This window comes from Rutilus rutilus (genome assembly GCF_951802725.1).
Source record: "Rutilus rutilus genome assembly, chromosome: 5".
Taxonomy (NCBI): Eukaryota; Metazoa; Chordata; class Actinopteri; order Cypriniformes; family Leuciscidae; genus Rutilus; species Rutilus rutilus.
Window position 1 is genome coordinate 38,718,156 of NC_140213.1, and position 130,541 is coordinate 38,848,696.

Below are 130,541 nucleotides of genomic sequence, written 5' to 3' on the forward strand. Positions count from 1 at the left end.
GACTTTCAGACCTCCTATATAAAAAGCTTGATCACATTTATTCTTGTCTGATCTAATTATTGTTTATTCATATTAGTTTATGATAATTCTTCTCTGTGGACTCCCTGCAGATCTTTCCCTATAGATGATACAGCCAGGCCTGTAGAAAAGTATTAGTATATTGCCATTCAGGTCTCATGCAATTGGGAAGTAACCGACTATTACAAGTTTGAATTGACTTTAAAGTGAAAAGTGCCTGCTGCAAAACAAACAGCTCACGTAACTTCCATAAAATTGTTATTTTAATAGAAAAGCAGAAGCCTGTGCCTGTGGTGAAGCACATTTACACTGGACTAGTACATACATAATAAAATAATCACATAACCAACACATTACATACTGCATTATATTTTGTTTGATGGTCTTACATCCTTAACTCTTTGAAAATAATGGTTGATTTGTTGCCTTTTGTCGATATAGGACCTATTTAAGGATGCATTTAAGAGTTGGTTTCGTTCAACTCAGCTGATTTTGTATGAAAAATTATTTTAAAAAACACAATTTAACCAGTTTAAAATTATACAGAGAAAACAAATATTGGTTGAGAAAAGTCAGATCCATGTCTATATTATGTCTCACTGTGTGTAACCGTTATTATCATGTAAGATGGACATGTCCACCAGAAAATAAAAACAATTCCAGAATGATGTCCCTATACAATACAATACTATCGAAAATAAAGATCAAAATATTTTTTCAAATCACATTTTACAGGAAGGGCAACCAGCCCCATTTGGAGATTAAACATAGATGTATACAAATCTTCTCTACACTCCTCAAGGCCTTAAATCTGTCTGCAGCTTAGTAAACAGATGCATCTCTTTTGCTCCTTCCAAGTTGTGTCTTTCTCAGCATTTATCTATGTTCATGCCGGAACCAGTCCAGATTCAGCCTAATTACTTATCACTGCTCATACCGTCCTCTCATCTACTGCACATTTTAGAGCTTTTGTGGTTGATATTATTCCTAAGCATACAATATCCTATATATAGATTATTCCCATCTGTACTCTAATGAAAAATGTCAAATAGAGAATTAATTCTAAGGTCATTTGTGCATTACCAGGCCTACTAAGCATGATAAATAAATGTTTAGCCATCATTTCTGAATAAGCATTTAGCTGCGTCTGTCCTGACTCTTAACAATTGTACAGTAACATTGTAAACACTAAACAGTAAACTAAAGCCTTTTCTAACTATAAGCATAATTTATCAGCAATTTACTCACTTCAGTGCAACAGGCAGATTTGCTCTGTCAGCATTCTTGATAGGCTCCCCCCTGTGATTTCATAAAAAGCAGATCTGGATAATTACTGAATTTGCATTTAGGTATGCAAGAAATCATGTCCTCTTAGGAACAGCAGATATTATTAAAATTGAAGAGTTGTCAAATTAAAGATGCATAACTTTGAAAAAGAGTAAGCAAAACCAGAAAATTATATTTATTAGCTGAAATTGATCCACTGTTATAAATGGTCTTGTCCTTTCATTTTTTTCTAACTAAGAAGGTCATTTTTATTCAGTACGTGTTCAGCGTAGATCTGGAATAGGAATTTACTTGCATAGATTATCTAAGATCTTTTATTGTCTGCATTGTCTTGCCTTGTGGAGCTACGGTATTGGCACATTATGAAGTTATGAAGGATCTGTTGAAGGATGAGCCCTGGATTCAGGTTAGACTCTTTTTTATTTTATACGCCATTAAAATCACGATGAAATCGATAAAATCATGAAATCAAATTGACAATTCCTATTTTTTTTAAACTATTGCAGTATTTATTCTAAATGATTTATCTGTGCAGATCATTATTATATTTTGTTTTAATTTATATGTTCTCGTAATCATAAGTGATGGCCTAAGTATTTGGCACAACCACTGGAGAACCTGTCACTCACAGAGACGCTGCTCACTGCAGAGCCAATGGGTGGAGCTTGACGTTCCCCTAGCTGGACGTAATGGGTGTAGCTGGACGGTCCAACTACACCCTCACCCAGGGGTGCCCATCCCTGCTCCTGCCGATCGACTGTCCTGCACAGTTTATCTCCAACCCTAATCAAACACACCTGAAGCAACCAATTAACGTCTTCAGGATCGCTTGAAAATTAAAGGCAGGTGTGTTTGATTAGGGTTGGAGATGAACTGTGCAGGACAGTCGATCGGCAGGAGCAGGGTTGGGCACCCCTGCCCTAACCCTACCCATAACCCTATCGCTAAACATAACTCCACCCATTTGATCCACAGAGGTGGAGCTGGACTAGGTCAAGATCCACCCACTACATCCAAAGAGGGGGATGATGACTCTGCAATGAGCACCACTTACATTCAGAGATCTCAGCAATAGCGAACCACAACGTTCCAATATATTCCCGATGGAAAAAATCAAGTCCTGCCCTACATTTTTTATAGAAGCCGTTTCTTTCGGATGTACGTCACAACAGGGAAAAAAAATACTATGGCAGCTTATACCGACTTTAAGATTGATATGGAAGATATTGTGTGTAAAAAAAATCTATTGTAAAAGGATTAATTAATGTTTTAAAGTAAAATGGATGAAAACGAGGGATGCACCGACATGAAAATTTACCGATTTGGCTAATACCGATAACCGATAATTCTTTGTATTTGAAAATCGATAACCGATACATTGACAAATCTAAATTTATAGTGCAGATTTGTGCTGCACTTGTTGCACTGAACTGTATTTTTCTTTTTATATCCAATCATATTTCAAGCCATTCAAAAACATCATGGAGAACAGTGCACATCTGAAGTGTCTCAGCTGAAGGAAATAATACATTAATTATTGGCTTTAATATATCGGCTAAATTTTCTTATCTCATTAAAAATTATCATATGTCGGCAGTCGGCCAATAGCCTACCAATATGGTGGCCGATATATCTTGCATCCCTAATGAAAACAATAGGGTGTATTCATTTTTGTCATTGAGATGACTTGAGATGTCCCAAATAATCAACCTGAATATATGAAGAAATCATTTCTGTTTGTTCAACATCATTTTAAAGTCAATATGACACACTAATTTGCAACCCATATTTAATTCTGGAATCTAATGTGGTCTATCTGATATGCAGGATCTGTAACATGGCATAGTAGGGAATTGATTGGATGGTTAAAAGGTGGTTCCCAGAGTGAATCACAAAAGCACAATATAATAGGCATTAGACATAGGCTACTATGTCAGACACTATACTTTTCACAGAGGCCTACCATATTTTTTTGCCTATAGTATGGGAAGTATGCATATTATTATTTTACATCGTCCGGTTATTTGAAAATTTTCAGTGTGAACATACTAGGCCTACTTACAATATTTATACTATAGAAAATTGCAAAGAATTGTAGTTCACTGTATAGGGGAGCGCGGGGCACAACGTAACACGGGGTTAGTTGTAACACACTTGTTTTAAATACTTCCACACATGCTAGCATGACGAACCTTGGTGTATTTACTAGTTGCCATATCAACACTATATAGAGAAAAAAATGCGCCAAAATTTTTTAAAAAATGGAAGATATCCATAGACATTTATTAAACCATAGCAAAAGTAAATTTCTTACTTAAGTAAATTTTTCATCTCTATTTTTTGTTTATTTAAAATTAGACAAATCTGATACTATTTGAATCTCCAATATGTTATTTAACAGTTGAGATAGTTCTTTAATGCTTCGCTAACTAGACACTAGCTGGGTTTAAATCCCAGTTGTGCAGGTGGGGCATGTTGTCACACTGCATTACAATGTGCCCCTATTAGAAATATGCTATTATATCCTATACTTTTATTAATTCTATTGAGAAAACATGAGAAAAAGGTGAATAAAGACTGAGAGTCAATGTTCAGAAATTACTAATTATTTATTTGTCTTGAACTATGTCATATAGGCTAGCTGTGTTTTCCTGTGTTCGTAGTCAAAACTCAAAAATTAGTTTATATTTAATTATTAAAAAATGCCATTCTTTTATATGAAAAAGTTAATAATTGTATTTTATTTAGAAAATATTTTAGTTTGTCTTGTATAGATTTTTTTATTAGATCAGATAACATTTTAAGCTGTCATATGGTCCATGTTACAATGTGCCCCATACAATGTACCCCACCTATGGGGCATGTTGTCACATTTCACTTCCATTCTTTCGGGGTATATCAAGAAAAAAAGTATATACTGTATTAATAAAACAAAACCACATAATTGTACTAGACATGTGGGAAATTAATGTGGGAAAAAATAAACACTCTGAACCATAAAAAGATTTACACAAACTGAGAAAGTCAAAAAGCGTTACTTTGTGCCCCGCTCTCCCCTACAGTCTAGGCTATTTACCAAAATTGTGGTTTTGCTTTAAGTGTAACAGTAAAAGTTCACCGAGAACGGTTTTTCACCAAATAAACGTGTATGTGTTGTTTACAAGTGCTTGCAGTTTCAGCACCATGATCTCTGACGTCACGTGAGTTTAAAATGAGGCCGCGCGAGAGGCAGAAACATTCGGCAACAGTGTCGGTTACAGAGGATGAACCGCAGCGCAACGCTCTGACAACACTGGTCAAATAACGCGAACATTACGTCGAATGTAATAAAATACAGCCCAGGACTCTTCTTCATATAGTCTGCTATAAACTACTACGAGAAAGTGGAGAGTTTGATTACGAAGACGAAGACTATGGACGAACAGCAAGAAGCGAATTCACATCGGGGAAAGTAAAACGGACCAGGAGAAGGTAGGCTACATATTTTCTATTTCGCTTTTAAAGCCCCCTTTAGCCTGTAACTGTTAGTAGGCTACACAGTAATCTGCAATAAAACAATCATATTCGTATTTTTGATAAAGCCTACGCAATGTGTTGCTGAATCATATACAAGCGGTTTCAGAATTTAACAACGTTTATAAATGTATTGCTGAATATCAATTGAAATAGTTTCTCGGATGTCTTGAACATTTTAGCTTTAGACGAGTTTATAAAAATATCCTTTGAACATTATGATTCAAGCATAATTTGAGATGATTAAACTGGTCATTGAAGGTAAGCTATAGCACATATGGTTTTAGTAATGATCCGGCTACTCTCTAACACCCTATTTACGGCATTTGTTTTTATTCTGTAAGCTCGCTAATGAAATAAAATCAAATGTTTTATAGCAGAAAAGTAAGTTATTTTTTAATTGATCAGTATGCTTTATCACATATAATTTTAGCTCATTTTGGGGAACGAGATCGATTGTGTGAGCTGTCAGTTTTGCTCAACCTTACATTAGGCTACTGCAGTCTATATTTATTTATAAGCGTGATAGATTTTCTCCTATTGCCAAAGTTGACGTATCTTGTACAGTACAGTTCCTCAGCCAGTGTCTTCATTCAATTCGGCGTTTTCTGGGTTTTATTATTTTAGCTTGGGAATGGTTATACGTAAAACTAAATGCGTTGTCGTATGTCAATAAAATCAAATATGCTGAATTAATCTATCCATATTTTATACAGTGTTGTTAACGGAATCTTTAGCTAACTGCACTAAATACAATGCTATATAATATTACGCTGTCAAACTGTGATGTCTGTGAAAACCAGTCTTACCACAGTAATTTACAAGATTTGCAATAACGATTTCACTGTAAAACACGTACTGGTATTCATAAGACGAGTTTATGTATGCTAATGAAGACTGAATGGGCTAATACGTCAAGCATTTATAATATATGCGAGTTACTGTTGTTTTCAATCAAAGGCATAAAGCATTTGAGACGAGACGACGCGCCGGTCGCTCGGGATCGTCTTCTTTCCATTCATTACTTTTGGTGGAAAGTTTTTTTAGGCCACTAGATGGCTCTGTTGAGCAATTTGACAGCCTTATTGAGATGTTTAGAGCCCCTGTTCATAACCAAACAGATGCAGTCCTTTAATTATCGAAATATTGCACGTTTAGATTATATAGGCTAGTGGAGTCATTTTTTCCAGTAGCAATATTCCTTCATACAGACAAGAACAGCTCTATATAGGCCTGAACTATAATTGATTGGCTCTTCAGTGTTCAATGTTCACGTTTACGTCGCTGTGTGTTATTTTGTTGGACATCATTTGTATCTGATTGACTGTGTAATGTATCATTTTTGAAATGTGTGTACATAAAGATTTTCCATGTCTGACTGAGCTTTCCAGGTTTGTTTGGCAGTTGCTTTCTCCCTGGCTGTTAAAAACCAAGCTAAATGTCTCGTAACATCAGCACTATTGACTTTTCTCAATACAAACTAATGTCATATGATTGACCGATACCCTTTATGGCGTAAGATAAGCTGCATATTCCGATAATGACACAAAAGTCAGAGGTTAGATTTTTTGCGCTTGTGTTCAAAGGGACTGCATTAAGTTCAGAATGTGGAGAAACATTATGGATTTTGTTGCATGCACAGCAAATATGTTCATAGATTTGTCTGACTCAGATTTTCAAGATTTGTTCCTCAGTCTGGCAAATCTAAGGCTGTGTTTGCCTGCATGTTGGTCAGTCTCCTTGCCTAGACTGCATTACAGCCATCTGTCAAAAAGTCATAAATGTACTTTGCCAATACAGTAATGCAGCTTTTGTTTTCAGTCTTGAGCTTTTAGCCTAATTAAACAGCAGTGTTGTTGAGAAGATATTCATTAGTTGGCTGCTATTTATTCTGCCCAATTATTTCTTCAAGAGAAACTAAAAACGGCATTGTTGTGTTTAGTCCCCCCCCCCCCCCCCCCCCATTTTTGGCATTTTGTATTAAAAAAAATTGCACCTAAAATTAGAATGCAATGTCTCGAGTCAAGTTATTTTCTGCACTATTTGCTTAGTATGTTTAAAAGGTGAAAAGTTGCAAAACTGTTTGAGATTAAAATTTTGTTTCACCGAATAAGAATGGGCCAGTGAATCATTAATAATACAATATTACAGCAACAATATCCAAATAAATGATGCAATCGATTTGCGAGATTTGTGTGATTTAGTGCAAATATGAAAATAATGAGAATGCTTGATGATGTTGACTGCTTGCACCACTTATCTCTAGTTCAATTTGACCTTGATGTATTGTGTTTTGAGTCTGGGACGTTGTTGTCAAGCCTAACCTTCTGTGTGACTGAGCATCATGCATGTGGTAAAGCAAGACAGGAGGCTCAACAATGAGAGACTGAGCGCTGCTTTGTGTAGCACCACTGGCCTGTGAGCCCTGATTCGTCCTGACAGCACTTAATGACAGGGAAGCAGGGGCATTTTTTGTTTAATTTTCTGAGCTGTTTTGCAAAGTGAAGCTTGAGCCAAGGGCAAAGAAATCTTTTTTCTCTTTTCAATGTTATGCCATCTCCTGTAGAGTTTCCAGTTTCCAGTCTAGTAAACCTATTCAGCTGGAAATCCTGATGTTTTTCTTCAATCAATAGTCTTAATTAGTGCTGATTAATGAAGGGACTCTGGTTGCGCATTGCTAATAGTTGTTTGAATTCCCAAGGACGAAGCACTTCAACTTTCCGCTTTGCCTGGCATTTTAAGTTTTGAATCAAATTTAAATTTATGACATGCTTTTACATTTCTGAAAGAGTTAGGCCTGAAGATTTTCAAATAACCGATGAGATTCGTTTTAATTGGTTAGATGTTGGAGATGGTGAATTGAGGCAGAGGAGTAGTTTTCAAATTAAGATTTCATTAGTATTCTGTGGCTATACACGGACTCGTATCAATGCAGAAAATGAGCTGCATCCTTTTGGTTTTGTATTCAGATTTAAAAAGATTATTTATTTTTATGTAGCCAGGTTAAATTTGATTGCAACAACATAAATGTAACATTAGTATCACAAACTGTTGACTTATTTTTGTATTTTATGTCAGTTTCGGCCTTTGCATGGATCTTGTTAGAGGATTTAGATGTTAATATAAGCAAGGAAATTTATGGCAAAGCCATTTCGAGTGATGAGGGATGTTTTACGAAAATGATTTGTGTGTGTGAAGGTAATCTTTAGTGTTTAGCAAATTGCTATGGAAACTGGCCCTTATGAAAAAGAAGTTTATTCAAGTGTGCTATTAGTAGCCTATACTTCTTTTAAACTAAAAATAAGAAAGTATACTTTCAGTCTACTTTTTATGTACTTCTCAGAAATATACTTTATGTACTTCTCAGAAATATACTTCAAATTCCACTTAAGTATACTTGACTTATACTGACAGAAAAGTCTAAGTATATTTGGCCTTGTTGATCGAGATATAGCCTACTTAAAAGTATAATTAAGTATTCTAAGTATTCTTGGCTTGTACTTGTTTACTATTTTGATTGAGTAGCTTATAAATTTTTTTTTTTTTTGAACGTAATATTACACACGGTCTAGGCTATATATTGAATTAATACAGTGAAGACTAAGCAGTGTTTTATTTTTTTACATTTGATTATTCAGATTCTGTTGTTAAATAAACCTAATGTAGACATACCTGAAGCCCTAAACCCCCGGTTTACACTGACGTCAAAATGACACCTACTTGTTGCTACAGTAAAACACTGCTGTAGGGATGTTTTCTTTTGACAAAAAGAATGTGAAAGATGTATGTAGGTTATATAATTTTATATATATTTTAAATATAATTATGACCGCCGCTAAAGCGGTCATATAGGGATTGTCAAAGTTTTTTTTTCTTTTTTTTTTTTCGTCATCTACTGAATTTTTCATCAACGATACCAGGGACACCGAAAGACCGGGGAACATGAAATTTGGTGGGCATGTAGCCCCACTAGACTTTTACGGAAAAATTTCGTTTGGTCCCCGGGGGGACCCCAAACCCAAAAAATGCAGTTTCTCCTAAATAACTACCTGAACCGTGGCACCGAGGATGAAGAAATTTGTATGGTATGTTGCTCTTAAGGGCCCACATCAACCTAGCCCATAATCACTCATTTGTGATTTGCGCCCCTCCCATAAAAAATGAAAATGCAATATTATTCTGCTTTAATCGCCCCTATCTTCAGTTGAGATGTTCAGAACTGCACCATATTTCATGTGTATTAACTTGACATCCTCTGGGGGTATGCTAAGTTTCGTAGAATTTCATCCATGGGGGGGGTATAAAATAAATTCATTTATGTGCACATTTAGTGACTGTACACTCATCGGCCTGTAGTTAGTGGTGTTGAGCGAAGGGTTGCTGGTTTAGGATGATACTGTCACTAAGGTTGACAACTGTCCTGAATTAGGCGGGACGTCCCGTATTTTGGGCCTAATTTATTTGTCCCGTGCGTGACCTCCCGTGTCCCGTTTTTTGACAAGCTGATAAACCACTGACTGATACAACAGCAACAGCAGCAGTGCTGACCACGACACTTGAGAATGATCACCGACACCTGTCATCATCCAATCACAGCTTTTTTTAATCACTGTTTTGAGACAAATCATTGTTTGATTTGCGAACATCCTCTGCCGTCTGGTCGCTTCCGCTTCAAGCCGGACTCGTCTCGCGCTAACGGTAATTTCCTTTCACTGTCCACGTTTTGATTTCGGCTAATCAATTTTGGCGAATGCAAACAACGTGATTATTGTTCATGAGTCTAACATCCAGCCACGCAAGAAAACATGTAATCAACCTGAGGGAATAATATGCTCAAAAAACATTTATGATTATTATTAATGTTTTAAAGCTTTTAGAAAGTACATAGAAAGCTTTTGTAACATTATCTTAACTGTCACTTTTGATTAATGTAATGCATCCTTGCTGAATAAAAGTAGGCAATTACTTTCTTTATTTTTTTTCCCAAAAAATAATCTTACTAACCCCAAACTTTTGAACTGTAAGCCTAGTGTATAATGTTAAAAAAGCTTTCTATTTTAGATAAATGCTGTTATTTTGAACTATGGTTTGTTTGTAATGTGACTTTTTTCATGTGTGACATTAAAATTATTTTTAGAATTAAATACATAAATAGGTTAAGCAATACAAATGTGTTTATGTCTGATAACCTTTTAAACACAAACTTAACTGCAGACACTGAAATGACGTACACTGTGTGATACAGTACAAATATTTTGAATGTCCCTCATTTTCCTATAAATAACCACGATTGTCCCGCATTTTCCTTTTCTGAAGTTGGCAACCCTAACTGTCACACACACACATGCAGGAATACAAACAAACGCAAGCATGCACACACACTGACATCCACACACACAGACACACACCCATACATACAAATCCACATGCACAGACACACACACACAAACACACACGGGCACACACATGTACGCACACATACATACACGCACAGACACACACACACACACACACACAGACACACACATACACACAGACAGGCATGCACATACTACTACTTTTTTTAGGTATATACATAAACACGCAATACAGCCAAATTGCTCCACGTCATTTATTTTTGTGGAAAGCCACTGCAGGCCTGAACGGCGGTCATATATTGTACCACCATGCAGTAAATTTAGTTCAAGTTTATTTTACACACTTTAAGCATATCAAATATTGCATTTTTATTCAATATCATGCAGGGCTGCACGATATGCCAACATTTAATAGACAGTGCGATATTGCTTAGTGTGCACAGTGCACAGCCATTAAAAATAAATTAAAATGTAAGAACATGCAAACCATAAATCTTTGTAAACCATAAAAAGATGGATGAAACAGCAGTCAATTAGAATGAGAATGGATAATTTTCTAAATTGGAATGGGCATATCAAATTTGACCCTTCGTTACTTCACTGGAGTTCGCCTAATTTTGCATGTATTCTATATTTCATATTCAAATTCTGAATTGATGTAAACAACAATTTATAGGTCAAACCTTAGCCCACACTGTACACATTAACACTATAATGTATTTTATATAGTAACACTGAATGCTGTGCAATGGCACTGAAGACAGTGCTCAGTAGAGGAAACCTTCAATAGCATAGTAAGGCCTGACCTTTATTCTGCAAATCAAGCTGTTTTCTTAATGAGCTGCCTGATAGATGTTATTTTAGCCAAAACGTATTGAACATTATACTTTGAACAAATACCCTGAGGTCAGAGTGGGAGCATTAAGAAATGTTAATGAAAAATATAAAGCCATTAGCTGAACCTTCTTGGGTCAGCTTCTGCTCTGTAATTGAAAATCTTGATGTATGTTTCTCGTTTCCTCTGATCGCATATACAGAGATTTTCAGATCAAGGACAGCCACAGTTTTCTTGACAGTATGTATCGTCCCTCTCCTTTCCACGTCCTTGTCTCCTGTCTGTACTCAATCTGTATATATTTTCACTGTGGACTACAGTGTTGCATGTCATCGCCTGTCTCAGTATGTCAAATCATGTTCTTTCATTATGATCTTTGTGTCAGTACTTGTTCTCAACCTCACAGATGTTTTTCTGTCCGTTAAACCAGAGGTTACTGTTTACTTTTCCGCTGGGAGGAAAATTTGAAAGAGGCATGTCTCTAGGGAACAAAACGGCTCATAGTTGCTGTGTTTGGACCGACTACTCATTAATAATCAAACAATACTTTTGTGCTGCATTTGTCCAACAGAGCACATCAAAGAGGAAGATTGTTTAGACAGTTGTTCGAGCACTTGCAAAGACATTAGTGTCAAATTAAGAAAGCCATTAAAGTCAGCCGTGTATGGAAGCTTGTTTCCGCCACTGAATAAAAAATAAAAAAGGTAGTTGCGACTTTTTATCTCACAATTCAGATTGTTTTCGGGCATTGCGGAATTTTTTTTCTCAGAATTGCATGATATAGGCCTAAACTTACAATTGCAAGTTATAAAGTCAGAATTGCGAGATATAAACTCACAATAGCGAGTTATAAAGTCAGAATTGTGAGATATTGTAAGTCAGTCTTTTTTCCCTCAGAATGCGAACACGCAATTGTGACCCTTTTAAACAAAAAATAAGCATACTTTCAGTCTACATTTTATATACTTCTCAAAAATATACTTTATGTACTTTTTAGAAATTTACTTAAAATTACACTACCTACTTGACTTATACTGAGAGAAAAGTCCAAGTATATTTGGCCTGTATTTGTACTCAATCTTTTGACCGAGAAATACTGTAAAGTATAATTAAGTTTTCAAAGTATACTTGGCTTGTAGTTGTGTTAACTCTTTTGATCGAGTAGCCTATTAAATATTTTTCCATAGTTTTTCATACAGTCTTATGAAACTTACATTGTTTGAAAATATTGATTGGAATATTGATATAAAACAGATATGTTTCTAATTCTGCGTATCTGAATTTTTGTGTAGGCTAGTCCACTGAAAGTGTACATAGGAATTTACTTTAATTCTACTTTACTCTTTCCCCACCATTGACTGAATTTTCCAGCTATCCATGTTTTCACTGTTATACGGTAGGGGGCGCTATGATACATCTTCTAGTACAGAATCTCCGGATCAAAACACAGGAGAAGAAGAAGCTGAAACAAGCGATAGAATATTGCTCACTTAAATGTAAAATAACGTGATCATCAAACAGTGTGTAAATCAAAACTGCTTAAAGTTACCAAATGAAATGAAGCGTAACCCATGAAGAGAAAATGACTGTGAAGCTTTGGGGGTGTTGGACTCAAGTTTACTACTGTTACACTTATAGTACACTTAAACATATACTTTTATATACTAAAAGTGGGCCAATTTAGTCCCTAGCAGTATTGAAATAGTACACTTACAAGTTTACTACAAGTACACATTGATATTAGTATACTTACTACATAAAGTATACTTAAAAATATACTTGAACATTACTTAAGTATATTTCTCTTTCGTTAGGGGAGTTATAAAGTCAGAATTGTACGATATCAACTTTTTTTCCTCAGAACTGTACTTACTGTATAACTCGCAAAATGTGAGTATATATCTCACAATTGTGAGAAAAAAAGTCCGAATTGCGAGATATAAACTATATACAACATTAAAGATAATTGCAACTTTTTATCTCAGAATTCAGACTTTTATTCAAGCAATTGCGAGTTTATATGCCGCAATTATATCCTCAATTGTGTGAAAAAAGTCGCAATTATCTTTTAAATTGTTTTATTCCATGGCAGAAACAAGCTTCCATAGCCATGCTATATGTTAAATAGATTGGGGGATAGAGTGGCAAAGTAGCTCCTAAATTAAATACTTTATGAAATAAATGTAACCAGGCAAGATATGGAAGAGATTAGAAAATAAGACAATAAGAAATGTTTCTTAAGCACCAAATCAGCATATTAGAATAATCTCTGAGGGATCATGCGAACTGACGACTGGAGTAATGATGCTGAAAATTTTATTACTTTATTACAATATTACTTTTTTAATGTGTTTTTGATCATATAACTGCAGCCTTGGTGAGATTTAAAAAAATAATAGTCTTATCGACCACAATCTTTTGAACGGTAAGTTACGTATTTGTTTTCAGCAAGCAGCCTGAAGGGTCCAAGTACTTCCATGTCCAGCCAATTAGAGGAAATGATAATACTTAATTTGATGAACGTTTAAGGTTTTCAACTGCTAGTTTGTTCAGAGTGAAACAGTCTTTCATATCTTACTGCAGTTTTTTTTTTTCTGTACAGATGATGAATGATAAGTCACACAATCGTGAGTTCAGAGGGAACAAGAATAGAATCAAATAAAGATCGGCTGTGAGCATCTTTAAGCAAAGCTAATTAACAAGCACTGATGTGAGCTTATAGTGAGGCTCAATAGAGCTCGTCTCTCTGATGCCAACTCCACACCTCTTAGCTGCGGTTCTGCCGGGTCCTGAATAATGCACTCATCAGGTCTTTTCCCGGTGGTTGTAATGACAAGCAGCTCTCCCTCGAGAATCCACTGACTTTTTACAAATACTGCTGATGGTCCTGCTTACATCTGCCACTTATCTCAATCAGAGGGGTATTACCATAAAGACCAGCTCTCAGAGCCGCACAGCCTCCCTGACCTGCTCTCGGAAGACGTAAGATGTCTTCACACCCCAGGACGCTTCTTATGAGGGATCATCGCAAGCGCCTGGAAACTAAAGCGGCTCTGTTTTGTAATTGAAGTGGGTAAGGGTCATTGTTTTTAATGCAGCTTATAAATCTTTCCTTATATTGAAAGGTTACATTAATGCAAAATTGAGTAGCTCACAGAAACCAGGCCATCTGCTTGTTGGCTCCACTGGATCTTTGGAGTTATAGCATCATTTTGGATTTGGATTGAGTTGGTTATTCATTAACATTACAGGCTTTCAGTTACGGCACCCATTATGAGCACTATAGCCCAAGGACTTCATCCAGCCTTTACTGTAAACCAAGAGTGCCCCTGAATTGTATATTATGAGAGTCATAATTTACCATTGCAATCCCAGTGAGTGTGTCCCCCATTAACTTTATGCTTTTTTGCTTCAAGCTATTCCTGTCCCAGCACTCACAATGGAGAGACCTAAACAAGCTCAGTGTAGCATGGATCCGTCTTGTATAGTGAGACATCTTAATGGATTTACCGAGGGTGATGCTAGGTCTGTTCCTCTCTGTACTTCGTGTTCCGTGCGTTCTAGTCGGTTTGCTGTTTCCCTTTTAGTCCTCTATTGACGGTAGCTCCCTCTCAGTTACTTTTGAGAGGTTTGTGTACAGCCGTTCTTGAACCATACTAATGGGTAAGCCTTGTGAATATATGTCTGAACTTATCATACTTTTTTTTTTTTTTTACCCAGCATGCTCTCTTCTCAAGTATGGACTGCATGATTGGTAAATTACTATTCTCAGCACAGGCTCCGGGAGTCGTTAGAGTTGAACCTGCAGACGTCTCCATCTCTCAGGAGAGAGGACATTAGCCATTCTGCGTGAGCTGCTTCACTCCACACCCTGCAGGAAACCTCTTTCTTTATTCTGTTAATATTTTCTCTGTGAAGTGGTAAAATGCTGCACATTGGCTGTTCATTTGACTGGAGTTCTCAAGCAGTGAGAGTTGCGTTGAGTTTAATTTCCTCGTCTAAACCCCGCTGGGGCCCTGGGGCGGGATCACCTGGGTGGAAATTGCTTTTGGTGTTTCCTTCTGTCCTGTCCTAGACAAGACAACTGTGCTCAGGGACATCTCAATTGAACTTGTAACAGAGAACAGCACAGTGTGTTTGATGACATCCAAAGGTCTGAGCAAAAAGGAAAACTGTTCTCCATTATCTCCAGAACTGATGGTGCAACTCTCTTTTTTGAACTTTTAATGAAACAAGAGCTTGTTACAAAGAACTGGTACTAGCTTTTAATAATTCACATACATTATAATGAGTGCACAGTTCCATATACACAACTAATGTGCATGTGCGGCCAATTATATAATCTTTAATGAAAATCTAACCTTTTCATTCCTTTCACATGGAAAAAGTCTCAATGAAAAAAAAGCACGGGACATTTATGCCTTTATATTTTGATATGCTAGAGGCAGTTGATTCTGAGAAGTGACCTACCGTGACCTTTAATGGTATGTAGTGCCATGGGCATTTTCTCAGCTTTGTTTTTCTTTTCTGAATTGCAATTTATGTATGTATGTGCGTGTGTTGTTGACATATCAGTCCACCTACCAACATATGACAGGGGCATACAAGACCACCTTAAGGCATAGTCCAACCAAAAACCCCATTGTTTTTATGCTCTACAGAAGAAAGACAATTATACAGGGTAGGAACAACATGAGAGTGAGTAAAAGATAAAATAATTAGATTTTTTGAGTGAAAACATCTGTTGAACCACAGAAACATTAGTGGAATCAAGGTCTTTAAGTGCGAGCTTTAAAGAAATGTCATTCTCTTGAAGTTCTGAGAAACATTTAGTTATTTAGCTCAGAGCCGCATTATTATGCATGACTCCACAGAGTCCAGATGCTTTTTTTATTGCAGTTTGTATTGTACTCAAATCCGTGTCTCCCGAGTCAGCGGTCATCAGAAGCACGGTGGGATATTAGATTAGCTTCAATCATGCTGAACAGTCCTGTTTGAATGTCATTTATTCTTTGCTCTGTCTTTAACTCCAAACCCAGAAGTACTGTTGGATGCCTTTGCCTCCCCCCGCACCAGTGGGTGTTATGGGCCGTGATGGATCTGTAGTGTTATTGGTGCGATGCACCATGTGCCACTATGTAAAGCTCCTTTGCTTATTCAGCAGCAGGGTCTTTAGCCTGCAATCAATGACAGCTAGAGGCAGGGCCGAGAACATAGAGCTGTTAAAACCACACCTGGGACTTGAAAATGCAGAAGAGCTGCCCTATCAACAACACCTGCCAGTCATATAAATAATTCAGTGATCTCTGACCAGGCCACTTTTACTCCTATCAGTCTTGCTTATGTGAATGGAGGTGGTGATGAGAGCTACTACTTCTGGGAACCGTGGATTGTCTTTTTGGAGTTAACGAAGGAGAACAGATAGAGTGGCACAGTTACCGGTAAGATATCAAAAGAGAGACTGTGCAAAATGAGAAACTTGTGTTAAAAACCATTTTCGGGGCTCAGCTTTAAATGTACTGAGAGCAGCTGTGCTTTTAAGGGCCACTTCATGGGGTCCATGTTCACATTTAAGGTAGGATCTAATCATTTGCTATTGTAGCTGCTATTTTGCTTCTACTGCAAATTACACCTAGACTACACAAATTTACCTTTTTAGATTTAATAATTGCACTTTACCTTGAAACATTCTTAGAGAGTTTTGGTGTTAAACCTTTAAAAAAAATTGATTTAATTCACATAAAGCTCAGAGTGGTTTACCTTGGGCAGGGTACAATTCATTTTGAACAATATTTGAAATTAATTTTAGAGAGGAATGTCAGAAAGTTCTGTCACGTTCATGTAATTAGTGATGTTGGAATTCACACAGTTGGGCTTTAATTGGCAGTGATTGTGAGGAGCAGGGGCTGCATGGGTTGTTTAATTGGAGCCTGAGTGATGGCGGTAATGGCTCATTTGTTTGCCTGTGTGTGGTGAGGGACCCCTCGTAATGACCTGTGTGGAGGAAGCTGCGGCGTTGGAAGAGGTGCGAGATTAATTGCACTACCTCACTTTGCGCAAGACTGTTATAATGTTCCTCAGACGATTCTTCTAAGATGTTCTACTATTTTTTCCTAATGAATTCTCACATTTTACATATCACTCTCAGCCCAGTTCTGAAATGCTTGTGTAAATGCATACTGAATTTGTGTGTGTGTGTGTGTGTGTGTGTGTGTGTGTGTGTGTGTGTGTGTGTATCGTGCACTCTCCTCCATCTAGATGTTTTAATTGGACACTTTAATATTGGCAGAGGTGTCTTCATGTTTAGTGCAAAATAAAAAGTCTCTCACCTGAGAAAAATGAACTTTCCTGTCCTGTCAGATGTCAAGGGGGTGGTCATACTACACTTTTCATTCCATTGACTTGCATTCAGATTCATGCAAATGCGGGAGACTAGAAATGCAAGCTCATGTGAAAAAGTTTGGGATTTTGCTGCAGGCCTTGTCCCAAATGGCACCCTAAACACCCGTGGTCTACCTACGAGTCTGCACTTTTGTGACGTAAGTTTCGAGCTTACGGGCTCGGCAAAAGTGCACATCAAGGGCGCATATTGACCACATAGGGGGCACTCGCGAGCACACTTCTGAAACATAAAATGACAAATGGGACACCATACAGCCTCATGGACGTAAAGCAGACATGAGGAAAAATGAAGCGAGCGCACCAGAGTTATTTTTGGGACCATATTACTTTAAAAGTGTGCTTGTCCATTTGCAGCCTTGTTGTTTTATGCAAATGTAAGTGGTGTTTATTTTGTGTAGGCCTATATCCGATTGATCTCATATAGGAAGCATTTGGTTAAGATTTAACTCTCTATAAACCTCACTAAGCTTTATATAGGTGGTCAGCTTCAGTGCGTGCAGCTCAAACAGCAATGCACGACTAATAAAATAGGGACTGTACAATATTGTAATAAAACGTTGTGAATTATTTGAGTTTAGTTGCCTTGTTTCTGCGCGTTGCTCCAGGAAAAGCACGTCCACAACATGAGTCACACATTCTGACTAGTTCAAGTTCACTTGTAGTTCACTCATAACTTAGTTCAAGTTCACTTGTACATTCGCATAATTTTTTGCAGATATTATTTGTAATATTATGTTTATTTTGTATATATATATATATATAAAAATCTAATTTAGGATGTGTTTTTGTTGAGTTAAATAAACCACTAGCAAAGAGCTTCAGTTTATCGGTGTTCTTTCAGCGCTTCAGCTTCAGCGCGCACAGCTCAAACAGCAATGCATGACTAATAATAACTATGATTGGGACTGTCATATTACATAAAATTATAATGAGAACACTATTGTAAAAAAATGTTTAGTTTCCGTGGAGCGCGTCCACAACAGGAGTTAAACATTGTGACTAGCAGGCATCTGAGGCGGCGTTGGTGACACTTGCATTAGTCGTTATATTTGATTATTAAATAAGTCATTTAATTAAATGATCAATCACATTGACTCATTTTACAATTTTACTAGCCCTTTAATTAGACTAAAAACCCTTCGCATTCATTTGGTGAGGAACAGCGTTTTGAGCAGCATTTGCAGACCCTGTCATGCGACGCATATTGCAGTATTAAGGCTATAACTAACGATTAATCGATCAATTGATCATTAATTTTAAAGGCCGATCGATACTGGGAATTTGTGTAAATTGGCATCCCTGGTATCCATCATGGATTTCTAAATGTCTGTTACTTGTAACATGTTAACTTCCAACACTGCTGAAGGACATTGAGGAGGACATTGCAATGAATTAAGCATGTATATTTAATAGTGTGGGTACAGTAGATGGAGAGAATATGTCACCTCTTGAAGCCAGGGGCACATCAACCTTATTCTTAGTCTTTTAAGTACCCCAATCATACTGCCGTATTTCAAACACTTATGTCACAATCAGGTTTTTACTTCCCTGTCGATGGTGCAGCGGCAACAGTGCCGGTTAATAAACCATTAAATCACAGCTTTGACCTTGAATAAGTCAAAATTTAGGGGGGAAGCAATGTAGCAAGCTATTTTTGCACAGTGGATTGTTTTGTAGAATTCACAATGAGTCCAGGAATCGTAGCACTTAAGTAAAATTTTAAAGATCGGCCTCCACGCTGAGGGACACCATAGATCAGTGCCCTCGTTTGTTATTTCTGCTGGATGTTTAAATTTAGACTGAATGCATTTATCTGTCTTGCAAGGACTAAGCGAAGATGGACAGCTTTACTTAAATCAAGTTTGAAGCAAATGTGCTGAGGCTGATCTGGGTGTGTATTTTGTGTTCAGAGCTCATTAATAATGATTTGCTGAATGTAGGATAGAGTCACCCGTAGCATGGTTTTGGATAGCTGTATAATGCCTTTTCCCTCTCTTGTCGGCTTCACACACCACTTATCAGAAGACATTTGGGACAGGCTTCCGATTCCATGCCGAGCCTTGCGCGTCCTCGGACGCTGACACCAAATAAATGAAGACGCAGAATGGACTTGGATGTTCAGTGTTGGAAGGGCGACGGCTGAGGTGTGAAACCACTGAGCTGTAAAATTGCCCTGGCAGACATGCTGTTGTTTCAGCATTTCATGGCGAGCCGCTCAGCCTGCTCCCCTTCCTCTCTGTATCTTTCCTTTTCACCTTTTTTCTCTACACCCATCTCTATACCTTGCCCTACATACGCATGTGCTGACTTAAGCCCTGGCCCGAGAGTCCGCTGGAACTATAAAGCAATAACCGATCGCCTTGTTTTGGATGCACTGCTGCAAGGCTCTTCAACCAGACCCTAAGAGCTTTAATATTCCACTTTCATTTCTGTCTCAAGGCTGAACCTGCAAACGCATAGGTGTTTCCTACACAAACATAGCGCTGCCTCCTTCGCCGAAACAACGTTGATTTGTTCTAATTTGCCTGATGACATGCACCAGATGCATATGATCCTATTATTATGTGAGAAGTCACAGGGAAAGTAATTGACCGGGTTGTGGCGAGCTTGTTTGTCACTTGCTGGGGGTTTGTGGGGAGACAAGAGGCCCCTGCTGTTGCCCTTTGACTGGGGCAGCGGGATGTCGTGTCAAGGTTTAAGTGGGTGTGTGAAGCTTATTATTGATGACTGGTCAATTACTTGTTTTATTCATTTTCACAGAATTACCAAAAAGGAAACACAAACAAATTTGTTTGATTGCAGAGAGACTGTAATACGACCTTATCGACTTCTTGCTGATTTTATTGTGTTTGTTTTAGGGTTTTTTTCCTCTTCATATTTCTTTCAGACTTATTTGACATTTTGAATCAGTGGAGCAGCACTGAGTTCAGGAAGAAGGGCCTCAGTCACTTGCTCAAAATAAGTCCAATTAAGAAAGACTGTAACACTTGGTGTGTTTGACACAAGAAAGGGCGTGCCATACAGAAATAGCAAATGAACACAAGGTACATTAACTGGCAGAGAGAGCTGTTAAAAATAAATCCCTCATTAGTGTTGATCTTGTCTGCTTTTTTTTTTGCTTTCAACTTCAGGCTATCTTGTTTTCAACTTCAATGATAATTGTAATCATTGCTTTCTTTGTATTTATGCTTAAGTAAAGTTTTTGTTACAGTATATACTTTGTAGCCTTTCATTATAATGCTGTCCAATTATAATGAGGACATAAACAAACAAAAAATGAATAAAAAATGGTACAGTTATGTTTTGCACAGAACATTTAAGGCACTGCTTACGACTAGTATAAATGATACATAAGCGATGCACCATTATTCTGTTCGGTACTGGTAAGCCGTTAATTATATAGGCGAACGTTATCAGCGATATTAAAAAAAAATTTTTAACCTATTTTTTAAATGCTACTAGTGAATTTAAGAATTATAACGTTATAATGTACTTAAAAAAATCATATCCATTTTGAGATCTTCTGAAGATTACATTTAACATAATTATTAATGGGTTAGTTAACCCCATAATTAAAACTCTTTCAGTTTCATCATTCATACATTATCGTTCCAAAACTTTGTGGCTTTCTTTTTTTCTTCTGTGGAACATAAAAGAAGATATTTTTAGGAATGTCTCAGTAGGTTTGCCTCCAAGCCACACCTGGCTCTTTGACAAAAATCATGTGACTCGCCAGGTCTCTCACCCTTTACAACATATGATCGATGGAATATTAGACACATTACTAGAGATCAGTTTACTGCAGAAAAATCAGACAATTATAATGTAATTATGTAATGGCGAAAAGAAAGATTTTTAGAACAGCAGCGAAAATTTGTGTCTAAAAAAGTGACTAGACTGAAACATATCCTTTCAGTGGGTGGGACTGTTGGAAGTTATTAATAAAGAAACATGGATGAATGAGAAAGTAAGGAGCAGGATGTGCTTGAGAATAAACAAAAAATAAATATTAAAAGCGCAATGAGCCACAAAAGAGAACTGAATCCGCTACTGACAGCATGCTTTCTGTGCGCACGCTCCGAGCGGAACACGGACAGCCTAAACAGTCAAATGCACACAGAAATATGTCAAAATATCCGCCTTGGTGAGTATTCACGTAAACACAGTCGACGTAAGCACTGTGTAGTGTGTAGCACTGTATTTTAGATCATAGCAATGCACAATTAAACATCCAATATCGGCTTACACAACCAATGCAAATGGGGTCCAAAATGTTTTTTGAAGTTTACTTCTTTCTACTTCATCAACATGCACTAAAATGCTGACATAATTTATGTTTAAGAAATCAGAAACCCTCCAATAACAATTGGCCACCAATGATGCTGTTTAGACTCACAATGGTCTCGGCTGACTGTTTGTGATTGGATAACCCAATATTTTAAAATGAGAGAAAAACATGGCCTAAATTATATTTAGCTTCTCCTTTAAGCAACATCCACTGTGCTGAAACCATGTGTCCTGAGTTAAATGGCTGGAGGCCTTTGATAGCCTATGTAGGAGTAGAGCACACAGCATGACAGGAGAGATAAAGTTTGCATTGTTTTCTGCATAAACAGGTAAAATAAGAGCAGCATGAAAGACCTGTTCCCTCAAACTCGGTTCTGTCTTGGGGTGCAGACTGCGGATAGGGAAAGGTTATAGTGATGAAAGATGGCGTTGAGATTAGCAGGCTGAAATTGGGCTCAGTGGTGGTGCGAGAAACCACATTGTTTGATTTATGAGGGTCATGATGATCAGTGGTTGCCACATGAATAATCCATGTGCCCAGAATTAAGTGACCTAGAGCATTTGCTAAGCTTCCCCACTGTGTTTTTCCAGTTCCACGCTCTCTTATCCACACTTACTACATTCAGGATGGAGTGCTGCTGATCAAGAGATTGGCTTATCTGTTGACTTGGGTTTTTTTTTTCCTTTGCAAAATATTGTTTGGGTTTTTTGCTTAAAGGCCATTTGGCAGTCTTTGTAACAAGCATTTCTCAAGATTGATAGTGATTGAAAATTTTAGGACAAAAAATCAATCGGGACAGATTAGTACCTGATTAGAACTGATGTGTGTAGATAGTCATTGCTTAGAGGTAAGGGACGCTTGAGCACTCATGTTCAAACACACAAACCATACATGATTCAGATAGAGAAAGAAAACACTTGGCCACTGCAATTTAACAGATCATGGCTCTCTTAATGATGCATGCTTCTAAAAGAGACAAGACAAGGATATCTTCAACAGTTAGATACTTCAGGGTCAATCACGTTGTCTGTGTAAGAAATCTGTGACCTTTTGGTTGAGAACATCTTAAGTGATAATCAAAGTACCTTATAACTAAGTGTGCTTGAGTTAACATAGGTTTCAACCATCTGCCCATCTTATTGCTCTTCAGATGTTAACAACCATGCAGGGCTTAGTCAGGATAAAAAGCTTAAAATAACCACCTGATATTTGATATAAAAATTATATTTTCCTTTAAATAAATGATGACTACTTTCACAACCGGATTAAAAAGGTAACTTCTCAAATAGTAATGATTTAGTTTCAGCAAAGTAGAATTTCAGAAAGCTGCTTCAGAATCCCAAATTTTGTTAAGTAAAGTAAGAAAAATGAGGAGAAAGCTTTCTTGGCATAATTTAAGGCAAATCAGCCAATTATGCACTGGGGTGCCATGCTGAGTTGCCAAAATTATTTAATCATCTGATGCTGTTGCTTTCTCTTGACAGGAACACTGACAGGTCTCATACGCGTAATGTTGACACAAAAAGCCACCCTTCACATGCACAGAAAATTTGTGCAGAATATGTATGATGCAAATGTATGTAAACAGATATTTTTAATGGGTCACAAGTGGAATAGTACATTCAGGATCTGCAATCAAATTGACTCTAATTGGGGTTTACAAAATGTAAACAAAATATAGGTCATTATTATTTTACTACAGTTTCTCTAAAGCCAGAACTGCACCAGAGATATAAATGGGAAGAGATGAACCACAGGTAAACAAGTTTTGTTTCTTTAACTTGAGCTAAAGAAGCTAAATATATTAAATTATTGTCAGATTTTAATTTGAAGGGAAAAAAATGCAATCTTGACCAACAGTTTTGAAGATTCTGGTCTTTCTCCTTTGAAAACAGTAGCCATATTTGTACACTACCATTCAATATTTGGTGATCAGTAGTATGTTTTATATTTTGAAAGAAATTAATACTTTTATTCAGCAAGAATGCATTAAATTGATTTAAAAAATCACAGTAAAGACATGTATAACATTGCAAAAGATTTCTATTTCAAAAAAGTGCTGTGACTTAAAAAGATTTTGTCCATTTTTTTCAGTTTGAACTGTTGCATTTAGTTTTAACAAAACTAATATAGTTCTGTATATAAAGACAGAAATCATGTGACGATGGAAACATTGTACAGTAGAACATTGTGCTGTATATAAAATCACTGCTGAAATTCTCACGGCAAGGAGTCTTCACTCCAACGTCAGCAAGCACTTCTGTTTCTAGATGATTATATGTAAATGGTCACTAGCTTCTCCTAAATGAAGACAGAAATAAATAACCATAGCATGGTGACATGCTGACATAAACTTGAGATGCGGTCAAGACTCCTGTCTTGAGTGGATGGGTTGATTTTACTTTATCGTTGTGAGAGCTGCCAGCAGACCCATAACATCACTCACAGAGGGGCTCAGATGCAGGGGGATCAGGGAATTGACCGGTTAATTGCATTGAGCTCTGATACGTGCATGTCCTGAATCATGTCAATGTCTCCTGTGGTTGACAAGGTGGGAATACAGAGTTGGTTTGAGTATTTTAAAGTACCCTTTTACTTAAGTGTCTGGACACAGAGTAGTATAACCTTCTCGTTACTTAAAGGTATAGCGGAGGATTTTCTTTTTCCGGGTGGATCATCAAGACTATTGGTCCTCCTAAGTGTCAATCATTCTGGTGATATGTTTACGTAAGGCCGTCGTACGTGCTCGTGCACACGATTCACACGATGGCGTGCGCTCAAAACACAGGTTGGGCTTCCCACTGATGCCTCAGTCGCGAAGTTTCTACTTGACAGGTAAAGTTTGGCATGCTATTTGGAGAAATCCATTTAAAATCACTGCTAGTAAAAGTGAATGTAAGCTATGATTAGCTCGTGCATGCTCTCTCGTGCACACGTTTAATAGTGTTGCGCATGTGCATTTTTTCAAAAAGTGGAGAGGGCGGATCTTTTCTAAAATTCGGGAATCTATGAAGAAAATCTATGAAGACCATTGCATTGTTGTATCTCAAATCCCAAAATAAGTGCAGCAGGATAAAATAAGCCATAAGGGAGTTTGAGTTTTATGAACAGGATCTCTAGTGTGTGAATTGGAGACAATGAAACATGTTGTTCGTATTGTGAATGTCAGGCAGGCAGGTGAGACAACAAATACACGCTCTGCCCCACCATATTGTTCTGAGTTTTAGGTTATTGTTCTATGTGCACAGACTCATTAATGAGAAGTAAAATGATATTTCTTCATATTTCAGAGTCACAGTCTCGGGTGAAATACTGTTAGTTACCCATTTGTCTCATGGCTGTCATGTAATACTACAACTGTGGAAATACATGGCAGCAGAACAGAGCTTAATGCATTTTGTCATTTCAATAACACTTGGTGTTTGTCTGAAAGGTTTTATTCAAACATTAATTCTGAAGTGTGATGGAGGTGTAATGGTTTAAAAGAATACTACCTCACTAATATTAGATAGGCATGATATTAAAATGCCGATACGATAAGCCAATTAATTATTGTGATGTTATGGTGGATTATCAAAAAATGGTCGATATTAAAATGATATACTATTTTGTCTAAATAAAAATAAAATGGTAAAAACTAAAATTAGTCATTTTAGAAGCTAGACGTGAATTTAGACAGTATACATCAAAATGTGTAGTAGGTTCATTATGAATGAAAATAGGACAAATGACTGATAGTGATCAATTAAAATCAATATCAGTTATTGGCTTATAACCTATACTGTTTAAAAGTTTGGGGTCAGTATGATTTTTTAAGAGGAATTAATACTTTTACTCAGCAAGGGTGCAAGTAAAGTGACAGTAAAGAATTTTACATTGTTACATAAAAAATCTATTTCAAATAAATGTTCTTTTGAACTGTCTATTCATCTAAATATCCTGGGAAAAATGTATCAAAGTTTCCACAAAAACATTAAACAGCACAACTGTTTTTGTTTTTTGTTTTTACGTTAATAAGAAGAAATGTTTCTTGAGCGCCACATCAAAATGATTTCTGAAGGATTATGTTACACTGAAGTCTGGAGTAATAGCTGCTGAAAATTCAGTTTTGTATCACAGAGGTAAATGTCATTTTGTTAGGTGTTTTAAAATGTAATACATTTTCACAATATCACTATTTTACTGTATTTTTGATTAAATAGATACAGCCTTGGTGAGCATAAAAAAATAATTAAAAGAATCATGCTGACCTCAAACTACTTTGAATGGAATTAAATGTAAAACCAATATATGTTGTGTATCCCTAATTAATTTTGATCAAATTAACCTCCGTTCATTATCCTCCTTCAACACTGTGATGACGAAAATGTAAATCTGTTGGTGAGAGGCCTGTTGGTGAGATAGCAAGTTGATACCTCTGATAGCTGTTGCTATAGTATTCGTTTGTATTATTTACAGAGTTAGCTTCTTTCAGATGGAAATTAAACTTTCCGTTCAATCTAACTCACCTTTCATTCAGTTAGCTTTCAATTACACACTTCATTATGTTCTGTAATGAGTCCAGTGATGTGCCTATACATTCCACCCTGAGGGCCTCATTGGGATAAATTATGCAATCCCATTTTGCACCCTTAGGCCTGTTGTCACTAATAAACAGAAGAATTCAGAGCATCATTTGCTCGTAGAATTTCCCCTCGGGATCCTAAGGAATACATAATATGTAAATCCAACAGAACATGAGCAGGCTACGAGCAGCGATACAGAGTCGTGGATTATTGCTCCTCCGTTATATCTTAGTATCTTCAAACTGCTGGTGTCTTAGTGGTGCTACACCAAGTATTTAGACTGACAAACAAGACCCAGTAGCTTTAGAGTCTGATTGCTGAACTCTTCAGCATGTAGACAGGAAAGCAGTGGAAGAGGTCACTTCCAGACAGCCTGTCCCCTCCAGTGTGCTTCGAGCTCATCTTCCTGCTCTTGTTCCACTCTGTGTCCTCGCCTGCGGCTTTCTGCCCGGCCTCTTCTGCATCTGAAGGAGAAGGAGAATAAATAATGAATCACGATGACAGCAAAGAAACTACATCTTTTGTTTGCACCCGTCGTGTTATTTTTCTCATCTTGTCTTGAACTCCACATAGATGACCCACGGCCCGACGCAGGCATAATGAAGATCCGTGTAATGAGGCTGAGGAATATGAGGCCCCTAGTTAGATCCGAGCTGTCGGCACGGCGGTACTTGTCATTGTGTCGTTAATGACCATGAACAGCTTGTTCTCCTTTACTATTGTTGAGACTGCTCTCGTGACGCTTACGTAGCGATGAGAGGCTTTGACACTCCATGCTCCTTAAGGTAATGTAAGCTCTCACCCTTGTGTGTTAGCAGGAAGCGAATGAGCCTGATGTTTCATCCCCTCCAAACAGGAGGTGTGGTTTAGATTTAATATCTGGGATTTAGCAGCTTTTGCACTGGGGAGCTCCTTTCCTGAGTGTCCCTTTTTCTCAATCTTTATTCTCTTTTGCCGTTTAGACCTTTTCTATGCTGTCTTGTGCTCTCTTGTTCTGAAGTTGAACACTAACTGTTTCTTCTTCTCTCTTTCTCAATACCCAGGTGCCCTCTCTTTGCTTTGAGTCTGATTATTGGTCTGTCTGGTCTCCAGCTCTTTGGTTGTCTAGTTCAGGCGAGCAGTGATCTTCCAGACATCTCCAGGGACTGCAGCCCGCGGTCTGAGGTGAGTCCGACCGGGATCCATCGCCTTTGCTCCTGTCTCTCCTCGTTTGCAATAACCATTATGCCAGTCGGATCCACACAGCTTTAATTCTTAGAAATCAGTGTTCATTAGAGTCACCTACACTTCAAGAGGAAGCACAGAATAATTTGATGTCAGATGCCTCATTATGGTACCCCTACTTAAAGCCATGACAAAAGTACAATCTTTTTCATGCTCGAGAACCACCGCAAGTCTATGGGGATAACAGAGAGCCGCAGATGCATTTTGATTAAAGGCTAAGTGATCTTACGGAGCAAATCAGTGATTCATAATGCATGGAATTTATTTCAGAAGAAATGGCCTGATCATCCCTTAAAACTTATTGCTTTTGCCATCTCTATACCAGACATTTTACATTTACTACTATATTTTGGAAGTAACTTAGTGTTTTCCGTAACTGTCATGCTTTAAAATGTACCTGTATCATTGTACAGTTGTTACCTTAAGGACCTGTTTCTAGCTAGACTAACCTTTCAATTTAGTTTGAACGTACACTACTTTTCAAAAGTTTGAGGTTGGTAAGATTTTTGAAAGAAGTCTCTTGTGCTCACAGAGGCTTTTAATGTATTTTGGCAAAGCTGAATTCTCAACAGACATTACTCCAAACTTCAGTGTCACATGATCCTTCAGAAATCATTGTAATATGCTGATTTGTTGCTCACATTTCTTTTTATGATCGTTAACTCTTTCCACGCCAGCGTTAATTTTCTCAAAATTTTCATGGCCCCCAGAATATTTTGTTTTATGAATATTGAACATTCAGTATATCAAAAGAAAGAACAGAGCCTCTGCTTTAAAAACTAAACGTTTTATTCTAGCTTAATGCATTATTTTTTATCAACACTTGAATGTGGGTAAGTTTCATTAAAAAAAGCAACAGTTTGTGCAAGCTGAAAAAAAATATGTTTGTCAAAGACTACATCCAGACTGATTGGCAGTTTTGATTCATATGTTGTTTAATGTTGATGATCCCGTTATTTTACATATGCATCTGCTTGCATATGCGAACGAATCAATGTCACTGAAAGTGTTAAGAACAGAGGAAGACAAACTTTACAAACTTTACAATCTTACCCAACAAACAATTTGTTTTAAATGGTAGTGTACATTCACTGATCAGTTGGCGTGATCACTTTAGTATTCGTACATAAGGTGTTGATTCTGTAGACACTGAAATGCACAATAACTAGAGGTGGGCGGATCGATCCTAAAATATCGATACTTCGATACTGACGTGGTATCGAAAAGGATCGATCCTCACATAAAAATATCGATCCAAATGTGTGTTTTTTTTCCAGTAATTTTTATTAATTTAGCACGCAATTCAGTGCATAAAATAAGCTTCTAAGTGGAAAAATAAGCAAATGTTAGCGGATAATTGTGTAGGATAGAACTTTTTCTCCTAGTCATCTGGAAGACAAAACCAATCAATCACAGAGAGCGTTCGATGCTGGTGCTTCACTGAGCTCACAGGCACGTTTGGGAAACGAAGCCTTGCTTAGATGACAGAGAAACAATCAGGAGTTATTTTGCAATAAACAAAGCAAAAGTGTATTAAATTGATCAAAAGTGACAGTCAAGGGTTTTTCACTGTTAAAAAAATCTACTTCATATAAATGCTGTTCTTTCAACTTGGTTCATCAAATAATTCTGCATCATGGTTTCCACAAAAAATATGAAACTGTTTTAAACATTGATAATAAGAAATGTTTTCTGAGCTGTAAATCAGCATATTAAAATTAATTATCATCATAACTGGAGTAATGATGCCGAAAATTATGCTTTGATCAATTGAATAAATTACAGTTTAGTATGACATAGAAAACAGATAGCCTATGTTAAATTGTAATATTACAGTTTTTACTGTATTTTTGATCAAATAAATGCAGAAGAGAATAAAAAAAATCTTACAGACCCCAAACTTTTGAACAGTAGGCTAGTGTACAATAGTACTTTTACTATAATTAGGGTAGTTTTGTAAAAGTCACTGACTAAAAATTACAGGCGAGTTGAGAGCACAAATCACAAAATATTTAGTAGTCATGAAAACGTTTTCAGATTTAGCATGTTAATGATGCATTCACCTCATAAATCATGACACACTGCTCTAGCACAGGAAAGTGCATACAAGTTCAAGTGCAGTGATACTGGCCCTGTATTTACTTGGTATCGGATCGATACCAAAATTTGGAGTATCGCCCACCTCTAACAATAACCAGCTGAATTATGATAAAAACACTGTCAGCCAATCAGAATCCATCCTGCTGTAAAGAGCTTTAAAAGCAGGAGACGATATAACTGCAGCACGCGCTTAGAAACAGAACGATATCGTCCACTGGTGTGGATGCTTATGTAACATTATGACCCACAAGAGGTAAATAATCAGGCGCAAAGGCGGTAGTGCAGCTTCAAATCAACAGGCACATTTTTTATTCAAATAACTCAACATAATTATTGAAAAAGTGTAACAGACCTTCAATGCAAATACCCACAAAGAAAAAATAAATGAAAAGAAACAAAAACACCGAAAACCGAAACCAACACACAGATAGCCATGGGTTACCTATATTGTGAAGACAAGAGTGGCATTCAAAACGCTCTCACCACAACAAAGCTCACAGCAATCACACTGCAAACCTACAGAGAAAAAGAAACACAAATAAAATGACCAAACCACTACACTATCCCGGCCACCTCACCACTGCCATCCACATTGTGAAGGGTAACTCAGCAGCCATCGTTGGTTTAAAAATAAATCTACAAAAAGAAAGAAAAACAAAATTAATTAACAATGCAAGTAGAACAAACCAGTCAGCACCATGAAACCATTACTATCATTTTGTGGCCTAGGTTTTCCCTATGCAATTATGGTCCAACATCCAACAAAAAAATTAATAAACCAAAGAAAATTAAATCTGAAGTAAACGGTAACTGTTATTTTGACTGACACAACAATCAGTCAGGCAATAATCCAAAACACTCCTTAACAGTGCGTATCATATGTTCAGCTCTCAATGACGCTCCGCCAGCATTTAACATAACTGCTTGTCCGCTACTATTCTTCTCAATCATCAGTTGAAGTTTTAGATGTGCCACGACATCCATTCATCCACAAATCACGATCAAGGACAGGAAGCGAGAGAGCGAACAAACCTCACTACTTCCTTATATAGCGCTAGGGCTGATGGGACTTGTAGTGCCCCAACCATGTCCCATTACACTTTTAGTTGTCGTTATAGTTATCTTTATAGTTATTGTTCTTGGTGTGAATGGGCCTAGACAAAGTTTCTAAAGTTACCTGCTATAGGGTTGTGTCTGATTGTAAAGGTTCTTGCAATTCCCGTTCTGCTCTGTCATCTGTGGATTCATAAAGATTTAAATTATCTTCAGTTGTACATGCTTAAAATGCTGTCAGTACACTGATATTGTACATTTCACAGTCTATACAAACATATAAATATGTACATGTCCACCTACCTAGGGATACGAATGAAACCAGTGTTCATAATTTTAACTTCAAACATTAAAGCTGCCATTATAGTGATTCACTAGGGAACTGCTGTTTGTACAGCTGAACAGAACATCATAACAATGGTGTTACTGTCGAGGTCTTGTAGCTGCAGTCCTAGTGTGGAAACCTTTAAAGTGTGACCATGTAAATTTACCTTTTTACAGAAACGAACGACTTCAGTCTCTGCCTTCGAATGAACTGTTATATAGTGGAAGTGTAATCGATATTGATTTTTCTCTCACATGTGAATGACCTGTAAACACCTTTCAGTGTCTTCAAGCAAAGACATGTCATGCAAATCATTAAATGGCATTAACAGATTCAGATTATACAGGCCAAACAAAGTATGTATGTGTTTATTTACTTACTAAGTAGAAACAGGCACACTCAAACTTCACCAGGGCATTAGTGGTTGTAATTGTATTTCTTTCCTGATCAGGTACATAATGGAGAGTTGCAGAAAATCAAGCAAACTGTTGTTCTTGTGTCCTTCTACAATTACTCCCTGCAGTTTAACATAATCAGTGCTTTCACGCTTTGCCAACCCATGCTTGTGCAGTGTGTCATTCACGTGCCCTTCTAAATCTGTCTCTGTCATGTCAATTCATCACACACATTCTCATCTCCCATCATGTGTCTAATGAAATATCTTGACAGTTTAAACAAACGGTTCAACCTGTGTGATCTTAAAGAGTCCTTCGTCACTGTCACTGGACTAATCTCCTGAGCTAAGTGTTACAGAATATACACTCACTCAAGTATGCGTGATTGAATATAAGGTGCATAAAGACTGACGTATATCAACCAGAATAATGAAGTGCACAATATTTGGACATTTTGAGATTATTAAGTAAATATTGTGTTGCAAATTTTCATTCAAGTATTCAAGTAAATTGTATTAGTCTCTATCACACTATTATATCAGCCATCTGCCACCACATTTTGTAGTTGTCATTGGCTATTGACCCATTTAGGTCAACTGAATATAAAGACACACGCATACCTTATTCCTGAATTCATTGATATTGTTCTTAAAAAATCATCTCTTTTCACTCTACTTCCAAGTATGATCCAAGGGCTCCAATTTATAAGAATGATAAAGGACAAAAAGTGTCCTTGTCTCTCTCTCACTCTCTCTCTCTCTTTCTCACTCTCATTCTCTCAGGAGGAGTCATGGGGCTGGTACGGGCCTACCCATTAGCCCTGCCTGTGCTGGCTGTTCTGGGCCTCATTATCAGCGCATGGAGCCTCAACCCAGATGACCCCAATGTCTGCAGTCACTGGGAAAGGTGAGAGAGGGGCACTCTCTGTGTTAAACTCCATTTTACCTTCCATTTCTCAATTGCAGGATTTACACTGCATAGTTATTCCTCTCCGACATGCCAGAATGATGTTTTGGTCAAAAGAGGATTGAAATTTCAGTGTAGTGATTTATTGTTTGAGTTTTAATGGGTTGTGGCGGTGTTCACAATTCATTATTTAATGTACATAAATTGTACATTGTGTGTATAATTAATAATAATAATATGAATAATATTACCTAATTGTGGACCCTTTTCAGAGACTGTGCTGGTGCCTTTCCACAGTTGTTAACATTGTAAATCTTTTCATAAAAAAATGTAATGTACATTTATAAAACTATACTTTTGTGTTATATTACCGTGGCATTAAATTCTATAAAAGTAGTTAACGCTGCATTTTGGGAGTTTCTAACACAACGGCTGAAGGAATAATGGCAGAAAAATCTTTCTCTCTTCTGACCACCATAATCAATCACTCAATGATTTTTTTCCTCCTTTGGAAAGTCATAGAAACACTATTTTTCTTCTTCTTCTTTTTTTGTTGTTGCTATTGGAGCAAATGGGAACATTAAAATATATTTGTGGTAGTAAACATTCACCACTAATAGCAGTTTACTCAACTATGAAGACTTCCACTTCTGAGAACCCTGGAAATGTGAAAAGGTACTACTTCTAATAATAATTAATAGTAAGTATAATTATTATTACATTTTTAACCATTTAAAAACAATGTTGCGATACTGCTCACAGGCTACCTACTATTTTTAGCTAGTAGCTAGCTAAAGTATAAACTATGATTATCTCAGTTAGGACTTCATCCAACTTGAAATGATTTATTTTACAATAAATACAACTTATAAAACTTGAATACACAACAGAGCATTTCATTTAATATTTGGTGGGGCTAGAATTGGTGAATTGTTTTGAATCAGTAAAAAAAAATTAACAGTCCAAACAAACTGATTCACTGTACTCGGACATTCAGTTGTACAGCTGTACTGTATGTATTCTGATAAGTGCCCAAATAAAATGTGAAAATATGATTTTGCTGTGTTTTGCCAAGATGATCACTACTCGCTGCTAAAATAGATTATTACAACAAGAAAAATCACACCATTTTAAAAACAGATGAGCTACAGAAAAATGTAGTCAAGATAGTTAGGTGATTCCCCATCAGTGTTTGTATGTTGTCTGAGATAAAATGTTATTCAAAATGGATACTTGTCAGACTATTACATATTGAAGTATTATGGCTTTATTTGTTGTGTTGATGGTACATAATACTTGAATGGATACTTGATGAATATTTACAACTGTGGATAAACTTTTGCCCCTTATGGGATGACAAAAAGGATGTGTTTGCAAGCTATTTGGATCAGTCGCAAAACACACAATGTGTGTATTTCAGCTCTGTTCTGTTATCTCAGAGATTTAGAGGATCTAAATTTGTTTGTTCCTGTATTGACTGTATTCACTTTTAATGGCACAGTTGAAGGGATGTAAAGGATTGTGTTTGGGAGTGTTGATTTGGTTACACTTGCCTACAGGTATTAGGTTCAGTCACTAAACACACAGAACAATATTGATGTTCTTATTATCAACCTTGTAGTGTGTATGTTAGTCGGGAGAGAGAGTAAGGATATATTGCTAAAATAAAACAGGCAGAACAGCATTCAGTTGACCAGAACAATCTGTTTTGATTGAACCTATGGCTTGAAAAATTATTATTTGTAAAGGGTGTTATCAGTTATGACAAATAAGCAGGAGCGATTGCCTCTGCAGAGAGGAGGACAGAGGGCTACAGAGATGAATGAGTTTCAGCATTGGTTTCCTGAAAGAGAATATTTCGGAGCTTTAATGCCATTTTGTTGGCAATAAATTTGTAATGTTTTTTCATGGGTATTGTGATAAGACATCTTGTTTTTCCCAGAGTTACTGTAGCTTTGGAAGGGAAACATTATGTTCGTCTTCGTTATTTGAGATGACAAGTTGTTTTGAACTTCAAGCAAAATAGATTTATCCTAACTTGTCTGAATATTAAGTATGTAATGGTTTTGCTTGGATTACAGTATCTTCACAATATAGTTTATTAAAAACTTGATACTACCAGCAAATTCTTTGTTTCTCTGCAACGTAATCACGTTTGGGAAATGTTAAGTCCCCAGGGCAAGTTGTCATATTTTTCTCCAGTAAATATTCCTCGGGTCGGTTTATTACTGTATATGCAAATACGCAAAAGTCCTGATTACAAAAAAAAACGGCTCAAACTTTGCACTGCTAATGGCCAGGACTAAATTTACAGTTCCTGTACCACATTTTTACCATTAGCGGGGTATGTTGTCCAACTGTATGGGGTAATTTGTCACAGTAGATTCCTGCCATTAAACAGCCAATTATAGGATTTTTTGCAAAAGTGTTTAAATGAACAATTATGCAATTAATTGACTTACCACAAAAATGTGTACAAGGTATCAAGCCATATATTGGGTCAGTTGTTATATCTAAATTTTATGAAATAAAAAACTTCCCCAAATGCCGTTTTGGATGAAATCTACCTTTATTAATTGACCCTGTAACTTAATATATTTTAACGGGATTTTAAAACTTCCAAGGAGGCAACAGGTTGACATAATTATAACATTTTATTAAAAAAATGTAATAAAACTTCATTAGAATGCAACAAACTATAATCAAGATGTTCCCCCTCAATAACTATTATTTTTATTGAAAATCATACAAAATCTTGAATCTTATAGAATCACAAAATAAATAGTTTAATTAATTTAACATTTACACTCCCAATTACTGTTAATACATAATTGTGGAAAAAAATGTAATCACCTTTGAATATTGTATTGGACAATTTTCTTCATGTCAAAAAAAAAATAAATACTGGCCTAAATGTGTTTTTTTTTTAAGAAAAAAAAAAAGATCATTACATAAGTAAGAGATTGAAATTTCTTTTTGGTCTTTCCCTCTCTCAGCTACGCAGTGACTGTTCAAGAGTCCTATGCTCATCCTTTTGACCAGATCTACTACACCAGATGCACCGACATCCTCAATTGGTTTAAATGCACCAGACACAGGTGAGCGTGACCCTGACCTTTGATCTGCAGTTGTCACAATTCAGCTCCATGGCAACAAGCAGCACTCTCCCACTAGACACATAAAAATTAAGATGCCGGTGTGCCAGTGTCTTTATCACCGAGAGTTAATGTTACCAGCCGTGATTGTAGTGGTCAGAGTCGGGATGGAAATGGCCATTTGACTGTCATCCGACATTACATTGGTTTTAATTGCTGCATTAAAGACTTTATCGTCAGTGTCCCTGCTAAAAGCTGTGGGCCCAATGAGTAACTGTGCTGCAATGTAGCATTCATTGGCGAGATGTCCTTCAACGAGCACAGAAACTTTTCCTTAACACACTTTAATTATGTTTATTTCTCCTCTTTCCACCTTTAGGGCTTGGCTAGGATTATTAGACACAAATAGAAAAGCTAACGGTAGCCAACTGCATGTCTTAATGTCCTTGTATCTGTCCTTGTGGAGTTCACCAACCGGGTTATTGATGTTCATGCTTTCTCTTGTGTGTACGTGTACGTGTTTCCATCTCAGAACCAGCTACAAGACAGCTTATCGGCGCGGGGTGAGGACCATGTACCGTCGCCGTTCACAGTGCTGTCCCGGCTACTTTGAGAGTGGAGACTTGTGTGTCCGTGAGTGTCTTTAATATTTTGCTCGCTTATTTCCTCTTAAATCAGCACAGTTCAATTTCTCTTTCTTGCAAGTGGTTATAAGCACAATAAAAGCATTCATCTGCTTGAGCGATGTCCTCTTAAGCCTTGAACCCCGCTCCTTTCTCCAGAGGCATTCATCAAAATCTCAGCCATCTTTGAGGCATTTTTGCAACTGCATATTTCAGGCATAATTTGTGCCTTTCATTACTGGTCCTACTCATATTGGGTTTGCTCATATATTCAGTTTTAACACTTCCAGTATGCCATTACAACGCCGTTAATAGCATTCGGTTATCACTCATTTTTTAGAAAAAAGAATCTTGAGTGATTCACTGCAAATACATTGTCCTAATTCCTTTCGTTCTGGAGATAACACGTTAATTAAGGAAATAACAACTTTCCCTTGCTGTGGCCTGAATGATAGATTTAGAGATTATTTTATGAGCAATGAATGTCAAAAATGTCAGCTTTTATATTAGTTTATTGTCTTTTCACACTGCCAAGACTGTAAATGTGTGTTTTGTTTCTCAAGATTGGTTATTGTGTAGGCCGGACTCTTTATTCTTTAATGTGTTTTAATCACAAGTGAACGAATCCTGTCAGTCAGCTCAGACCTTTGGCTCGCACGGTTCAGCAGTTGTTTGACAATATGCAAAAATCTCTGCGTGAAAGGACCTCGCACAGGACCGTGTCAAGGTGATGAGGTAAATGACAGTCTTACCGAGGAATAAAAATCAAGGCACGTAGCTTAAGAGCAAATGGGATTTGATGTCCTCACAGCTACTCGGCATTATTAACAAGAGGGTGGGACAGGCTTTCTGATGGATGTCTGTTCCTGGGTGGATGGCTTTTCTTCATCTTGTAGCACTGACTACTGTATGTTTGCTTAAAAGCTGATGAAACTTATACCTGTGTTCATGTATTTAGGTTCTGAATATGTACGATTTTGATAAATGTATTCTGTGTCAACTCTATGTCCACTCTTAAAGCATCTTGACATTAATACGCATAATGTCATGTAATTCTTCAGACTGTGCGTTGTAAATGGACTCCAATGAGAATGAACATATTTAACAGTCTACATTAAGTCCTGATATGGGCCGCTGTGATATCCAGCTCTGCAGGAATCATAAAAATTATCTTCAGTTCAATAATATGAAGAAAAGAGGATAAGCCACAGACGGTGTGGTCGGTTTAAATGCTGATTACAAACCTGCAATGCTGTTTTATGAAGTCACACTAATTCATAATTAATTTAAATTTTAATTTCACCATATCAAAAAGAATTTTCCATTTTACTATGGAACAAGCCATGAGAAACAGCAGCTGTTTTGATGTCATCATGTCACAGGGACCTAACCGGCATTGTCAGTCTTTGTAGTTTGATTTAAAAGCTTAGTCATTTACATATGCCACAGAAAACGCTTTTTATGATCCAAGGACATTTTTAATTGTATTGTTTCACACCTTGCTCTCTTGACAGCAGGCATTGAGCAATTTGATATTTCAAGCAGTGATTTAATTGATATGTTTGCTCACACTGTTTCTCTTTTTAGCTTTGAAAGAATTCAGAATTCTGTTATTTACTTACCATTGTACTTTTCGAGACCTGTTTCTTTCTTAGAACACAAAAGGAGTTACTGTATAGCAGAATGTCAAACTGATTTTCTGTGAGTAATGATAAACCTTCTTTTTTTCTTTTCCTACTTTTATGGTGATTTATATAATATAATGTAATTTATATATGATATAAATTTACAATGTGAGACAGGGTTCTCAAGTTTGATCAAAAGCTTGGCGTTAGATCACATGCGGTTAGGGGAGGAGCCCTAATGGAGCCCCGTCCCCGCCCCCCAATTTTACCCATTGTTCATAATTAACCAGCACAAATTGAAATAATAATATTTGGTAAATCTGATAAATGACAGAGCAATTCATCACATCAAATATTCTCTTTAAAGGGTTAGTTCACCCAAAAATGAAAATTCTGTCAGTAATTACTCACCCTCATGTTGTTCCAACCATGTAAGTCTTTCGTTCATCTTCGGAACACAAATTAAGATATTTTTGATGAAATCTGACAGAATTTTGACTCCTCCATAGGCTTCCAGTGTGACCGAAACTCACCGGCCCAGAATAGTTATTAAAACATCGTTAAAATAGTCCAAGTAACTACAGTGGCACTACATTAAGTTTATCATGCGACGAGAATACTTTTTGTGCGCAAAAACAAACAAAAATAACGACTTTATTCCACTTTTCATTTCCTTCTCTCTGGGCCTCGTAGTGTTTTTGCGCTGCGCGTCTGTGTTGCACGTCATCACGCAACACACACATGACCGGCGTCGGCCAATAGTGAGCCTACGTGGTGACGTGTAACACAGACGCGCTGCGCAAAAACACTACGCGAACCAACTAGAGGTCCAGAGAGAAGGAAATGAATAGTGGAATAAAGTCGTTATTTTTGTTTGTTTTTGCGCACAAAAAGTATTCTCGTCGCTTGATATACTTAAGATTGAGCCACTGGAGTCACTTGGACTATATTAACGATCTCTTTAATAACTTTTCTGGGCCAGCAAGTTTCGGTCACACTGGAAGCCTATGGAGGAGTGAAACATGGCTCAGATTTCATCAAAAATATCTTAATTTGTGTTCCGAAGATGAACGAAGGTCTTACGCGGTTGGAACAACATGAGGGTGAGTAATTACTGACAGAATTTTAATTTTTGGGTGAACTAACCCTTTAATGTTATATTTCAAAATGACAAATATACAAAAATTACAAAAATATAACAAATTGCTCCAAACAGTTTGGAAAAACAAATATTACCCAGTCCCAGAGCACTCTGCTTTAATACATTTAGCCTTAATGTAACTAGAAAGACTATTAATACAGTATAATATATCATTTAAAATAAAATGAAGAAATACATCTTCATTCCTTGATTTCCTTCCCATACCCACTAACATTTCCCTTAGTTTCAGATAACGTAAGCTAGCCAAACTGAGCCAAAGCTTCTGGCCTGGTTGCAAAGTAGTTGTAGAGTTTTTGACTGCATCAATAATAATGTATACAGTGGGCTATATATTAAATGTTCTAGCCTAAAAATGTTAGACGAGCTTTCTTCCAACTTACCTTCTCCATCACGACGTGTGTTCGCGCGATGTTGTTGGTTACCTAGTAACGAACGTACGGTGACCGAGAATGTTCCGTCAACTTCCGTGTGTTTGCGCATCTATGTTGCCTAGTAACGAACGCAATCTGGCCGAGATACGTGCTGGCGGCAGGAAACTTCACTTTGTGTGCCTGCGCCTCGTATACAACGTTATATATAAAGCTTGCAGGACAACTTGGTTGGCATTGCCTTTTCAGCGTGAGAAATACACGGTGTGGCGTGTGAGCGTGTGAACTGGTTGAATTGCGTGTGTCTCACGGCCAATGCGTGAGACTTGAGAACCCTGGTGAGATCCCCTAATTGCCATCCACTTTCATTCTATGGAGAAGAGAAGCCAATTCAATTTGAATTGCACAGAAGAAAGAAAATAAAGAAAGGTTGAGAACAATAAGCGTGAGTAGCTGAAGATAAAAAAAAAACTATTTTGGTGTACTATTCCTGTACTAATTATACTAATATTGCAAATGACCAAATCTTCTTAAATTTTCTTTGAATGAAAATTAGAATCTTGAACAATAAGAGCAAAAAAGAAAGAAAAAAAAAGACATGTAACCCTCATGTAAATCAACAGCTTGTTCACCAGATGTTGTTCTTTCGTTACTAAAGGTCAGTGTAGAAAGGAAGAGGTTTCAACAATGACCTTTAGTAACAAGAATTTTTTTTTTATGGCTGATTGCAAGTGACCATGGTCTGTTGAAGATAAAGTTGATCTCATGTTTCTGTCCTTATTGAGTGGGATTGTGTCCAGCTCTGTCTGTAGCCTGAAGGCACTACTAACAACCATGGGATTAGGTGCAGCTGGGATAGGGATCAGTTTTGACATTGTCTGGTGGTTTGAGTGGAAGAAGGCAATGACAATAATCAATAATGTTCTCATTACCACACAATAGCTGCAACAATTTCATGTTAACAGTTGCTGCTGTAATGGAACCACACCATCTGTGAAGAAGATGGAAGGCATAATTTTTTTTTCCTCAGTGACCTCAAGCTACGATTAGTGCCTCTGTGCTGTTTAAAACATGGCTGCACATGGAGTTTAACAAAACATTCTTTATAAAAGCAGTTTTGATCGGACGAGCCATGTTTGAAACCAGTGTAAAATAGTCGGTATATGCACTTCAATTGTATTCTCACTCTGTTCATGCAGCAAGATGCTACTGTGCCTTGCATGCAAACATGAACAGTCTACTTTTAGGCTAATGAACTGAATTACTTGACAGAAGAATTGTTTATTGTGATTATTTAAAAAAAAAAGCAATTATTTATTGAACATTTTCTTTGAGTATGTTGCTGTAATAGTTTTATAAAAGTAGTAAACCACTAGATGTTGCAGTGTAAGTTGTTTTACTTCCCTTTTTCCTGTTTTTAATCGATTTTGTCAACCTGTTTTTGGCATTGATTGTTAAATACCTCCTTTTTATGTCATTTGTGGACATATGCCTATTTGTTAGACATTTAGTAAATAGTTCAATAGTTCATATTTTTGTGCTGACTTTAGTTGATTTCTGTGTATAATTTGGCCATTGAATGTAGCTGCCAGCAAAAAGTATAATTTGGTGTTTTTGTGCGATCGTGTGGACACCTTAGAGAGGTATGAGGATTTTATGTGGAGGTATAGGTTTTTTTGTTGTTGTTGCTGTATCTGCTCTGTATATAATCCTTCTGCTCTCAGTGCCAGGATTAAGAGCTTTGTAGAACTAGCTATGTTCACTTTGCAGGGAAAAGACAAGTTATTTAAGCCATTTTCATTACATATATGTGGATCTTTGCTTTTCTTCTCAATCTCAAACACCTCAGGGTTTATCCTCGCATATGTGCCTTTTATGAGCCGCTTTCTTAGTAGAATCATTCCCTTGTGCATTAGCTGCATTTTAAAGACATCATTCATTAATGGCCTAAACCAAGACAGCCTAGTTGCTTTGAAGGTGACATGTTTGCAGGTTGTTTTCTGTGCCCATAGTGAGGTGCCCTTAACATTCGAGTCATTTAAAGGAATAGTTCACTTAAAATGTTTAATTCTGTCTTCATTTACTCATCCTTAAGTTATTTCAAGCCTGTATGAATTTATTTCTCCTGCTGAAAAGGATATTTTGAAGAATATTGGTAACCAGACAGTTGATGGACCCCTTTGACTATGGAAGCCAATGGGGTCCATCAAGTGTCTGGTTACCGACATTCTTCAAAAAATCTTCCTTTGTGTTCAGCAGAAGAAAGAAATTCATACAGGTTTAAAACAACTTGAGGGTGCGTAAATGATGACAGAATTTTAATTTTTAAGTGAACTACTCCTTTAACCCTCATGCACTGCATCTATCAATCCCAAACTGTCAGTGGGCTTAAAAGAGAATCTTCTGTAGTGACTGTATGCTTTCTAACACAGAGCCTTTAGCCAATGAGTTAATTCCTGCCATACTGTAACACTAGCACTGTTTTGCATGTGTGAATTGTGCATTTAATGTCGAGGAAGAGACCTTGCTCATACTGAGCTGCAGTGACTTTTCTTGGAGCCAAACTACATGGAGCCAAAACAGTTTACACCATCTGGTCAGAAGAGTCTCAAATAGTTAGTGATGCAGTATTAATGATGCTATGTGCATGCTGCAGCTTCTTGCTGGAGGATTAGTTGCTCTAATAAAGTCCCATGCACCATCCATCGCAAAGTAGATTTCTCATCTTAGTTTTAATGATGGATTAGATAAGATCATGCATTTGCCTGATGTGTTTGATTTTGAAATCTTTTTTAGTTTTATTATTAATAAGTTCATATTAGTAGTACATATAACAAATACATTATAGTAGATGCATACAGTAATAAACTTGGATTATTTAATGTGTTGATTGATTGATTGACTGATTGTCAAACTGTGTGTTTAATTCTTTGGCCAGATGAGTATTCAGTGTAATAATGCATGACAATTACAATTAGCTCTATTGTTACACGGTATGATAACGCCACTGTGTAATGAGATTAGCCCTTTATCAAAATGAGAAACATAATTTTTCACTTGCAGCTTGCAGACATAGACTTTTTATTGTGTAGAAGGAAGAAGATTTCATTGAATTTTAATTAAAATGCAGGAGCTATTTTCTGAAGTGTTATAGACACGAACATCAATTCAGCTCTTGGGAAAAGGCACTCTTTATCCTTTCACCTACATCACATAAATTAATTTTAATTTCCTGAAAAGATGTGACAAATTAGCATTTCTTCTCAGTTGTCTGATCAGAAATTGCTGATTGTAACAAAAATCAATCATTTCATCACCAGAGGTTTTTTTTAACCTCCCTTTTGAGCACGTTGCATAGCTCCATTGATTTCAAGAAGTCAAATTGATGTCTTTGTCAGCAGAAAATGCTACCGTTTTTTTTCTTCTTTTTCTTAAGCTGGAGGAGAACTGGCATGCTTGAATATCAAGTTCTCAGTGCTGTGTAAATCCATACTGCATTATTTGCCAGTGGCAGGTTTAGCATTTTCTGTGTGTGGAGCATTTCTGCTCTAAGCACCATCCTCTGGGTATTTGGGATTCTCCCTCTCCCCATCCCTTTCCTGTGCTTATGTCCAATATTGAGGGCCCAGTCAAAGACTGAAAGAGTGATAATCTATAGCCATGCTGGCCAGGAATGAGAGAAAGTCCTGCCTCATACTTTACCTACTGCATCCAGCTTTAGTGTGTGCCAGCAACAAAACATGCACACACATTAATTCACTCATATGAGCGTGGTTTATTTGCTTGAACAATGATGTTTATTTTCATTCTGAAACTATTTCTATATTATCGGTTAAAAGTTTTTTTTAGGATTGCTATTTACATTACGGAATTTGCAAGCGGAAAGACTGAACGCGTCTCCAGAGCGCAAACGGATCTGCTCGTGCACGAGGTAGACGCAAGCAAGCGGACCATATACGGGACAAGCTGGATTCCACCATATCTTTATGTACACAATATTAATCTTTTACATTGTAATCCTTTTATTTTTAATATTTGGCTAGTTTGTGTGCTGCACGTGTCCCTTTGTGTGTAATAAGCAGAGTGTACGCGCACATTACTAACGCGCTCTTTAAATAAAATTATATAAATAATAAATACAAATATTGCGCCATTGATTTTAGACCAGGTTTTTGTGGTCAATGGCGCAGTCTATTTCAGCTGCCTCAAAATAGCAACGCGCCAACAATGCGCCTGAACACACCTTGTTTTCAGACCAGCGGACGCCCCTTGGCGCACAAATAGACGCAAAGCGTGGCGCAGGGCGTAAAATGATAACTGTGTCGGGCTGAAACTAGCAAAACACACTTGCATCGCACTTGGTGCTATATTGCGCACAGTGTATGATAGGGCCCTTAATCTCATTAAGGCTGCATTTACTTGATCAAAAACACAGTAAAAACAGTAATACTGTGAATATTACAATTTAAATTAACAGGTTTCATTTTTTTTTTTTTTTTTTTATCATGAGACACTGCCATTCAAAGTTTGGAATTTATCCAAAATAATAGAGAAATTATTACTTTTATTTAGCAAAGGCACATTAAATTGATCAAAAAAGACTGAAATTAATAAAATATTACAAAAAATATATATAATAAATGCTGTTCTTTTGAACTTTGTATTCATCAAAGAATCCTGGAAAAAAAATCACTTTCCACAAAAATAGTAAGCAGCACAACTGTGTTTAACATTAATTATAAGAAGAAATGTTTCTTTAGCACCAAATCAGCATATTAGAATGATTTCTGAAATATCATGTGACACTGAAGATTGGAGTAATGATGCTGAAAATTCAGCTTTGCCATCACAGGAATAAATTGCATTTTAAAATATATTACAACAGAAACCAGTTAATTAAAAAATTTTAAGTTTTTACTGTATTTTTGATCAAATAAATGCAACCTAGGTGAAATTAAGAGACTATTTCGAAAACATTAAAAAATCTTAATGTTTCCAAACTTTAACCGGTACTGTATGTATATATTTCCACCCATAATTTAGTTTATGGACCATTCATATACAGTGCATTCTAAATTCATAAAAACTTATTTTTTGTTACTTAAGAAGATTCCCTTGAATAAAATAAATAAATCTGTCCCCTTCCCCTCAGTATAAATATGTATAGTAATATTTCAAAACAATTTACTGGAAAAAGGCAGATTATCATAAGCACCACAAAAAATGTGTGGGCACCAAAATAATTCACTGTTCCCGAGGTGTTGACATTTAAGATTTGTGTCATACTTCAGGGCTCCTGTGAACGTGACAGAACTTGAAATATTGCTCTTTACTGAGTGGTTCTTGTGCGGTTTAGAGGAACACATTGAAGTATGAAGGGGGGAGAAGTCCCAGTACCAATCCCTTGAATTGATTCATTCAGATTAGCACACACTCCACTATACTGCTACATAACACTTTATGAGAATCTGAATTCATTACATTTTCAGTTTGTGTTTCATTGAAATTGTGTGTCATTGTTTTATTGCGGCTAGGAAAGACTTCTCTCACTGTTACCCAAGAGAATCATAATAAGCATATTAACCGGACAAGATAAATGCCAGTCATCACATTGTGTTTATCAGGTTTCTTTCAACAAAATGCATGACCGGCCGCATTAACTTTATGTTGTTGATAGAGCCAACCTTCACATATTTCATGGTCAAAGATAAGGACACACCATAGCATCTCACACTTTTTTTTTTTTTATACCTTCTTCACGCGAAAATCTCTAGACGTACATGCTCTCTTCCGCCCATACTTGTAGAGTCACTGCTGATTCCAATCAAAGTGGATTGTTCCAGAAGCTTTGGGGGTCGACTGTTTCCTGACTCCGATAAGAGCCTGTCGGTTTGAGTCCTGCTGGCCAGGTGACCTTCACTCCCTTAAAGCATTATTCATGCTTAACGCCTATATATTTTCTCTCTAATTCATCTTTTTCATCATCCTGAAAAGCATAAAAAAGTGGAAAATAAAAAAAATCCAAGTAGGTCATTTTATTACTTGTCCAAATCCAAATACCTGACCGAATGCGAGGTCCCGGGCAGGAATACTAATGCTATAGACAATCAATTCGATGCTGTGCTGTTCAATATGAATGATCAAGAAAACTGCACACTTTGTAAACAGCATGAAGGCTGGCTGGCGCTGTGTTAGAGCATAGTGGCAAAGTGCAGGCTGATCAAATTTGGAGGGATTTACAGCTTGTTTCTTTGCGGCTGTGGCTGCTTACGTCGGCTCATTTTGCATGGAACAACCGGTTCATGAGATGTTGACCAAGGACTCAATCTCTTTGGAAATTGTTTAGCAAGTGGTCAGAGTGAGTGTTTTAAACGTGTGGCTAAGGGCTTTGCTCTGGCGAGGAGGCATCGGTGACAGCCATCTTTGGAAAATAGCCAGTGCAGTCATTATCCTCCATATCAGCACATCAGCAGACATTTGCGGCCGTCTAAATAATGTCTTACCAGAGGGCACAGACCTACAGTGTCTGTACCGCATCCTGTGCTTATTCACGTTTCTGTCTTATGCAAGATGCGTACAATGCCTTATTTGTGTTTGGGAATGATCTCAAACCACATTCATTCTCTGCAAAGTGTTTTACTATAGTATTTGTATATTTCTGCTACGTATATTTAAAGCATTATTTTCTGTTTCTTTGTCTTTCTGTTCTTTTATCTCTGGCAGCACGATGTAACGAAGAGTGTGCCCACGGTCGGTGTGTGTCTCCTGATACGTGTCAGTGTGAGCCAGGCTGGGGAGGACTGGACTGCTCTAGTGGTGAGTTCACTCTCTCATTAACTCTGAGAGCACAGTTCACTTCATTAAGGCCCTCTTACTCTCACATAGTTAATGGCTGCACCAGTCCCCAGATGCCACTGCAAAGCTACCATGTTTCTCACTTACTCGCTCCTCTCTCTTCTTGTGCCAGCTGTATTAAAAAGTAAAGCTGGAAATCATGGAGGAAGAATGTGTAATTGAGCAGCTGCATTAAAAGGTTACTCTTTGCGCTAAAGCTCTGAGAGGAAAACGACAACTATGAACTAGTTTTGTGGATTATTCTTTAATTTCTCCAATTTTCTAGATGTATGACATTAAAAGGTGAATAAATCACTTTGGTAGTTGCACATTAACACTGTCCAACTGCGACACCAGCAGTTAAAGTTTTTGGTTTCTTTCTTCTTTTTTGATAGTGAAAATAATGTTTATATACCAGAAAAAATGTATTAAGTGTGTAACTCAGACATGCATTTACATTTGATTTATAAAAGAAACTGCCTCCTCATTTAAGAACACCTCTGCTATATATGCTACACCACTGATATATATACAAGCAATTGAATCATAAGGTGTACTATAAATAATGACACGGTGTAATATGGCATCTGTTGTTGTTCATCTGGTGTTGTATTTACCTAATTTTAAGACCTGCCAAGGACCAGATGAGTTTTTTTTTTATTATGTTCTGATATGTAAAACCATAGAATTCAATAGGGTGTCCTTTCTTTTTCACGTGTGTGTGTGTGTGTGTTACAAAAATATTTCTATTTCAAATATATGATTTTATTATTTAATGGCTATTTAAACAAATTTTTAAAAAAAAATGTCATACAGTATACAGACTACAATTATAAATAACATATTTTCTTATATCATTATGGTTCATTTAAAACAATGTTTTTATTGTGAAATCCAATGATGAATTGTTTTGTCCAAATATAATTTGTCCAATGATAATTTTTTTCTCTGTTTGATTGACAATCTTGCATGATCCGTGGTATCCGAGTATTTAAAGTTTAACAATCAAAGCAGAACTTCTTACTTGTTTTGATGGATGTAACAGTAAAATAGTGATCTCTGCCATTTTTGTATTTTTTTTCCGTAGAACTACTTTTTTTTTTTAAATGAAGTCTGAAATCATTGATAACAATCATTATTGCATTGTTTTTCTTTTTATTATTATTGTTTTTCAAATTATTATTCTTGTTTATCAATTTGATTGATTAGTTGTTGCAACCTTACTCAATACAAAGCTAGCCAGGGTGATAAGTTACAGAAGGACAAATTAATGGAAGAGTGAATGTTTAGATGAATAAATTGCTGGATTGATAAGTTGATGGATTGATGGATGGATTAGACAAAGCTGACCTGTTTTCTTCCCCCAGTACTTGGTGAAATGGTCTTCATCACAATTAGAATGATAAGTAGTTCACTGGGTGGAATCAATCTGCATGTGAAAAACAAATTGGATAATGAATTGGTTAACAGGCCATACCTCGATGGATGAAACATTGCGGGACAATATAGGAAGCCATCGACATTCACTCTCTAATCAACTAAATGATGAAAAAGCAGGTTGTAGGAGAGTTGAGAGAGAAAGAGATATTGACTTTTTTATATTTATGTGTTTAGAGGAACTTGAAGGCAGTAGGGACAACAAACTAAACCTCTTTCATGTAAAGAACAGCAGGGCCGTAAACTTCTTGACCTTAGAGATTTGCACTGAAGTAGGCATGTAAATGTCTGTAGTCCTTTCTGTCCAGCATCAGTCACTGATGTACAGCTCTTGTCAACGTACATGACGCCAGATAAGCTGATTTTCTCATTCAAGACGTGTGTTTTGACTCAATTCGTTAATTTTTCCGGCTTGTTGACTCGGTTGTGGCTCACTTACTGCCCATATTTACCAGTGAATGATGGTTGCAGAAGGCTCTGTATGGATCTATGGGCATTTTCATTAACAAAGGAGCCATTTCATGATTACGAACAGTCTGTAAATCACCAGCTTCCTTTCTGAGGCACTGGCCACAGCAGAGGAGGCGCAGGCACGACCACCGCTAATGACCTAGACCGATTTTCTTCCTCGGGTGGAAGAAGGTTCCTCGGTGGGGGACCGAGGAAAGGAACCCACCTCTGAAGCTCAAGACCCTCCCCTGGGTATGTCTGCCTGAGAGCAACACATTCTTCTGAGCAGGTGCTGTTCTGTGCTAATCCACATTATTAAAACAGACCTGGTGATTGAGACAGAAGCATTATTCATAACTTTTATATTTCCATACCGGGCGTTAGGCCAGGCTTTTTCATTTATGAGCTTTCATCTGTAGAAATGAGGAATGGGAGCCAATTTTTAAATTAAATCTGACCTCTTTTTTCACTCGTACATAAATGGTGCATCATTTATTTTTCCCTTTTTGCCATTCAAGGTAAATTTCTCTTCTCCTTCTCTCCCTCATGTGTGGATGAGTGGTGGGAACCTCAGCTGTCCCGGGATGGATTCTGTCATCACATTTCAGGATCCTCCTATAGCTAACAGAGACAAATAGTCATAGATCGTTAATCACAATCAGGGCTAGGTCACCGACTGAAATGCCTGCTGATGGAGTCAATATGGAGGTATGAGAGTGAGATAAAGCAGAGTATTATGTGCGTTCTGAATGAATGGAGTATATAGGATAATGCTAAGCAATGGGGATGATATGGTTATGAAAAACAGAGCTGCTTTTGGGCGACTGAAGAGCTTGAGAGTTGAAGTGACGAGCTTTGCGCTGACGCTCTGGAGCAGCATCAAAGAGGCTGGCCAGCGTTACTGGAGCAGCACCCACTAGGAGCCTGCTATTTGGGTCAGAAATGAAAACTGAAAGGTGGAGCTTATCGCCAGGATGAAGGGATAAAAACGAAATGAAAGAATGAGAAAGAGAGAGAGGGAGGGAGGGAGGAGAATAGGAAGGGCCTGTCATTTGGCTCCTGCTGAGGTCAATCTGCCATTGCCTAAAGACAATGTAGCCGTCAAGTTTGTCAGTCTGCAAATGTGAGATATAACCTTGGATTATTCAGTAAGCTTCAGGTGCGAAAAGTCACTGCAAGGTCATCTGCAACATAAAGGCTTTTACACAAATCTGAATTATGCTCTTACTGTGAAGCACTCATTTCACACGGTCTATTTAAGATTCCTGTGTCAAATTTACTTCCGCTGCTTTGGCAACATAGTTTCATTCTATTTGATACTTTTTTCAAAGCATTAGAATGCTTTGCATGGTGGACTGGAGGACCAAAGAGAATGCTGAGTTTTGGGAGTTTCTCCAGAATGCATCTGCAGATTTCTCCATTTCATATTGATTAGCCCGGGGTAAGGATTGATGTTGTGTAACACATTTGAGTTTTTGATATCAGCAGCTGCAGTCTTTATGATGGCCACATCTTCATCAGTGTCTAGCTTGTCATTATGGCCAGAAACATGCATACCAGTTTGGCTCAAAGCTTTTATTAAATATGATTAAACATGGAAATGGGCACTACGCCCATATAATTGCTTAGATGTTTGTTGATTCTGGTTTAGTGAGAGTCAATCAAGAAATTGTCTGTTGAGGTCCTGGGACAGCATTTACCTTACACACAGGACTATCAATAAACAACCAATACTATAATATTTTGTTTTCAAACTGGAAACCACCAAGGCTGGTCAATAATATTGGGTAACGCTGTATTTTAAGGTGACGTAGTTATATGTTACTACATGTACTTACTATAGTTAGTTATTACAGTAAATTATGCACTATTACAAGTAACTAACCCTAAACCAAACCCGGTAACACTTTATTTTACAGTGTCCTTGTTACATATGTTACATGTACTTACAATAGTATTAACAGTTAATTATGCATAATTACATGCAACTAACCCTCAACCAAACCCTAATCCTACCCTAACTCTATAGTAAGTACATGCACTTAATTAATATTACTCAGTACTTAAATATATAATTACACTGTAACAATGACACCGTAAAATAAAGTGTAACCCCAAACCCTAACCGTAACTCTAAGTACATGTAGTTAATTAATGTGTACTTATTTGAGTAAGTACAATGTACAGTAACTGCATACTTAAAAATGAAGTGTAACTATTGTGAATTACAATTTAAAATAACTGTCCTACTGTTCTATTGGGCCCTAAGATGCTTTTTCATTTTTAGTTAATGTGTAATGTTGCTGTTGGACTACAACACGTTTTTTCCATGCTTTGTGAAGTCATAATGTTACTCATTTAAATAATCCCCACCCACGGAATACACAAAAAAGGGGACGAGGCCTGGTTGAGCTGCATTTGAGAAGACAGTGTTATCGCTATGTCAAAGAGACGCTGTTTTGTTTTGATTTTAAACACTGTTCCTGAACATTATAACCCCAGCGTTTATCTGTGTGCTGCATATTTTATGGAGAAGAGCTTCCAGAACCTTCCAGATCTGTTGTTTGTGGATCACAACTTGTAAGTATGTCTTATTATTTGTAGTTGTGTAAACAAAGTGCAAAGCTTTGCCTCCACTCGCCTGCTAGCTAACATTACAGTATTGATGTAGTGTTTACTGTAACTTTTATAAGCTCTCACTTTTGTAAGCCTGTTCACCGCCCCTTAGAAAATTAACCATGGTTTTGTGATCGATTACTTTTCTTACAAATATCATGATTAAATGGTGTATAACGTATCTAAAGTGTATAAGAAAATTACAACAACAAAAAACATACCACTCTGAAACGTCCTGTAAAATTTGTGCTTGCAAAGTCTGTGCATGAAATCCATTCTGTAATATCCTCTTGTTTGTTAACATTCTTAAGTCTGAATCAGGCTTGAATTGGTTTGAAATTGACGTCATCCTTAATATTTACACCTGAGCAGATGAAACTCGCGGTTATGGTAAGGGGCGTGACATTTTCCGAACACTCAATCACATGCCAATCACAACACACTGGGCCAGCTAATCAATCGCAGCACATTTCGTATTTCGGAAGGTGGGGTTTCATCGAAACAGGAACTATTGCGTTTGAGCCAGATAGGGGAGAGAGGTCCTATAATAATGTAAAATATGACGTGACATGATGTGTAGCCAAGCATAGTGTCCCATACCTGGAATTTGGGCTTTGCATTTCACCCATTTAAGTGCACACATACAGCAGTGAGTATTAAACACATACTCAATGTGGACACAGACCCAGAGCAGTGGGCAGTGCCTTGCTCAAGGGCACATCAGTTGTGGTAATGAAAGTACTGAGAATGCTAGTAGTGAGACTCGAACCTGTGGGTTACAAGTCCGACTCTCTAACCATTAGGTTATATAACCATGATATGTGAGAAATAATGTGTTTTTGTAACAATCAGGGCATAGGGCATAATAGGACCCCTTTAATAAAACTATTAATAAAAAAATTAAAAAAACTTTTGAATGGTATTGCATAACTGTCACAGTTTAAGGAGTCCAAAGACGAAGGTGAGTTAAAAGTTCCAATCCAAAGGTATTTAAAGCTACACTGTGTAATATTTTAAGTAGATTTTTAGCAAAAAACCATACAAAATTATACATTCTCATTAATGTGTAATCACTTCAACCAACTAATTAAGTGTTCTCGTAAGTGTATAATCTGCAATTTAGAATACATACAAGCGATTCGCTCGAATGGCGGAAGCCATGTTGCGCATCCATCTTGAAAATACATTAGACAAAGAGGGACATACCTGGAAATTCAAGCTTCACCTTTCAGGTTTTTACACTCAGTGGCACCGTGATGAATGCGAGGGGGAGATTACTCGCGACTGCCGGCAGATTTGAAATAATACGGCCACCGTAGGAGTTAAAACGCCCTCAGAATGGGAGGGGCTAGAAAGTAATATTCAGTTGGTAGTCATATACAATTTCACCACTAGATGGGAGAAAATCCTACACAGTGTAGCTTTAAAGGTTGTATCAGCGATTTCAGGCCCAAACATAAATGATCACATTCATCTAATCTTTCCTAACGATCCGCTAGCTGCCCGCCCCATAAGCATGCCGTCAAAAAAACGCGTCTCTGTAGGCAGCCTAGGCTCTGAGATCTGCTCACGAAAACAGCTGGTTTCACCACCACTCAAAACCAAAATAAATAGTGTTCCAACCAATCACCGACAGGGGTGGGTGTTGTGAGGTTTTCGCGTGCAGCCGTCATAGGCAGCCTGAAATCGCTGATACAACCTTTAATAAAAGAATAAACTCAGATAATCCAACACAGTGTAACAACATGTCTACACACAAACAATAGCCGACCATGAACCGAGGAAACACAGGAACTTAAGTATACCATGATAATTAACTAAAAGATGTGATGATCATATGAAATACAATGATAATTGATAAGAGCGGGAAACCTAAACAAAGGAAACAGGTGACTGATGATGAACAAACTCTAAGTCCATGAAAAAGAACCTAAACCAACAAATGACTAAATACAGTATATGTGACAATAACAGTGTGTCTACACACCGGATGCGACAGTTGCTGCGTTGTGTTGCAACAGCTTGAGGCTGGACTTGACAAAGCAACCCTTGCAAATTCAGTTGTTCTTCGTGTCAGAAGTAGCACATGCGATCATGGGATCATGACATTTGTGGGTAATTGGCATAAAAAAAGTATGAAAACCCATAGGTTATGTTTTATCTCTCTTGACTTTTCACTTCACTTTACATTCACTTAGCTATACTCACTATTTTACCTCATATTTTGCTTGCTTTCCATTTTTGAGAAGACCAGATTCTGGCTTCTTTCCAGTATAATTAATTCCACTGAAGAATGTATTGTAATTTCAATATTTACTGAAATGTAAAAAATTTAAATGGGTAAATTACTAATTAATACAGTTGTTTTCTTTAGATTAAATGCTTATAAAGATTTTTTATTTACATTTTTGTGCAAATTGTAAGAGAACTGTTTGCAGTGCTAATGAAATTCTCTGTGAAGTTACACAATATATCATGATATGATTTTTTTTTTTTTCCACATTGCCCAGTCAGGGTGTTGAGTGGGACACAGTTACATTTGCATTGCAAAATATTATAGTCAGGTTCTGTGGCAGCTTGACTGCCATGGCAACAAAACAGCGGGACCTACTGGCAACAGAGCAAACATAATTTCATATTAAGTGAACATAAGCGTTTTATAAGTGACATGTCTGATCGGCATTCATGTACAAATGATAACAACCGGTCATTATTTTTAACACTTGACTTACTTTTACCTTCTATACTGCTATTCAAACAATTTATTTCAGGTTGGAATGTAACAACTAAGGCCCTTGGATTGACTTGGTTGAGCCAGATTGTGATGGTACTGTAGTTATGCAGTGCACTCTCAACTAATGACTTCTAATGGTAGTTGTCTTGGGAAGTGTTTAGGAGCCAATTTTTCTGCATTAGTGCTGGTTGTGATGATGTAAAAGAAATGTGCGTGGGTTTTGAGGAAGAAGAAATGGATGGGAAGGGGTCGCCGGGGAACCTCAGGGCTCACCTGCTCACGACACCTCATTTATCAACAGAGGCCCTCAAACAGATGGTGCCATTCCAAATCCGCACGAATATGGTGACATGATACGGCGTCAAAGGGAGAGAGAGCGAATTGAACGTACCTGAACTTTGAATTTAACTGAATTGAATTAAATGTGACAGATGGATGTGTGATTAGAGTGGGGAAAAAGGCAGAGATAAAAATTTACATAGAAGGAGTAAATACTACAAAGAAATGGAAGACGTATTCAGTGTTCAAGAGAGGCAAGAAGTGAAAGTTGGCAGGAAAGAAGGACACACACTCGCCGACTCTCCTCAGTCATCTACAAAGCAGTTAAATAAATCATTCTCTCATTCCCTATTCTCTCATCCCTCTCTCCTCTCTTTGCCTCCTTTAATCTCTCTGCACTGCATCTGCTGTGCTCTCAAAAGCTCCAAAAACAGACACTCCGCACCAGGAAGTGCTCTTAGCTCACACTTATAAGAGCTTTATTGGCTTTGTTTAATGTATATGTGTGAAGCTGTCTATGTGTGTAATACAGTATGGAAAAGAGAGGAAGTGTGAGACTGTATATATATATATATGTGTGTGTGTGTGTGTGTGTGTGTGTGTGTGTGTGTGTGTGTGTGTGTGTGTGTGTGTGTGTGTGTGTGTGTGTGTGTGTGTGTGTGTGTGTAATGTGATGGATTTTTAATAGATAAGATCCATGATTCTAACATCTAAACCTTACTTCCCTTTTTCAGGCCTAACATTCGAACACTTGAACAAAATGTACCAAAATGTTCTCTGAATATTGCGTCCATGGAAAATTCTGAAGTGCTGAACATGACAATATCAAAAATGTACTGTCTCATATAGTCTCATGACATATTGAGTAATCAACTGACCTCTTAACCCTTTTCTCTATTATTTTTTGTGATGATTCAAGATAATTTTGCTTGCTTTTACACAAATTGAACCAATCATATTGAAAGAAGGTGGCATGAGTTAAGTCATGAGTTAGTCACGTTGATCTTATTGTTGTGTCTGTCTTTATCCTATAAAACCTGATGTATTCTTCTTGGGTGGGATTCTCCCTGAGATTTAGCTGAGATCCTCCGGCCGTGATTAAAGCATATTCAAAGGCATATTCATAGACACAGTGCTAGAGTATAAAGATTAAAGGGACGAGATGTCGTCAAACTCGAAGCCAGTTGTCGACTGTAGACGCAGAGCTAGAGTATAAAGATTATTAGGTGTCGACTGTAGACGCTTTGGTGTCGATTGTAGACGCCCCAGATATATTTATTAAGTGTCGACTGTAGACGCTTGGGTGTTGACTGGAGACGCCCTAGGTAAATGTATTAAGTGTCGACTGTCGACTTGACTGATCTGCACAAAAGCTTGATCTGAACCTCACTGTACACCTTTGGTGTAATTGGAAAGGTAATTGCAGTGCAGGTTACACAGATTAAAGTTTACATTTGTTTTGTTAATTAATTGTTGATGGTATGGTAAATATATGGTTTTAATAGTGATTTATATATCTATTATGATTGGATTATAAATTAATAAATTAATTACTTTTATTTCGGTATCAGCTGTAAATGAGAAGGAAGTTGTGAGAACAATGGCAGGTATGAAGATCTTGAGCGTTTACCTTTTCAACCTTCTTATCCAATTTTTGTATTTTATATGTGCAGCAGAAATCTAAACCGTCTGCACATGTTGGGTGGTTAAATTTAAAGTTGGCATGAAATTAAATTTCCCCCTGTTTATTTTGTAAATGTATATTATAGTTCATTATTGTCCAATGTACGTACATTTGCCTCCACTTTTGAGTGCAATGCCAATATCTCAAAATCCAATTAACAACCGATGCATAGAACAAAACCCCCGTCACCCTTTTTTCTGATAATCCATTACACTTTGATGCATGTCACTATGTCTGTTTCATTGCAGCTTTAATCAAAATGTCATCATAACTCAATCTTCCTCTCTGGTGATGTATGCCGGACTTCTCCAATCATTTAGTACCTACTAAATGTACTTAAACCCCACCCCTCCACAATCAACTGTGAGCTTACATTAGTTTGAATGCAAATCAAATCAACAACAAATAGATAGAACCAAGTCTATTTGATTTTTTAATAAACTGTTACATTTGAATGTACGTCACATAGATCTGTCACTATTTCTTTTTCATTGAGAATTTGGGGGCCCTATTTTAGCGATCTAAGTGCATGGTCTAAAGCGCACAGTGCAAGTGCACTTAGGGCGTGTCCGAATCCACTTTTACTAGTTTAACGACAGGAAAAATGGTCGGCACGTGCGGCGCATGGCCTAAAAGGGTTGTCCCTATTCTCTTAACGAGTAATGGGTGTGTTTTGGGCTTTACATGCAATAGACCAATCATAGTCTCATCTCCCATTCCCTTTAAATGCCAATTGCACTCGCGCAATGGCGGATTGCTATTTACGGAATCTGATAGTGGAAAGACTGAACGTGTCTCCAGAGAGGAAACAGATCTACCATCTACAGGAGAAGCCAAATTCCACCATATCTTTATGTACACAACAATAATCTTACATTGTAATCCTTTTTTTTTTTTTTTTTTTGCTGATTTGTGTCCCTGTGTGTGTAATAAGCAGAGTGTGCGTGCGTGTTGGACCCACCTATAGGCGCATATTACTAACATGCTCTTTAAATAACAAGGGTTAGGGTTATTGCGCCATTGACTTTAGACGAGGTTTCAGTTGGTCAATGGCACAGTCTATTTCAGTTGGCTCAAAATAGCAAAGCGCCAACAATGCGCCTGAACACACCTCGTTTTCAGACCAGCACGCCCATGGGCGCACAAATGGGCGCAAATGCATTTACTATTTAAACAATGTGGCGCGGGACGTGAAAATGATAACTGCGTCGGGCTGAAACTAGCCAAAAACACTCGCGTCACGCCTGGCGCTGCATTGTGCCGGGTGTATGATAGAGTCCTAAAGGTGTACTGTGTAACTTTGGAAGTGAACCAGGGTAAGAACACACATCAATATTTACTCAACATTTGTTAATTTTAACCCATAAAATCTTCTGAAGAGCACCTTTAAAATTTGAATGAAGAAATGTAGAAATTTTGCTGCTAAGGCTAGACCAACTCTATTACTTCTCATGTTTTTGAAATTAAATTCCCATCAAGAATATACATAAAGGTGTGTTGTTCAGGTCATACTTTTGGCTTTTAAAGAGTGTCCTTCCACTGGTTTAGTGGCATGCATAAAAAAGAAAAAAGAAAAAAAAAGGTGTCAGAAAAGTCCAGAACCTGATCACTCACGGTAATTGTGCATTCCAAACACGGTGACAACTCATCTGTCTCATCTGTAAGCACAAATCATTTATACTGTGCTGGAGGAAAAACAAAACTTAATCAGTGGGATACCTCATTATATAGCTGAATGAATGTGATCACTTGCTACGCACAGGGTTTCCTTAAAAAGCCTGTCAGCGTCTCTTTCTCACGGCTTTCGGAAAATTATCATCGATACAGACTTTTCCTCTGACTTTGAAGAATCAAAGCACGCTGTGAGAGGCGGCGAGGGAGTGGGCTTCGCTCTGTGACCTCTCTACCTCCATCTTTGGATCAACACTGCCCAATTGTTTGTGTGCGCGCGTGTTTGCAGACACAAAGTTCACCCCCTTGAGCCTCACAGCCTAAGCCGGTGTCACATCTCTGTTGTTAAAAGCGAGGGACTGGAGACTTTGTGACTGACCTCAAACTCTCAAAACGCTCAGGATGAGTATAGAATAAAAATATAACGGGTACTAAAAATCTAAATGAGAAGCTGCTTGTAGGGAGTTTGCTCCAATCATTCAGGATTCAGGGTGGGTGAGTGTGTGTTTCTTTGTGATTAGAGCATTGATAAATGATGTGTTTTTATATAAATTGGTTGTATAAATCACTGCGGTAGTGTTTTTAATGGCTATCGGTGGAGTTGAGGTGGCCTTGTGACTGTTCCCTACTGTTTGCACTTATTAATTGACCAGCCGTAATGGGCCAAACCCTGTGCCCTCTCACACACACACAGAAACACACAAGCTCCCCAAAACTACCCCTATGGTATTGTTTAGCTCTTTCCTGAATGCATTTTTGCTATCCCACCGGGAAAGTTTTTTTTTTTTTTTTTATCAGCCTTTTGTTGTATTCAAGCACAATTAATTTTAGAGTAATGTTCCATATACAGACTGTTGTAGCTTGCATATTTCTCTGCCATGATTATTTCCATATTGTGCGTTGTTGATAACAGGAAAATTGTCTCAGAACATAGTCAGCGGCTTTCTTGAATGAATGCTTTATAGAAAAGGTCCAGCTATTTTGATGAGTGTCAGAGATGATAGCAGCGCCTGTGATTGCACAGACATCACTTATATGCCTCCCTTCGCTGGATATAACCATCAAATAGATGTCCACAAAGGACGTAAAGCCAGATTCTGGAATGTTGTCTGTAGTCTAAACAGCCTTTAGGTTGCATAATTGAATGACATTATAAAGCTCTATCACTTCTTTGTGTGGTCTAAAATAGCTGAAATGTTGTGATGACAGTGCAACCACAAGCTGCTGTCAGCATACTAATGGAGGACCGGGCTCTGCTGTGGTCATTTCATAGTCTGAGTCACACTTGATTTTGGGGTTGATTTCCATGTTTATGAAGTTTAGTGCTGCAGGATTCAATTTATTTCATTGATCATTACATTTGATGATCTCTTTACTCGCTATGATGTTAATTCTGAAGCCTCTGAGGAGAAATTGCTCCTGGCATTAGAGGTCATGTTGTGATGAGGTGAAGTTAGGAAAGGGAACTGAATTCTCTCACAAGCTACTTAATGGATCTATGGAACACATGATTTCATGGGTACCTGCAGTCATCACAGGTATTCTCTATGTATAATATTGTTGGGTCATTCCTGTGCCTTTTGTATAAGAGTACCTTTTGAATTATTTTACTTGTCTTAATGTCTTAAAGAAACTTACAGCAAAATTTGTGTTGCTATATGTTTGTATCTCAGTGTTATTTTAGTATTATTTATATACTATTATAGTATTCATTTTTTAACATTTATTATTTTGTATTATTACATTTATAATATTTATTCTTTTAGTTTTTAATATTTTAATTTTATTTATTTCTCTTTAAAGCTTTAATTTGTTTGTATTCGTTTTATTTTTAGGAATTTTAGTACTTCTACTTTCAGTTTGTTCCCAAGCAACATTTCAAAATGTTCAAAAGTTTTTCATCTAATGTTTTTTTTTATAGTTTAGTCTTAGAATATGTAATTTGGATTTCCTGTAATATTGCACCAATATTTTGCATTTATGTCACTGTTTATTATTAAAGGGAGCCTTCAAAGTTTAAAGTGCAAAATTTACATACATACTAGGTTAGGAATGACCTTGATGAATCAAATGATTTCCGAAGAACCACATCGGTCCAACTGAGAGAGAGTTTTGGTATTTTAGGTTGTTCATGGTACTGTAAAAAGTACAATAAATTGTGATAATACGTGTTTGTTCTTGGGGCACTACCCCATGATGCCTTGCCTCTGCTGTGTCCTTGGGTTTGTTTTGCTGATTATGTTGTTGAGATAGGTGGTGGTGGGGTGTGGGGGTTATAGTATTAGCTGTATGCTTCAGATCCTCCTGCACCTGCAGTCCCCTGATGTTTAACCCTGCACTCCATGGTAGTGTTGCACTGATTACTGGCCGTCCTGTGGGACATTGATTGTCCTGTTCCTCTCTGGCAAACCCCACACAATGCTGACGAATGAACTCCTGGCCCTGCCAAGTCCAATTAACTGTCAGTGCTGCATCGACGCGCCCCCTCCGTAACTGAGGAGAGGGAAGAAAAACAAACTTTTAATCAAATTGTGCTTCGGGCCCCAAGGTAACTGGGGTTTTATTCTGAATTCTGCTCCATTCTTCTCTGTCGGCTGTTCGACTTTTCTTAAAAAGGTTGTTGGAGAACAATTTGTTTTTGCATGATTAAGGGCAAAGAACAACAGCCTTCACATTTCAATGTCAATTTTCAACCAGCTATAATATATAAAATATATATTTAACATATGTATCTGTTTAGCTTCCAGACCCTAGTTGGCTCCCAATGGAGACAGGGTTGTAAAGGCATAACCGGGCTCCCAACATGAAGGTTGTTCCAACAGTTAACAAATTAATTTTGTGCTCTTAAGATACTAGATTTACTAAACAGGGCAAATTAGCGTGAGAGCGCAATTCGAAAAGAAAAATGCTGATGGGAGTGGAAAGTTCTGCGCATGATCTTTTGACGACGCACAAATTAATGAACACAGACACAGCCGGATCATTTATAGAATGACCAACGCAATCTACCAAGAGCAGCGCAAATTAGCATCTGGTTACCGCAAATTTTTCTTTGCGTGTCTTTAGTAATTCCTGACAATCGCTGTTAGTAAATCTGGCCCTTAGTTTTAGCCAAATTGTAAAGCAGCACCACATCCCAGAATGCATTGCGACGTATGTAACCCTCGTTCCGTGAAGGAGGGAACGGAGACGAAGTCCCCAAGCCACTATTGCTGTACCGCCGCTGACCGGGTTGCGCTCAGCTCCTCAGTGAAAGATAACTGGTGCGTGCATCCACTTCCGTACTTATACCCGTGCTGCGGGGCGGGGCGTGTGATGCGATTCACGCACGCCAATGTCCATTGGCTCATTTTTACAATACTCGAAGATGACAGGCTCCCTAACGTGATCCCAATCAGTCGACACGTAGACTACGCCGAACGTGCCCGACTGAAAGGGAACTAAATACAATGATATAATCAACACTTTTAACGATTCGTTAATCTCAACAGCTGTAATAGTAAACACGTAGTAAAAGTATTCGAGAGGGTTCCACATGTAACACTTATTTCATGTACAAAGATGTTAGCCAATCACAGGAGTGCCATTTATTTCTAAATTGTGGCCATTTTTGATGTAAAAATCATATTAACATCATAAGTGCACGGCAGGAAATATTATAAAATTCTTTTAAAAAATCCAGTTCATAACCCCTTTAAGACTAAGTCTTATGGACCTGTGCAATAATGTTTGTTTTTCCTTTTTTTGAACTCAGGACAATGGTTATCTCTATGAACGTGTCCTTGCTAATGCTCCCAAGGTCATGATAAACAACTCACGACTGGCTTGCTTTGATTATCCTGATGCAGACATTAAAAGCCCTGAAATTCAATTAAATTCCTGCCTTTTGCCTCAGAGCATAGGGAAAGAGAAAGGCCGATGCACATTGGTAAGGCTTAATAAGATGAAAAAAGGGATGGGGTTTGTGATCTGTGCATCTGAGAAAGGGCATCTAGATGATAAGTTTCAAAGGAGAGTTTAAAGAACGTTTAGTGGCTTCCGCGATTTCACACATGTGCTCCTCTTTTGCATAAACACCGCGGGAATTCAAGGTTACTGTATAGGGCTACAATAAAATCGTTTGCTTTGGATTGCCTCAAACTCTATCAAGCAAGCATTATTGTAGATTATGTGAAAAAGGTTTGCTATTAATATTTGTGAAGATAAAAACAAAAAACTTGTTTTCCAGTAATTGATATCTTTAAAACAAAATGAATTACTTAAAATGCAAAATTGCATAAAATGTTAATAGTTTTTTTTCTTGCCTAATCGACAAAATGATTTTTTTAAGCATACATCCAACTAAAACAATAAAAAAATTATATTATATATTATGAACTTATTTAAATTTTTACAAATATAGTCAAAATGTGTCAAAATCATTTTGTTTTTTGAGTACATTTGTGTTTTTAATTGTAAAATTGGGTTTTTATGGTCCTGTTGCATTCTACATGTCACTTCTTCTTGAGTCTCTCCATCATTGTCCGACTCTGGTTCGAACATAATAAGGCTAAACACGGCTACTGACAATTTCAGACATTTTCAGTTCGTGAGATTGTCCTGTTTTGTTGTTGTGTAGCATGAGGTCTTGAAGCTCCACCCTCTTCTTGAAAGGGGCCGGGAGCATCAGCTCATTTGCATTTAAAGGGACACAAAAACGGCTAATTTTTGCTTACCCCCAAAATGTGACAAAAAAAAATTTCTTGCTGTAAAAAATAATACACACCCTGGAGACATCAAAAACTATTTTTACATCTTGTAAAAAGGAGCGTAATATATGCCCTTTAAGACAAATACTTCTTTGCACTGTTCATGCTGACAACTGAGTAAGGACATCTTATGCAACAAAAACCTAACATTACATTTATTTTGTAAATATCTTGTCCAGCATTGATCCCTTTTCCCCAGTTGCACATCTACAAGAGTAAATACCAGCTATTGTGAGCCAGACTAATTTTAAGACTGATTTGGATAAGATCATTTGCTTTTGTTTATCAGGGGAATAAAATGATTTTTTCCTCGGTCGATCAATACGGCAGCCTCTCTCTAGCAAACCTCACCATAGAATGAATGAATCAGATTTGCTTTTTTTTACATTCTATTTGTCTTCTCATCAGACATCTGTCACGAGGGGTTTAACAAATAACTGCATTGGGAGTCTTGTGATTGCCAGTTGTTCTTAGTACCAAGCGGTTTTATTGCCATGCAAGAGATCATGACTAATAATTCATTAACTCTCAATCTAAAATCTCCCCAGCAACAAGCCTTTTTTTCTTTTTTTGACTGTCAGTTAGAGAAAGAGATACACAATTGATTTCTCAGGGAGTCACTGATGTATACCTTTGACTTCACTGTGACTTTGAGAATCCACTGGAATAATTCATAGGCCTTGGTGAGTTCCCAAAGACGAGAAGAACAAAACTGCATTCAGAGATCTCGCCGCTCAATCCGGATAATTCTGCACCTCTGAACCTGCCAACCTTTTTCCGGAGAGGCTGCGACTCTCCCGAGGGTTCTTCATGTGACTGTTGAGTGGACGAGAGAGGAGAGGGACAGCTGTGATTGACACACATTGGCCACTTCACAGAACCCTCAGACCCTCAGAGCCTGATCGCAGAAGCTGTCTCTTCATTCCAAAGCCTTTTTTGGCCACTGAGGTTGTTCCCTTACCTCCACTCTTGCCGCGCCAGTCACTATGCTAATGAAGCCTTAATGTGGTCCTTGCTTAAGTGGGCAGCTCTCTGATGGAGCTCAATTGGCAATTTCCTAAGAACCCAATATTTCTCAAAACACCTTAACTCTCAGCATTAAAATTTTAAAGGGCTGTTTGCATTGGTTATAGATGATTTAAAACAACCCACTTGTTTAATCCAACGATGACAACATTTAATGTTTAGAAATGCAACTACAGAAATGGCTGTTTTAATTTAACCCTAATGTTGATGATGTAGACACATGAAGTCATGGTTGCAAAGATAATGTTCTTTCCCACGCAAACTGATTCACGCAGAAAACGATGCACTCTGACCCTCAATGATGGAGCACGTCATTGTTGTTCTCCTGAGTCTGTCCTCCATGTTTAATCTCCATGGCTCTGGTGGGCAGACGGCCACCTGCCGAGAATCGTAAACCCTTGCAAAGATTTATCTCCTTACGATGAACATTAGCATAATGTCAGATCATTAAAAGCCAATTATACTGATCTGTGTGTGTACGTGCGATGAAAAGTGTTGGGAAAGTTTCTTGGAACAAAAAAATTTCAGATTTTTTCAGTCAATTTGGGATGCTGATGTGGCACTATAACCAGGGGCGCTCGCAGAATCTCGAACCATGGTGCTCAGAAGAATGCCCCCAAAGACCACAAGTCATTTCTAATGTATTTACACAAGAATGGTAATTGTGTGAAACAATGAACCATGCACTTACATGTTGATTGTAGATGCTCATGGACATATATCGTGTTGGTGAACAAACTGCAGGGTAAAGCTATGAAGTGTAGAAGGTGGAGATGTTTTTCTTCTAAAAACATGTTTCAAATAGAATACCCCCGAGAGACATTTCATGAAAAACATCTTTAAGTTTCAGTCATTATCTATTCACAACATTTGCAAAATCACAAAATTGTGCATGCAATCTAAGTAGTATGAGATTTCCTGCACTCAATTTTAGTTCTACTTTGTGTAGAAGATCCTAGAACAGCAGTCACAGGCAACTTTATTCCCACAGCAGCAGTCAGTGGATTGAGTGAGATAATTCACCATGCATTGTCTATCACTAGCATTTGTATTTGCCTGTAGGCACATGCATATATACAGTACGTGTACAGGGCGACTTTCTATTAGCCTTACACCTTCTATTTTTGAAAATATTTGTTTTGTATGTCGATTGACATGTAGATAATGTAGAAATTACATTCAAAGATGATTTATATTGAAATTATGGTGCCTTCTGTCTGCACAAGTCAGGATGTTACTGCTATAATAACTACTATCCTTCCCAACATGCCAATGCATTGTTAGTGTGAATCAATTGAAGAGGAAACACCAACATGTTTTGCTGTGATAGCTTGCTATTTCGACTCACTCTTCTGTGCACGCTGTATATAGGGCTTTTGTATACAGTATACTGCCAGCACCTGCAGAATGAGTTCATGCTCCGTAGACTAGCAGCAAACTCGCGGAAAGATATATAACATAACCTCATTTCTGTCCTCCCCCCTTACCAGTTTTCCGCAGGTGCAGATGCCATGGAAACCCATAATGCATTGGCAGTGTAGGTCAGGAGAGATCTTCATACTACATTATTCTGTCATTGTCCCTGTCCACAGATAAGTTTTAATTGCCTTATTTTCTCTTTTTATTTTCTTTGGCATAATGGTCAAGTGGTTCTAGTAATTGATTCATAACGAGCAGTCTTATGGTTTACAAAAAGGCACATATGCAAACCAAGTGAAAATTCCCCAGTACCAGAGAAAACAGCTTCTTATTCTTCTGGGGTTTTTTTTGCTTCTTGCTTCTGGTACAGTATGTTTTTTAACTACAACCTTTCGTTTTTTTATGTTTTACATATTAGAGAACTCTATATCTATCCTTCACACCAATAAAATTATCCTTAAGTTTTCAGATTGTAGCTTTGCAAGTTTGGTGTGATGGGCGGCCATGCTTTTTGATGAATGCATTGTGGGTTATTGGTTATACATCATAGCTGTTAGGTGGAGGAAGGGCTGCAACTGTCACCACATTGTAGCAACTTCATAATTAAACATACATCACGAAGCACCATTTTGTATGTCAGACCACTGGTGGGCACACAGCCGCTTATTGACCCGTGCTTGAACTATGTGGTTTACTGCCCCCTGGTGAAAGAGTTTCACTCTTTGAGGTCAGGAATCAAAGCTAACGTGATCATGACAACCACTTGGCCCAGATCAGGATATATAATAATATAAAATAATGATGTATGCTGAGTAAAAAGCTGTTTAAATTGGCTTTAAATCACTTAATCTATGTGCTCTATCATCAAAATCTAGAATTGGTGTAGAGTCTTTCTCGTATGTGGATCACTCGCCTACATCTGCCCGGCCTCTCCATCATCGACCCTCTGTCACGGCCCCTGGCACCATCTACTTCATCCTAATTAGAATTAATAATTGAAAATAGGAAATCGATGGGTGCAAATTAAGCACAGCACGAGTGGGCTTTATTGGGTTGACATTGTCTCAAGAGCAGCGATTGTTGGTCACTGCTCATCTCACATTTTTCTTGTGCATCTCCATCTCATGTATCTCTTTATTTTGAGTCGTTCCTTTCTGGTTAGAGAGAGGTAAAAGAGGCTCTTTTTGTGTTCTTTGGCCTCGTGGCTTAGAGAATAGCTTGTGTTTTTCCCAAGGGAGGAGAGGAAGATAGAATTATTAATTTGGTAAAGCAACGGCCCGTGTAACAATCTGCTGAGTAGGACACTTCTGACTTTTGTTGAATAAGCTACTGGTTTGCTGCACTAGGTCATGGCTTTTCTCAAATTATTCAGGAGCGTGATAATGACCCGACTTGTGCCTGCATGATTCCCTTCTAAGATCCCTTCACCCTCCACAAAAGATGATGGGATCGGATAGTGCCGTCCTGCAGTTTTGCTGTGAGAGGTCTCTAGCACTGTATTGAATAGAAGGTGACTTCTCAAGGCTGATATTGATCTGAGTTCACATCCTAGATAGATCTCAAACAAATGACCTAGTTGTTTCCACAGGGGGAGTGTCTTTTCTAGACAGTGATTAGTCAGTGCTTAATTTGATATAGATATCTCTAAACAACCTTCTGTGAATACAAGGTGTTAGTGGACCGTAGGTTAGGTGATATGCTTTGGGTTTCTCTTTGGCCATGTTATATTGGATATCATTTAGCATTACATATTATGATACAGTACATTACTTTTCAAAAGTTTGGGGTTCAGTAAGATTTTATGTTTCTGAAAGAAGTCTCTTATATTCATCAAGGTTTTAATTGATAAAAAAAACACAGTAAAAAGTGATATTGTGAAATATTATTACAATTTAAAAGAACTTTTTTCTATTTTAATATATCTTATATATCTTGTGTCATATATTCATTTGATGGCAAAGCTGCCATTTCTTTTTTTAATCAGTTTAATGCATGCTTGTTGAATGAAATGATTAATTTCTTTAAAAAAAATCTTACTGACCTTAAACTTTTGAATGGTAGTGCATAAAGCAATAATATTTTAAATAATATTAATAATACTTATTTTTTACTAATAATAGTGCCTTCCCTGTAACTGCTAAATCAGAAATTAAATCTGTTAACATGTACAAGTTTGTTGACAAAATGGTAATTCACTGCAGATACTGTAATACATCAAAAAACAGCACAGTAAAATTCTTTACATGTGAACTATAATGTAGCATGAGTCGTAGCGTAAAAAGATAGGACATCAGCACATCCTTACGCTGTGTGTCTCCCCTGAGGCTTTGGCTGGCAGGTCCCATGCTGTTCCTCTCAACTGGGGAAAAGGAAACATGTAGCAGGGGCTTGTCTGAGATAAATTAGAGTAGGAGGGACGCCCCGGTCCGTTGAGGCTGCCTGGCAGCTGCAGTACAAGCGCTCCCCCCTCTGATATTATAACTCAGCACTATCCACCCCACATGACTATTGGCAGTTCCTACTGTATATTTAGAATAGCATCCATCAGCTCCCCACCCCACATAACATATCCCAAATTCCCTAATGTATCCCTAATTCATTCTGTAGCAGTCGGCTCTTTCAGCGCACAAATAAATAACATAGTGATAAGTGTCAGTGGAGCTCTAGAGGGCCCAGTGGGCCATTTCACGGTGAGAGTATTGGCAGCTTTTACAACTGTACGTTTAAAAGCATGTCCAGGAGACATTTATCATCCTAATGTACTAAATAATCGTCATTTTACAAAAAATAAATTAAGCTATATTTGTAAATGTTTACCAAAGAGCTATAGCCCTGTTCGTCTGTTGCAGACATTTAAATGCACAAGCAGCGAAACAGATAACATTACTAGAGAAGTGCAATTACTGAACAAAATAACTCTTTTGAACTGGTTCTTTTTAGCGCATCAAAAGCATGCACTATATGTTTTTTTGCTTCACTTAAAAGGAACAGCAGTCACGATTCATGATTTTATCACAATTCTTTTTCATGTTGGTTTTATTATAATTCACTTTGCCTGTAAAATTTTGCCTTACAGGGTAGCAAAATATAAAAGAAAAAAATGACAGATCATTTAGGCCAAAGTAGGGGTGGGCGAAGATGAAAATCATTATTAAAAATATGAACAAAGAAGCCAATTGCAAATATTTGGACAAATACAATATAATATACAAATTAAATAAATAGTGATTTATTTATTTTTCAGCTACCATATTTAACAGTAGCATTCAATTTCTCTAACGAGAAACAGCATTTATTAATCTAAGTTGCTGTTAATTTCTATATTTACAAATACATTATTAAAATCAAAAGTTGTATCTTTTATCAGTAGTTAATGCACTGTATAACAAACAATAAACATAAACAAACAATGAAGAATTCTATTTTTATTAGCTAACATTAGCAAAGCTTAATAAATTATGTAAAAATATATTTCTCATAGTTCATGTTAAAGGTACAATATGCAAGAATTTTGCATTAAAATATCCCATAATCTCAAGGCCAGTGTTATATATTTTGTTAAGTTGGTTACTTACAATATCCCAAATGTTTCCAACTATTTTTAAATCGTGAGAAAATTGCGATTTTAACCAAGGAAACGGGGCGTTAGAGCAGGGGGGAGCTGGGAGTCGCCAGTCAATTGCGTCATATCCGCGTTACCCTCGTTTCCGCTCGTACTGCGTGGAGTCCTGGACAAATGCGGAAGTTGTAGTTGTAGCGTCTATCAAGCAACAAACGTTAGCTTGTTTCTTGCAGTCGTTATGGAACACAATTATTATTTACCGATTGCAGCTGGTTCTGTCGACAAAGCATGCTTAATTTTATATTTTTCAAATGTAGCATTCGGTAATAGTTATGTTTATGTAAGGGAAGTATTATTGCTTTAGATTTGTGTTTAGTTTATTGACATTGTTTATCACGTCTGGTGTTTATGGCCATGTAAATAAATATAGCATGTGTTATACATAAAGATTAATCAGTATTTTGGCAAATGATGTGGGTATGTTCGAATGTACTTTTACAACAATTGTTTAGAACACGTAAAACTGCGCCGCGTTACGTTATTCACAACAATGAATTCGACATACAGTAACATCTATGATAACCAATGTAGTATTAAACCTTACTTTTCTTGCGGTTAATTCATTTTAATGAAATAAAAGTGTGATGAGGTTCAAGAGTCAGGAAGGAAGAAGACAGGGGTCGGCGTGACTGGGACTCGTACTTTATTAAAATAAAGCAAAACAAACAAAAGTCGTACACAACGCGCATTCACCGTGGCAACCGCGACGGCACAAAACAGTTCAAAAATGAGAGCTCGGATCCACCGGTTTTCTTTCTCTGCGTCCAATTTTCTCTTCAGTCTCTCTCGTTCCAGCGCGCGGCTTAAAAACGGTCTCTCCGCGCGGATCACAGCAATAAGACACAGGTGTTCGTCATTTGCACTTGACCTACTTGCTCGTATCTTCTCTCTCCCATTACAGACCGCGCTGAACCACGCCCCCCTCGCCACAAAAAGCATGTCATTATAAAAAAAGAACTTAGCCTCATCCATGAACATGATTTTTCGATTCCCGTCTGACTGATTTACATCCACGGTGGAGTTTAAAACGACAGTTCCCATCATTCCACGCTCCTTCACATCGTCATCAAGCTACGCCGTTGTTGTTGTTTGGAATGTAGAGCCCTCTAGCGGCAAAAAATTATTGCATATTGTAGCTTTAACTAATGCATTAACTAATGTTAACAGTTGAGACCTTATTATAAAGTGTTACCTATTCAAGTAAGAAATTGAATAAACAAATATAACTTAACAATATAAATGACACATTGATTCTTATTAAAGCTATTGAAGTTATTCAGTGAAGAGCAATAAGTGATTTTCTATTTGTCTTTTTCTGATCAACATTAATGACAAGCGGCAGCAGCTGTATTAAGCTGCTGTCACTTTAAGACCTCATGCACAGATCTAATATACAGACATGCATCAGATTTTCTCCCAACTGTTTACGTTCAAAATTCAGGATCTTTTGTTATCTTATTTAACACATGTAGGGAAAACACAAATGCTCTCTCTTCGGCTTGGTTTTCCTACATGTTAAATTAAATAACAAAATATTTAGAATTTTGAGTGCAAATCGTAACTGAATTCTTGATGTAATTAAAAAGATTCATGCACAAAAATGAGACACTATATGAGACAAGAGAGCACTGTGTAAACAACCTTTTTGCACTTCTAAAAAGGCTGTAATTAAAAGTTCTGAGTCAACACAATTTAAAAAATATATTTATATAATTTTAATTAATAAAAAAATATATAAAAAAATAAATAATGTTTTTTGAAATCATCTAATTTGTCAATCCCTCTTCATCTTCCTCACTATTCAGGATATCTGTCAGGTAATAGAAATGCAGTACCTTTAATTGTTTCAAAATTCTATTCTTGCAGACTTGCAAATCCAATCAGTCAGTATTTCTGTGTGTATAAGAACCTTCACTTACTTCTCAACGAGACAGAATCTTTTTAGCAGTGCACATTTGGATCACCCATTTGCTGTATATTTTAACGCTGGATCTTTTATGGCACCTTGCCCATATACTTTAATTTACTCTTGCCTTCTTTGAAGCGGCACACTGTTTAACATTCTCTGGCTTAATAAGGTTTCTGTATAACCTGTGCTCTGAAGAACAAACTCAACTGGCACAAAACAGGTCTCACTCTAACCGTCATCAGGCAAGGAGTCGGACTTGAGTCACGTAGCACACAGAGCTATGACATTGACTCACAGTAATTAAGACACTCTGTCATGTAGAGACAAACTCCCATTCTGTATTCATCATGGCATAGCAGAGATGAACCCAAACAGAGGAGTTCAGCTGCCAAGGTTTGGGATCTTCATTTATCTGGAAGTTTAATTGTCTGGATGCACTTCCTCCAGTCATTAACCACAAACGCTAAAACTTGGGTGAGAGGGGTTGACTGAGATTTCCCCTCCACCGCTGGAGCTTTAATTAAAGGAGTAGAATGGGCTGGACTGGGTGCAAGGAAGTAGTAATTGGCCCTAGAGGCATTGTGTGCTGTGATAGAGTCAGTGTAATCGCACTCTTGTACAGTGCTTCATATTACACTATCTGATTCACAAACCCTTGGCCCTGTTACAAACATCTAGATGGCTACGTTCCATCTGTTGGATGATATAAGGGTAAATGGCAGGTTGACAAAAGATTGATATATTGATTTAAAACTAGGCACAAAGTGGTATATACAAAATGTTGTAAATGCCATACTTGACTCATGCATGTGATAAGGATAAAGAGCGTCTTAGGGTTAAGTCTCGTTCCCTTCTCAGGGAGTTGGGTTTCAAGGGAACCCAACGCTGCATCAGATGCTGATGCTATGGGGACTTTAATAGGACAGCCAATAGCCTAGAGCAGTGTTTTCTAAATCCACATTACTAAGTCCAGCATAATAAGCTGATCCAGGCAACAAATGAGATATAGAGTCGCATGCAGCAACTCTACATATCTTCACACCAGCTTCTAGTAAGTGCTAAACCGAAGGAAGTCTGCGAGGAAAAAATCCTCAGCTTTTATGTTTACAGCCTTAATGAGCTGGAGAGGGCAACAGATAAGAGAATGGATCGCTAACCACGATACAGTCCACCTCTGCTCTGTCAAAGACCCCACACTGACCTTTGACTAGCCTGAGAATGGGCACTAACCCATTCACAAGGAAGCATAGCCCTGCTTTAATCCCCAATATGATGAATTCAGTGAGGTTTTTAGATGAGAGAGTGGACCGCTTTCTGCAACTTAGTCCAACTCAACTCTCATCTTCCAAGCTTTACTGTAAAAAAAGAGAGTATACTTGAACCCATTCAGAGAGGAGCAAGTAGCCTCTTTTTTTTAAACCAATCTGATAAATCACCCAGCCTCACAGGGGGTGTGTTAACATTTGAACATAAAAACAGATCGCATAATTTCATAGCCACTAGCCGTTTTTCCCATCGAAAAATCACCCTCAGGCATTACCTTGCATAAGGGCACTCTACCCCAGTAAGAGAGTAGAACGCCTCATTTCACCATGGCCGTCACAAAAATACTTCGAGTCAGGTTTTGGCTTCCTACTGGCGCAGCGCCTCTGCCCCCTACTCCTTGGCAGCCACACTTTCCTTCTGACCTTCCCTCCAGGAACTAGTTTTGGGGTAGGGTCAGAGGGGCCAGAAGGAGCCTGGACCTGGAAAGGAATACATTTCCTATCTGAACTTTTCCACCACAGTCTCAACGCCAGTTCCGAAGTCCCCTGAGGACGAGACTGGTGCATCAAAGAGAAAATTCGTATCCCTCTCCCCTATATGCCCGATAAGTTCAGCCACAGATGCATCTCTGTGGCTGAACTTATCAGCCAAAGGGCGGCCAATGGCATGGGCTGTTTGCTTAGTGGCACAGAGGACTAGATCTGTGGCTGCACACAATCACATGAGACAATCCTTCAACTCTTCTACTCATCTCTTCTACTCAGGCCTAGCCGGAATAGACTGCAGAGCGGGCTTCCAGATTGGGCATGAGAGCCACGGAGCTAGCGGTAACTCCTCCGCCAGCTCCCTACAATTGTAGTCGTAACTCTAGCTCAGCAGACGTGGGGTCTTAACTGTGAGGTGCAGACGCTACGTTACCATCTCTCGTGAATATAGCGAAGCAGCGAGACAGAGTGGGTCCAAATCTTTGGCGAGCGCCTCAGACACAGGTCGGGTCTGATATTAGTGGCTTCTGGTCTTGGGTAATTTAGAATAAATGTGCTTTTACTGAATGGATCCGAGAAGACAACTATGCCAACTTCCCTTTAGGCATTTAACAATATTTTATTACTTAAAACAAATACATATTAAAAATGATATGATAACGTTAATATCAAATTTTTTGGGGAAATGCACGTAGAATAGAAACAAACATTTGTAACAGATATAAGATCCTTCAGGAAATGCAACAGGTTGCTGCATTACACTGCGTCTTCATGCATGATTTTTATTTTTGCGTTCGCCTCTGCTGAGGTAAATATCATGATATTACCATGATTATGGCTATGAAAATATAGTCTTTACGTGGCAGAAAACGACCAAATAGTAAATAAAATAACTCAAATACAATTTCTAAACAGATACTTAATATCTGCATACTCTCCACCTGTAGCTGGTGTGTGGTGAGCGCACTGGCTCCGTTGTACTGCGGCTGCCGTCGCATCATCCAAGTGGATGCTGCACACTGGTGGTGGTTGAGGAGACAGGATTGTAAAGTGCTTTGTGTGTACAGTAGTGAAAAGTGCTATATAAATATAAATGCCTCATTCATTCATTCATTCATTCATTCATTCATTCATTCATACTTTTTTATTTTTAAAGTATTTTTATTTTTTATTTTTGGGGGGTAATTTTGCCTTTTATTTGACAGTGTGCAGAGAGAAATCCTGATTTTTTCCATAAAAATTGTTATTCTGACATGGGTTAAAACAATTCATTTAAAAAAAAATTTCATTGTGATATTTTTGGAGAATTTTGCCTTTATTTGACAGTTTGATGAGAGACAGGAAGAGATACGAAGCACTGTTGCACAAAATGTATGTGTGCTACCCTCAAGGCTATCCTCAGACAAGAAATGTATTCTTAATAAAAAAAGACAGCGTAAGCAGGGCTTCCAGATTCCACAGGAGTGAGATATTTAGTCTTCATAGAAAATACAAGAGTTTAGACTCCCTAATTAGCCTTTTGTGACGTTCATGTTTATTTAGCTATGCACACAGCTCTAGGCAGAACGTAGCACCAAAACACACACAGTATTTTTCTTGTCAGCCTTAATAATTTTTTGAATCAGGCCTGCAGCTGAAAAGATTTTACTTGTTTTATAGTAAGGCTCGCCACGCTTATGAGAGAACTTCAAGAAGCAGCATTACGGATTCTCACAGGATTGTGCATGGCACTGCTCTGAGATCTTTCCCAACCATCTGATCAGATCAGTCCATTAAATTTTTCTGCTTATCAAAGTACAGTACACAAACGCACGCTCACAACTCAGTCCTGATGCCTTTAAGTGCAAGTTTGTTGCAAAGAAGAGCATGGGTTGTCTCCCCAAACACAAGCTTTGATTAGCCTGTTTGTGCAATCCTGAGCACTTTTAATAGGGGCTGTGTTACAGGTCGGCCGTTTGGTGTACTTATAACATTGAATCTCTGCCCACACACAAGATCCATTGCCCCAAAAGGGGCCTCATCCACTTTTTACTCATCTCTTCTCTGATTAGACTCATACTTATGGAAGCTTTCTTTCAGATACTTTAAACACAGAGAAATAGGAATAACACTATGTGTTTTACAGCCTTGCCCGTGGCACCAAATGATCTCTGACTCTTTAATCATGGCTAAATGCTGTCAGAAGGCCCGCAGTGAGAGACTGTCTGCGGCAAATCTGAAACTAAACGCAGAAGAGACGGGCCGAGATAATGGGCTTTAGGAGGAAATGTGCTGAGGCGTCTCGCTGTGGGGGGAAAAGAGGCTTTGAGTCTTCAATGGCAACATTTTGTGCTGCTTCTGAACACCAGAGAAAAAGACTTCTGCAAATTAAGCTCTGTCTAGATTTCCACTTTATTTGTCCTCCTCCGCAATGATTCAGAATGGCTGCTGATGATGAGGCCGGGCGGACTCTGAGCCAACGCGGAGTGGATTTGCCGCGTTGAATGGGAGGGAAACTGTTTGCATCCCAGTATGAGGCTTCTTTGAAAGTGAAACGCTCACTTTGGGGCTGATGGGGAGTTGACGAGGTCCGGGGGCCGGTGAGAGAGGCAAACAGTGGATGTCTTGTGTTTTTCTGCTCTTTTTCTCTCATCAGCGTGGGAGAACTGAGAGGAGCGTGATGAGTGCTGATTGACTGCGAGCGGAGCAGACGATGAGCGGCTCATCCATCTTCGCTGACCTCCTGCAGGTTTCCTGGCTTTAATGTGCCCTGGTCATTTGTGTGGTGTGAGAGCTCAGTCGACAGGAGAACTCATCCATGGCGGATTTACTCAAATCAATAACGTGCCTCCTGCCCTCTGTGAGCTACTTAATGCGGCCTACATCGCACCTCCTGGGAAAGACTCGCCTCAGTGGCAGGATGTTCCATGACCCCCCTCTGTGCCAAGCTGTCTTCTCTAAGTGCTGATCATCCACCTCATGTTTGTCTAGCATAGACAACGGATGCTGGTGTCCAACAACACACAGTCTTCATTAGGGCTTTATCCACTTTCAAAACAGCTTTCGATAAAGATAAATGCCTGGTAGCTTAGTAGTTAAATACGGACTGGTTTGTGAGGTTAAAAGGACTACAATTGAATGAAACCATCAGCTAAATGACATACATGTACTCTACCATTCAAAAAGTTTGGGATCAGTGAGTTTTTTAACTTATGTTTTTGAAAGAAGTCTTTGATGCTCACTAAGGCTGCAGTTATTTGATTAAAAATACAGAAAAAAAATTGTAATGTTATTGTAATTTCAAATAGCTGTTCTATTTGAATTTCTTTTAAAATGTAATGTATGTCTGTGATGGAATGAATGGGTGTATTTTCAGCCTTCATTCCTCCAGTCTTCAGTGTCACATGATCCTTCAGAAATCATTCTAATTCTAATTGATACTCAAGAAACATTTCTTTTTATTATCAATGTTGAAAACTGTTGTGCTGCTTAATACTTTTCTGGAAACTGTGATGCATGAATATAGAGTTCAAAAGAATAGCATTTGAAACAGAAATCTTTTGAAACATTGTAAATGTCTTTACTGTCACTTTTAAGTCCTTGCTGATAACATTTTTTGATTTCTTTCAAAAACAAATCTTAATGACCTCAAACTTTTGAACAGTAGAGTATATCGAAATGATGCAGAAAGAAAGTTAGCAGTTAGCACTGATTTTGAGGTGAGGGAAACCCCAAGACCTCTCAGAATCACATAAAATATCTCCAGATGCATGCAGTAAAATTTATGCAAGAATGTACAAAATCTATGTCTATGGTGGGTTTGGCCCTATTTATGCTAGCTAATGCCTAACACCAGAATGACTGAGTCAGTGTTTTATAGCATCTCTGGGTCACTTTAGGTGCTTTTGCAAGATTAGCTCTTTGCAATTTCACCCATTTTATTGATAGCGTTTGCAGTAGTTCATTGATAATTTAAAGAGAATATATGAGGGGATGTAAATAATCTATGCTTCAGCTAATCCCCACTCACGGTGGGATTCACTTTTATTGAAAAAACACTGTACAAACCTGTACCTCAGCATATGTTCTGTAATAAAATTATATGACTTAACAAATCTTGTGTATTGGCAATTCCAGGATTACAGTTCACCGGTTCACAACCTGTTGCTCAGAATTTAATACAACTGAGTCATACTGATCAACGAGAGTTTCCACCCTTAACTCTAACTGGAGGATGGTGGCAATTTAGTTGGCTGGTGTAAAAAAGCATCCTTTCTTCTTCTTTGTGTATCAGGTTGTGAAAGTGGCCACTGGGGGCCCCACTGCAGCAACCGCTGTCAGTGCAAGAATGGGGCACTGTGTAACCCCATCACAGGAGCCTGTGTCTGCACAGACGGCTACCAAGGCTGGCGCTGTGAGGACCAATGTGAGCCTGGCTACTATGGCAAGGGCTGCCAGCTGCAATGTCAATGCCTCAACGGTGCCACCTGCCACCACGAGACAGGGGAATGCATATGTGCACCAGGCTACATGGGCCCCATGTGAGTACCAGAGATAAAACAGGTTGTCAATATAGAGATATGAAGGTTGATATGTCTTTCCTGAAATATATACTTTATATAGAGGAGACAAGGTCAAGTTGTAACTCTAGTGAAAAGGGTAGGTTTATTTTTGAAAGTCAATTTCTGTATAGGCCCATACCTCTTGACTGCAAAACAGCTATTCAACCTTTCCTCCATCATTGCCAAGGAAACACACATTAACCTTTTATGACCTTTTGTTTTGTCACAGTGGGAACCTGCCATTAAATAGTCAGTTTTTCAGCAAAATAAACAGTAAAACAGTTATGGTGCAAAACATTTGAAATAAGGCAAAAATATACAAGATAATAACGTACAAAAATATAATTCATGAAAAGATTCCAAAATACGATTTTAGTTTTTTATTTAAGAAATGTATACTTTTATTTAGCAATTGATCAAAAGTGACAGTAAAGACATTTATAATGTTCCAAAAAAATTAAATGCTGTTTTTTTTCTGTTCATCAAAGAATCTTAAAAACAATGTTTTCAGTTTCCATAAAAATATTAAGTAGCACAATTGTTTTCAATGTTGATAATAATAAGAAATGATATGCAAATAATGATATTAGAATGATTTCTGAAGGATCATGTGTCACTGAAGACTGGAGTAATGGCTGATTAAAATTCAGCTTTGCCATCACAGAAATAAATTAAATGTTAAAATATATTAAAATAATAAAAAAAAACTATTATTACATTTTAGAGAGCATTAATTATTACTATTATATTATTTTACAGTGTAATAATATTGCACAATATTACTGTTTTAATATCATTTTGATCAAATAAATTCAGTTTTCCTGAGCATATTAAGAGACATAAAATCTTACCGACCCCAAATTGTTGAACTAAAGTGTATCATTTTTTATTTTATTTAAAAAAACATATACTTTTTTTAGATTCATTAAATATCAATTGTTTTGGGGCAACAGAAATTGTAATTGATAAAATGTCCCAATAAAATATGTCAAAATAATAGTAAACCCTTTGTTAGAATGTGTGCTACTATAGTTAATTCACCTATTTATCCAAAATTCATTGGAAAAATGTTAACAGATATTGCAGTTTGGAGGATACAATTTGAACTAGGTGTTTGAAACCAAAAAAGAAAGAGATTTTGAACCTGAAACCTTCTAGGTACCCCATGTGACAACTAGCCCCAGTCTCCCATACTGATCTACATTTGATGTACTTATCATTTGTCTATATTCATTGTTAGCATAGTGGAAATGCTGTGAAGTACTTGTGAGGGTACTTTAAAAAAAATGTGGTTGGTTTTTTATTTTTTTTAAAGTATTTGTTCTGAAGTCTTTGAACATTCTTGTGTTTTATGTTGCAATCCTTTGCAATTGCTGCCTGAGTTTCATGTTTTTGCTCTTGTGGTTCGGCAGCTGTGGAGAGCGCTGTCCCTCTGGAAGTCACGGCCCACAGTGCGAGCAGCGCTGCCCCTGTCAAAACGGAGGAACCTGCCATCACATCACTGGAGAATGCTCCTGCCCTGCTGGATGGACGGTAAGATGCTGCACTCAGAGGGACCAAAAGTGAGGGACAGAGAGAATAAATGATAGAAAAGAAACAGAGGAGAATAAAGATGAGGAGACAGATGATAAGGAATGAGGGGCAGGGAGTGAAGGAGAATAAAAGGGCAAGATACTGAAACGACGAAGAGGTGAGTCACACTTGAAAGTAAGAAAGGAGAAGAGGGAGTAATTAGGAGAAAGGCAGGGTTAAGTGAATGGAGGGAAGGTGAAAGAATATAAAAGGTAAATGAAGAAGGGGTGGAGGAGAATCTGAATGTAGAATCCTAAAAGGGGAAGAAATGACACTAATCTGAGTCTCGCAGAGCGGCTGGCTGAAGTTATTATTTAAGAAGCAAATTGTGTGAAGTTTGCTGAGTCTTATTATTGCTCTTTTTGCATCATCGTATATTCGCAAAGAGGACACATCAAAAACACAAGTTTTCTTTCTCTTCTGAAAAGAGTTTAATGCGCTACAGTATGTACTAGACATACTCTAATATTCACAAAAGCAGTTCATTCAAAACGTTTACTGAAACTAAACTGCAAAAATTGGTCATTCAGACATTAACCTCAGAACTGTGAGTACAGTAGCATACTGTATACATACAGTATCAGCGCCTATTCAATGATGTAAGGAACCTCGGTCTGTACCTTTAATGGTCTTAAAGGTACAGTAGCATAGACTGGATCAGATAGGAGGTAAGTGTAAGTGATCATGCAAAAGTTTCAGCTTTAACTGACATAAGTGGCTACAGATATATTGAATATGGCCTCTTTTATAGGGCCACACATACTGTGTTTTTCTATAATTCTATACATGTCTATCTTTGCATGGTTTTATGTATGATTGTTTATCTTTATGGATGATTCTATATACTGTGTTCACTCAAAATCATTTATTCCCTCGTGTATTCCAAATCTCAATGACTCAAGAAATGTTATTTTGAAAGTTTGTTATTTTAAGTTTAAAGAATGTATTGGCTACTCGTTTCATAAAATAAAAGCGAATGTGCTTTCAAGCTCCCAAAAAAAAAAAAAAACTACTATAACTATAAAGTTTTAATAATTGTTCTAATACTATTAGAATATCAAAAAGTCACACAACTACAACATTAATGACACATATGAATAATATTGTTTGAATCACTTTAAGAATTTTTTTTGACAGCCAGTCAGAATCCACCCGAAGAGCTCATTTAAAGGCACAAATGACATAACTGCAGTGTGCTTATAATAAACAGAACATTATCTTGTGTTGGTATGGACGCCAACATAGATATCATTATGATTATTTTTCTTGGTTTGAAAGGGGAAGATTGTGAATAATAAGTGAATAATAATGACTAAGGCATTTCTCTCTTTGAAAGAAAGTCGTGTGGGTTTGAAGTGGGAGTAATGATATTTTTTTATTGTAAGTGCATCGTTCCTTTAAATGAGTCCATCTTCAGTGGTCATTCTGAATGGACTTGATCTGATTCTCAAATGTGAATTTTCTCTGCTCTCTTACTCGACAGGGGTCTGTGTGCGCCCAGCCATGCCCATTCGGCAAGTATGGGATCAACTGCAGCAAGGAATGCTCGTGCCGCAATAGAGGACTGTGTGACCACATCACAGGACAGTGCCAGTGTATGGCTGGATACAGTGGCCACAGGTAAAACAGATACCCAATTAGTGAAAATCAGTTCTGATCTTATTTCTGTTATTATTCCGCTGTCTTTAAAAAAAAAAAAAACTACCACAAAAGCAGTTTGTTTCCTAGCATGCACAATTTGGGTCTGAATAATTGATTAATTGTTTTTGTTTTTACTGCTCTGTGTTTGTATTCCCTATGTCCACTGATCCCACTCCAAGATCTGCACTGGTCTAAGTTTCTGCCCATTAATTACCAGTAATGGAGTTTTATTAGGATCCAATTGAAATAGCTCAGTGCCTTTATTTCACTGTCTTCTGCAGCAGCTTAGGGTTTATTAGCGCACTAAAGTGATTGTCTGCAGAATGAAAACACTTTTAGGACAGACAGTTCTTATCCTCTAATATTTAACAAAATTGCCCTCATTCATTTGGTCTGTGACAGGTGAATTAGCCCAGCAGGAATAATCTCAGATTGCGTTAGTACCCCCTCCTCCCTTCCCCCTAGCCCTTCTCACACCCGTCTCTTCTGATGCAAACGACGCTGGTGTAATTTCAACATGAAACATACCTAGTCCGTTTTATAATTTAATTGAGCTATTTATCTGTCTCCTAATGGCTTCTTTGGACACTCAAGATTGATGTTCTGCCAGGATTGTATATTGAAGATCTTGTGGAAGTCGTTGTTCCTTAAGTCACTTTGCTATTCAACAAAGAGAATGAGCCCGGGTCTAATTGTATTCACGGTAATTAATGACTGCAGTTTTAGTTTCCTGTCGCCCCATAGGCGAAGCCAAGGGGCTGATGAACCTGAGGTACCAAAGAAGATGCCCAGAGCATTGACCCTTGACCCTTAGATTAGAATAACTTTGTAGTCTACTAATTCTGCTTGTGTTATTCTGACAGGCTCCTTTTTCTTCCAGAACTACTCTGAGTAACGAAAAATGTGGTGTACAAAACATTGGACTTTTCTTCCCTTTGTAAAGTGTCGGAAATGTTCCCAGGTGCCAGGAAGAGTGTCCAGTCGGCACCTATGGACCCCAGTGTGCCCTCCACTGTGACTGTCAGAATGGGGCCAAGTGTTACCACATCAACGGAGCGTGTTTGTGTGATACAGGATTCAAAGGGCCTCACTGCCAGGACAGGTTCTGTCCACCAGGCCTATATGGTCTCATCTGTGACAAATACTGTCCCTGTAACTCCACTAACACACTCAGGTAAGACCTGACCTCACGTCAACAGGCTGCAGTAGAATGATAACTGGTAAACTGACAAGAAACAATGGACTAGGGATGCGTGTTTGTACCATAATTGGTAAAGCCAATATGGGATGTTTAATTTAGCATGCCCTATTTTTCCATTTAGATTACCTTTACCATAATCTAATGCTTACTTCCAGTTAATGTTTTAAAATAGAATAATTTGATAACACTATTAAATGTAATCTTCAGCAAATCTCAAAATAAATATCTATTTTCATTTTGTATGTTATGATGTTGTGATGCCTACATTTATTTCTAGTATTTAAATTAATTTAAGTTTTTAGTGTTTAAATTTATTTTTTTTATTATTTAGACAAAATAGTAAAGAATTTTAATATCGGCTATAATTTGAAAATAATTTGAATTATGCAGTAAATTAATTAGTGTAGTACTGGTGCATCCCTACAATGCCCTTGATTTTCTTGCAAAGAATTTGTTTTGTTTTGTTTCAATATCATTTGTCAGTGGCAAAATTCCACAGTTAAACAGCAAACTCTCTCTTAACAACACTCAAAGGAATAGTTCACCCAAAAATGAAAATTCATTTACTCAATCTGTATGAGTTTCTTTCTTCTGTTGAACACAAAAGAAGATATTTTAAAGAATGTTGGCAACCAGACAGTTGACGGTAGTCAATGACTTCCATACAATTTTTTTTTTCCTATTATGGAAGTCAATGGCTACCGTCAACTGTCTGGTTTCCAACATTCTTTAAAATATCTTATTTTGTGTTCAACAGAAGAAAGAAGCTCATACAGGTTTGGAACAACTTGAGGGTGAGTAAATGATGACGGAATATTCATTTTTGCATGAACTATCCCTTAACATAACAATTCAGCTAAGTTATTTCACACAAACAATGCATCTTTGTTGCAAAGATGGTTAAACAGAACCTTCAGTCCTACACCCATCACTTTTCCAGCCAACTCCTCTCGAGTTAACCTCTGGAGCCATGGGTGAGTAAAGAGCTCTATTTGAGTCCATTTGACTTCATTTGACTTGCAAGTAAAAATTTGAACACCTTTCAACAGTAGCATAGCACTTGCTCTTAATCGCGACCTGTGCTTCATTCATTATTTCTTAGCCTCGTTCCTGGCTAATGCAATGTTAATGCCTGGTATGGGTAGATTAAGCCCTGAGACACTGGGGCTCATTACTACATGAAGGAGAGAAAGGACATCCCATTTATCTGAGTGGAGCTCCCAGACACAAGGATGGATGAACTCAATGGTTTTAGTTTTCAGATTTGGCTCCCTTGTTCTGGAAACCAAAGTGTTTCTGTTTAGATGCCATATACACAGCGTGTCTTTAGGCATATTTGTACCTAAATGTCTATTTGTCTTTCTCTTTTTCAGCTGCCACCCCCTGACAGGTGAATGCTCGTGTACAGCAGGATGGACGGGTCTATACTGCAATGAGACCTGTCCCCCGGGTTACTATGGAGAAGGATGTAGTGTACCCTGCCAGTGTGCTAATGGAGCAGACTGCCACGGTCTCACTGGGGCCTGTATCTGTGCCCCAGGCTACACAGTGAGTCCATGTTTATCATTTATCATTGTCTACACTCATTAAACACTAGTAAATCTTGCCATGCTGAAATATTGTCACATTGACTGCTGAGCATTGACGATTACAGCTGCTAATGTTTTGAATTAAAGGATGTATTTTTTCAATTTCCATTCCTATACATCTGACATTAACATCACTCAAACCCCTCATTAGTAAAGTAAACACCAATATGTCTTGGACAATGGCTTTAGACCGCCTACCAACCGGTCAGTCAACCACTGCGCTAAATAAAAGGATTTTAATTGTTGATTACATATGGCTTCAAATGAAAATACCCGTCTGATCTGATTCTTTTTGTAAAACAGATATATTTTTGTATATATATGATTAATTCATCTCAGTAAAGCCTCCCAATGAGAATCCTGAACAAAACATCAATGTGTTAAGTTAAAATTAAACATTTAATTTAATTTAATTTTATATTGCGCTTTTAAAACTATGCAGTAACGTGCAGTTTATATTCCCAAAAATCAGTGACCCTCTCGTCAAAATCAGATCACAAGTGGTCACAGGATACACATTTGAGACACAGGTGCAAACAGCAATTTGTCTTGGCTCAACACTTGTGATATACCAAGTCTAAATAGGGCCACAGACATGACTTATGAAGGTGGCACAATTCATAATTACATAATAAAGGTTTATGATTGTGGATTTTAAGTGAAAATTGGAAGCACCTTTCAGAGAACATTTCTAGTCAGCACTTTCCTTGATCTTTCTTTGAAAAGTTTTTGTGCCTTCATACTTAAAGCAGAAGTGTCAGCGAATACAGTTTATTGCTTTGAAAATGATCTCTATAGTGGTCTCTCTCTCACACACACTCACACACACAAACACATCACCTCCTGCTGGGAACAAGGTGAGAGTCTCTAAGATCAGTAATGATACTTTCACAATGCTCATGTCTTATTAATCAGCAGGATTACACTTAACACAAAGACCTTGTCAAACTCAGAAAGAAGCGTTAGATACATGGACTCCAAAAAAGATTTTATATGACATAAATAACTAAATGTTTTGTTATCCAGTTGGATAGCACAAGGCACAAAATCTGCCCAGCTCTGTGTTCTCTGATGAACAAAGGTGTTGCTAAAATGAAAGCAATAAGATGCAAGGAAAGAGCATGAGAAAAACATAAAGAGAGACATGATCATGTGAGTGATCTGAATTTATTTTACAGAGATGTTAAAATAGATGGATGGCTCATTTCATTACTGAATGTGTCAGGTTTTTTTTATAGTAAACTTGTAAAACGTTTTTACATACTGTCTTATCAAATTAAATTGTTTGAGAATATTTATTTATAAAGAAAAATTCTGGGTATGTGTATCTGGGTAGTGTGTGGCCCATTGGTAGTGTATATCTACTTAAAGTACCGTTCAATGTATATTTCAAGTATAAAAATTAATTCCTAAACAGGAACATTGTAGTATACTTAAAGTTCAAAAATAATATATAAATAGTAAACTATAAGTATAATGTTAAGTTCACTTAAAGAAAACTTACAAGTATACTTGCAGTATAAAACTACTAAACTAGTATAAACTAAACTAGTATAAACTTTCATAAACTAAAAAAAATCTTCACTTGTTGTATAGACCTTATGCACCAGAGAAACGAGGGCGCCGCCATCTTTAGAATATTGTCTTTTAACTGCCGTTTTTGCGGTCGCTCTGTATATTTCTATGGCATTGTTGTCCAGAAGTAATTAGCTTTTGAAGTGGATTTACAAAATGTAAAGTTAACGAAAGTTATCATGAGGACTGTAATGTTAAAAGCAGATGACTTAACAAATGATAGTCAACCAACAAGATTTTAAAACGAGCCATTCATTAATAAACACGCAAAATCGCTGTGAAAATACAGACCGGAAGTCAAAAGACAACGAGCGCAGCGCTGAAAAGGGGCGGGGCTACATAAGGTCTATAGTTGCAGTAGAAACGAAAAATGCAGTTGTAAACTAGTTGTGTACTCAGTTTACTATTGCTACACAAAGTATACCTTTATATACTAAAAAATGGTCCAATTTAGTCCCTAGAAGTATTGAAAGTATACTTAAAATTACCTTGAAGTATGGTTATTTTTTAATTGTAATACTATTTCACAATATTACTGCTTTACTGTAAAAGAGACTTTCAAAAACATTTTAAAAAAGTCCTGCAAACCCCAAACTTTTAAATGGTAGCTATAGTTACTTTTTTTTAGCTTGCATTGTTGGTAACTACATTTTCAGTAGCTTCACTTTATGTTTTAAGTATATAGCATGGAAAGCTACAGTTTCAAGTATAGTCCCCACCACTGAACTGATTTCACTCTTGCTGCATTCAGAAATAATAAAAATGTTGCAAAGCAGGTAAAATAAAGACAGTGCCGCAGGTAAAGACTGGAACGGAGGGGATGATTAAGAAAAACTCAGTACCAGAGGCTATAGCCAACTCCTGCCTTGGCCTGTTGCTGTGTCCTGTGGCAGAGCTACTACAGCGATTTGAACTAACAGGCGGAGGCACAGACTGTATCTTCATTTTCACCACCTGCTCTTTGTGTTAGATTTGAGGGGCCTGCTGCCAGTTCTATTAAACACTGCTCGAGGAGCTTTGGCCAAGGCGTCTGACCGAGATGCAATGGAATTGGGAAACAATACTCTATTTCCAGGCCAGCTGTTCCATTTGGACCTATAGAACAGCAGAGGTTAACAATTTGACTGCAGTCTGGTTGAAAATAAGAGAGGTAATGGCCACCAAAACTCTCATTCATAGAGTTCTGAGAGAGTGATATTTATAGGGGTGGGAAAGGAACATATATGCTTGTGCTGCTGGTACTGCAGAGAATGGAGGTGGGTAAACGAGGGAACAAATGTGCTGGTAGTACTACGATGAAAGCACACATGCCACGTTCATGTGTGCTTACATGACACTTCACTTGAATGCATAGATGTGGTATGCATAGGTATGATTTTTAATGCTTAAAATAATAGATGCTAAAAAAAAATAGGGGGCCTAATTACACAGAAAAAACAATTCCAACTTTGCTAGGGCAATCGGGAGCTTCTGAATCAGATTTGTATGAATGACCTCTAGTGAAGCTTTTGCCATTTAGCTTTTTGTCAAATTTATTTTATATTATATTAGAGTCAGGGAGTGGTGGCTGCAGTACTAAAGCGCACAACAAAGGAGATATATTCAAGGAGACTTTTAATATAATAATCCAAACAATAAACAGAAGTATTAACAAAGAGAGAAACATACCACAGACTCACTTACGTAAAACAAAGCTAGACAGAAACTGAGGGCTTAAATATATGAGGGCAAACAGAGCTGATGAGATAATGAATGACACACCTGAACTGAACTAACACAATCAATTAGAAACCATAGAAACAAACAGGGAGAGGACGGAGGAGAACTGAACCAAATAAATGACTAGAGAATAACAAGTAAATTTAAACATGAACCGAAACAGATCAAAAACAAACATAAAACGTGACTATTATATTATATTATATTATAGAAAAACCTATATATAGAGAGTGGCATATTTTATCTGCGTCAAAAAGTATATTTGTAAGTAGGCTATGTATATTTATATATCCTAAAATTATTATTTATTTTTTTCATATAATAATTTGAATCCCAGACTTTTGGACCCCACTGAATATGAAAATGTACCAATCAAAGTTTGAAGTCATTTCTAGCTCTTTGAATGTACTACTGATCTATGCTAATAGATATGCATACAGTATGTCCTGCTTTAGGCTGCTTTTAGAGGAGTTTAGTCACCCAGTTGAATAAGTGCTCTCGGTCCTGTGTCAGTGTAATCTGGAGCATTCATGGGTCTCAATAAATCCCTGTGGTCATTTGTGAGCCAGAGACTCTTTTACCTCCAACCCATTCACCAGTAAATTGCAGGTCTGCTGAAAAGTCGAACAAACTAACTTTCTCGCCCCATATTCGGCTGCCTGCACCGATAGTTTCAAGTCTTTTTCTGCTGAACAGAACTGCCATTGTTAGCAGTCTGCTTGCTGTCACTTTTGAACGGAACAAAGATAACTGCACGTAGATTGATGAAAAATTAATCCACAGATGTAAGCTTTTCATGTGGGGAGTGGATGGACGAGCAAAGCAGATGGAGAGGTAGAATATTTGAAATGGGGAATACAATGGGGGAATGTGGGAGAGAGAGAGAACGGAAAAAAAGAGAGCATACAAGAAAGAAAAGAGTGGGAGTAAGAGAAAATATTGGAGACGATTGTATCAAAGTGAGCGAGCGAGATAAATGATGACTGATTGAAAGAAAGGGGAGAAACAAAACATATATAGAGAGAGCGAGTGTCAGTCCCTCTTGGAGCCCATGACGCCTTGTGGCATATCTTATATTGCCTTCCTCTTAGACCTAGTTCCAGATGATAATGAGAGCGGGTCCTTTGCTGCTCAATCCCCGGCACCGGGGAGACGGAGGCAGGAGGCGCACAGCACACTGCCATTACCCCACTAATTGGGAGTCTAAATCATTTTGTCAGCTGTCAGTCAGAGCCAGGGATGAGGCAAGAAGACACCGGTGATGACCGACGCTGGGATACAGGCGACTCCCCTGCTGAGCCTGGTAAAGCGCAGAGATTGTGCTGGTGTTGTTTGGCTGGGGAACAGGGTTTAAGAACACAGTGTCTGTCAGTCATCAGCAATGGTTTTCTGGGGGATGGATGGAGGTGCCAAGGGCCAGGGGCTGTCAGCTCATTAATGCAGCTGGGGAAAGCAGGCCTTTAGCACTGAGGTCTGTGTGATAGCAATAAGGACACAAGCTACACACGGACTTCAGGTTTTCTGCTGTGCAAATGTGCTCTCTACCTTTCTACTCGCTTGAAACTGCATCTAACTCACATGCTGCCTTGTTGTAGAGAATGTTTTGCAGGAAATTTCAAATTGTTGGAAGTTTTACGGAATCCTCAGATGGGATTTAGAGTCACACTTCACAGCACATTTTTCATGTTACAGTGTTAAGTTACATAAGTACAGAATAATTCTAAGAACTAGAATCTTACCTTTTCTGAGAGAAATGAATGCCTGCCTGAGCAAAACTCACTGATGTGATGCTAGGGTGTTAGTGGTTGCCAGGGCATTGCTATGTATGTAGTCGTTGAAACCGTGGTTTTGCACATTTGTATCCATTTGTAGGGTGTTTTGGGTGGTTGCCAAGGCATTGTTAGGGGTTTGCTAAGGTGGGTGCCGCGCAATTTGGGGCGTCATACATGTGCGGGACAAGTTAAAACATGTATGAGCAATAGTGATTATTTGAAAATGTACTTTATTTATTTGTATAAATGTATATTTAGTGTGTAGTTCAACAACTCTGCTGTGTGTGTTTTTCAGGGAGATGACTGTTCCCAAACCTGCCCACCGGGACTATACGGTACTAACTGCACTTCCACCTGCCACTGCCACAACCAGGCGTCCTGCTTACCAATCGATGGCTCCTGCATCTGTAAAGAAGGTATGGCATAATGTGCTCTCCTTCTTATTTTATTCTTATTAATAAAACTATATGCATGGAAAACCATGCAAGACTGTGGGTTTACATCCAACCTGAAAACAAGACTATAGATTGACCTTTTCAAATAAATCCATATGCAATCAATATATGCAATCAAATAGTAAGGAAAATTTGTAATCTTTACAATTGATTATTCTAGGACTAATTAATAATTTTCCAATTCCCTCTAAAACAGACGGCAATGTTTAGATAATTAACCCTGTCTATAAATTGAAATTCGGCATGCCTAGCAAGCCCATTATTCTCCATGCACTTTCTGGACATCACACATCAGACACTCCCAAAAAATAGTATATAATGTACCCATCCGTTCTCCATATATCCATCTCTGTCATTATGAAAAAAAACTGGTGTTTCAGTATCAAAGGATCCAAATTCCCTCCAGGTCACTTTCAAAGGATGCATAACAACTTAGCACTTACATACACATATGGCCTTTTTAGGCTATAAAAGCATAAAAAATGTGGTGTGAATCCACAAGAGCCTTGTGAGCACTCAGCGTTTGGCTGACCGCAGCTAACCGTACCTGCGGGACGGCCCTCAGTTGTTGCATAAACATGGAATTGTCCGGAAAGGCTTACCAAAAGAATATTCGCTCAGGTCCCTTCAGTTTAGGAGGAAGCTCATTAGAGACAGTACCTTTAAAATCCTCATCCCATTCATAATGCAGAACCCCAGTGTGCTACACAACTTCTCTGCCTATCTCACTCTGCTCTTATGTTGACCTCAAACCATGCATATATTCCACTCATTGACTGCTTTGCAGTGTGAGCCGAGGGAGACAAGAATCCTCTGGCTTCTGACAACACGTGACCTCAGTTCCCCTTCTTCCCGCTCTATTAATTGAACTCTGTTATAAACCAGAGAAGGTTTATTTGGATAGAACTCAAAAAGAGAATGTCTGCTGTAACAAATGAAGAAACCAGTGGTTGAGTTGACAAATAAATGAACAAATGTCTGTACCATTTCTCTTTATAGGTTGGCAGGGTGTCGACTGCTCAATCCTGTGCTCCAGCGGGACTTGGGGTTTGAGCTGTAACCGGACTTGTTTGTGTGCCAATGGTGCGGCTTGTGACCCAATCGGTGGCTCCTGTACCTGTTCTTCAGGCTGGAGAGGGGAACGCTGCCAGCTGTCCTGCCCTGTGAGTATCTTCCTGGGACTGGTTCCATTGTCTCTCTGCCAGAGGCTGGCAAGACTGGCCATTTGATTTATAAATATTTGTCATGACAGGGCAATTTAAGCTTGGCAAGATGGTTTGTGTGTGTGGTTAAACAGGATGGCACATACGGGTTGGAGTGTCGCGAGCGTTGTGACTGTAACCACGCTGATGGATGTGATCCTGTGAGTGGATTCTGTCGCTGTCTGCCAGGATGGACAGGTGAGTGTGAGACCAGTGACAAATTCACATTGACATGTTAAAATAGGCTTTTATGACGCAACATAAATGCTAGTGTGAATTACTCACCCTTTGTTGAAAAAAGGCTTGATGCAATTTAAATTGCGCACATTATTGGGCACATAGGACACATTACATTTATTAAAAGTGACAGTAAAGATTTTCACATTGTTACAAAAAAACCTGAATCATTACTGCAGACATGAGCTGTAATGTTAATGGATATTCGCGCTGGATAAAATAACATTGTTAGATCAATCATGGATGTGTCTCTACTGCATACTCTCGACACAGGTAAATGACCTAACACAAGATTTCTGTATGTAATTATGTTGAAAATATAACATAATAACATATATGCCTATCTGGGATTATTGGCAACAGAAATCTTGCTCGGAGGGACGTGCTTGGAAATAATATTTCATAGCAAGCAATATTTAGCCAATGAATTGTTTAAATTAAGTTACTAACAAAAACAATATTATCTAACACATAACATATGGGCGTAGAATACGTGGGAGATGCGGGGGACGTGTCCCCCTCACTTTTAATAAAATGTAAACTCTTCCCCATGCTTTTTTGGGGCAAGTGTATTGTTCATGTTTCCATGGGCCGGTGTGAATAAATCTAGACTTAAATTCAAATTGACAGACAAAGTGAATTAAGTTGTGTGCACATACCTTTAAAAAATCCATTCAGAATGAGCACATTTGACATTTGCAGTAGGCTTATATGTAGATTGATATTTATTTATTTAAATAAATAACCATTTACATGCTGAGAACGTTTGCTCATTTGCTCATTGTAATCAGATGGCGAGGTGGTTTCACTTGTTATGATACATGAGCAATTCTTTATTAATAGCAAAGTCTGAATGGCGTCGTAAACTGTGGTATAATGTATCAGTGTTGATGCGCATCGTCTAACATAAGCTGGGCTTAGTTGCGCCTGGTCGTAGTTTTAGTTGGTGCAACAGGTGTATATATTTATTGGAACGTTGGATGTAGCTAAGCCCAGCGTAGAGCTTACACCCAACATTTTTACATCCAGCTGGTACAACCGGCCCCTAATGGTTAGAGAGTCAGACTAACCCGAAGGTTGCAGGTTTGCTTCTCAATACCGGCAGGAAATGGCTGAGGTGCCCTTGAGCAAGGCACCCAACCCACAATCGCTCCCCGGGCTGCACACTGCTCCGAGTGTGTGTCCACGGTTAGCGGTGTGTGTGTGTATTCACTAATCCTAATGTTGGATGAGATAGGTTCTTGGATGGGTTCAGTGCCCATACACAAAAGAATTATATTTGAAATATATTTTCTGGATATGTTTTGGAATATATGCAAATATTTGAAATTGGCCCAATAAATATATTTCATACTTATATTTCATATATTTTTGTTATATTTCAGAATATATTTCAATGTATTTGGAATATATGCCACATATATTTTTGACACTTTTGGGGACCCGTACAGAAAAAAATACATTGAAATATATTCTGAAATATAACAAAAATATATGAAATATAAGTATGCAATATATTTATTGGGCCAATTTCAAATATTTGCATATATTCCAAAACATATCCAGAAAATATATTTCTTTTGTGTATGGGTGCAGAGGACAAATGCTGAGTATGGGTTACCCGTACTTGGCTTTCACATGTCACTTATTACTTATTTGACTTATTTGACTTGATTTATAGGAAATACTTAAAATGTGGCTACCCAGAAATTACTTTACTTTCTGAAAAGAGTTGCAGTTGTTACGCTCAAACGCACAAACACAGTCGGTGTGAAAGCACAATGAGAGCCTGCTGTTACAGTTACGCTACAGCGCTCTCTTCACAAGCTGTGTGAAACAGACAAGTCATACTACTGCTACTCATTATAAGTCATCCGGCAAAAAAAATTAGATATTGAGATTTCTCAAGATACCACAGTATGTCTTCATGAGGAAAATATAATATATAATATATATAATTTTCCCCCAGAAACATCTGCTGTAGTTTGTTGTTATAATCAGGGGTTTATTGTTATAATCACCAACATTTTTGGGGACAGGGACACGTTTACTTACTGGAGTAGGATTTTTCTTCATCTCTGGTAAGATAGCAATCTGATTATAAGTGTGTTCATTAATTATTAGTTGTTAATAGGGGTGCAACGGATCGCAGTTGAACTGTGATCCATACGGACCAAGCCCCACGTTTCGGCACGCATGTGATTCGCGGTTTAACTGCTAGGTTTAACCATCATAGAGTGAAGGTTTTTCAGTTGGACATGTTTTTTCTTGCCAATTTACACATTCAAACGATTTTAAACGCGAAAGAAGAGGAGAAAATCGGGACTCGCAAGCTGTTATCTGTGCGCACAGCCTCACGCAGAGAGAGAGGGAGAGGCACATTTCAGACAGTGCTGGAACACCAAATTGATTCCTCTTTCACGTTTACTTGTGTTAAACGGACACATACACACAACTATGTCAAAATACCCATCTCGGCAAGTATTCTCTCGGTTATGTCAAAAGTGAACAGTTGAAAAAGAAAACGGATGTGTGTTAGTATATTTGGTCCGTGCATTCGGTCTTAAAGTGACAGCAGCCTAATATTCCTGCTGTTGTCTGTGTCATTAATGTTAATATAAAATAAAAAATACAGCTTGAACCTGTACTTAATTTATATAGTGAACAAACAGTGTTATAGTGAGGAGAGCAGTCAGGAAGAAAGTGATGACGACAGCTTGTAGGATAAGTGTGCTGCATAATAAAGCATAAGTACCAAGCAGCATCTCCAGGTGCTCCCTTAAAAAACGTTACACTTCCATAGATTATAGATTCAGGGCCCACAACTTAAACGATTTCAAGTATTTAGTTGTTTATTTGTACATAATTTGGGCTTCCAGCTCATAAAACCCACGAAAACAGGATTTCAAAAAATTCGAATATTACATGAAATCACACAGTAATTACACAGTGATACCATGGTCATTGAACCAGGTTTTGGTTATTTTGGCAGTGTGGGCAGGTGCAAATCCTGCTGGAAAATGAAGTCAGCATCTCCATAAAGCTTGTCTGCTGAAGGAAGCATGAAGTGCTCTGAAAATGTCCTGGTAGACGGCCGTGTTGAGTGGACAGCACAGTGGACCAACACCAGCCGATGACCAACACAGACTGTGGAAACTTCACACTGGACTTCAAGCATCTTGGATTGTGTGCCTCTCCATTCTTCCTCCAGACTCTGGGACCTTGGTTTCCAAATGAGATGCAAAATTTGCTCTCATCAGAAAAGAGGACTTTGGTCGACTGTGCTTTATTAAATCCAGAGTCAACGCAGCCGTCTACCAGGACATTTTCAGAGCACTTCATGCTTCCTTCATTTTCCAGCAGGATTTGCACCTGCCCACACTGCCAAAATAACCAAAACCTGGTTCAGTGACCATGGTATCACTGTGTAATTACTGTCTGATTTCATGTAATATTCGAATTTTTTGAAATCCTGTTTTCGTGGGTTTTATGAGCTGGAAGCCCAAATTATGTACAAATAAACAACTAAATACTTGAAATGGTTTAAGTTGTGGGCCCTGAATCTATAATCTATGGAAGTTTAACGTTTTGAATGGAATTATGGAAATAAATAAACTTTTCCATGATATTCAAATTTTTTGGAAAGGGTCTGTATATACATACATATATATATATATATATATATATATATATATATATATATATATATATATATACTGTATATATATATATAATTAATCTGCCTGCAGGCTGTGTCCTGTGATAACATCTTTTGGAGGCATGATGATCCTGAACAACATACACACACACACACACACACACACACACACACACATATATATACATATATATATATGTGTGTGTGTGTGTGTGTGTGTGTGTGTGTGTGTGTGTATGTTGTTCAGATTATTCTGCACAGGACCATCATGCCTCCAAAAGATGTTACCACAGGACACAGCCTGCAGGCAGATTAATATGAAATCTCTCAAAGCATGAAGTATTTATAATAACTGTTGCTGAACGTGTCATGTTACCTAATTAGATTGCACTGATCCAGAATGAAGCTGTCGTTCTGTGGCTTGCTTATACGGCTTTCACACTGCGCCTACACCTTCTGTTGCAGTGGTCTCAGCACTGTGTGTCCAATATCACAGAAGGGCTGTGTTTTTCAAGTTCTTCAGCATTACAGTAGCATGTGTGCATGTTATAGGCTACAAGAGAAAAGGAAACAGTTGAATTGGTAGATGTGGCTTTGCCTGCAGGCCTTCCAAAACTCTCTCCGTTCAGGTCTCCAAATTCTGGCCATGTGGACTGGGAAATGATGTGGCTTTCATTATCTGCTAGAAAGAGCCAGCTACGCAGAAATCTCATGCTCTGTATCCTGCCCAGGTCTCCGCCATCTGCCAGGCCTAATGGAGTCACCAGGGTGCAAATAGGCCTCCGAGACGTCGAGCATCTGAACACAGAGACTATGCAGAGCAGTGATTTATGGAAGCTATCGAGAGAGACAGAGCTAGACACACAGGTCTAAGACTTTAAGAGAGAGAGCTACACATGAGATGGAGAGTGAGCTAGAAATTGCAACAGAACATATGATAAGGAATCTCACATGGAGTCATAAATGAGTTTTTGAGGCTGTTCATTTAAATAGGTCCTATCATCAAATTGTACTTGCTTTTTGAAATATGAGTTTGTACTATAAAGTCTTTAACTGTATCTCTCAAAACTTCCTCCCCAGTCTCAAACAACCATTTATTGAAATTGCAGAGAAATAATATATATTTTTATTCTTAAATATAAGAATGAAAATATAATGAAATATAAATTAAATATTTAATTTAGATTTTTGTGTGTGTTAGTTTTTTTTTTTAAATATATATATATATATTTAAATATAATAAAATATTAAATACAAATTTTTAAGCTTCTCTCTGCTGTGAAATATTTGATTAGCTAAATATTAGTCTTGTTTAGAGTAAAACTTGCAAGCTATAGTAATGTTTAACTTGTTCTTTTGATTTGGTTATTTTCATTAAATCGTCAAAAAGAATGATCCATTAAAATGATTGTTACGAATCCTTAACCATTAATCACAAACTGGAAAGGTCATGAAAATTATAATCACAAAATCATTTACAATAAGTTACAGCAGCAGAAAAAGAAAAAAAATCCTTCCTGTTTAATTAATAACCAGAAAGAGGGTAACAATGGTTGTGAAAAAAAGAAGAAAAAAGGCATTATAATTATTATATAATTATATTTTTATTAATTATGAAGCAGTAAGGTGAGGAAGGAAAGAGAATGGCTTGAAGAGCAGTAGTTGGAAGATGCAAAGGAAAAGAATGGCTACAGAACAGAGGAGTAAAACATATAAAGATACGCCCAAGGACAGACAAGCTGAGAGCTGTGTTTTTTCAAAAGAGAGAAAGAGAAGGATGTGAGACTGGAATTAAATGGTCACTTTCAATAAAACTGTGCGTGTGTCTAATGGTAGGAGGAAGAGACAGAGACAAAATAACCAGGAGAGAGATGTGCAATCTCTCGTTGAGATCCTCCCAATGTGGATGTGCAAAATTAGCAGCTCCAGGGGCTCTAGACTGAAGGATCGTATAACACAGAGTGTCCTGCAGAAACCCTCGCATTACGTGTGCAGGCATGTGCGCTCATGTGTCCACTTAACATGTAAAGTGCGGTGGAAAGTGATGGTGTATGATGGTACTTGCTCTTCGCTCATTAATTTGGCTGCTGGTCCCCCTGGCATTTCTCTGCTAGAAAAGTCTCATATGCAGACAGTCACTTCTCCTCTTTCTTCTCAATCGCTCTGCTCAAAAGCCCCTCTTTTTGTCACTATTAGGCTTTCAGGGCACTCTTCTATTCTCATTCATTGCTGACAATAAAGAAAGTGCGGGACTTTTTTCCGCCCAGCCCAGCAGAAGCTCAAACAGGCTCACCCCTGCTTTGATGTGCGGTGGCTGGGCTTGTCTTAATCGCACATCCCTGTTGCCCCCCATCCGGACACCTCTCTGTTCTGCCACAGAGGTGGAGCACTTATGATGCCTGTCCCTGAAGTTTAGACCTGGTCTAATTCAAAGACCTGGGACTAATTCCATTTTAATGGGCCGTGCCACTCGCTCGGAAAAGTCTCTGTCAAAGAAAATTGCAAATGAGGTTCCTGAGCTGCAGCTTGAAAGGATGTGTGTGAGAATATGTGTGTGCACATCATTTCTCCCTTCTATGCCATCTTGCTTATGGAGTGTGAAATGTATAGATGCTAATTTATTTAAGTTGTATTATTAAAGCAGTAAGCCACTTGAGGCTGAGCATTAATTACACTGATTGTATTAAAGGTAAATGGTGTACTAAGGCATAACCGTGGTCAAATCATTGTAGTGCTTTGCCACGAGTGCTGATTGCTTTTATAATGGCAGCGGCGACACCATTGTTTATTAAATATATCTATATATAGTTAGGAATATTAATAGTCACAAAATAAACAATAGTTCTGCCAATTGACCCTTCACAGAAAGCGTTTGAAATTAATGAGATGTTATGAACTGATATTAATTTTGACATCAATTGTAATGTGATTAAAACTGCAAATCAGTCTTTATCGACACTACAACGACCTGAATAAATATACAAATTCAATGCATATTCATAAAGAGATTCATATATATATATATATATATTTGTAATCAGAATAAACAACTATATATTATTATACAATTTCATATATATATATACTGTGTATATATAGAGAGAGATATATATATATATATATATATATATATATATAATTGTATAATAATATATGGTTTATTCTGATTACCAATATTAGTAAATGTAACTAAATATATTTATAATATAAATCTATAAGAATACAAATATTTTTATTTGCAGTAACATTTACATATAAATATTGTTCTGTATATATACACACTGGTGTTCATATTACTGAAATATTCTGTGTATACAGAATAAACAGTTATATTATCTGTGATATGAATCTAATTATTGAAGATCAATGTGCTCTTATATATTTTGTCATATACAGTATATTTATATTTTATAAATTTTTATTGTTTATTATTATTATCATACAGTTTCATAGTATGTATTTAGCTTTTTTTCTATTATGGCAGCTCTGTGGTAAGCTTGTTTGTGAGAGTGTGTGTCCATGTGCCTTGTTATTTTCCTGTTTGTGTTGTAACCCCAATATGACCAGATAATGTCATTACATTACAACACTTTGAGACAATATAGTAGGTCTCTTCTTTATATATTTGTGCGTGTGTACTTGAGCGTGTCCCTAGTGGAACTCTATACACAAACCAGCTGAAAGAGAATGGGAGAGGAGGCTCAACCACTCGAGGGACTTGGCCCTGTTAATGAACACTCTACACTGGCAGGGAGGCCCAGTCTGATCAAAAATACATACAGAGCACAGCACAGAGCGGGCCAGTGCTGCGGCCAAGAGATGCCTGAACCTACACACACCCCAAGCTTTTGAAACCAGGACTTTGCTCTCAGAGAAGACTGCTTGGTGCTCCGTTGCTGTCCCAATGTAATATGTTATACTAGATTACTGTAAAAGCAGTGGCCTTAAGGTTCAGGCATTCCCCCGCCCTCATACATGACTCTTTTTCAAGCAAGCATCTGATTTATTTTGATTTTGTTTATTTCACTTGTCTGCATCCACTTCTGTTTTCTGCCTCGATAGAAAATAGGGAAGCACATGGAGAACAAGCAGTGTTACTTCCCTCATTCTTTCAACAGGCATCCACTGTGACAGCATCTGCCCTCAAGGCTTCTGGGGGCCTAACTGCTCCATGACCTGCTCGTGCCAGAACGGAGGCTCCTGCTCTCCTGAAGACGGAACCTGCGTGTGCGCTCCTGGCTACCGAGGGACTTCCTGCAAGAGAAGTAAGCTTCTTCTCAACTTCCTTTCTCCTTTCTGTCACCTTCTCAAAGCTTGTCGCACAAGTGTTTGATTCGAACACACTTCAAACAAGACTATAAACAACTGGTGGGAATCAGATGGGGGGTCACGACTGTTACATCCAGACGGTGACCCTCTGGGAGTGGAGTGGGGACGGTTGAAGAGGGAAGCACTTAGGGAAGAGTCATGAACAAATCTTTAATCACACACATCTTAATCACTTCAGCCCTGGATCGCTGTAGAGATGCAGTGTCCATGTGGGGCTCTCATCAGCCTCTCCATGAGGAGGAGTGTTTACTCTGCCTCTCATGGGTCTTCTTCCTAAGACACTGTCTCGCTCTTGCTGTCTCTCTTTACCACACTGTGCCCTCAACAGATAAGGCGACTGATTGCTAGTCATTTTCAAAGATTGAAAACAAAATACTACAACAGTTAGTCTGTATGGTAGGAAGCAGGCGGATTTCACAAAGGTTACTATCTATCCATCCATCCATCCATCCATTCAGTCTGTTTGTTTTTATGAAATACATTTTAAATAAAATGAATAAACACATCTAAAAGTTTCATTACCTTAGTGCATCTGGGTGGAACTAATGCTTTAAGCAATATATAATTTATCATTTATTTCTCTTTATTTTGTTGAAGAATGATCTGGGAATGTTTCATGAGATTCACCCAGTAAGGAGTTGTGAGTGCAGGTGTGCGTGTTCAAAGATTACAGAGTAAAGGGAAAGGGAATGTGATTAATCTTCACCACACTGTTCGTTGTTGTACAATTATCTTAATTACAAAAGCCCACCACCCATGGTGGAAAGGTCAGCACACACTACTCCTGCATTACACAAAGCTACAGCAATTAAAGCAAATCAAGACTCTAATGAAGAAAAATGACCCACTGGAGCTCCCGTCTCGGACAGAGCTGAGTGACAGAGACAGACTGAGCCCTCATGCTCTGTGAAACAATGAGCCGGACCGTGAGGCCGACAAAACCTCCTCATTATTTCTGCTTATCTTAGTTGTACAGGTGACAGTGTCTCCTTGATTTGGGGTTAAACAATAGTACCTGAGAAATGTTTCAAATCTTAGTTGGCCATAGATGATAATATTACTGTAATGGTTAAATGAAGTGCTCAATTATATTTACACTACCTTGAAAAAGTTTGGGGTCGGTATGTTTTTCAATGCTTTGTTAAGAAGTCTCTTATTCTCACCCAGCCTGCATTTATTTGATCAAAAAACAGTACAAACAGTAACTGTGAAATTTTATTAAAATAACTGTTTTCTATTTTAATACATCTCAAATGTATTACTGTGATGTCAATCATTACGCCAGTCTCAAGTAACATTTATTATTATCATTATCAATGTTGAACACAGCTGTGCTGCTTAATATTTGCATGAAAACCATGATATGTTTCTCAAAATTATTTGATGAATAGAAAGTTCAAAAGTATTAATTTAAAATAGAAATCGTTTGTAACATTATAAATGTCTTTGTTGTCACTTTTGATAAATTGAATGCATCCTTGCTGCTAAATAAAAGTAGTCTCTTTAAAAAAATTCCTAGTTCTGTCATGAAACTCTTCATGGCGGAGGCTGATGGGTCCTTAACGCAACCTGATGACGTTAACAGTGTTAGCTACTTGGCACAAGCTGATTGGTTCATGTTGCATCTGCAGCCAATGAGCTTGCTGCTCCCAACATTTAAATGGCTGGTCAGCATTCACTATAGTAGTTTGCAGAGCACTTCAGAGTTCCTCCGAAACCCTCCACCTTCCCAGGCTCCACCTGTATATTTACGGTATATACAGTAGTCAACATTTGAAGTGGATCAAAACAGGTCATCAAAGTTGTCCTAAGACAAGAATGGGTATTGTTCAAAATTCATGTATAATGAATTTTTTCATCCACTTCAAATTCTGACTTTTACGGCATAATAATATTTTTTTACTGGGTAATGAGACAAAAATGTTGACAATTCTAATGGTTATATGAATGTGCTTTGTGCAATGCACGGTGCCAAAATTTTTTTTTTTTTTTTTTTGCCTGTATGTCCTTCTATATGATAATGTGAATTTGTATTCATATTTTCCATTTGTGTCTAATCACTATTTTGTCTTTCTTTGCCTTCCCACTAAATCTCTCCTTCCATATGTTCTGTGTTGTTTCTTTCCTTCACTTCCTGTCCTTTGCCTGTGACAGTTTGCCCTCCTGGTTTCTATGGGCACCGCTGCAGCCAGTCATGCCCTCAGTGTGTGCACAGCACAGGGCCATGCCACCACATCACGGGTCACTGTGAGTGCCTGGCCGGCTTCTTCGGCTCACTTTGCAACCAAGGCAAGTAGCTCTCATTGCTTTCCCTCAGTTTCTCTGCTTTCTCTCTCTATTTTCCTCTCTTCCTCACCCATGGACCTCCTCAGATCCTTGGAGGCTAGTTCTGCTTGCAGAGAGGTACGAGAGAGAAGTATTGTCACTTCTCTGTCTGACTACCTTTACTATAATTACAGTATTGTTCAAATGGAAACACACTATAACTGAATCAATACACCAAGGCATCCATTTCTCATGATAATGTGCCAGAAATACACAGTTTCTGCAAAACTGTTGACACATTATTGTTGCTTCCACACAATTTACAGTTCTGGGTGGATTTTTTGCACATCTCTCAGCGGCCAATGTGGGTGTGTTTGCGGCCAGTTGACGGAACTGTCACTTACAATAATTATTATGTCTTGAAAACGTTTTTGTGTATTGAACAGTGTTGTAGCAAATTCTGCTGTTTTAAACCTGTCACCAAGGTAACATTATCTAGTTGGCTGACATGGATTAACATTGTAGTCTTGAAAGCATCATTAAAAAATGTAATTAGAGCAATTTGTTTTGCAGCAAATAAAATAAAATCTTTAATGATATATTTAAAACCGTATATAAAAATACATTGCTTAAAATAAAATCATTTATTAACATTAGTAAGATTTATGTGATTTTTTTTTTTTCACATTTTGAAAAAGCATAATTGAAAACCATATAAGCAGGTAACACTTTCTTGAGGGAATTTACACTAACTGTAATGACATCACACCAAAGGTCTTTCCTATTAGTTGCTACTTCCTCTGCTGATGAACCACAGTGAACCAGAATCAATTATGTAGATAAAATAGTGCGGCACAATTGTGTACCTTTAAAGAAGTTGTCCTTAGTTTAAGTAGACACTGCCAAAAATGTATTGTTTACATGTATTTTGATTGGTATGTAAAGATGGTCTTGTGGTTCTTTCTAGGATTATATACATAACTGTTACCTTTCACCTAAAATGAGCTGTGCTCGACCCGCAGGGCACTTCGTGTGTGTGTGTGTGTGTGTGTGTGTGTGTGTGTGTGTATGTGTATGTGCGTGTGTGTGTGCATATGTGTGTGCGTGCGCTGCCATTGGCAACATGCCCATCCGCAGAACTCCACGCTGACTCTGCGCCTCCGCCGTACTGAAAATAATTGGCATTATCACTGACACTCTGACAAATAACCTTCAGAGGAAATCTGAATATTGCTGAGCTCATTCTTCTGAGCGAGACACGAACACTGAAGAGTCAGGTCAATATCATCGGTTTCTGTTTTTGTTGAGCTCCTGTGGAAAACAAGAGACAGTGTAGAAACAATCATTTGTTAATTTCCACTAATATACTTCATGTTCATGCTTCAAGATTTACGTCTAGAAGGGCTATAATACCTGGAGAGAGCCAACCATTAACATTCTTATTCATCACATTGGCAGTTACGCTGCTTTGGCATAAACCTAAAAAGTTTGAAATCCACCATCTTTGGCTAGTGGCAAAACATCTACTGTAATATTTTGACATATCTGCAATGTTGCTTGCAAAACAAATTTATTTCCTCAGAAAGCATGTCACCTTTTGATTGGCTGTCAATGGAAAAAGATGCAATGAAAATGTCACAGTTACAACTTTTTTAGCAGGGGTTGATCAGCCAAACCCTAAGCTCTTGATTTACTTTTCCAAGGGATCATTTCTCTACTGAAGTTTTCACTTTTGTCGAAGTTAGTTAAATTAAGCTTCTCGCTGTCTTCGTACACTAAAATAGCACTGTAAATATTGACTCCATAGTTACGGGTTTGTGAGTTAAGTTTCAGGTCAATGAGGCAGATTTCCAACTCAAACTAATAAACCACCCCACAGCACCCAACTGAGACATCCAGATGAAATATAGATAGACCATCTCATAATAATTAACCAGTCTTTTCATGAATTAAGGAAAGGCTGCATGAATATATAGAATTCACTTTCATTGCTTTCAGGGCTGTCTCGTGAATAAATATTTAATATGTTAAAGCAGAAGAAGGAGAGGGTTCGAGAAAAGGCTTGTTTTAATTTGTCCAGATCATAATTACTGGAAGAAAGGCAGGCCTCGGGGGGAATCGTGGCTAGCCCACATACCTACTTTTTTGTAGTTTGGTCTATGTCGGCGTCCTCGTATGTCTTGAGCCCACGTTCACCCGTCTCAAAGCGAGCTAATGAACTTCGGCTAGTCACAGTTGGAATGAAACGGAGCCCGTGACATGAGGGGGCCACTAGCTAATAAGAGGAAGCTTTGAGTTAGTTGAAAGAGTTTCCACAAAATGAGAAGAGTGTGGAAATATAATTATTAAAAGCCAGTGGCTCAAAGATTTAGCTTCAGCTTTACCTCGATGGACAATTCATCTGATTAGAACATCTGATTCCAGATGTGTGGAAGCTGAAGACATGTGTTGTTTCCGACAAAGGAGGTATCTCATTGTATGTACCTTGCTGTGAACTCACCGAAACAAGAAGGGAGAGGGGTACAAAACATGATGGGCTTAAAACTCAACTGAAATTTATAATGGAGGCAAGTGTCAGAGTGTGGTGAAATATTCGTTTTATTAAAAATGTACACAAGCTCTATTTTTAATTTTGTAGTACATCAGTCGACCCTATTGACGGCACCGAGTGAAGCTGGCAAAGACGGATAATTGGACAGTGTGACAGAAGCACATGTTTGAAGGGTGATCGAGCTTTGAAGTGCACGCAGACACACGACTTACAATCACTACTTCACTTGTCACTCTGGTTTATCATCAGTTACTACTCATGCAGCACTATTATAGCATGACATCTGTGATCTATGAAAAGTTTTAAATGTGGAATTGCAAGATGTTACAGTAAAGTTTAAAGTTCAGAAAACTATAGTACTTCAGTACACTAAACAATTAACCTATATTCTTCTAAATTACTTTTATTCAAGTCAAAAATATTGCATAACATCACTGGATCAACTGTTTGTGGTCTGTAAGATTTTGTTTTTAAATGAATTAATACTTTACTATTCAGCAAGGATGCATTAAATTGATCAAGTGACACTAGAGACATTTATAATGTTACAAAAGATTTCTAATTCAAATTGATCCTGTTATTTTTCTATTTCTGTATAAGAATATTATGTTTTTCATGTTTCCACATACATACTCAGCAGAACAGTTTTCAACAATATTTCTTGAGCTCCAAATCACTTCATTAGAATTATTTCTGAAGGATCATGTGAATGAAGACCAAAAAAATAATCTTTGTCATCTCGTGAATAAAATAATTTGTTATAATATTTCCCAATATTACTGTTTTTACTGTATCCAATACTTGTACTCGATGAACAAGAGCATTTTGTCTTTTTCGAAACATGGTGCTGCATTAGAGTTTATTTATTAAAATAATTAGAGTTAAATTATTTTACATAATTTCAATAATTTTGCTTAGTGCCGCTGCTGACACACTTCTCCTTCACATCACTGAGAAAGCAAAAGCTATTTCGGAAGGATCTGTAATTTGAATGTAAATACTTGACTCGAAAACATTGTTAGAATCCTACAGATATTCTGTGATACCTGAAAGAATGACTCGCAGGTTTAATTGTTGTGCTTTGTGTCTTTGTTATGTGGTTTGTGTCCCATCAGTGTGTCCCAGTGGCAAATTCGGGAAAGCCTGTGCTGAGATCTGTCTGTGCACTAACAATGGAACCTGCAACCCCATTGATGGCTCCTGCCAGTGCTTCCCAGGTTGGACTGGAGACGACTGTTCACAGAGTATGAATCAATTTGTCTTTCTCTCTGTTTTTGTCTTCAGTTTCACCGTCTTTATTTCTCCCACTCTTTGTGTTTAGTCCTACTACTCTTTCCCATTCACTTTCATTCATTTCTCTCTCATGGGCGTCTCATGTCATAGTGCCATGTAAATCATAACCACGTCCATTTTTCTTTGCCAAATACCCCACAAGCACCGCTGATGGAGACCAACAATTTCCTCAATAAATTACTTGATAGCACACTCTCAATAATTCACACAGCGCAAGAGAGCGGCAATGTGAAATAGAGACGAGAGCAACAATGTCCCGGAGAATTTATGGCTTATTCGCTCTTCTCCCTCCCCTCTCGAGCTGTTAATCTAACGCTGTTTGCTGTAAGTGAAAGGGTGAGGATTGGCTGTGGGAAAAGTGAGGGATTTCAATTATTAATTCCAAACAGTGACATTTTCAGCTTTTAATTGACTAAAAGGTTTAACTTTATACTGTGGTTACGGCCCTCATTTGAATGTGATTTCCTCTTTGTTTTGGCTGTACCACATTTTATTTGCAAAACATGCAAATTTTACATCAAATGCATCATTTTGTATACATGTTATGGCAATTAGAGGCCTGTAAATGTGCGTTTACACACGTGTTTTATATTAAAACACTATACACATGTGTATCTGACGGTGTCTCTGGCTCCGCAGTTTGTCCCATAGGCCAGTGGGGCCCTGACTGCTTGAACTCATGTAACTGTCACAACGGAGCCCAATGTAGTGCCTACGACGGAGAGTGCAGGTGCAGCCTGGGCTGGACCGGCCTCTACTGCACGCAGCGTGAGTCTCCCTCACACACAAATACACTCACATTCACAGTTATTACATGTACAATTAAACAAATCTCTGTTATACACAAACAGCCTCTCCCACACACGTAATGAACATAAAGTGACACAGTGACATCTGTTGGCAGTATTTCAGAAGTGCACCAGGGAGTTGTGAAATCTCATGATGTTATGATGCCACAGAGTGGTCTTTAGTAATAAAAGCACATTTTTTCATGTCAGTCATTTAACTCATTAAATGACCTTGCTCAAGGCTGAAATCAAAAACCATCAGCATCACGCCTGCTAAAAACAAAATCCATCTTTCATTCATCACGTCAATCATTTCTTGATCCCTCCTCTGCTGCCACTCTGTTTGAAACTTCTTCTTTTTTTATGACGGCAGTGATATAAACTCTTGAGGAGTGATGAAATCAGTTTGTGTTTTGCTGCAATGTTTGCTCCAGTAGGCTTGTTATCTTTAGTAGCCAGACTGTCTTTGCGTGCTTGTGTATTTATATACTGTACTTGTGTTTGTCTACGAATTGCTATTAGTGTCCGAGGCCGTTGTGAAAGGGGAAACACTGCCGTGGTAATACAGCTAAATGAAGTACACGTTACTATGAATTCTGGTCATTTGCAGAATTCGAATGTTGCGGCTTCTCTTACACTCTGGGTTTCCTGTTTGCCGGCCCCATCAGCATACACCAACTGTGTGTTGTAGGTTAATGTGATGTAGCAGGATATCTCTTTCCTTCAGGCTGTCCCTCAGGGTTTTATGGGCGAGACTGTGCAGAGGTGTGCCGCTGTCAAAATGGAGCTGACTGTGATCATATCACTGGCCAGTGTGCCTGTCGGACTGGCTTTATTGGGACCAACTGTGAACAGAGTGAGTGTTGTAGTCTCTTGTAGTCTCTTAATGTCAGTTCGAAAGAGACCTTTAGCTGTCCTGATGATGGCTGTGTTTGATGATCTGTGTGTGTGTGCGTATGTTCCCCATCCACCATCTCAGGCAGTCCATCACAACATTTATCTGAGTGCTTGTTGTACACAGTTTAGCAGTGGTGTTTAGTTAATGGTGTTCGTCTGTGTTTTTGTACAGAGTGTCCTCCCGGGACATTTGGCTATGGCTGTCAGCAGCTGTGTGAATGTATGAACAACGCCACCTGTGACTATGTGACCGGAACGTGCTACTGCAGCCCGGGATACAAAGGAATCCGCTGTGACCAGGGTAACACTCTCTTTTTTGATGGAAAATTCCAAAATGTTATACTAAATGAAGGAACTGGATAAATTATTTTGAAGTAACCACACAGCAAGTCCTTGGCAACCACCCAGAACACACTATCAACCACATAGCAACACATTAACAACTAATTAGTCTGCAAAGAACACCCTAGCAACACACTAACAACCACTTAGACACTTAGCAACCGCACAGAACATCTTGGGAACTACAAAGAAAAACATCAACCGTGTTTGGGAAAGTTTCTTTTAAAAGTAATGCATTACAATTGCATTTAACAAAAAATAAAAAAGTTTTTTGGTAAATGTAAAGGCCCTTTCACACCTAAAGTGAAATGTAAAAGCATCAGGCTGAAGGAAATGCAAATTCACACCTGTACAGTAGAGGGAACAGCTCAAACAATGATAATTATTGTATTCGTATGATAATTTTGACCTCTGTACGATGTACGGTCAATAATGAAAAAAACCCCACAATTTCAGAATTTTGTGACACTTCATGATGGTCGTTTTAATCATAGGGTTTCTATACTCATTGATCTAGGTGTGGATTCTACGTCTACCATCTCATCTCACGTTATGTCTTCTCGGCCAATCATCGTGGAGAATGATTCTCTCTCACGAGCACAAGTTAACATACCTTTTGTATATTGTATATAATGTTGTATATCATAAACATGTCATCTCTGTATGTTTTGCAAGAAAAATGAAAAAAGTTAATGTTCCTGCAGCGGGTCTTAGGTCAGTTGTTTCCAAGCTGAGGTCGATAGTTTAGCAATAAAGTAATTTGCAGGTCGTGTCAATAAGTTGTTGGTCTAGGTAAATAGCTGTATTCTGTACGTTTGACTCGTGTACGATAATTTTCTTCCAAATATGATAATTTTGAGCTTCTGGTACGATACTTGGACATTTCCAATCTGGCAACACTGCTTTCAGCTATGCTGCCATTCTGAATCACAAAACACAAATGTGGTTTATCTCAAGTCATTTTGCTTATTAATATGGTTGAATTGGATCATCAAAGTTCAACAGCAAAGACATTGGTTTAAAGTGAGATTAAATACATAGAGTATATTTGTGTTATTTAACATTTAATTATTGCAGGTTTGTGTAATATTCACTGGTTTTATTCATTTATAATTCTGTTTTTGTGTAAGTGAGAATGCATGCTTACATTTACTCTGGAACTACAATAACCATCATGTTTACACAGCACACACAACGCCTCTGTATTTACTCCTGATTTCTCTCAATATGGGGACAGGAGAGCTGTCAGTCAAAACTGGGAAAGCAAAGTGTTACTTGCTTGAAAAATAATGCGTTACTCCCAACACTGCACACCAACAACTACTCAAACCCTTGGCAACCACAAATATAAACGATTTTGATATGAAGAAAATGTGCATGGTGCACTGTGCACTTTTTGTGGTGTCTGCTAACGTACATGAAACAAGAGATTAGCATGCATAAGAGAATTCTATTGTACCTGTACTTTTGGGAATGAAGTACTCTGACCTGCTCAATTTGATTTCAACATAATCATATTCTGTGTCCCAGCGGCTCTAGTGATGGAGGAGCTGAACCCCTACACTAAGATCAGTCCCGCTCTGGGTTCAGAGCGCCAGTCCGCGGGTGCTGTCATGGGCATCATCTTCCTGCTCCTGATCATCATGGCTATGCTCAGCTTGTTTGTTTGGTTCAGGCAGAGACAGAGAGACAAAGGCCAGGACATGCCTAGCGTCTCTTACACACCAGCCCTGCGTGTCACCAACACTGACTACTCCCTCTCTGGTGAGAAACTCCTTTGAGACTAATCTTCAAATATTGAATAAGCTGCAATGAACAACTTAAGACGCTTGTATGTTTTTACAAATATGACTTATAATAGTACATATAGTGGCATTTTTGTCTGCTCAGTAATTGACAGTAAAAGCAGCAGTTTCAGCATTGCATTATGGTTAACCTGGTGCTACCACACTTTTCATACTGTATGCTGATAACCTTGCTGAAGTATATGTTAATCATGTGAAAATACTGCATATCTATTGTCATTTTGTATGCCAGCTGCATAGATGCTAGTTTTATTGATTTGGCTATAACTCCACCAATTCTGTTAAGTATCATGAATTTCTGTCCATTATACTGCTCTTGTCTACTTTGTTATTGCAATGACGGGATGATCATTGTTTGTATGCTTTTACAGTGTGATATGTAGGAGTTTTGAACACTGCTGTCTTGCTCTCTACCCTAGAAACATCTCAGAGCAGCAGCAGTGGCCAGTGCTTCTCCAATCCCAGCTACCACACTGTGGCGCAGTGCAACATCTCGTCCTCCATCACAAACAACCTGGACGGCACTCTCACTCTTAAGGTGAGTACATTATGGTCATGACTCTATGGAGGTTTGGTAGATTAACTATTTTCAAAAACTGATTTTTTATTATGGCAATAGTAGCTGCTCTTGTGCTTAGAATATTTCATAAAGAAATGTTGCTACAACACCACGGGCTAGCTCTACGTATTCACTTTGTATCAAAGGGATTCATTTGCATCAAGACGAAATAATGATCCGAAGTTGGATATAAAGTTGTGCATCAGCTATAATGTCGGGTTATGACAAGCTGTGTGACATACGCTACCATTTGAATGTTTGGGGTCAGTAAGATATTTTTTATTCAACAAGAATGCATTTAATTGATCGAAAGTGACAGTCAAGACATTTATAATGCTACAAAAGTTTTCTATTTCAAATAAATGCTGTTCTGGTTCATCAAAGAATTTTAAAAAAAATTATCACAGTTTCTACATAAATCTCATGCAGCACATCTGTTTTCAACATTGATGATAATAATAAGAAATGTGTCTTGTGCCCCAAACCAGCATGTTAGAAAGATTTCTTAAAGATCATGTGACACTGAAAACTGGAGTAATGATGTTGAAAATTCATATATAAAATTATATATATGGGCCATTCTACAGAATTGGTGCAAAGTTAGAGTTGGAAACATCTTGAATTATTTGTGGGGTTTTTTCACAAATTTTGCATGTATGCAAATTGTATAATACGCTTTTCTAGTAATTGTGCAGTTAATTCTCATATTGTATTTTCAGAAAATGCTGGAATATTTTCCTTCTCCCCAAATTTGTCACTACCGAAACACAATATTAAATAATTTATTAAGAAGGCTTATAATGACCTATTAAGATTTTGTTTACATCTACCTTATAAATATATATTTTTTCTATTTTTTAAAAATATTTTTACAGGTTAAATCAATAAAGATTATAATTTTAATAATATTTTAAGTGTCATTTATGAGATTTGTTGTATTTTGAACCCAATCTTTCTTTGTAGAAGGCATAAAGTTTATCGTACTGATTTCAAAGTTAAGGATTCATTAGTTTGAATATGCATTGAACCAAACACTATCATAACATCTTAGTTGATAATTCAATATACTTTATTTTTGACAAAACATCCCATGTTACGGTAGTGACTGCACATTTTTGGTAGTGACAGTAATGTTTTGGTAGTGACCACAATACTTAGTTTGCCATGGCTGAATCAGACTGTCCACATTTTATGTTAATATAAATAAATAACTATGATGCACATATGCAGTCAGTACATATAGCAGACACACATCTGACAGTAAATATCTTATAAGAACACCTAGAGCTATTCTATACTTTGGGTCTTGAGGTGCAAGTGAGAAGAGGTATGCTCATAGATTTTTCTTCCTAAAAAAACAACAACAACTTACAATGTAGACTGTTTCAGAACCACTTTGTTTTATTTTCAACATTTTGTTTATGAGTCATTCAGATAAATCTCCAGAACCACTGAACTGTGTCTGTGCGTGTGTGTGTGTGTGTGTGTGTGTGTGTGTGTGTGTGTGTGTGTGTGTGTGTGTGTGTGTGTGTGTGTGTGTTTACATAAAACATTAATTTCAGAATCATTTTCCTCATTCAGATAAATCTCCAGAACCACTGTAGTGTGTGTGTGTGTGTGTGTGTGTGTGTGTGTGTGTGTGTGTGTGTATGTGTGTGTGTGTGTGTGTGTGTGTGTGTGTGTGTGTGTGTGTGTGTGTGTGTGTGTGTGTGTGTACCCTAACCCTAACCCTAACCCTAACCCTAACCCCCAGTGTGTATGTGCACTGGTGTCTGATCACCCTCACTGGAAGTGCTAGGTGGTGTGGAAGCCCTGCAAAATGTCTCCACCTCTTTTTGTCTTTTCACCATCATCCTGTGTCTTTTCTGTCTTTTCCTCCATGCTTTTCTGGCATGTCTTTGCTCCCTGTCAGATAATTCACTGATACTCTTCAACTTTCCTTCTTCCCTTCGTTTCTTATTTCTTTCTCTTTCTTTCCTTAAGTATTCCTCGTACTTCACTGGGTCTTCACTTATTCTCTCTGTCTCTCTGTTGTAGTTTTTCTATTTTTTTTAGGCATGTTGGTGTTTTATGTCATTCTCCCTGTCAAGTTAATCATAGAAATTAACATTACTGACAACAACCTTACACCTAAGCTAGTATCATGGACTGCAACCTTAAGTAATTGTAACCTCATCACATTACAGAATTTTAACAGAATCTTGCATACTAAAACACTACTAAAACATACTACAGTAGTAATTATTTGCATAACTGTACTAAAATGTAGTTTATTCCTCCAAATAAAGGATTATGTGTTTCCTTTTGTCACTACCAAAACAATAATGTCACAACCGAAACTTCAAGACATGTTTCGGTTGTGACTGTTTTGGTAGTGACAATTTTAGATACTTTTGAGCCTAGCTCGAAGATGCTAATCAGCACATGGTTAGCAATCACTGGTCAGAAAAGTAGAACACATATAACAACTAAATTTTATGGAATAACATCCAAAAAAGTTTTCTCAATAGCAGAAAAAATTAGTTTGGTAGTGACATTCCTTAAAGTTACACACAGATTTTTAGACTTTAGAACATAATTTACCTCAAAATGATGGGATCAATCTACTTACCATATAGCACATGAGAGAGAGGGACACAGGAATATTTCCTGATCAAAAATGTAGGGGTGTGGTTAAAATCAGTCTCAGCCAATGGTCTACAACATTCACTGTTTTGGTAGTGACATGAAAATGCAGGACACGTTTTTTTTAGATAAAGTTTCATGATTTAAAAATAAAATATAAAATAAATATTTTTTTTTATTTACAAATTTTTTTTTTTTAAACAAAAATGGAAAAATTTGCATTTTTTCCCCCAATATTTTCACAATTTGAAATTTAGGGGTTAGGGTTTGGGACAGCCACCTCCTAATTGAAAGTAGCCCATAAATGATGATTTTATATATATAAAGCTTACTGATATCATAAATATTATTGTGGGTTTCAATAGATAATTGAAGGATCTTAGTAAACATCTAAGATTTTAATAATTAAATGCTTTTCAAATGTGTTTTTTGGATGAGGGACAGCAGTTTGCACCAATTCTGTAGAATGGCCCATATATATATATATAACATTTTAAAATATGTTGAAACAGTTATTTTGAATTGTAATAATATTTCACTGTATTTTTTTTATTAAAATCATGCAGTCTTGGTGAACATAAAAAAATATTACCAACCCCAATCTTTCAGACAATTAGAGTTAATACCGGTGAAGTCAGACCAAATGATGTGTTAAAGTTCTTATAACAATAAAATGGACTGAGATTTGTTGTTTTTCCTAGGACAGTAATTTTTTAGGTAATGTAATGATGCCAGTGAGATACATTTTATAGCTTATTTGTTCTTAATGAAACAATCATTGTCAAAAATTGTCAAAAATCATTGCATTGCAGAAATCTATCAGGACAATGGTCTTTCAGAGTGTCTGATGTTTTTTGTCTCTTTTTCCCTTAAGAAAGGAGACAGGAACAGTTCAGAATGGAGAGCGTACTGCAATCTCAATGACCTGGGTCAGTGTACTCACTTAATTTCTTATCTCACCCCCTATTCAAACCATCTGTTCCTGTCAGACAAAAGTACTCATGCAATTTGAAATGGATCAGCTATATCATTATTTTCTCCGCTCAGCCTATTCTCCAAACAAATAAGACATTTGTTCTCCATTGGGGCACCAGAGAATTAAACTACTTACTCATTCCTGGGGGGTGGCATGAACACCAGACGGTGCTTCTGGCACTGGAGCAAGACCTCCGCCTGCTGTGTTTTTAAATAAGCCCTTACTTTAGGTGGCACATGCATGTGGTGGAAGGTCAGGCTTTGCCTGTATTATCCAAGGTCACTCAGACTAGGGGGGAGAGAGTTCATTACCTCTCTGACATCCCATCCCAAGCCACCTCACCCCATTATGTCTAGCTGCAGGTCTACTGATAAGGCTTCGGCACAGCACACAAGGCCTCAGAGACTCAGGTACGAGGTTGGGTATTTCCATCATACTCTTTTGCAAGCCCATAGAGGAAGTGAAATAGGGCCAGTGACCACAAGCTTAAATGGACTTCACCTTGTTATTGGAAATTTCCCTGATTTCTGATCACAGTGCTGAAGAGATTTAACTTGTAGATGACAGTCTTTTTTATAAATGGGAAGTTATTTCAAAGCCTGAGCCAAAAGTTTTTACATTATGATGAAGATTACAAAGACATTGTCTTCTTGATAAATCGTTCACTGTAAGGCAAGGAATCTGTGTTAAAGTAAATGAGGACAGTTTTGCTTTCAAATCAAGGGAAAGTACAAACGGTCCTTTTCTTTAAGCAGACTTAATATAACTTAACATTACATTTGTATAGAGGAAAACCCCATTTGAACTGCTGTCATGTCACAATGTCCAAATTAATATTGCAGTGTGGGTTCGGTGCACTATTTGAGCATTTTCATTTACCGATCTGGACGTCACCTTAAAGGCATGTCTCTGGGTAGTCAGCTGAGAAACGTGATGAGTTGTGATGTGATTTGGTTAAAGGTTAACTCATAATTCTCATAAGAGTGACTAAGTTGGGTATTGTTTAAGCGCTTGCTTTTGCTTTTATATGTTGGTGGATGGAAAGACAGTCCTTCCTGTGTTGTCTTTTTTAGTTGGACTTTGGTGTACATCTTTTCAGTTAATGACGTTTTGTTGGCTAACTGCAGCAACAATCTTTATCATAAAGTCAAATAATTTAACCATACAATAATACTAGGTATTCCCCTGGGTGCTTATAGCATATGGTTGAGTCTCATGCTGGTTGTAAAAAACTTCAGGAAATGTTCGATTGTCCTAGAAAATGTACTAATATATAAAAATATTTATATGTATAAACATTGTTTTATTTGAATAGGTATTTAAAAACTAGGTATTTGTTCATTTAAAAAAAAATTATATTTGATATAAAAGCTAAATTTAGGTAGAATTTTATTGTAAATATATATATATTATCTTTCAAGAAATATTGATCTTTTAAACGTATTATTCATCATAGATATCACGGTTTCCACAAAAATATTAAAAAAGGATTAAAGAAGAAAAATATAATAATAAATGTTTCATGAGCACCAAATCAGCATTTTAGAATGATTTCCGGAGGATCATGTGACAATGAAGACTGGAGTAATGATGCTGAAAATTCAGCTTTGTCATCACGGGAATAAATTATATTTTAAAATATGTGTGTGTGTGTGTGTGTATATATATATATATATATATATATATATATATATATAGCCTATAGCTTTACCATTTACCATCGTCTATTTATACTGTTTTTGAGTCATGAATTACTGAGAATGTGCCTCATTAGGTGTATCAAGAGGAGACACACTTACACTGAGGGACAGCAAAACCACCCGAATGGCCAAAGGTAATGACTATGTTGGACATTTGCTGGTGTAATATGTGAACACTATACACAAGATGTACTTTTCAATTTTAGAGGGGGTCCCTTAACAAGGACAACTGCATTCACTTCGTTTTTAAAAATGAAGAATGACTTTCGAAGATTAGTAAATTCAGTACTATAGTACTATCGTGATTACACTGGATGTGCATGTGCCTCATTCGCAAATGCGTAACGTTTTAAATGGTGTAAGAGATTTATAAATAGTCTGTTGTGCCATCACTTCCTTCATTATACAAAGCACAATTTAATCACTTCCTCTATATTTCTGGATGATGAAGTAATACAGCCACATCTATCTTTTACTCTCTCTACACAAACTCATCTTCAGCTACATTAGATCTTAACTGCTGTAACAAGATTTTCCAGTGCAGTCTAACAGGATTTCACTGGAAAAATTCTCCCTGGGATGCTGTTCCTAAACTGTACATAATGGAAAGTGCTTATTTTGCATCTTTGCCGAGAGGTGTTCTTGAACGCAACTTAATTTTCCTATAGCTCTTTGTATATGTAATAACATTTATTAAATTTTTCTCTCCAAGAGGATGATGTGGTGATTACATTGCAATAAAATATATTTTAATATCTTTTCTGTAATGTGTGTAGATTACATAAAGGCCTCCATGTGTAGCTCCAGCTCGTGCTCCCTAAATAGTGAGAACCCGTACGCCACCATCCGAGACCCGCCCAGCCTGGCCTGCAAGCACGCTGAAAGCAGCTACGTGGAGATGAAGTCTCCTGCACACAGAGACCTGACCTTCTGCTCCAGCACTAGCACAACCCTCACCACTGCCAGCAGGAACGTCTATGACGTGGGTGAGTCTGATCAAAGCAAATGACTACTTACTTCTTATATGAGCCCTGCTGTTTTATCATTTTTCTCTCTTTAAGCACGAAAACTGCTAATACACTGTTAGTACAGTGTTTCCATATGGAAACTTCATTTGCCTTCATTTTCTCACTAGTGAGAAAAACAAACTGCATTGTAATTTCTATAGGAAAGACACATTCAAGGGCTGCTCATTTTTTTTGTTAAATCTTTATTAAATAGATGTTGCTCAACATAGTTTTACAGAAAATTAAGAAAATATGAATGTTGCCATGTCATTTATAAATTTAAAAAAGATAAATTACAACTGTAGAACAAAATACTTATTTATTCATAAAAGTTAGTCTGTTGTTCTGAGCTGTGAAGTTATACTTTGTCTTTCTTGATATAAGGTGTACTTCAATGTTCAGGTGTGTTTAAAATTTTTCTTCAGTTATAACTAATATATATATATACAGTTGCAATCGAAATTATTCAACCCCCATTGCAAATCAGGTTTATTGGCAAAATTTACAGACTTTCAGATGTTTGCAATGAACAAATCAAACAAAAGTAATTGAAATACCTCAACACAACAAATGTTTCAAGTGGTTTCCCCAAATTTAACTGAAAATACAACTTTTAATTACTTCTGCAGTTTAAATTATTCAACCCCCTGAATAGAATCCCTCACAACCGCACAAATCTGCAAGAAAGGAGTTGTTTCAAGCACACCGGATGCAAATAATCAAGGGCTTCATTAGTTGCACCAGGTGTGCTTGAGCTAGAACACACGAAATATCTGAACTGGCTAGGTTTGTTGAATGTCACGTTTGACTGCAAGATAGAAATATGGCTAAGTCAAAAGAATGGTCCAAAAAGTTAAGAGAAGATATAATCGCCCTTCACAAACAAGGAACAGGACACAAAAAGATATCGAAGGCACTAAATGTTCCTTGGAAGCATAGTTTGCAAGTTCAAAGTTAAAGGAACAGTGGTTACACTACCTGGACGGGGCAGAAAAAGGCAGCTATCAGCGGCTGAAAGAGAAGATTTCTGAGAAGGTAGGTTCAGAAAAACCCTCGAGTGACTGCAAAAGACTTGCTGCAAGACTTGGTGAAATCAGGCACTGAGGTTTCAGCTTGCACAGTAAGGCGCGTACTAAACGCATACCAGAACTCCAAGACGTACACCACTACTGATCCAAAATCATAAGAAAAGTCAGCTCCAATTTGCTCAAAATCAAATAAATAAGCAACAGAAGTTTTAGGATTCTGTTCTGTGGAGCAATGAAACAAAACTTAAACTTTTCAGCCCTATGGATCAGCGGTATGTGTGGAGGACGTAGAATGAAGCATATGCTGAAAAGAACACTCTGCCTACAGTTAAGCATGTGGTGCTCGGTGGTGCTCTGGGGCTGCTTTGTATCCTGCTTTGTATCCTGCGTGTGGAAGGCAATATGGATTTATTGAAGTATCAGGAAATCCTATAGAGAAAACGTCCTGCCATCAGTGAGGAAGCCGAAGCTTGGGCGTCATTGGCCTTTTCTCACAGCACTTGATATAATATAAACTTATCAATTTGATGGCGGATCCAGAAAGGTTCAAACGACAATCACCAGTGACAACTCACGGAGTGGCTACAGAAAAAAAGAGACTGCAACCGGGCCCGTGCGAAAACAAGGATAAATATCGGAAGGGCATTAAATGTAGTCATGCAATGCTGATGTTGTTAACATGATCAATTTGAGAACAAAGTATAATTTGCACAGTTTGATGTGATATGATAAGCGATCGTTATATTCAATCAGCGCGATTTACTGCAATGCTTTTTTTCCCCTTAGTTGGTCAGAACAAAAGTGGATGTTACTTACTTGTTCAGATGACATTTCCCAGTGAAAATTCTTTTGTTGGTCATACTTCCAAAAAGTAGAATATGTTATTCTGAATGACAGTATCCACACCGGCGCGGTGACTGACAGCCGCACATTCTCCTCAAAACATTGGATTCATCCGCGCTGTGCCGTGCCAAGGCACAACCCACGTAAAGTTCATAATTCGCAAATAACTGCAATTGCAGATTTCGAGCAGAGATGGCGACAAAGAGGAAAAACTTTCCCCAAATGATTCCAAAATATCTATTCAGTTAAATTCAATTACCATTTATTTGTATAGTGCTTTTCATAATACATATCATTTCAAAGCAGCTTTACAGAAAATGCATGTCAATTCAGAGTGATCTGTTTATCAGAGGTGACTGTGTCCAAGTAATCCATTTTAGAAATGTACATATTCACGCAGTTAGCTAACAATTTATTCATTTAACACAGAAACAATGAGCTTAATGAAGTAATTATTAAAAGTTGTTAGCAACTCGGGATGGGCATCCCGAGATAAAACAGAAAAGCAAATGGACAATAATTAGCATAGCTGCTGTTCATAACATTTCAAGCAAAGATAATCATGTGCATTTGATCTGATATAACTGGAGTACAAGGTTATGAGATGCATTATGTGAAAGCTTGGCTAAAGAGATGTATTTTATCTAGATTTAAACTGGAAGAGCAAGTCTGAGCCCCGAACATTCAGGAAGGCTATTCCAGAATTTAGGAGCCAAATGTGAAAACGCTCTCCCTCCTTTAGTAGACTTTAGATATACTAGGTACAACCAGAAGTCCAGAGTTTCGTGACCTTAGAGCGTGATGGATTGTAGGGTGATGGAAGATCGGTTAAATACACAGCAGCTAAACCGTTTAGGGCCTTATAGGTCAGTAGCAATACTTTGTAATCGATACGGAACTTAATAGGTAACCAGTGTAGAGGTGATAAAATTGGTGTTTTATGATCATATTTTCTTGACTCTAGCAGCTGCATTTTGGACTAATAGTAGCTTGTTTATTGAGCATGCAGGACAATCATCAAGTAATGCAGCTAATGGGAAAAATATTAAATCTTAAGAATGTAATATTGTATCTTTATAATGTAATGTACACCATATAGAGAGCTATGTGTTAAAGATTCAGAGAGAGTTTCAGAAATTGAGCCGCTCACCTCTCGCCACCTTTCCTTCTCAGAACCGACAGTGAGTGTTCTTCAGGGACCCAACGGCCTGGCGACCGGATTCTCCCAGAGTCCTTACGACCTCCCGCGGAACAGCCACATTCCCAGCCACTACGACATCTTGCCCATGCGCCACAGCCCCACACACACCCCACCCCCTCCAGAGAGCCCCCCGAGCTCCCTGCTGTAGAGACCAGGCCTGCCCCAAAAAACACGGGACGCAAGACTGGCAGCTCCCAGACCTCGTTTTTTTACAATCTCAACCTCTCTCTCTCTCTTCTTATCTCTCTTCCTCTTTCAAGTACAGATGCATGAGTAGATTATACTGGACATGACACAGGTGGAGACCGTATTCCTCTTTCCGTTGAGTAAAGGAGGATTGTGGGAAATGGACTGTATACCAGAACAAGAGCTCCAGATTTGGACACCAGCGATTATTCATCACCCCTCTCAGAGACGTTTTTTAACAAGCTGTGCATATAAAATCAGGAAATACAAGGGTAGAAAAGCATTCTTTGCTTATAGGTCTGTGAAAAGACATTTGGAGGGAATAAAGGAGCGTTTGAAAGGTTTTCATGGAAACATACTCACTATGTTGATTCTTAAAGACAAGAGTTCAGCACACAGGAACAGATAATCAATGCGACTCAATGATCCAGAACTTTTAATTTGGAGTTGGCAGCCGGGGTGACCGTGAGGGGGCAGACCTCTTTTTCACCCCGGAGCGTTTAGTCTGGACCTTAGAGACAAAAGCATGGTTTAAAATAAGAAATATTACGAGTTCTTATTGTGTAAAGACGGTTACCGTTATGAGGGAGTACCAGGACTTTATAATACTGTACATTCGTGTACCACTCAGAAATATTTATAAAAGTTTATGAGGAGAGAGGCTGGGGTCAACATGAGCTCTGTGATACTGTACTACACTGCTCATTTGTGTAACAACCTGGTGCTTTCTATTGTACATAGACGTTTATGTCTGTTGCTATCAAGTGTGTATGTCTTATGAATTGGAATTAAGTTGTGTAAGTGACGCTTTTCAAAGCTATCACGTTTAGTTTTTCTTCTTTGTACGTTTACATTTTTAAAACATCTGTTAACAGGCCTTGAAAGGTTTTTATTTTGTGGTTATGTATTTATGATGTTTATTTATACCTTGTTTGTGCAAGTGATGTTTTTCTTTATAGTGTAAAAGTTAAACATATTTAAAAGGGTAAAAAAGTAGCATGAACAAATGATACCCATAGTGACCAATTATTTTCATGTGCTTGTGCTATTTGTGCACAGTATTAATATATAAAGTCGACATTATATGTTAGCTCTTATGTCATAATAGACTCCATGATAGGAGGAGACCTCATACTTGTTCTAAAAACAGTATAAATAGATTTGGAGACGTGTCCCTTTCCTTGTGTTTCAGTTTGTTTGATGATTATACCTTTGCAGCTTTGATTTGAGTTTTGTTCTGAAGTGGCTGCATAACATCATAATAGCAATAACATAGTGACAATCATTCATAAATAAAAGGGGAAAAAAACATTTCAGCAATCCTATCAACTCTAACGCTCAGCAGTGTTTCCTCATGCACTTTTATGAATTGTTCAAGATCGCTCAGTTTATTTAATGTTCTTACTGTTTAATTGCTGGTTTGCATGAAAAAGTCCTCATTTTTGTAAGCTGTCCGAAAGTTGATTAATCACGTTGTTCGGCAGTCACATTTTTAGCGTGATAACCACTAAACTGAATCTCTCAAGGTAAAGTTAATCGTTACATTAATAGTTTAATGTATTTTTTAGCAAATCTCTAAATTAATAGTTTTTTTATATTTATGCTAGATTCATTTAGTGTTTTATTTTTAATTTATTTAGACATAAGTGTAGGATTTTGATATCGTTCATAGGGCTGCACTAACTAACTCATTATTGCGATATTCGATACGATAATGCCCTTGCACACTGAGTCCGAAATGATCGCATGCGTTTTTTCGCTTTCGTGATTCGGTGGCTCTGAACTGTCAAAACACCATTCAAAATGCTTGCTACGGATGCGAAAAACGCTGAAAATCGAACCTGATTCGATGTTGTTTTTTTTGACGGACGAAAGTTTCGGAGGCAGTGTACAAGCGTGATTGACATAACGTGAGGTCGTATTTATTTTTTAACGTGCGAAAATTTCGGACGCGAATTTCGGACTCAGTGTGCAAGAGCCAGTTAAAGTCTGTAAAATAAACTTAAATTATCTTTAAAATATATTTAAAATTATATAACCTAAACAGTTTCACATTCTTTTTGTGATAAGACATCATCCCTACAACTTCTAAAAGTGAACAGCAGTGTTTTAATGTAGCATAATAAGATAATAGTTAATAAAAGAAGTGTTATTTTAACAGCGTAAACCACAGGGTTTAGGGTTTCAGGAAAGCCTACATTAGGTTTATTTAACAACAGAAACTGAATAATCAAATGTAAAAATAAAACACTGCTTAGTTTTCACTGTATGAATTAAATATATCCTGATTCTTATTAAAGCTACAAAAGTTATTCAGCCAAGAGCAGTGAGTGATTTTCTCTTTGTCTTTTGTTCATGACCCCAGTTATTGCAAGCCGTTGCGATATTTCGAAAATGCCGATATATTGTGCAGCCCTAATCGTACATTTACCATGAAAATAATAATTTGGTGCGTCTGCACTGAACATCATCTGTCACATATAACTGCTCCCTTTTAAATAAACCAACCACTTTTACTATCTTTAGAAATCAGGACGTAGTGGCCATGACTTAGGGAACTGAAATAAATATGTAAAAGGAATAAAGTAACTGCATAATGAGGGTAATAAACCGTTTACATGAAAACTAAGCTTTTAAAGAAAGGTTAAAAAAATATATATAAGTAACAGAAAAGCTTTGAATTAACTACATATTTTATTTGCTCTTTTAAATTGGAATTACAGGTGACAGAGTAATAGTATAATCATAACAATACAAAATAAAAATCACAGTACAGTGCAGACAAAAGAAACAAAAAAAGAAATAAGGTTCTCGAGGCAATACGTGAAAGATCCGACGGTCAGAAAAGTAATATCTGGGTAATCTTACTAGGACACACCAGCTATGTGCAGTGCATGGGCAGGTCATAGTCGTGCCATCTGTGCCCTCACATCATTGGCACTGGCCCCTGTTAGCACCAGAGACCCCTGCCTCTAGAGAACAGTCATACAATCAGAGTCAGGGTCCTAAAAGAACAGAAACGGACCCTGACGCTTGTATAATCACCAGGTCTTTTCCTCTCGATGGCGATAAGTACTGTACGCGCTGCTTATAAGATATAGGAGACTCACTAAAAACAGTAAAATGACCTGCATGCAGTAATGTCGGTTCAGTCTGATTCAGTAATTACATTGCAGCCTTTAAGGGCCTTCAATTCCACCTGGAATGTGTTCTGATACTGTTGGGAATGATCTTAGCAAGCTATGTTGTTTTACCTAGCGCTAGGGTAATTAAACTCAAAGGGATCGATAACCAAAGACAAATAAACCACTGCTGAGGTCTACAGTATTCTTCCTCCCCGAGGTCACCTGTGGTGACCGTTATATAACATGCATTATTAGTTCAGTCTTTACTGATTTTTCATGTCACACTGAGTAAATTTTATTAAACAGCCATTAAGCGAAGACGAGCATCACAGCTTGTGGTAGTTTCCTCATCTGCTGGAATCAGGACAAAGACTTTTTGTAGGCTAAAACACATAATACATTCATAAATTATCACACTGTGTCTCAACGCTTAAGAGTCCCATCACTTCGCCACGAAGATTAAAAGGCTAACAACTCGATTCAAGTGACTACCACAGAATAAATACAAGTTACAGGTCTTAAGCTCATTAACTGTAGTGGCGGGAGATATTTTACATTCAGTGCAATAAAAAAGAAAGAGAAAGTATCCAGTCTATTCCCTAGAGTGCTCTCATGTGATGCGGCCGTCTGCTCCGACTTTAACGACCTGCAAAAAGTACAATGGGTTTGAGGTTTGCGATGATAAGATAATATTACGTTTAGGGGAAGTCTTCCCTCATTTCATACTGAACAGGTTTGTGGTAGTGTTTCAAAGAGAACTTGTGCCTGTTTGGTAGTACGGTCCCCTCGTTAGGAAACAATCTTTCTGCATCATCGTGACATCAATTCTTGTTTATTACAAATTGAACTTTTGCTATGCGAAGACAACAACTGAAAGGGCTGGTGACACAAAAAGAAAGGGTCCATATTGGACTACATTACAGCGTGATTCTAGCGTGTGATGAAGGCCTCGCCGCACTGGCACGGACAGCTGAAGAGGTGTTGCGTTTTAAGCGCATGCATGAAAGCGTCCGTGTAACGTTCCGTTAAAAAAAGGCACTAAAACCACTATTCTACCTCGATGCAAATGAAGCACGTGATGGCGAAGAGAAAACAGCGCAGTAGCTATGTGCCTTAAGGCCTCTTCCATTGGCCTGATGGTGAAATCAAGAACGTGATGCGATGCCGCCCCATGCCGAATGCATGAAGGGAGTGTACATGCAATGAGAACCACACTTGGAAGATGGCTGAAAGGTGAAGACTGTGGTCTTTGGGCCCTAATCATCATCTAACATCTATCAGGTACATCATCTCTCTACAATCACAACATTAAATATAGCAAAACCTCCAATACTGCACGTTTCTCCCCTCCACCCCAGAGACAAGGGGGGCTGCTACTAAAAGACATACATGAGCGAACCTCACACGTTTGTGAATGAAATTATATATTAAGACATTTCAGTGAAGATCGGCACAAATGATTATTAAAATTCTGCAATATAAAAGCCTACCACGGCAGGAAGGAGAGAAAAAAAAAAAAAAAAGCTTAGTCCAGACTGCAGGTGGTGACCCTTTGAGATTCCAGCTTTGGAACCAGCCTCTGTGCTCAAGCCTAGTTGTGCAGCTGCATCTCAGACCCAAAGCAGTCTTGAAGGGGGGAGGGGGTGTTGCAGGTGGGTGGTTGGGGGTTTTTTGGGGGAGGGGGAGGGGGGGTTATGGTATGGGTGCCGCTAGATGCTCTGGCAGCACTGCATCTTTGGTTTATTCTCAGTAGGTTGCACCTGGATGGACACTACATTGTTGCTAGGTGACATGTCATTGTCTCGGCGGTCGGACATCTGCTTTTGGGATACGATCCGATAGATTTCTAAGGAACAGAAAAAGATATCGATGCTAAGACAATGTACACAGTGACAACACGAACTGGTAATGAATACGGACTTTGTGTTGCCGTAAAAGCCTATAAACCCTACAGTTATTACTGGACACAATTACAGCATTGCAGCCGACTGCGATGCCTTTGAAACATTTATTATTTGTTCTTCCCCTGCAGATGCCAGGAGCCAAACAGAGGAGCAAAAGACGACGGAAACTCTCTATTGCAGTCACGTCAGGCTAGAGAAACCTACCCGACCAAGTCAGGGCTTTTGATGAGTCATTCATAAGGACGTGGCCTTCGGCCAGTCAGTTACAATCTTTCTTTTTTATCCTTTTTAAACAAACAAACAGTCATTTCCTCAAGCCTGATTAGTGTGTTTTTCATCATTCGTGTATTCTACTACCAGTACATAAATAAAAGTTTATCATCCTTAACCTTGCACACTGATAAGTATCCGCTGCGTGTGCTGAAACGCTCTTTTGAGAAGCACACTCACCAGTCAGGATGGTCTGAAAAGCGGTCTCTACATTGGTGGAATCCAAAGCTGAGGTCTCTAGGAAGGACAGACCGTTTTTCTCTGCAAACACGGGGAACATACATTAACGTTCACGGTAACAGTAAACAAATACACAAAGAAAGCAAACAAATGAATGCCCTGGCTATACACACTCCCTGTAATGCATCAGGAGTTAAAGGTCCACTTTTAAGTCTTTATTGTAGATCTAACCTGCAAATGCACGTGCTTCGTCGGTGGGCACGGCCCGGAGGTGACGCAAGTCGCTTTTATTGCCCACGAGCATGATGACGATATTGCTGTCTGCATGGTCTCGGAGCTCCTTAAGCCAACGCTCCACATTCTCATAGGTCAGGTGCTTGGCGATGTCATACACTAGGAGGGCCCCCACAGCTCCCCGGTAATACCTGCACATCAACACAGGGAACCAGTCAAAAGATAGTGGAAGATTGAAGTGTGCTCAATGAGTACGCTTAAACGTGAAATCAAAATGCATTTCTTGATTCTAATGTGAATGATTCAATCATCCAATTAAATTAAGTTTGTCTTCATAATAGTTCAAATTGCTTCCCCTCTGAAACAACTTTCATTTTTGACTGACATATTCGCTATAAATACTCGAACTCTTTAAAAGTCAGGTGGATTCGTTCATCAAACAATACAAATAAATAAAAATCGCTCCTCTGCACTGTTAGCATTTAATCTGTGGTGTGGACTTCCCTAGGATCATTAAAAGTTTATAGTTACTGACCATCCTTGGTGTGAACGAGCTTTTAGACTTTATCAAACAAAACAACAAATACATAAACTAAGTAAAATGTCAATTGGTATCTGGAATACGAGGAAGGAAAAACACTTACGCTGAAGTGATGGCTCGGTAGCGTTCCTGTCCAGCTGTGTCCCAAATCTGAGCCTTCACCGTCTTCCCATCCACCTGAATGCTCCGTGTAGCGAACTCCACTCCGATAGTGCTTTTGCTCTCAAGGTTGAATTCATTGCGGGTGAAACGAGACAGCAGGTTACTCTTCCCCACACCTGAGTCTCCAATCAGGACCACTTTAAAATAAAAAAAAACATGGTTTTATATCTGATAAACACCATAACCTAGTTCAGCCAATCTTCAGTTGCGTTTGATGAACGAAAGCCTTATGGGTTTGGAAAAACATGAGGGTGAGTAAATGAAGACAATGTTATTGCATGAACTATCCATTTATATAGGTGTGTGAGTGATAAATCAAAGACATCTCTGTCTAAAATAAAATATAGGAACAAACCTCCTCGTATTTGGAAACTACCTACGCGCTTATGACACACACGCTAATGTAAAAGTGAAGTGCATTTAAATTAGTTTAAAAAGACATGACCATTTTTGGTAACATTCTTGTGTGACAATAAACTTGGTGGATAATGTAAGCTTACAAACTTTTTCTAGGCTAATTTGAAGATTTATTCATTACATCGAACATGACTAACGTTATACTAGATTAGAGAGGTTGTTGACGATCACTACGATTCACGTCATTTCTTGATGACAACATGGAGCGAAACCTCAGAAACTGCGAGAACAATGCATTTCAATGATGACTGAATAGGGAACAACTTGTTTTATGGACTTATTCTAAAAAGGTCAATTTCACATTTTTACATGAAAAAACAACAACAACGATAACATAAGCAAAGAGAGGTCGCGTCACCTGATACCTTGTATTTCTTTAAAAACACCGTAACAATAAGTTGACACAAATAATTTTTCAAGGACAGTTCACCCAAAATGTGTTCATATTGTTCCGAAACGACTATATTTTTGTCGGTGTAACACAAAAGGAGATGTTAGGCAGAATGACAGCCTCGTTTACCGTTCACTTTCATTGCAAGGATAAAGATTTAATGAAAGCGAACGGTGGTTGAAGTTGCCCCAAATGTATCCTTTTGTCTTCCACCGAAGTCAATCAGTCATAATTCAGGCTTGGAAAAACATCTGGGAATACAGGCCGTTTCCCATTTCCGCCTGCTCCGTTAAACCCCTCCAGCGACAGTATCAGCTAACTTCAGCTAGCCGCTTCAAGGTGTGGTCCGATCTACGGTAAACTGTGCTTTATGTAGTCAACCAACCAACATCTGTATAGACAGAGTGCGCCGTAACTGAGTAATATAAGACTAAAATGATACTATTCCAGCCGAGGAGCAGGAGTTTGTTTTGGGTTGTTTGAAGTGAGCTAGCCGGTTAGCTGGCCTTTATGTGTTTAATATAAAACCACACTATCTAACATTAACCACGATGATCAGCGCCGCTTTAACTTATACAGTCGACGCAAATGTTGTATATACTAACCTTTAAACAAGTAGTCATATTCGTCGTCTCGCGTCCCCATTTCGATTAAAACAAAAGCGCAAACAATGGAAGAATGTGAAGCAAAAGTGTAGCAGACCCGTCCCTGTCCTCTCCGCTACTGCACTGCAGTGTATTTGTGATTAGGCAGTAGCCATGCTAACAGGCTAGCAAGCAGGCGAACCAGTGAGCGTCTCCTGAAGTGTTCCGGGTTAGGGCCTTTACAAGCTGTCAAAATAAAAGCCGTATTACAATATTTATTTTATTTTATTTGGCAGTTTTTTATTTATTTTTTATGTTCTAAATAAAAAAGATACCATTATAATTGAAGATGTACAGTGTATTATGTGTACATATATTGTATACCTTGTTTAATGTATATCTTAATAATCTATAACTATAAAACAGCTAAATGTTTGTGAATCGTACAATTGTGTTTAAAATGCTAATATTGCTTAATATGTTTTAATATTAAACGTGCTTTTGCAGAAACCGGTTTTTTTTTTTTTTTTTTTTTTTTGTGTAACGTTAGAACAGAAAAACACAGTCGCATGTCCAGCATATCATTGTGTTCTTAGGAATTATTTTTAATTTAGACTTGTAAAAGTGGGTTGTTTAGGTCATACTTCCTGGTGATAGCGGTTTGAAGGAAACAAACAAGCAACGAAGAAAACATTTGTTAATTTTAATGTTGTTAATGTTAAAATGGTAGATTTCCATAACTAGGCAGACTGGTTCCATGGTGTAATGGTTAGCACTCTGGACTCTGAATCCAGCGATCCGAGTTCAAATCTCGGTGGAACCTAAGATTTTACATTTTACGGGTAATACATTTTAAAAAACTGGATTTTTCGATAATAGTTAACAGGAGAATGAAAAGACCTGTTCTAAATCATGACTCTTCAAAAGAGACAGTAAGTATCTCAAACACTGTTATAAATCGGTATAATGGATTTCACTTCTTTTTTTATTTATTTTTTTTTACACACAAGATTACAAGATTTCAAAGATAAAAATGAAAGGTGTAAATAGTTTTTACTTGTCTAAAGTAAAAGCATTCCGCTAACCGTCTCACATTATTCAAATAAAAAAATAAACATTACCTGGCTACGACCACTAGGGTGCAGTATTGTGCATATCTTCAGTCACACAGAAACGCCAAAATGGTTGAAATGTATTAAAACACGTGCTTGCAAGGAGATGTACTGTACTGCGTTGCAGTAGGGATGGGAATTGGGAAAGTCCCCATGATTCACACTGACTCAAAATCAAATTTTGTATGACCTGATATTTCATCTCATATTTAGCTACCTGTATGTAGATATTCATATTGAGTGGATAGTTTGAAAATGACAAAACATTTTAAACACAGTCTGAACCTTTTGATGCCTCCAAATGTATTTAGGCCTACTCATTCTGTAATTATATCACATTCCATACACAATCATAGCAACCAAACCTGTGACTCATAATAGACAGCCATATGCATTTCCTGGCAATGCTTTACCAGACATGTTTTTAATGCCAGTTTCAGTTCTATTTAGCTAGCCAGCCCTTTGCTTATAGCCAATTTTGTTGAATAGCCTACGGATTAATTTATGTGATTTGAAGTATGGTTGCACCCTTTTTACTTCATTTTTCGTATTACATCACCCTCATCTTGCAGGACTTCATCTACAGTAGAAGCCCTGCTGAATCTCTAATGCTTTACAGCAAACTGTACAGGACTGTAATCAGAGCTGCATTTTTGATGTATGTTTTGTAAGTCTGCCAGTAATGTTACTGGTTGCTGACTCATCTTTGAAAAGAATAGTCTGCTGGACAATTGGGGGTTTCCTTCACTGTAAAACTTTATGGTGTTTTCCTCTTAGTTGTAAATAAATAATAAATAAATTGTACGCTAGAAATATATTATATAGGCCTATTAGAAGAATAAAAATGTTTTATGTAGAATTAACTTTTACAGTGTGAATTGTGAAAGTAGGCCTACTATTTTTGCAAGTGGATGGTTTACTCATTAAATAAAGTGACTAGATGTCTGAAATGGAAACTAGGGACATGTCTTAGTTCGCTGGTCAAAATATAATTTATATCTCACTTGTTCTATGAATTAAATATTGGAAAAATACATTTTTAGTGTTTTTGTTTTTTTAAAGGTTTAGGCTTTATTTTGGCCCTCTAGCGGTTAAAAAAATAAAAAATAAAACGGCTCTGCGTGACTGTGTTGTTGAATTTATGAACCTTCACAACAGATAATGTTTTACAATGAACTCTGTTAGAGAGCTACATATGGCTACTTATCTGTTCAATTCCAGTCCCTCAGTTCTAGCCATCTCCGTAAAGCCAAGCCAATGCTGATTCTTGTTTTACGAACTCTGTCACATTCTATTTTCGCCAGCATATTCTACTCTGTTCTGCGTCTTTTCTCGTTCGTTGTGACAAGTGACAATTAACCTATGCCACTCCCACAGGCCACACCATACACACGTTTATACGCAATTTCCCGCGAAAACCATCCCGACAGGTCTAAAGTATAAACGCTTAGGCTATAATAAGCTTACCATAGTGAATCAGGGACGGGTAAGACAAAAATAAAAGTTTTGAAAGAAGGATTAATGATGTATTGACTCATTATTTACATTTAGTTTATCTTGAACAAAAATGTCTGGTCAACCTTCTTTAGAATCCTCAGAGTCTTAAAATGTTTACATTTTTTTAAAAGTAGGCCTACTTTAAACTTTGCCTGATTTTCCATGCATTTAACCAAACAATGTCATCCACTTAGCCTACTTAAATTCACATTTCAAGTTTGGGTTTATTAGTTATTCCAATCAAACACAAGCACACAGTGAAACAACATTACTTTGGCTCCTCAGGGAAATTATAGAGACACTGAGGTAGACACAAACAGTACACACATATGCAACACATAAACCAATTTTTATGCAACATGCAAGGTAGAATTAAAAGTAATACAGTCATCTGTATGCATTTTTGCCATAATTTTGCAATTGTACCCTTTACTGATTACAAAGATGGCAGGCTGGAGCACTAACACAAGTAGGCTGTGTATAAATTATGTTTCAGACTAACACAATGTGTAGCCTAATAAACATAATTGCTTCATACAAATGAAGAACCCTGGGAAGTTGTGTTGAAATGCACCGCATATTGAATGTTCAATGGATCTCAAGCAATAATTTTGCATGGCAGACCCCTGTGGACATCATCAAACTCTGTGGTAGATGGAGACCAGTGTTGGGTGTAATTCATTACTAAGTAATCTAATTACTGTAATTTAATACTTTCCCCTTGAAAAGTAAAGTAAGGGATTACTCTTAATTTTTATGGAATTTAATTGCAGTTACTTCTGGTGTATAGACTAAAGAACAAATCTATATAAAACAACAGTGGATTTAACATCAAAATTGAATATTTAATGTTAAAATGTATGTTAAATGTAACCTCCTTTACACACTTAAGTCAGTTTAAGAATAATTTATGCAATTGTATATTGTTTATTTGAAAGAATTAAAACATGTATGTCCTTGTATTGTTCTACTGGTCGAGGTTGATGTGGGATTTAGAAAGTAATAAGTAATCCGATACTTTTTATAGAGAGTAATTACAGTAATCTAATTACACTGTTGAAGATGTAATTAGTAATTAATTATTTTTTTTAAGTGACTTTTATCAGCGCTGATGGAGAACAGACATGTAGCCTTCAAGCCAATCAGTGTGTTCAGCTGCTTCCATGGCAAATGCATTAAGCTCAACATAGATTTGACTTCAGACAATACAACTGAAAACTACTCTGTAATGGCTGTTACAGAAGGGCAAAAATGTTCCACTCCACAGCAGACTGACATTTACAAGGCAAAAAATTACTTGTTTTTTACCAAAATGACCACTCAGCTATATAACAAAAATATATATTCTGAGAACATTTTGCCAGTTGCGTTCCCAATAGGTTATGAAAATGTTTCCTGTGTACGATCAAAACAACCAGTTTTTTAACGTTTTAAAAAAATATTCCATTCCATTCCATATCCGAATCTTTAAAAAATATTAGATGAACATCCAACTAAAATGTTTGGAACATCCATGAATGATGTATACATAATGTTTTTGTGCCAATGTTTTGAGCATTTTTAAAGACATTCTATTAACATTAGAACAACATTTGTTAATCACTATGAGAGAACCTTGCCAGAACATACAAAAGCCAAAGTTTTGAGAACATTTCCTGTTAGCTGCATATAAGTTGATGTCTGAAACTCTAGTCCTGCCATTTGGGTGGTCAGCATGTGCCTTTGGAAGCACATAGCTATAGGACTATAACACGAGGGGCTGGTGGATGTCCTAATCCTTCTGATGTTTACGGGTTTGCACAGCCAGCTGGGTGGCCAGTCGGCATCCACTTAAACTGCCTTTATTAAATCATTTATCTGGGTCTAAGAAGTCTTTTGGCCTGGGTGTCTCCTTGATGAAGAAAGCTGAAGCACTTTGAAGACTGTCCTTCAGTAGTTCCTGCACCTTTTGACCTCTGAACTTTCTAAACAAACATTCTCCCACCCTCACACATGTTTTCTGAAGCAGACTCGCATATGTCCAAATCGTTTTTCCAAGTTCCAAGTTCAGTCTCCATCGTTTGTCAGTGGTTATTTGCCATATTGTTCACAGATCCTGCTATTTTGGGGGATCCGTTGCAGCAAGAGACTTTATGCGATTGTCAGTTAAGAAGACAGGTTACAGACCACCTCGAATGGCATGGAACACCTGAGTCAGTGGCACACTTTGTTGGCGGTCACACCATTATAAATCTCTGCAAACTCTCTGTCTTGTTAAGGCTGCATCTCCATTTTCAAAGCCCTGTTAGACTATCAGTGTAGGACCAGGTTTTGCAAACAAACTTAGTGAGCCCCACAGGGCCTATATAGCCTATAATCTGTGCCATCCATTCATAAGGTTATATGTCCTCTCGCAATAACTAATGGCAATTGTAATAGTACAAAATGGAATAAAATACATTGACTTGCCATATTATGGAAATGCAACAATAAGTGGTCAATCGATATGGGTTTTAATGGGTAAGACCAGTATAAAGAGCAGGATGGCTGATATAATTCTAATAGCGGGGCCCAAACATCACTAAGAGTAAAAATTTATAATAAATAAAAATGTATTCTAATACATACAAATAGAATTTTTCACTACAAATAATATTTTACTTTCAAAAAATAAATAAAAAAATCAAGATATATTTAGCGTAATAAAATGTAATGATTGCAAAACAAGACTAATAAATATACTGTATAAAAAGTGTTTATAGTTTAAGTATTTGTGAATTTGAGTAAATATAGTGTTTATAAAATAAAGTGTTTATTCAACTTTAAATTCATTTTGCATGCATCTCGGCATCTTGTTTGTTATGGATTTTAGTGGATGAACTAGGCAGATTGACCACTTGTCAGGGTTATTGTAGCTAGTTAACTAAAACTAAAACTAAAAACATTTGTCAGGCTACTTGAAATAAAATAAATGTAATATATATGAAATAATAACTGAAATAACAATGAATAAAAACAATAGCACACTGACTACCTAGGGTAATAAAAATGACAAAATCATTCAAACTTAACCAAAATAACTAAAATGAAAACGGAAAACATAAAAACTAATTGAAACTTTTAATAAAGAGTATAGGCTATATCTCAGTGATACTAAAATACCGCTGCCTCTGTTAATTGGCCAAATATGCTGATCTAGTCTGTCTAGTCACTATCTATCACACTTAAAACTGTTATTTTATCACTGTATCTTTAAATCTCGCAATC

The 130,541-nt window shown here is 37.6% G+C and overlaps 2 protein-coding genes across 3 annotated transcripts; one reads left to right on the plus strand and one right to left on the minus strand.

Annotated features, from left to right (window-relative positions):
- Window positions 1-4,541: 4,541 nt before the first annotated feature.
- On the plus strand, window positions 4,542-118,050 carry megf11 (multiple EGF-like-domains 11). 2 transcript variants are annotated; one of them, XM_084409294.1, is made up of 26 exons: window positions 4,542-4,776; window positions 27,309-27,429; window positions 32,145-32,268; window positions 35,265-35,366; window positions 35,896-35,996; window positions 45,865-45,957; window positions 75,595-75,841; window positions 77,275-77,395; window positions 78,918-79,054; window positions 80,037-80,249; window positions 81,650-81,824; window positions 87,227-87,347; window positions 88,386-88,549; window positions 88,684-88,786; window positions 96,602-96,748; window positions 98,967-99,101; window positions 102,744-102,872; window positions 103,561-103,689; window positions 104,437-104,565; window positions 104,779-104,907; window positions 106,479-106,712; window positions 107,173-107,291; window positions 110,812-110,866; window positions 112,688-112,747; window positions 113,390-113,599; window positions 116,665-118,050. In XM_084409294.1, exons 3-26 carry the CDS (start codon window positions 32,153-32,155, stop codon window positions 116,838-116,840), a joined length of 3,345 nt encoding a protein of 1,114 aa, XP_084265420.1. In that variant the 5' UTR covers window positions 4,542-4,776; window positions 27,309-27,429; window positions 32,145-32,152; the 3' UTR covers window positions 116,841-118,050. The 2 variants fall into 2 exon arrangements, with proteins under 2 accessions (XP_084265420.1, XP_084265421.1); XM_084409295.1 differs by lacking the exon at window positions 27,309-27,429.
- A 1,503-nt stretch (window positions 118,051-119,553) lies between these two features.
- Window positions 119,554-124,892, minus strand: rab11a (RAB11a, member RAS oncogene family). The gene is made up of 5 exons (XM_084409296.1): window positions 124,708-124,892; window positions 123,236-123,431; window positions 122,589-122,782; window positions 122,358-122,438; window positions 119,554-121,849 (listed from the first exon to the last, which is right to left on the minus strand). Exons 1-5 carry the CDS (start codon window positions 124,745-124,747, stop codon window positions 121,713-121,715), a joined length of 648 nt encoding a protein of 215 aa, XP_084265422.1. The 5' UTR covers window positions 124,748-124,892; the 3' UTR covers window positions 119,554-121,712.
- Between the last annotated feature and the right edge of the window lie 5,649 nt (window positions 124,893-130,541).

What these genes read in the sequence shown, in the direction of transcription:
- rab11a (XM_084409296.1), bottom strand. Translation starts at nt 124,747, where the DNA reads ATGGGGACGCGAGACGACGAATATGACTACTTGTTTAAAG. An exon ending in TACCGAGCCATCACTTCAGC is followed by an intron (nt 122,783 to 123,235) that starts GTAAGTGTTTTT and finishes GTTGATGTGCAG; the next exon opens with GTATTACCGGGGAGCTGTGG. An exon ending in TTTTCAGACCATCCTGACTG is followed by an intron (nt 121,850 to 122,357) that starts GTGAGTGTGCTT and finishes TCTGTTCCTTAG; the next exon opens with AAATCTATCGGATCGTATCC.
- megf11 (XM_084409294.1), top strand. Translation starts at nt 32,153, where the DNA reads ATGGGGCTGGTACGGGCCTACCCATTAGCCCTGCCTGTGCTGGCTGTT. An exon ending in AACTCCACTAACACACTCAG is followed by an intron (nt 80,250 to 81,649) that starts GTAAGACCTGAC and finishes TCTCTTTTTCAG; the next exon opens with CTGCCACCCCCTGACAGGTG. An exon ending in CAGGAACGTCTATGACGTGG is followed by an intron (nt 113,600 to 116,664) that starts GTGAGTCTGATC and finishes TTTCCTTCTCAG; the next exon opens with AACCGACAGTGAGTGTTCTT.